Source organism: Rhodamnia argentea, chromosome 7 (assembly GCF_020921035.1).
Source record: "Rhodamnia argentea isolate NSW1041297 chromosome 7, ASM2092103v1, whole genome shotgun sequence".
Classification (NCBI taxonomy): domain Eukaryota; kingdom Viridiplantae; phylum Streptophyta; class Magnoliopsida; order Myrtales; family Myrtaceae; genus Rhodamnia; species Rhodamnia argentea.
This window is the reverse complement of record NC_063156.1, coordinates 7,710,402-7,849,039: the sequence shown is the minus strand read 5'-3', so window position 1 is coordinate 7,849,039 and position 138,638 is coordinate 7,710,402. Positions and strand designations below refer to the sequence as shown.

The window sequence follows — 138,638 nt, the reverse complement described above, 5'->3', positions numbered from 1 at the left end:
TATATTAGGAAGTAAGAGGGCTGTTTACAGCGTGTTAGGTAAAAAAGTTGGCCCGGTTTTACGGAAGATAATCTCCATTTGGTCGTTACAGAAATGCTAATGACCACTAAGTGATGGCCTAGAGCGGTAATATAGTTCCTATTCATTTGCTACGAGGAAGTGCTTACGAGTGCTTTGGGAAAAATGCAAAGGCCTTTGGGTAGTGTGTTTTTTCCAAAATGGATAAAGTTTTTGGTAAATTATTTTTTGAAAACACATTGGAAGCAACTTTGGTTTAAATTTTGAAAGGATTTTTGGTATTTCTTTTGTTAAGAAGAAAACTCTTGAAAAACTATTTACCGGCGGGCCCAGCCTCGCCTAAGGTCGCGCGACCTAGGCAATGGATGGTGGTCGCCTGAGGTGGCGCAATCCCAGGTGAGGCTGACCTGTTGCTTGTGGATTTTCAAGGATATTTATGTAATTATGAAAGTTGAGAGAGAGCGAAGTTGGAGAGAAAAAAAATACAGCATTTTGAGGGATCTCTGGATCTGTCTTGGAAATTCAATTGCATTTGCTCAAGGACTTAAAGCCCCTTGAAATGTTGTGTGGGAAAGTTCATGAAAATTCTTTAGGTTAAGGTGCTTTGCATTTCTCCAAAGTTTCTTGAGAAAGTTTAACCCAACACAGCCTAATTTGTTTCTGGTAAGGGTTTTGGAGGGGTCCATTCTAGGGCACTTCCAAGTGCTTGAATTCTTGGCACGTATTTCTTTTCATTTCTATCAAAGAAGATTTCCAACCAGCCCAATATTATTTGGTATTGGAAGATTTCATCGAGAAATTCGATTAATCTCTTTGATGCATGACTGTAGAATTACTTAGAATGTACGATGAATCACTAGCGCGTCCTTAGCGAATGCACAATCCTACGATGATCTGAATATAATCAAAAAGAAAAATATTCTAGTTCCACAAAGAAAATGCTGATCAATTCTTAAAGTAACAATGTATTGCCCCTTTTATCTGTTTTGAGAGAAAGAGAGAGGCGAGGAAAAACGTACGTTTTTTGGACGGTTCTTTTCTGTTCTCTCGTGCCCCTTGGATCTTAGCTTTCTTTCATAGATAATAAGATAGATTGTCAAAATGGCGTCTCATAAATGCATCAATTCATGTGAAAGACACTATTATGGACGTAATTTAACATTTGGTTAGCATATATAATAAAGGAGTAGTATTGGAATTTTATAAAATAGCCCTGAAATCAAAATAAGAAGTATATTGACTGTCATTTTAGTAGTCAACCAAGGAATTTTAATACTCCACATTTATCATTAGATTTTTTTTATATAATTTATGACATCCAATGTAAATGCTTAATTTTTTTATCGAATCACTTTTTCAAAAAGATGAGATTATTTGCTTATAATCATAATCAAAAGTTAATCATATAGTGTGTAATTGTATTAAATTGATTTTATATGATTTAAGTCATCCATCTAATAAGTAATCACGAGTTTAAACCGAGACGTACAATGAAGATGTTATAATTATGTATGATATTTTACTAAACTACGTAATAACGTAAATTGATTCACATAGTATGCGATTACTTTGCAAGAAATATTATATTGGGGTTAATATCACGAAAATCCCAAATTAGTACATATATGACAAATTTACCTCAACTTAATTTTTTTACCACTAAAAATCTCAAACTAGTATACTTGTGACAAACAAAGGGTAAAAATCCCAAAACTAGTATACCTGTCAATTGCCACATGTCATCAAACTCAACGACTTGACAGTAAAATTTAACAAAAACTAACAAAAGGTAAATATGTCACAAATATACCAATTTGAGATTTTTGGTAGTCCAAAAATTAGTTTAGGTTGAATTTTTCGCATGTGTATGAATTTGGAGTTTTTTGTGATATTAAGCCTAATATAATATTGCAAAGTAATCGCATACTATGCGAATCAAATTATGTTATTAATATAAATGAACAATTAGGGATTTTTGGTGATCAAAAAATTAATTTGGGGTAACTTTTATCATATGTGTACCGGTTTGAAATTTTTTGTGGAATTAACCCTATTATTACAATCATTACATTTCTAAGGGTGTAAGTGAAATAATTTAAGTATGTGAATATTTGTATGTTAATTGAAAAAATTATAAATAATATTATCTTTATATGATGAATACTAGTTGTTAAATTATCAATAACTTTTGATAGAATAAATAATTATGTATTAGCAAGATAATATAATTTATTAAAAAACTACTTATTATTCAATAATAATAATAATAATAATAATAATATGTGATTATATGCTAATAACAATATAAGCAAATTTTATTGTTATTAATATAAATTTCAGCCGTGTTTATAGGTAAAGTAAGTGAAATAAAAGAGGCAGACATTTTAGGAATAGCTATAATAGTATTTTTCATAGAAAGGGTACATGTAATAACTCCCAGATATGCAAACGCTTCATATGTAGTCAATTCATGTTAGGCGTATTAAGGTAATGGTTAGTACTGCAATCAAAACGCTGTGAGCGTTGATCGACTTCCGTAGGACGTGAAGAAAATTTCCCCACGAGTAATAGTAAATGTCCAATAAGGAGAACAAAAAAATCCGTTTGTTTATAGGAAAACTATTCTCGTAAAATTATTTTTGCGATTTTTCGGTATTTGAACAACGGAAAAGCTAATTGATCTATTGAACACACGTTTTTCATAGACTGAAAGCAAGAAGCTTACACTAAAAAGAGAAAAAACGATTTCCCCTTATTGTTCTTGAATCACCTCCATTCGTTGATATAAATGCAACAAACATCTCCATCTGTTTTTGACCTTCAGTGGTACAATCTGGATGCCTTTCAAGAACCCAAAACACAAGACATCATCTTACAATCTGAACCGAAAAAAACCACCACAGATCGGTGATCGCTTTGACAGCAACAGCCCCCATCTTGGAAGTCGCTGCATTGCATAATATAACTTACTTCTTCAATAGCCAAGAAAATTCTCGACTCACCACGCTAGGAAATTAGCAATCGATCACGGAGCCTCTAATCCGCGAAAAAAGGGTCCGATCAGCACACATTCAGAATCAGAGGAACAAAGATTTCAAAACATGAGTCCTGCTTAAAATAATATCTTTGATAACGGGATTAGCGACTGGCGTAGTTACTCATCAGCCAAAAACGCACTAGAAAGGGAACCACCATCTCCTGTTTGCGCGACCACTTCTGTTAGATGCAGAAGCGCCAAAAGCAGGAACCTGGCCTAAATGCCCATCAGAGAAGTTGCGATAGTTAGTTGCTCTTCTCCCCTGAGCAAGAGGATTCCCCAACCACAACACGAGAGCCACACCCACAAGGCTAATAATTGGAGCAGCAGCGAGGGCTAACCATCTGCCTCTTCCAGCCTCCCCACGAGAACCGTCAACACGAGGATACCCATCTGATGTGTCTCCCTGCTCTATAATACTTTGGTCCAGTTCAAGCTCTTCATCTGCTTCAGCCCCATCTGAGGAATTGTTGTCAATTACTCCCCTCCAGCTACTACTATCATCAATCTGCCTGCTCCTACTGATGTTCTGTTTAGCCTCCTCATAGTCTCTATCGTCGGTTGGAAGTTCATAGCGACAAAGGGGACATGAGTTGCGTGTATTCAACCATGGCAGGATACAGGAGGGGTGATACAGGTGACGACATGGAAGCTGGTTCGCTTCTGTCCCAACTGTTAAGACATCCTTGCAGATTGCACAGGCTGAGTCGTCATTCTTCGGAGTATCCTCATCAATGACAATGAGAGGTAAACTATTTACAAAAGAAACTGCTGCAGGAGGAGCTCCTCGACGCGAGTTCTCATTATCTGCAAGATACTCGAGCAATTCTTCGAAACTTCTTGTGTCCAGATAATCTCCCGAATGCCCAACATCTGATGGCAACTGTGATTCGTCTACATCAGTAATGACGTCACGGAGAACTATTTGCCTACTTTGCCGGATTCTCCAACGTATCATTCCCTCTTGGGGAAAAACAATCAAGTGACTCCAGTCAGGAGGGTCACTGCCTTCGGCTGGACTTGAAATAACAGCATTTTGAATCTGACCATGGCCCTCTGCTGATTCAGTTATGTCTTCCTCTGCATCAGTTTCTTCCCATTCATCTTCTTCTGCATAGTCTTCTTCCCCGTCTCCTCCATCTTCTTCTTCGTCATCCAAGTTCCAGTGGTTGAGACCAGCATTCATTGGATCAATATCAGTATCACTATTGCTGTCTGGATTACTGGTCTCATCTGGTTGAAAGAATACTTCCGCATCTATCATACTGTTACGCCCATCAATTGATGCGTCTGAGTCCCATCCATACGCACTAAAGGAAACTCCATCGCTCTCACCATGAAATACCATTAACCGACCAAGACCCACAGTTGTGTCGCTTTCCCCATAAGTAGAATCCATGTTGTCAAAACCATCACTCTCTGCATCAGAAGCCACGTGCCTCCATCTTCTAGAGCCACTTGGAGTAGTGTAGGTACTTGTCTGCTGCAATAACCTTGCAGAACTTTCACCATCTGAGAAGTTATCTTCATGCATATAGGCAGTGGACTGGTTTTGCCTAATCAAATTAATCATTTGTGAGAAATGTCGCGAGAATCGACTCTCTGTAGACTCAGAACTGCTGTACCTAGATCTTCCTCTGCTAATTCTACTTCCTCTGCGAAATCTGTCACGGGATTCTCTGATTGGGTTCTCAAAATATTCAATTTTACAATCCCCACATATATTAGATGGTTCCTGATCACCATTCGCAACACTATTTGTGTGACATAAAGCACATACTGCTGGCGGGATCAAATTCTCTCTAGATAGAACATCAGCCAAATTGCCATTCTCTGTGGACGGGGGCAACTCCTCTGCCAATACATGTAGGTCCGCATCCATTGAAAAGAACCTAAAGAAAACCAAAAGACTTAAACAACATATGAATGAAACAGGAAAAAAAAGAAAAGAAATCAGAATCAGGGAACACATCATGGTCACGCAACGAATGTATTCATTATGTTCTCACAGCTTTAGCTTAAAGTTCAAGGCAGCGATTCGTCAAGATGTATGGAGGTACCCACAAGATACAAGTTAAACGTTCAAGAAATTGGTGATAGCCAGTTCAGACCAATTCAAGCAGTGTAGAACCACTATAGGAATTGGGCCACAAGCATTAGTATGCTGACATCTCAAGAAGAGAAGCACCACTATGGTCGGAAGTGAAAGTAGCAAATAGAGAGGAAAAAGTAAAAAACCATTTGCAGAATTGACAGGTCAACCTTTGATCTTATACATATATCGGAAAGACAAGAACAATACACATGATGATAATAACTGCTGCAAGAGGCCTCCAGCTTAAAGGCATTCAAGGTAGAAGTGCAAAACCCATCATATAGAAAACGATAAATATGCTTCCCATTCAGGTTTTCCAAGATACCATGACACAACATTTCACAAGAGATATGCCACTTGAACCGCTTGTCCTGTGTCATGAAAAACCAGTAACTGGAATACTAAAGACGAATTATCTCAGTGTTTCAACACCCACAACTAAGCATGTAATTTGGTCTTTTTTCCTATGGATCATGCACTTTAGTATGGATATCATCCAAAATCTAAGTAGAGACCAGGCTGTCATATATTCAACTACCTCGTGTGGAGGACCTTACCCCTATAGTAACACATCTCAGTCAAAGTCAGTTTCCGCATACTGGAAGAATCCAGACTCCAATTAACATCTCAAAAGAGACTTAGGCAAGTAATAACATAGGGTACATAAACAAAAATAGGAATGCAACCCCCGAAGGCTTATAAATTACTCTTAAAGGAAATGCCGAACCAAACCGGATCCCTTTATGCCCTATCCTGTGGATGGGCTGTGTTACTCATAGCCTTTCTTATAAGACCTTGTATTGCCACACAAATTAGATCACTCGTTTCCTCTAACCAAAAGTAATGTCCAACAGCAACTTGCAGTCAGGATTCAGCAATCGAAGAGCCATGAAGCACGCACATAATTCAATTGCAGAGTAACAAGATAACAATCCAGTTGCCGTCATTTCCCTCACACATTCATCGGACGCTTAACAAAGAAATTCAAACTAACGACTACTTCCTGAAGCAAACCCATGACTTTCCCACACCAATAGCAAAGCATCAATCAAACGATCGACCGAGACAAGTCCTCTCGAACCTCACCCAAACCGAATCAAGAACCGCACAGTTCTATTCTCGCCCCTCATCCACACAAAAATCTACTGGAACCAAACAGCAAAAAGGGCACAACCGGCTCTGTACCGCATGGCGCACTCAGATGCCAGAAAAGAGCAAAATTATAACCATCCCAACAAAGTAGAGACGGAAACGCTCGAATCGGAACTCGTAAACATTACCAGGAAAAGAAACACAGCGCTCAATACCCCCCAGCACAATCAACGCGATGGCGACAGTGTCCGGATCAACCCGTCTCTCCCCGAAAGGCAGCGCCGATCGACGATTGCCCAAGTGGGGGATCGGTCAAGACCAGGGGAGTCAATGCGAATACCAAGAAAACCCAACCAAAGTAACGAACGGGCAAAGAATTTAGGGTTGACTGGGGCAAATGGGACTTCGCCGATGACTTCAAATGAGCAGTCGCGCGCAGGATGGCGATCTCGAGTCGCATGGGAGTCAAGGCAAAAATGAGATCTTTCACCGAGGAAGGGAGCAAGAGGAATCACATCAAGCGAAAAAAACAACGATTTTTTTCTTCTCCAAAAGAAGAAAAAGAGACACCCGACCAAAAAAAAAAAAAAAAAAAAAACAAGTAATCGAATCAAGAACAATAATTTAAGACAGATAGGTGGGAAAAGAATGGTGTGTGGGGCTACACACCGTAATGCAAATGCTTCCACAGACGGAACACTTCCCACATGAAAATGAGCAGGACAAATCGCCCTCTTTGTCATCACCTAACCTCCTCCATTTTTGTGACCACCAAAAAAAAAAAAAAAAAACCTCCTCCACTTTTAACCACTAGCCAGGTTTAATGAATTGCCCAAGCTTGATCACAACATACAAAAAGAGAAAATTTCAATTAAGGATTTGAAGTGCACTCATTTTTTTCTTAATAAGCACATGAAATAGATATTATTTTAAATAAGGGATCGAAGAAGTGCCCTCTTTATATCAAAGAAGGACTTAACCAGGGATATATTTGTCTTTTATATTTTTCGATTTTTTTTTCCTTTTTCCCTTTTTTTTCCCCTTCATTTTTCAGGTGGCCAAGAGCAAGGTGGCCTCGCTAGTGGTCACGAGACCGGGCCTCGCCCGGCGGGGGCTAGGTGAGCCCTTGCGGCCGAAGGTGAGACTAGGCCTCACCCGGGCAGGGCGAGGTGAGCCCTTGCCCGATGTGGCGAGGGTTGCCCTCACCTAGGTAGGGCAAGGTGAGCCCTCGCCCGGCCCACGACAACCGGCGAGGAGGAAGAGAAAAAAAAAAAAAGGAAAAAATAGAAAATGTAAAAAGACGAAAATACCCTTGATTGTGCTTTTTTTTTTTTTAAATAATGAAGACACTTCATGCCATTATTTGAAATTTTTTCTAACATAAATTTGTACTCACAAATGTCCTCGTATGGCCCTAGTCAAAGTTGAGCGGGCAGGGCTTTCTCGAGCGATAACATTATATCCAAGGCTAGCCTCCCCGACTGCGACCGAGACAGCCTTGGCCAAATCCAAGCATGGCCATTTCCTTTTCAAGCACGTCCGGGAGTGAGCAGGCCGGGTGCACCGTCCACTCATCGATCACCTCCATAAACCGAAAGTCCTGAACACATGTACTGAGTGGTGCAGATGAGCCGTAAAACATCCGGACCATGCATGCAACAAGGGTGTCGGCCGGGTTCGAAACTTTGGCGTGGGCAAACAAAAGAAATGGATGCATGTGTCACGAGTGATGAAGAAGTTGGATGACTTTTTTCTCAATAGTAATTTTCCTCTTTATTGTGTGTTTCCATAATATTCGGCATTGATGTGGCGCACAACACTCGCTCAATACGATGATCCTTGTGATGTAAGGGATGGGAGAATAATGGAGGAAGACGCTTAAGTGCTTCCTTTGCCTCTATTGTTAGACTCCACATAAATAATACGAGGGATTTCATGTGAGGTTCGTCAAAATTCAACGATAAATATGAATACTAATCTCTCACTATTCGAGTTCTAATCGGGTCGGATCAGCTGTTGAGATCCGAAAGAGTCCCACCCCACAATCCCCGCGAGCATAATGCCATCCATTGGCTGAGATCACCACTCTTGAGAACGGTCCCACCTTTTTTTTTTTTTAATTTATCTTTTTAATCCTTCTACTTTTAATTCAACTCTCTATATTTTTTCATTTTGCGAAAAATCAACGTTATTGCCGCGACACCTACTCCCAATGTTGCATCAGCACCAAGTATCCTCGAAAAGACGATCAAACAGTTCAACGGACGGCAACGTTTGACTTTCTATCACCTAAGACTAGCGGACTTAAGAATGGTACAGAAATGTTAAGACTTTAGGATATTTCGAGCCCAAGGTTTTACGACATTGCTGCATATATTCCATCATTATATTACTTCTTAACCTTTTCATAGGGTTTCATTTCCCTTCTATCAATTTCAATTTGCGAGCGAGATCACCCCCGCAAGCGACCATCTCAAAATGCCCTCAAAATGCATCGCTTGCAAGCCAGGTGATCGAATGTCAAACAGGTTCGGAACTTGAAACCGTGAAGCCGGTCTTTGATATGAAAACTTCAAGGGGTTATCTCTGATGCAGATCAAATTTGGGAGCGCACAATGCGCCAAGTTGAAAGACATAGTGAATGAGACTGAGAGACATTAAGACCAAAGTGACAAAACATGAGAGTGATGGAATTCAAGAGCGAGTGAGAAGAGGAGGTGAACGGGTATTGTGAATTAGCTGGTGCAGCTCTTTTTCTCCAGATTACCTGAAAAATTCTCCATCCATAGCCAAATATGCGAGGAAGATCCGAGAATCAGTTCGTACCGACACAGGACTCATGTGGTTATTGAGCAATTCACATAGGAACCATCCTAGCCAGAGGCATTTTGCAATTCAAGGAAATATTATGGATTGAATATCGAGATGAACAATAGCAAATCATGACACTGCATCACATAAACGTTCTCTCCTCACCTAGAACTCAGACATGTGCGTTCTTTACTTCAAATTTTAAATCCCCTATCGTCACAAATTCAATACCTCAAGTTAAGCAACCTATAAGACGAAAGCATATATACCTTAGCAGTCGGCACTAAGCATATATGTCAGTTCAAATGGAAGAAGGCTTTCATTGATGAAAATTGGGTACAATTACATATGTTGATTGTTTTCTATGAAACATTCTTCTATACCAGAGGTTAAGTACACTCCGTGCAACATATGAACACATAGCCAGTTTACAATTCAGGGCTACTTTGATCAATCTGATTTTCTCAGAGGAACACAAATATGAGACACAGCAAGATATTGGAGGATCTGCCTCTGTGGTTGAAAATGCCAATAAGATGGTACCTGGGATTCGCCTTCTCCATAAAACTCCAAGGCTTTTAACAGTATAAGCTCCTAAAATATCTGGAAGAACAGACTCGTCGATCCATCGCCAAATGATCTAAGATCTGCGGGTTTCACCAAAGCCCTGCACAGTGGGCATGTCCTTTCCCTTTCAAACCTGTTTGTACAGGAAATTGGTCATGAGACCTTGATCCAAACCAGCGCTTCAACCCACATAAAGTACAAAAAGAATATGATAGCAAAATACAACACAAACAACAATCATGATTGGAAGTGAACATGCATGCATCCACTCGAAGATGAGTAGAGCCATGTTTGGCATCATTTTCCTAGAGAACACAGTGTATCAAAAGTGTTAAGCAGGCAGTCCTACCAAAATATGTTTATTAGTTTTCGTGGAGTTGCCACAAAACTTTTGCGTAGTAGTCACTCTTTAAAAAGAACTTCATTGCTCAACTTTTATTTTGTTTGACACGCAACTTTTTCTCTCTTCCCCTATTGTATTGGGTATTGTCTGAGAGATTATCGGAGTAATAAATATTATTTACAGCCAAAATGATGTAAATCTACGTCAGGCCTCATTTCTGAGTAGTCCAGGCTCTAAGAGATTCTTTTTAACAGACAAAAAGTTGCACGATCAATTAAAACGAAAGATGTGAAAACGATAAGCATCTGTAAGCTGAAATGTGCAGTTAGAAGTGGCAAAAGCTCCATTTTTGGAGGTCAATATAGAACTTCATCAACAGAGAGAGTGTTGTTCTGACCACTCAGAGACGCAGTCTTCACAAAAGATGTGCTTGCAGCGAAGTAAGATGGGAGCATGCATCTTTTCCTGACAAATTGCACACAAATCTCCAGCCGCATTGACCTGCATAACATAAAGTAACTCTTTCAATGCATGGGAAACTCTCATATATGCCCCACAACAAAGCAAAAACCAACTGGAAGAAAGGAAGGAACAGAACTGTATGACCAGTAGAAGCTGAAAAGACAAGTACAAACATTTCATGCAACCAGGCACATATGATAGGCATCAATGCATGCTATTGTTCTAGCTGATGACGTTTCATCATGTATAAGTGCCAGTAAAGCCGTGGATAAAAATCCTATTGGTCCTCTCATAATGAACAGTAGCATGGAGATAAGAAATGCAACATTCAGTTCAAAATATTAAGCAGAGAGGAATAGCAAATGTAAGTCCAATAACCTGCTCAGCAGTTGCATAAGCCCCGTATTGGATGTCCTTACGAGATAATGCCTTTAATGCAGTAAAAAAGAACTGTACCTGAGAACAATATCATAACAAGAATATAAGACCTAAATATATCAGGAGGACATAAGCTTGAAATGTGCATCCATGAGAAGGAGATGTAAGTTTAAATGATTCTACCTTCTCAACAACAGACGTGAGCTTGAAAGTCAGATACAACCCAGTCATCAGGGAAGAGAAAAGGCTTCCGTACTCTTTATTCAAGAAAAACCTATACCAGACAGGTGTCGGCAGTAACGCACGGTACAGCAAAAGCAGATACTCTACCAGAGTTAGCATTTGACCCTGCAAAACAAATGATACTGAGTTAGAAATCAGTATTGAAACCAAATAAATGTGTTTTGGTGCATCCAGTACAAACCATAAACCTTTCCAGGAAAAATTACACTATGAGACAGCACCAGTAGATTGATAAAGTGACAGGGCAACACACAGAACTCCATATACACCTAGAGCTTTTATTCTCGTAAAGATGTGAAAGAGTGCAGGTAAGGAGAACAAAGCGAGAGAGCTGAGGGGTGAAAGAAGCTAGGATGAGGAACATACATATTCTACTCTTCTAACAAAGAATTTCAAGAATCACAAGTTCCCTAAATGCACAAGTGTAATAATTATCTGATTTGACCTCACCTGCTTGCGATAATTCCTCCCTCGACTGTTTTTGAAATATATTAGTAGAAGACACTTGATCACCATAGCTGCTTGCCGGGCCAAAGTATCTAAAAGAACCACAATTCAGAAATTCAGAAAACACTGAAGGAATAATGTCCAGAATCTCATCAAGCAAATACGTGAGAGTTAATCCGCATACGCAATAAAGAAGGCATCTAAAAGAAACGAGATTCAGAAACTTAGAAGGGGACTGAAACAAAACTTTGTCCACAAACTATGAAGGGTATAATAATACAGCAGGAAAAAAGGCCAGTCATATGACTTGGATCACAACAATTACTTAACAAACATGCACTGATCTTGTGCTTCTGTACACCACATGCCTATGTTAAACTGACCAGCATTGGAAAAGATATATTTACCTTTCCATCTGCTCACAATAAGCCTTCAAAAGAGAATGTAACATAGCACCTATCAGGAAAGGCCACTCTACTCTTGCTTTGGCTCCAGAATCCCCTGGCTAACACATTCTTCTATCACACGTACTTCAGTTGTGATTATGCCTAAAAGTAAAAATGCTCCACTCCTGCCGTTTAATTTTAAGATCTACCAGTTGAGGATCATATAACTGACATGCTACATCAGATATTTGAGGATAATAAGGTCATAGCTATAGTTTCCTACAAGGGTAATGAAGGATCCTCAATAATCCATCCACTTCTACAGATTTAAACCCATCCTTTCAAAAGTCTGTCCTGTTCCACATCAGAATTTTCCTTGTTAATCTCCTCCTTGCTTTCTATAGAACAGCATCCATCTCCTCTCAAAACCCGCAGGTACCCACTATAATCAATTGAGCATAGGAGGCATGCCCAAGGGGAAGCGGCAGCAGTCCAATAAGCTTTGTTCAATAGAAAGCTGCACAAAGCACACAAAGGCAGACTGAAGAGCAAGCCTGATCCCAAAAGTGAACCTTTCTCAATTTACCTTCTTTTATTGTCTCTTGCTATCGTTATCGACTCAAGTTGTTTCCGTGATAAAAATTTCAGTCCGATGAATGCATAATGTCAAGCAATCTCTGCATATTATTGCACTGGAGTGGAAGAAGAGAAACAATCCCTCCAGTTTAGCAGCTACCAAAATCAGCTCAAGACTGACCAGATCCTACACCTTAATCTTGGCACAAAACACTAAGCAAGGAGACATTGCTTCACTCAACATGGGCTCCTTGGTTAGCTACGAGAAAGCTCAAGACTCTGTCTACATTATTTCAAAATTTATTTCTGGCAACAAATGACACAATACACCTATAAGAGTAAGTACTGATATGCAGTATATGCTGAGTTAGTCGTGTCTCTGCTCAACAACGGTACTATACTTGAAAGACTTCATACAGATGTAGCCTGCAGTTATGTCTGCTGACCGGTCATAGCTTTTAATCTTACTTGGTGAGATTTAATCAGTGCCCCCCACCAACGCAGTCGGATGACTATTTATTTGTCACGGTGATACAGACAAAACCTTTTTTTTTTTTTAAGGTTTTCTCGAAATATTGTTTTTTTTTGGTGGTTTAATCATATAATATAACAGCTTTTAGAGGGTTTTTGGGGTCTTCATAAAAAAAAATTTTTTTTTTTTTTTTTTTTTTTTTTTTTTTTTTATGGTATTAAAAAAAAAACCCTTCTTTGCACTGATTTGCGGCAGCTAAAGATAGGTTCCCACGAAATACTGGCATTCCATGGTGGCTTAATCATATAATATAACAAAGTTATGATTCAGAGGCATAAGATCTTTTATGTCAGGGGTTGCAAGGGGAGATCTAGTCATAAAAGGAAAGTTTTCCATGGTTCTTTTTGGCTTTTCATGAATGATTGTCGATAAGCCTACAAAAAGATATCATAGTGTAATTCAGCATCGACAATCCTTGAATGCTACATTCTAATCAGTCCGTTGCTTAAATAGGAATTTCCCCATTCTCTTGCTCTTTTTAAATGCCATGTAAGTTAGGAGTAGAAAGGTTTTTGTCCGGATGGTAACACAGGCTAGCACACAAGCGCAACACCACAAACTGGAAAAGATTGTTGGAGTGAGGGAATGAAGAAAGTTACATTACCAACAATATATCTAGTATCATGGAGAAAAAGACATACCATTGACTACAATGACGAACATCGCGTGCCAAAAAGGGGGTATTCCCTTGGGAGGAAACATGATCAATGGGTACAAGAGATCATCATTTCGGTACCACCAGTATACCCCAACGATGTGAAGTGTGAATGCAAGTGAAATACCAATAAGAAAAGAAATTTTCCTCTCCCCCTGCAACCACAACCAAATTGCCCCTCTTAACCAAACAATCAAACAACTCTGGCAAATACAGACTACCTGCAAAATAAGGAAAAGCCATATTTGTGAAAAATAAGAACCTTTAGAGCTGTTTGCTTCCGTAGGATGTCATTTGACTTGAACAAGACAGCGGCAATCCAAATGGTAACAAAGAAACCTGTAATTCCTTGCCAAAAAGAATTGCGAATCACTCAACATGAAACTCCACTCTCATACATACATTCCTCTAGTTAAAAGGAAGATAATATGGCATTTACTTCTACAGACCTACAAAGGGAAAGCTATACTACTTTCAAATAACTATACTGTACTACAAATTAGTATTTCCGCAAGAAAATTCAAAATTCAATCACCGCTTGCAATCCAAGGAGCCAAATCACATTGTTGCCCCGTGTGACCAAGTATGACAACTACTTTTGCCTTCACAATGACTCGTTGTTACCATATCCGAAAAATGTTTTCTTCCATTTTGGCCAAATCAGAAAAGATCAGGACTTTAATTCCTCCACAAAATTTCCCAAATACTAAAAGTTGTCTATCCACTCTAGTCCAGGAGAAAGAGCCTAAAACATAACACTTGTTAACTTCTTAAAGAAAGATCAAAAAGATTCATCCTTCACCATAAGTCTATAACATTCTTGCAAGTTTTCACTTCAATTGATTTTAACATTCACCGGAAAAAAAATGATTTTAAGAAGAGTGAGCTTGAGAGAGGGCTACTCAACAAAAAAAAAGTTCTAGTGAAGCAGCCACACATACATAAACACTGACAGAGAGCAGCTTCAGCTATAACAACCAAGCCTTGAATTATTAGTCGCCAAACTCAAACCTTCACATTTTTTCCTATAATGAGGCGTATCAACTTCCAAATGATCTCCGGATTGCTCATTCATAGTGATCATCAATGTCAAATAGCAGCAGTCATCCATCGGTAGAGTGAATTCAAAAAACTTGATATTGCTATTTGATGTTCATAACCTATACTAGCATTTCCATCCAACACAGCTTCAACGTGCACTTTCAGCTTCTATCTCTTGCATTTTTGCCATAACAAAATCAAAACAGGCACCCCAAGTTTTTGGAATCATGTGATCAAATATAACATGCAGCATCACAATGAGGCATACAAACATCAGAAGAAAGTTAAAATCGACTATCATCACTATGAATTTGGCCATTTGAAAAGATTACTATCGCTCTCTCATGAGCATATATCTCTAGCCAAACTATCAATCTCCTAATAGTGCAAACTACCAAATGCCAGGAAGATACCTTGCAAATGCTGCCGGATAAAGACCACCAGCAAGAGCAATGAGAATGGCAGAATCTGCTCAATCCACCTTGCGGCCTGCTGAATATCATATCTCTGGTACGAAGACTCCCTGCCATTAGCTTCCCCGCCTTCTGAATCACCGCCTCCATTCCCAGGCTGTGAAGCACCCTCGCCTGCTCCACTCCTAGCATCTCCCTGACCATCGGCTGCCTCTATTGCAGCCGACGATCGTGTAGACACCTCATTTGTTGCACCAGCTTCTCTCGTCTGCTGACCCACCACCAATCCAGCCCTCTCCCTATGATGCTCCTGTTCTCCTGCTCCAATTATCCGAATCGAAACCTCCCCATCATTGCTCGACACTGTAGAATCCTCGGCCCGACTGTGAAGACCTCCAGAGACCCCTCCATGGAACAAAGGCTCAGTTTCTAGATGGTTTGGCCTCGTTCTTAACAGACCCGAATACTCCAGTAAAGTGGATATCGGCGACTGTATGAGGTTCGAAGCCGATAATAAACTGTATCTTCTCGAATTACTACTGCTACTGCTACCACTACTCCCAGTCACGGATGATCCTCTGTACGGGTCCGAATTGCCGCCAGACGCCTCCATTTGCCTAGACGCCGAAAACCTAAAGCACCCACAAAACAAGCACACACCCGCGATTAAACTATTCTTGAAATTCAGAACCTCGATCCATCTCTATCGGAAAACCCAATCAAGAAGACACAAAGAAGAGCCACATCGCTTCCAGTGGGACCAACAAGAACAAAAAAGGGCAAATCAAGCGAGGAGGGCCAAACGCACCTTCGAGAGCGAAACTCCGTGGATAATCGGCGGGATCAGAGCACAAGCTCGAGGCGAGAAACCATAACCCTAGAACTACCCGATTCAAATCGCCAAGAATGGAGAGGGATAAAGAGAGGAGGGATAGGGTGCGCAAAAGTCAGCGACCCAGCAACGATAAGCAGCTCGAATTTGACCGGACCCAGGCAAAATGCACCAAAGATCAGCGATCTTCTGCGAAGTGCCAATACTTTTCTCTTGAAAAAGAAGAACTCGATAGCGTGCGCAACAGGGCAGGCCTGAGGATCAAGAAGAGACCCACCCCACAAAAGAAGAATTGGAAATCCGAAGAAGAGGAACAGGTGGGTCTTTCCCTTTCCCTCTCCTCTGACCCGTTTACTTTTTCACCTCTCTGTTCTCGCCTAAGAGAGAGAAGAAGGAACTAGGAAGAAGAAGAAAAGGACAAAGGGAAACAGTTAAAACGAGCATGGGGGCCGTCCATCGTCGTTGCTGGGTTCACCAATGCTCCTTTGTTTTCTGTTTGTTCCAAGTTTCATTTTCCTCCTCTTAGAAGACCAAACCGCGTCCCACATAAATTTACAGTTGCCCCTTTCTTCTTTCTTTTTTTTTTTTTTTTTTTGGCTTCTCTGTACGTAACCTACGATCTAACGCCCGTGAACTTTCCGTGTTGTTTTGAGTGTTCGTTCGATATTGATTTTCCCAAATGAAATGATAGATTGCCTCGCGAAATGATCAACGGAATGGAAATAATCGAGCGACTTTCTAAGCACAAGATAATACTAGCTCTGTCGTGTTTGGATTGGATTTAGAGAAATCGGGCGACGGATCAGGGAGCCCCATCTAATCCAAAGAAAGAATTTTCTTAAATATTATAAATAAGGGCATAAAGTAGATCTTATTTTAAATAAGTACATAAAGTGGCTATGGCAATTTCAAATAAAAATCTAATGTCAGCCGGTTAAATATTCCGACGAGCAAGGGCATTTTTGTCCAAAGACAAGTTTAATTCTAAATTATGTCTCAAATAAGAGTATAAAGTGGTCATGACAGTTTCAAATAAGGACCCGACGTTAGCCATCTAAATATTTCGACCGATCAAAGACATTTTCATCCAAATTTCATTTTCCTCTTACCAAACCGCGTCCCGCATAACATATTCAGTTTGCCTGTTCTTCTTTCTTTTTTGCTTCTCTGTACGTAAGCCATGCTCTAATGCCCATGAGCTTTTTCATGTTGTTTTTAACTGCTGGTTCGATGTCAATTTTCCATAACGAAGTGGAAGATTGCCTCGCAAAATGATCCGACGGAAGTGAAATGATCGACCAGCTTTCTAAGCACAAAGGCCATACAAGCCCCCGTCTCGTTGGGATTGGATTTCGAGAAGTAAAATGGGAAACGGTCAACGGATCGAAGAGCTGATATCAACCCTGTCTAGTCCCAAGATCATCTACGTCACACTCCGGCGTTGGCTGACCGGCTCACTAGCTTGAATTCAATGGGGCTTGGCGCCTGAGAGACTTCATTAGACAATTTGTGAAGCTGAAATGGTTTGGTTAGGAAAACAAAAAGCCCGGGGACTTGATTACGAAATATTTAATATCACGACAAATCCCAAATTAATTCACATGGGATAAATTCACCTCAAACTTATTTTTTGATCTAAAAAAACCTCAAATTGAGACACCTATAACAAATTTTCCCTTCATAAGTTCCCGTGTAATTAGGTTAATACCTTGAACTGAAATGGCCCACATAAAGTAAATTTTCTAAAGATGTACTTCTAGGCCATATTCGGGAAAAGAAAGAAAAGGGAATTGGTGAAGATTTGAGTGCAAAATGGGAAGAAATCTGTCGTGAGAGAATAGTGGAGGGAAAATTTAAATTTTATGATGCTTTTAAACCCTCCGAATTATTCGCCTGCCTTAGCGGCACAAAATAAATAAATAAATAAAATTGGGGGCTCATTTACCTAGGGGTGTGCAAATTGGACCGGACCGGACCGGCCAGGTTGGTCCGGTCTTTGAGGGGGGCGGTCCGGTCCCCGGGTCCATGGTGGATGGGACCGGTCCGGACCGAACCGTTCAAAATATATATAGATAGTCATAAAATTATAAAAATAATTAGAAATGTTTGACTTCAAACAAAATAATCCAATAATAAAAAAGAAAAAAAGAACTAGTTAACATAATTATTTAACATAATTTTCCTAAGTCCTCTCTGCTTGCGTCTCCTTGTTGCCTCTCCGCTCACGTCTCGCCTTCGCTTCCCTACTCACGTCTCACCTTCGCCTTTCGGTTAGTTGGAGGAATCATGCCATAATCTTGATTTTTTTTCCGGTTTCCATTATGTAAATCTGGTGAACTTCGTGCCACCTAATGTTTCTCTCTTCTATACTTTTTATCTGTTTGTGATTGATTGAGGTTTTTGTTTTCCATGTTCATAATGACTTGTGAAAAATGGCTTTCTTTTTGCATTTCTTATATGAGGCTAACTATGTTGTACTACCTATATTTACTTCAATCTTTTCATCTTCTTTTATTGTGCCAAAACTACATGTAGAACGCAGTTACATTGTTTTCAAGATCATTCATATTTTTTTACTTAGAAGCCTTACTTCTAGAGCATTAATGTGATGTCATTTTCCATAGTAAGATGATGATATTCCAACTTGTTTTTTTTTATTCAACCGGGGGTATAGATTCTAAATTAACATGTAATTGAAGCATATTGTATTCAAAGAGTTAGATTTTTATAAGTAACTAATATTAGCGATCCTACCGGGCCGAGACCGGGATGGGGATCGGACCGCTAGTCCCGGTCCGGTCCGTGGTCCTGAAAATTTGGGGCCGGGACTACCGGTCCGATCCCTAGTTCCATATCGGGACCGGACCGGCCCGGACCATGCACCCTGTTCCGTCAATCAATGTGGAAGCATCTCGTAGCGTAACTCAAAGAAAGGAACTCTAGTTAACAAACATTAACGACGAGGAGCAAATACAAGAAAACGACATCCTCCAAACGATTGAGCAAGAGGCGACAACTTTCCAACGATCCCAAGCGAAAGCAACCCTTGCCGGCCAGAGGTGAGACCGCCCAGCCATCTTCAATGCCGTTTCCTTTCTTGAAGGGAAAAGAAGAAGAAGGAAAAAACAAAGAAAAAAGAAAAAAAAAACTTTCATAAAAAATAAATAACAAAAATACCTATGATCAGACTTTTATTTGAAACAATAAAGGCATTCCATATATCATTATATGAAATTTCCTTGGGGATTTTATCTCTTTTAAGAAATTTCATTATTCATTGCACATCAAAATTGATTCGAGCCGGTGATTCGTCAGTGACTCATACAATTCATTCGATTCTTGGATGTGCCCATGGAACGAGTGAATGGTTCACGATTCTTATTTTGCAGAATCGGCCCTTATGGGGCAGTTCTAGATTATAGGGTGGGAATCACCCATCTTGGAGCCGATTACCCCTAGTTATTAATTGTTTAATTAAAGCCCCGTTTGTTTAGCGAAAAATCAAGTATTTGAAAATTTTCTTGAAAACAATTGCTTGAAATAATTGATCAACTAAAAATATTTTCATTAGCGATACTAATTGATGTATGAGTATCATCATGGAAAATAATTTTTATTTATTTATTTACTTGTTATTGCAAGAGATAAAAAGCGAACATTTAAAAAAATATTTATTTATTTTCTACAAAACAGATGAAGCTAAAGAGTTACGCCGTTTATGGATGGAGGTGGGATGACCGAGAAAAGAGAAATGGTTTCTAAAAATCCTAAAACTTGTCGCGAAAATGCAATTAAGTCCTAAAACTTTCAAAGAGTGCAATCAAGTTCTTCTGTTAAGCTATCAATTTACCTAACGGAAAATGTTGACATGGCACTTTAAATTATTTTCTCTCTTATAGATGGCTTTTTAAAAAAATTTATTTTTTAAGTGGCATATTATATTATTTCCTTCTTTAAATTTATTTATATTGGATGAAGAAATATAAAAGGCTAAAATTTTATTTGAAAAAAAAATGGAGAGAGAGAGAGAGAGAGAGAGAGAGAGAGAGAGAGAGAGAGAGAGAGAGAGAGAGAGAGAGCGGCAATGGGCTCGTGGGTGCCGCCGTTATCGCTGCATGTCGCTCGGCGACCCGCCGGACCTAAGCCGGGGGTGCCCGCTCGCGACCCGCCCACCCCAACTATGCTCACAAATTAGGACCTCGACAACCTTAAGGTTTGGCCTTTCATATTTCAATTTTGCAGTTTGCGTTTTCATTGCACAGAGATATAAAAGTTAATTCGAAGGCACATTTTGAAAAGACAGTAAATCCCAAATAAGTTTCCAAATAGAAAACATGGATGGAAGATGGTGAAGAAAGGAACTGAAGAAGTCGGCCACGCCATCGTGGACGACCATCCCGCGGGGTGGACGCCACCCTCGGCACTGATGGTGACCATCGAAGTGTAGTGGTCGACGTTGCTCGAACAATTCGTGGTGGTCGCTCTGTCTCTGCGTGTGCGTGGGCGCACCCGTACCATCCATGTTTGCGTGTGGGGGTGTGCACAAGTGTTGGTGCTACCCGGGCTGGCGACAAGTGAGACAACCGTCACGGTGGTTGGTTGTTCACATGCGACCGTCCCAACAACGGTCACAAATTAAGATGACTCTCTCGATGTTCATAAGCGATCACTGCGACTAGGCGATCATAGACAGCGGTGGTCTCACAGTTCCAACCACATTAAGGTCCTCATTTGAATTTGGGGACTATATCTCGTATCTGTACATATGAAAAAAAAAAATCTTGACTAACTGGAAAAAAAAATGAGGGGAATTTGAAATTCATGATAAAAGTTGGGCAAGTCCTAGTTTTTCTTTATGGATTTTACACTGGTTAAATACCCATTTTAGGATTTGACCCAAAAAAAAAAATACCCATTTTAGGAAAGATACTAATATTCAGTGCCTCCCCTGTATCATGTGTAACTAATATATTAAAAAATTAGATATTTTCGATGCCGATTAATTTTTTTATGTTTAACTCTTTTAGGTTTTTAGGTTTATTTTGTTGAAGAGCTTGGCCAATAGCCTATGATAAAGCTCCTCAGGTGAGGTAAGGTCATGAGTTTACCTCATCCTCAGGTAAAGTTAAGGTAAGATTAACTTTTTGTCTGAAATGTTTTCCTTTTTCATGAAGGTTTTCTAATTTTAGATTTTGGCTTAATGTTTTTTTATATAATACTCATTAGAATGAGCAAAGCTTCAGCAGGTTAGAAGTGTTCAATTTGTTATCGATGCTGCCTAAATTGAGATTATTTTTAGATAATACTAGATTTTATCATAAACTTGACAGAATAGTTTTTAAATTCAGCCTTTTTACATAATAGTATATTTTATCATCAACTTGACAGCATAGTTTTTTAAATTCAGCCATTTTAGATAATAATATATTTTATCATCAACTTCACAAAATAATTTGTTCAATTTAGCCAGTGAAAAAGTTTTTTTTTGGTCTCTAATCGGATTTCTAATTTAGATTTTTCTTGGCATAATTTTTTTTTTGTAATATTCATTGGAACGACCAGAGCCTAAGCCCTTGCCACCTAAGATTGGTTAAGAGTTAAATCAAGTCTTCTAATTTCTCCGAACAAAATTTCCAAAATTTATTTTGTTTAAGGAAATATTTTTGGCTGGAATTTTTTGTTGTTATTTTGGGTAGTAATATTGATTTGATTAAAGAGAGAATTGTTCTTAATCCAATTTGTTATGATAATGCGGGTTTTCTTCTTTGATCCGGATTGCATGCACGCATGATAATTTCAATTTTTAGATTATATTAGATTTTATCAATTGTTCCTGAATGGGCCTTTTTTTCAATTCTTTAATTCTTTTAGCCTGTTTTCAATTCTTTTATGTTTTATTCTTTCAGATTATTTTTATTGAAGAAACTTAGCCTATGATAAAGCCCCTCAGGTAAGGTTAAGGTAACGTTAACGCCTCATCCTAGCTGATGTTTAACTTTTTGTTTTCCTTTTTCATAAATTTTTTCTAATTTTAGATTTGTTTTGGCATAATTTTTTTTTTGTAATATTCATTAGAATAAGCAGGCCCTTGCCATCTTAGTTAGAACTTCTAAATTCTCCAAACAATTTTTCAAAAAATTTCTTTTGTTAAGAGAAATATTTTTGGCTTGAGCAACATGAGCATGAGCATGATTACTAAGGAATCTAAAATTTTCTAAACTAAGGCTATGGTTGTTTTGTGAAAAATAACTTCCCGAAAAATATTTTTTGGATATTTTGGAATTTGGGATCGGAAAATAAGCTAGTTCTGGAAAATATTTTTTGAGTTTTTTCATAATTTAACCAAATACCAAAAAATATGGTAAGTTTCCTGGAAATTAACTTCCTGGAAAACATTTTAAAAAAATGGGCTCATTTTTCGCGAAACAAATGAAGCCTTAATATTGCTATTTTGGGGTATTGGTATTGATTTGATTAAAGAGAGAAATGCTCCTAATCCAATTTGTCAATATTTCTTCTTCATTTGATCCTTTTTTTTGTTTTTAGATTTTTTAATCACATTTGTTAATATTGATTTGATTAAAGAGCCTTAGTTAGACCAAAACTAAGGTGATTAAGAGCTAAATCAGGAATTCTAGTTTTTTTTTTTGGTAAGGATCGGGAATTCTAGTTTCTCCAAACAAACTTGGCAAAATTTATTTTGTTAGAAGAAATATTTTTGGCTAGAATTTTTGTTAAATTGGAGTCAGATTAGTCCAATTTTTTTTTCAAAAATTCAATATTTTCCACTATATGTTTATGCATGTGATAAGTTCTTTTCTTTTTATTTTTTTCTTGGCAAAACTAAATTACCAAAATGTATTTTTTTTCTTGTCTTTTTATGTTTTTCTGGTTTAGGTTTCGGTAGAAAAAGAAATGATTTAGTAATATTTTTTTATAATTCTTCCAAAATTTACAAAAAGAAACATCTGGTCGGGTGGTACTCACCCTACTAACACCTAGCACACCAATTAACGCCTATTAACACCTTTTCCTGGCACTGGTTTTTGATTTGGCCGCCCACCCTGTGTGCATACTCCCTCGTCCCCTCGTCCGTTTTACTCTGCATAAATACCATGCATGAGGTGGACTGGCTTAGAATGTTGATGGGTCGTTTTATGCTATGCATGTTACAAGCGACGAAGAGAAGGGCTCTTCTGCTCAAAGCTAAATTACCAAAAAGCTGTAATTTAAGTCCTAAATTACCATTATAATTGTTCTTCCTCACCCTTCGATTTTTTTTTTTCCTCGAAACTTTTTCACCTCATCATTGTTTTGCCACCGATACCAAGAACAAATAGTTGTCTACAAAGACTTGTGTTAAACCTAATGGATAATATAAAAGATAACTTATATGTACATCCGCATTTCTTCTTTGACACTTTCCGGGCATCGTGGCGCCATAACCACGCCCCAACAGTGGTACCATAAACCCCTCTCTCACCCTCTTCCCACAAAATCCATATGGCATTAAACCATTGTTTCTCTCGAACATACCCTCTAGTTTTCGAGCTGCTCCCTAGTCCCTCTTCCTCCTTCGTCTCAAATTCCTTTTGCCTCATCACCGGCAACCGGAGAGAGAGATAACTTCACTAGACTAGACCACAGCGAAGCAAACCCTGGACCAGCTGGAGCAATAAACCCTAGACCACCTGACACTATTCACAAAATCGGAACTGTTTGTGGTTCAGAAACGTTTTATAATTTGCACATTGAACAATAATATAATAGTTATTATAATTTTTTCGTCTATTTGTTCATCCATACAAAATTTGAACTTATTAAATTCGTTTTCTAAAAGAGAGGTCCTAATTGAATTTTAGGGAGCAAACTAAAAAATGTGATATATGATGGGTCATGTAATCGTGGTTACATAGATGCTTTTTATCTAATATCCTTAATTTGCACATTGAACAATAACATAATAGTTATTATCTGTTTGGAAAAAAGATTTTAAGTATTTTGCTGTTTGGGTTTGCTCTAGTGACTTACAAACCTAATGTGATGGATAACGTGGACATGGACGTAGGAGTATGAGCAACAAGAGAAGCTTAATAAGAGTAGATTAGAAATAATCTTCCATTGCATAACTATTTGTCCCAAAAGTCCCCTCTTTTTTTTTTGCACAAATCCCAAAAGTCCGTTGAAAACTAAAGAGTTGGGTGGAGAGCACTTCCAAAGAAGCAATTCACAGAACAAAGTGGTTGAGCTTCGGATGCAATCTCGCTGGGCATTCCGATATGACACGTTTAGTTTTAGATGTATTTAAGGCATAACCGAGGAGTTTCTTAGCCTTGGTCGAGAAGGTTTTGCAGAATCACTTTTCGATGTGTTTCATTCACAGTAATTGTTGGTGGAGTAAAGTTCAATATTGCGGATTGTATAGATACAATGAAATAAGAGCCTGTGTAGTTAGTGACTAATCTCAATGGTCGTCTTGTGAGTATTCAAGATAGATGAATTTGAATTCGAGAGATAAATGGTTTATTATGCGCAAGTAGATTAGCAATAAAGATGAAGATAGGTAGCGTTACATGTGCACTGTGGCCATCCAACAATTTCAGACGATCGAGGTTAATAACAGGTATCATTGGGCACGAAACTGGTCCTTATCCTTCCTCTTCACAGGCTAAAACTACAGCATTAAAACCAAGTGCTAAAAGTTTTAAAAAGACCATTTAAGTGTCAAAATTGGTGGAAAACGATCACTAAAGTAGCCAAATTAATTATGTGGCTTTTATAATTAAAATATTTCATTTGATGCGGCATAGTTTTTTAAAAAACTCTGGCCACGTAAATTTCTAAGCTATACAATTAAAAAAAAAAACAAATGTGAAACAAAAATGAGCTGAAAATTACAACAAAAAAATGGGGGGCTTGATCTCGAACTTCTACTTCTTCTTTATTTATTTATTTATTTCCATTTTTTTCCATTTTATCCTGGAGTAGGATGGTTCCAACCCAATCTCTGCCCTTGTAACCCCAGGCAAATCCCCATGCCAGCGGATGACAGTAGGGTTTTTTTCCAATTTATTTTTTTTTTTAAAAATATTTACAAAAATATTTTTTAAAAATAAATATTTACGGATTTGGGCCTCGCTCGGCAGCCCAACCGCCGAGCAAGTGGTTTGCTCGGCGGTTGGGCTGCCGAGCAAGCCCATCTCCTTTTTTTTTTTTTATAAATTTCATTTTTTAAGTGTTTTAATTATTTATATTTATAATATTTTCGTATTTTTTAACATGTTTATATTTATTTTATTTATAATTTTTTTTGCGAAGCTTATCTTTATAACATAATTATTAATAATTAATACAAAAAATTATTAAGATCTATAATTCATAAATAATGTTGTAATTATGTAATTAATTGAAAATATTCACATAAGGAAAATCCTCAATACCAAACGAAAAGAAACCCTAGCCATAGTATAAAAAATAGAGCCTAAAAAAAAAAATTTCGGGGGCGTTGCCCCCGAATCCCCATGCAAATTTGTTCGCACCGCAAAGGAGATTTGTTCGCTTGCTTCGAGTTGGGCCTATCGGCCCAACTCTACGCGTCACGAACCAAATCTCAATTTTTTCTTCATTTTTTGGGCCGCACAAAAATATGTTGGGTCGGGTCATAAACCGAACCGGGTACATAAAATTCAAAACATATTTAACAATATATAAATTTAATTGAAAATATTCATAATATAAAATTGGTAAAATATTCATATAAATAATGTTGTAAAACGGCTATTTTCCCACACAAAAAGAAAAGCCCGGCTTTTTCCCCAAAAAAATCGTTTTCCTTGTCAATTTTGCATTTTTTTCCTTCAGTGTTACTTCTCGATATTAAATGAACCTACCTTCCCCTCTTTCCTCCTCTTTCAATCTTTTTAGCCGACTGAATTGCATAATTACAACATTATTTATATGAATATTTTACCAATTTTATATTATGAATATTTTCAATTAATTTTATATATTGTTAAATATGTCTTGAATTTTATGTACCCGGTCTGGTTTATGACCCGACCCGACATATTTTTGTGCGGCCCAAAAAATGGAGGAAAAATTTGGTTCGTGACACGTAGAGTTGGGCTGATAGGCCCAACTCGAAGCAAGCGAACAAATCTCCTTTGCGGTGCGAACAAATTTGCATGGGGGTTCGGGGGCAACGCCCGGGAAAAAAAAAATTTTGGGCTCTATTTTTTATACTGCGGCTAGGGTTTCTTTTCGTTTGGTATTGAGGATTTTCCTTATGTGAATATTTTCAATTAATTACATAATTTGTTGACACCTAAATTTTGGATTCTTATTTATGGCATAAAAATTAGGGACTAACATTAGTCCTTAGCAAAAATATCAAAATCATTTTCATATAGTTATTACTTAGACTAATTTATTTTAGCATGCACTTACATTTGCATTTGAGTCGGACCGACATCGGATGAAATTAATTTAGTTTGTATTAAGCTCGCAAGAATGTGAAAATCAATCAAGTTGATATCCTCCATGTGGTGAAATATCGCGAAGGATTGCACAACGGAATGGGATCTTTGGGGCGTGGAATTTTTGAAAAAACGATGATAATGAAAGGGGGCGTGAATCAAGAGGGAAGTGGGCAGAGGCAGCTAGAAAAAGAAAATATAAAGGGATGTTTTCAGATTTGTTGAACCAGAATTGATCTTCAAAAGATCTTGAACAGAAAAGTTTTTTAAACATTCAAAAGGAAGCGAAACCCGCTGGTCTTGGCTTATAAAAGGGCTCTTTGATTCACGTTCAGGGGGGCTTGAGAGTATCATAGGGGGAAGAAAGGGGAGAGCTTCGTCGATTGAAGTGTAGAAAAATCAGAGGAGAGAGAGAGAGAGAGAGGGAGAGCTTCGTTAAAAAAGAAGGGGAGTCGTCCAGTGAGGTCCACAAAGAAAAGTGAGAGCTTGATGTGAAAAAAAATGAGAGCTTGACAACCTCACACCACACAGAGAGAAAGAGATCGAGGGAGTTGTTTCACATAAAAAAAGAGAGAAGAAAAGTCAGTGAGAGTTCATGAAATGGTGGTCTTCGTTCATGCTCTAGAAGGAATATCACAAAAGAGAACCTACGAGAAGACCACCGTTTGCTAGCGAGAATGAAATCCACGATCTCGTTCCTCGACGAACCACTACCGTGACGGCTCGTTGAACCACCGTCCAGCATCACGAGCCACGCCATTCGCTGTCTTGAGTCCCTCCAATCCGAAACCCGACGCTCCCGGCTACCACCTTTTCGGACCTCGCAACGCTGATTTTCTTGAACGTCCTCGTGAAGCCATCAATCCATCGGCGTTCATTTTCCTCATGGACCTCAGTCGACCGAGGATTAACCTTTAGTCAAGCTGGCTTTCCTCCTCAGTGCAGCTTTTTCTTAAAAGCTCTTGCCATAGAAGTCTCTCAGTGCATTCACAGGAGAGGCAAGATTTTGTTGCCATCAATTTTTGGCACAACTCGACGTGGTCAACCACTTGAGAAGTTGAGGTCCCCGAAGGCCAGTGACGACCGTGAGAAGTCCCGAGGAATCCTGAGTCGAGCGTACCCTTAGCTGCCGACTCAAAGTTAAAATTCGGTCGTCCAGCTTTGTCTCCAAATTTGGTGCGAATTCGATTTCTTGGAAAAGCAATTTGTTTAAGGTAAATTTCCTACCTTGGACTTTTGAATATTTTATTGCTTATCTTGGAATATATTTGCATATTTTAAACATATCTTGCATATCTTGCCCATATTGCATAAAGGTGGATTTCTTTTAAAAATACAGGTTGATTAGGAAAATTTTCTTTTCCTAATCCGCAACTTGCCACGAGCAAGGATTTGAATTCAACCGTTAACCATAAGATTACGGATTAAAGATTGGATTCAGATATTCGCGAAATGTTTTCAAAAATCGGTTGAGATATCCACTTTCTTGATTGATTTGATTAGCATAATATCTTTAGAATGAATATTCTCTGGCATGATACTTAAAATTCTAAAAGATATTGCATTGCATTTGTAGATAAATTTGCATCCTTAAATTAAAACTTGCATGTTAATTTGCTTTTTAGAACAAGTTAATTTAGATTTGCATTCTAGGATAGAATATGCATATTAGCATTGATTTTCATGTCTAAAATAATTTATCTTTAATAAGTTAGGGATTAGTCAAACTTGAACCCTAAAATATGAAAGATAATTATCTTTAGGCATATTTTTATTTAGGGTCATTCATTAATCCGAAAATACAAAAAAAAAATAAGCTTGCCATGTCATTTGCATGCTAGGTTTGGAATACGTAGAATTTGCATGTTGCATGTTTCGATCTTTACGTCATGTAGTCAATTTAATTAAACCGTAACATCATTTGTACATTAGTTTCATTTAATTGCATGTCATCTAGGTTAGTCATGTAGTTGATTAAATTAATTTCATATGCATGCTTAGGATTTCCTTGCATTTAATTTAATTCATTTGCATCTTAGATCAAATTCATGCATTGCATATAGGTTAGTCTTTATCCCATTAAAAAGCAAAAAAATTCAAAAGTGAGAACAATTTGTCTTGGCGTATGCTTCCCGCAATTACCTTGACTTCTGGATGTTCAATTAATTGATTGTGCAATCGCATGATAACCTTTGTTAGTGACTTAGGTTAAAATCAATTAACGTTGCACGACAAAAATTTTTCATGAAATAAAATGGTACCGAAAGGGCGTTAGAGTAATCTAGCGTAATCAAGTCCTCGGATTTAGAATCTCCGGTTCGTAGAAGTAATTTAGTTCTCCCGCTAATTTACTTAGGTTTCTAATCGACCTATCAAAAACGATTAGTGGCGACTCCAATTCAAATAACTTTGCATGATAAGTTGCGATTTGGTATGGACTTGGGAGAGTCCGAGTTAGGTTAGTTAAATAATTAACCTGATAATCCATTAGCCTAGAAACCCGATTTTTAGGTCGCGACATAATTACAACATTATTTATGAATTATATATCTTAATAATTTTTTGTATTAATTATTACTAATTATGTTATAAAGATAAGCTTCGCAAAAAAATTTATAAATAAAATAAATATAAACATGTTAAAAAATACGAAAATATTATAAATATAAATAATTAAAACACTTAAAAAATGAAATTTATAAAAAAAAAAAAAAAAGGAGATGGCTTGCTCGGCGGTTGATTTGTCGAGCGGCCATGCTTGCCCACCGAGCCGGCCGCTCGGCGGTTGGGCTGCCGAGCGAGGCCCAAATCCGTAAATATTTATTTTTAAAAAATATTTTTGTAAATATTTTAAAAAAAAATTAAATTGGAAAAAAACCCATGACAAGATTTAGCTGCTATAATATTTTTGCCAAATCAAAAAAGCTTGACAGACGACGGTCATTTTCGCTTTTCCTCTCTCACGCTAGCTTGCTCCCGGCACTCTCTCCCTCTATTTCCCTTCCGTTCTCCCGCTAACCCTACAAACGTCTCTTTTGCTTTTGCTGTTTCTCGCCCATTTCCGTCAATGATGCTGCGCGTTCTCCGACGCAGCTGTTCGCCTTGCGCTCCACTCCACTCCCCAGCTCGCCTCCTCCCCCCACTCTTTGAGAGCGCTTTTCCGGCGAGGGGCCTCCTCCGGCCGCTCTTCAAGAGCGCTTTCCGCTCTTCAAGTGGGCGGGATGCAGACGAACACATCCACAACGCGCTTGCTAGAATGAAGATGATGATGACAATGGTTAGGAAGATTACTTGTAAGCGTACCGAGGGGGCGGGGGGATCCGCAAGGTGTATTTGGTGGGCGTCGAGCACGGAACCGAGGTTAGTTTACTGGATTTCTTTGTTTTTTTTTTTCCGTTGTGGTGTGGGACTGATTTTTTTTTTCCATCTTAGCTGTCCCGCCTCCTAGCGAGGACGGCCGTGAGCCCCTTCAGGCCTCTAGTCATCTTCTTGGAGCTATGTCGAAGGAGGGAGCCGCTCCTCATAGAAGCTAATGAGATGTGCGCGGCCAACGAAGAGGCCAAAGTCTATGGCGCCCGTGTAATCTCGGGCGACCAACCGATTGATGTCACCAATAAGAGGGTTGTTGAAGAACTTCTGTTAGATGAAAAAAAGAGGGAGGAATACGGGTTTTTTTTCAAATTACATAAAAAAATATATATATTTACCAAATTAGGGGGAAAAAAATATATTTACCGGTTTTGGGTCCGCTCGGCGGTCATACCGCCGAGCGGGTACTTGCTCGGCATTATAAATGCCGAGCAACCAGGTCTCTGCGCCCTGCCGTGTGGCGTAGAGAGTTGGCCGTACGCTGGCCCTACCCGCCAGCCTTTAATCGGTAGGCAGGGGCGACGTGAAAGGTGCTCGCAACACCTTTCACGAGCACTACAGAGCCTTCGGCCCCGCTTAAAGCAAAGCCGAAGGCTCTCCCCGCTCGAAAAGGGTAAAATTTTTGGCCATTTGATTTCTCCTCTCTACAGAAGCTCAAGCCTTTCGCCCCTCCTCCACAAAAGCTCAAGCCTTTCTCCCCTCCTCCACGTAAGCTCTTCTTATGTTCGTATTGCGGTTCCCTCCTCTGCAGAAGCTCTTCTCTTTTCTCCTCTCTACGAAAAGTGCCGTGCCTCTTACTAGTGGCCTTTAATTCTGATTTTAAGTGATCTGGATATTAAGTGAACATGGTGTGGAGTCCGTTGGGAGCCTTCCTCTCGCTTTGATTAACTTTGGCGAGATTTGTTCTTAATATCCCGACCAAGTTTTAATCAGACTCTCCTCTTGTACTCTCCCTCACATAGCTCACGAAAATTTTCTCATATCCCCCTCTCCTCGGGTGCCTTTATTGATGTTAGTGTTTTTATTTTATTGCAAATATTTTCGTCATGTTTAAATTAAATTGGGACTTTTTAATTTTTGCAGAAGTTGAGACAAAAGCAAAGCCGACCTTCTTACTCAGTGCTTCCTCTTGATAGTTTGAGCTCTACATTCGGTGCGTGATTACCCTCAATAGTTTGAGTTAAACCTCGTTATAGCTATTTTTTGCAGTTTCGTAAGTATTGTTTTATTTATTTGATTATTATTTGTACACTGAATAGTTATAATGTGTACGAGTTGCGGTAAATAAAAAAAATTACCATAATCTCGTAAAAACAAATTTGGGCCCCCTAAATTAACATAAAAACTATTTCCTATTTGGTTTTTGGAAGACTGATTATTTTAAAAGGCAAAAACCGGTCCACTCTTAGAAGAAAAAGAAAGAAAGCAGAAACAAAATATGCCTCTCCTTCTCTCAACAAATATGTTATAATGAAATTCAACTGCATTCCATACTATAAAGCAGATGCATGGGTAGAAGGGACTAGCTTAGTGATTACTACACACATGCTACACATTCCAACAGTTGTCCTCCAATCTCAGTGACAAGATCAACGGGAAATGAGCGATAAATGTTTTTCCGTAGAAAATCGTATAAGCTTGGTCCAAGCTTCTCAAACACCTGTTCAGCACCATTTAAATTCATCCAAAACTTCAACCCCCAAACTATTGGGGGTTGAAGTTTTGGATGTCATGTTACATTTAAAACCATTCTCTGTCATGTTTTAAATAATTTCAAAATTCGAATAATAGAAAATTAGAAAATAGAAAATTGATTAAAAATAAAGAAAAATCATAGAGACTTTCAAAAAAATGAAGGAGCTTCAAAAGAAACAATTTATAAATAAAATAATAATTATTAAAAATGTAACAAAAATAACGATTTTATTTTTTTAAAAACGCTGAGCAGAACAAAAGGCCCTGAATCGTCCATGGCCAGTTGATTTTGGCCATTTTTGATATTTTTTATAATTTTTTTGAAAGACAATTTGCCATAAGGGCAAAATCATCATTTTTAAAAGTGGTCGGCCAAAATACCATAAATCGTCCATGGCTAGTTGATTGTGGTCATTTACTAATTTTTGAGATTTTTTTCAATTTTTTTAGGTGACAATTTGCCACAAGAGAAAAACCGTCATTTTCTAAAATTCGTTGGACAAAATACCCCCAATCGTCTATGCCCAGTTGATTGTGGCCATTTACTAATTTTTGAGATTTTTTACAATTTTTTGGCGGACAATTTGCCGGAAGGGTAAAACCGTCATTTTTTAAAAGTCGTCGGTCAAAATACCCTGAATCGTACCTGGTATGTTGATTATGGCCATTTACTAATTTTTGAGATTTTTTACAATTTTTTTGGAAGACAATTTGCTAGAAGGGCAAAATCGTCATTTCCAAAAGTCGTCAGCGAAAATACCCTGAATCGTCCATGGCCAGTTGATTGTGACCATTTACTAATTTTTTTTAGAGTTTTTACAATTTTTTTAGGAGATAATTTTGCTAGAAGGACAAAATGGCCGGGCCGGACGAAATCGCCGGGGCGGGGCAAGGTTAGGGCCGGCGGTGGAGAGGGTTTGGGGTGGCGGGGGGCTCAGCAGCTTTATTGCCGAATGGACCCCAAAATGGTAAATATTTTTTTTCTCCCCTAATTTGGTAAATATTTTTTTTTTCGCGCAATTTGAAAAAAAGCCCGAGGAATAGAACACTTGGTTGCATGGACCACTTTCCGCTTTTGAAAATCCGGATGAGCTATCCGTGCGTTGGGAAAAAGAATTTCCCAACGTTACAAAAGTATATTTTGAAGAGAGAGACCGCTTCATGGCTTCCAAGTTGATATACGAGATCGTTCCTTTCCACAACTTCGTCGTGGCGGTGGTGGGTGCTACCCACCTCCGCGGACTTCGATCGCACCTCCGGAAGGTGACCTGCTGAAGGGCTAGGAAACTTCGAGCATGCTTTTTCTCTTCAGTCTTTATGGTTTCCTTCTATCGGGTTTTTCTGTTAGGTTTTGGTTGAACAGATCTTGTGGAATTTCTAGCTTTTTTTTTCTTTCTAAATTTCGGTTTAGTTTATGTTTGAAAGTCGTTTCTGCAACACCCAACACACACACCGTCGTGTCTCTCTCTTGGTTTCTTCTCTGTTCTTCAGTCACCAGAGAGAGAGATATCTTGGTTTAATGATGATAGATATCTTGGTTTCATTTTGTGAATAAAGAGCCTCACATTCTTTAGGAAAAGTAACATAGAATTAAAAGCGCGTTTTCTTTATACGAAAAAACGAAATGGGCATAACAAAAGGAACAGATAAAAAAATTTCCAAAAAAACCCAACATTTGATGTTTCATTTGATGTCTTTGTTTAACTTTTTCATTTTATGAATAAAGAGCCTCACATTCTTTACTAAAAGTAACATAAAATTAGAAACGTGTTTCTTTTAAACGAAAAAACGAAACAGGCATAACAAAAGGAACGGCAAAAAAAAAATTTCAAAAAAACCTAAGCTTTGATGTTTTTGTTTAAATTTTTCATTTTATGAATAAAGAGCCTCACATTCTTTAGGAAAAGTAACATAGAATTAAAAGCGCGTTTTCTTTATACGAAAAAACGAAATGGGCATAACAAAAGGAACGGATAAAAAAATTTCCAAAAAAACCTAACATTTGATGTTTCATTTGATGTCTTTGTTTAACTTTTTCATTTTATGAATAAAGAGCCTCACATTCTTGACTAAAAGTAACGTAAAATTAGAAACGCATTTTTTTAAACGAAAAAACGAAACGGGCATAACAAAAGGAACGGCAAAAAAAAAAATTCAAAAAAACCTAAGCTTTGATGTTTCTGTTTAACTTTTTCATTTTATGAATAAAGAGCCTCGCATTCTTTAGGAAAAGTAAAAAAATTTCTTTTGTTAAAACCAAAAATATAGGGGGCCAACCCAATCTCCACCCTCCGTCTTTGTAAGCCTTGGCAAATTATGTGCCCTCATATCATACTTTACAATACTTACCAAATTCAAAAGCATGTAAGACGTCGCTTTTTGTCTCTCCCGCTTCTCGGCACCCTCTATCCATTTCCCTTCCCGTTCTTTTGTTCACCCTACATACCTTTCTTTTGCTTTTTCTGCTTTTCGCCATTTCCGTCTCTCTCGCGGCTAGGTCAATGATGTTGTGCATCCTCCACCAGCCTGCTCCTCGCCTCCTCTCGCCGCTCACCACGGTACTAACAATGGAGAGCAAAGGGATATAGACTAGCACCGTACTTAGTGCTCGAATTTGAATAGTAATGTGTCATGTCTTGCATGAAATGGAAGTTTACCGCCGCTCGTTACTCTTGTAAAGTTAGTAAAAAATTATTATACTTGCTGAGTTGAAGTGATCTTGTGTGAAATATGTATGGGATAAGTGTAATGTGATCCAAAGATGATGAATGAAATATGTATGGGATGAGTGTAATGTGATCCAAAGATGATGAATGATGAATAGATTACTTAAGTAAAGGATCCATGATGAAGGATTCCACTATCTAAAGTAATACGGATATTATGGTGAACTACCTCCACTAGATCGAATAATGGAAGATATAGTGCGGAAAGTACAAAATCCAGATTTAAGAGTTATGATTTTGTAAAAGGTCCTCCTCAAAATATGATCGATACTAAGTTTCTCAAAAGTTTAATTTTGATGATTTGGTTTAAGTTTTCCAGAGGTCTAGGGTCATGACTAGGTTGATTTGATCTTGAATTGGAGATCATGACAGACACTCTCCTAACAAAGATGAATCGTCATTATTCTTCTGCCGCGGTGATGCAAGTTGTTCTCACATCATGAACTACCGATCTTCGTGTTTGCATAATTTTTCATGCTCCTTTAGTAATTTTTCTCAGTGCTTGAATTTGAGTAGTAATATTTCATGTTTTGCATGAAGATTGAAAATGGGAAACTACCATCGTTTGTTACTCATGTGAAGTAAGTAAAAAATCTGTGTACTTGTTGAGTTGAAGTGGTATTGTGTGAATACGTATAGAATAAGTATATGTCACGTGACAATGTATCCTTGTTGGTGCTATTTAAGGATAAAACATTTCTTTTTAGACATAACCAATCTCTTCATTTGAAAAAAAAAAGTAATTTTCCCAATAAAAGGGGAGAAACTCAACGCTCTCTTAACATTGAATGAGTGTGTGTGATCGGCTAAAGAAGTTATCCATGACAAAGGAGTTATTATCCGTTCGAAAATTTTTAAGTATTTTGCTCGATATCAGGTTAGGTGTGAGTATGCGATACTAAAGTGTTGAGGGCAAGAATATTAGATCACCTCTTCTCGTAAAAATAAGTAATTAGCTTGCTGAACAAGCCCTTTTCGATTTAGTTCTTTCTTTCTCTCTATTTAGAAAAAATCTCTACCCGCAGAGATAAACCGTCTCTTTCTCCCATTTCTTTTTTTACACATTGAACAATAACATAATAGTTATTATCCATTATGCATTTTCCATGATTATATTAGTGCTATTTACTCTATTTATTGGAGTCGTAGGAATTTCCCTTCCTTTTAATGAAGAAAAAATTCATTTGGATATATTGTCCACATTGTTAAACCATTCTATACACATTTTACATCAGAATTCAAATAAAATCTGTGGATTGGTATGAATTTGAGTCAAATGCAAGTTTTTCTGTCATTATAACTTTTTTCATCTATTTGTTCACCTATATATATTTGAACTTACTAAATTCGTTTTCTAAAATAGAGGTCCTAATAGAATTTTAGGGGACAAACTAAAAAAATATGATATATGATTGGTCATGTAATCGTGGTTACACAGATACTTTTTATTTAATATCCTTAATTTGCATATTTAACAATAACATAATAGTATGATGGATAACTTGGACTTGGACGTAAGAGTATCAGCAAAAAGATAAGCTTAAAAATAGTAGATTAGAAATAATTTACCATTAAGTCTGCATAATTATTTTTTTCAAAAGTCTCTTTTTTTTTTAACAAATCCAAAAGTCCGTTGAAAACTAAAGAGTTGGTGTGAAAAAAACATATCAAATAGTCATTTTCAATTTTTCCTCCCTTCCGCTAGCCTAGCTCCCGCTGAGTATTCTCTCTTCATTTCCCTTCTCCTTCTCCCGTTAGCCCTAGCAACTTTTCTTTATCTTTTTTTTTATTTCTTACCATTTCCGTCTCTCTCACCCTGGTCACTAATGCTGCACATACTCTGAAAATACAGCAGTTTGCCTCTTCCTATTTGCACTCCACTCCATCCCCAAACATCTTGCCTCCGTCTACCACATAGCCTCCACCAGCCACCTCGCCTCCTCCCGTAGCTTAAAACATTTCCGGCAAAAGGGACCGTCGCTCACCACCGCATCGACAGTGGGAGCAAGCAGGATGCAAATGACTGCATCCATGCGACATTGTCCGTAGTGAAGATGCTGATGACTCTTACCTGCTTAATTCAATTTTGAATATTCAAATATCAAACATGAGTCATTAAGGATTAGGTAACTCTTACCCGCTTAATGCTCTCTTGATCTTGTTTATAACAAATTAAATTTTCACGAATTTTTAAATTGATTTACTTAGTAGTAGTCACGATTTTGATCGTTGCTCAAAATTATTTTCGTAATAGTCAGTTTAGGAAATAGGATAAAACGTCCCTTTCTGTATGTCTAATGAAAATGCTTCCTTCAGGAAAGTTGTTTCCCACATCATGAACTACCGATCTTCATGTTTGTACAATTTTTCATGCTCGTTTAGTAATTTTTCTTAGTGCTCGAATTTGAATAGTAATATTTCGTGTTTTGCATGAAAATTGAAAACAGAAGATTATAATCGTTCATTGCTCATGCGAAGTTAGTAAGAAATCATTGTACTTATTGAATTGAAGTGATTTTATGTGAATACTTATAGAATAAGTATATGTCACGTGACATTGTATCCTTGTTGATGTTATTTAAGGAGAAAATATTTCTTTTTTAGACATAAACAATCTTTTTTTTTTAAAAAGTATTTTTCCCAATAAAAGGGGAGAAACTCAACGCTCTCTTAACATTGAATGAGTGTGTGCGACTGGTTAAAGAAGTTATCTATGATGAAGGGGTTATTATCCCTTCGAAAATTTTTAAGTATTTTGCTCGACATCGGTTAGGTGTGAGTATGCAGTACTAAAGTATTGATGGCAAGAATATTAGATCACATCTTCTTGCAAAAATAAATAATTAACTTGTTGAACAAGCTTTTTTCGATTTACCTCTTTCTTTCTCTCTATTTAGAAAAAATCTTTACCCATAAATGTAAACTCTTTTTCTCCTATTTCTTTTTTACCATTGCAATGTTAAGGATTTTTTCGGAAATACCGCTCCCTCCCTCCTCTACTACGCACCCTCCAGCGTCCGCCCCTTCACCCGCCTCTACCACCACCTCTCGCTGCCTCCTTATCTTGTTGTCATCTTTAACTCCAATCGAATGTACGGTCAACATCCGCCATTATTGCTCAACAAATTGTTGGAGCGGCAAGTAATGACGTCCAAATTGATTTTGAACCCTACTTCCACTTCTGTAATTCAACAAAGTTTAGAGTCAATATCACAATCGCACGGTCATGTAACAATCCTCCAAATTACGCTCCCAATCATCTTCCTGCAGTAGTTGAGTCATTTCCTATCTCTACTAGAAACTATTTGATCCATCTTATCCATAATGAAAATAAGTACATCACATTTGAAGAAACATCTCAACTTTTATGTTTCAATTTTCGAAAACAAACCATGAGTCATTGAGGATTAGGTAACTCTTACCTGCTTAACACTCTCTTGATCTTGTTGATAACATATTAAAATTTCATGAATTTTAAAATTGATTTGCTTGAATAACGGTCATGATTTCAATCGATACTCAAAAGTGTATCAGAAAGAGTCGGTTTAGGAAACCTGTTAAAACTTTCCTTTGTGTATGTCGAATGAAAATACTTTCTTCAGGAAAATTATTCCCCACATCATGAACTATTGATCTTTGTGTTTATACAATTTTTCATGTTCGTTTAGTAATTTTTCTTAGTGCTCAAATTTGAGTAACAATATGTCATGTTTTGCATGAAAATTGAAAACGGGACATTACCACCATTTGTTACTCGTGTGAAGTTAGTAAAAAATCATTGTACTTGCTAAGTTAAAGTGGTCTTGTGTGAAACTTGTATGGAATAAGAGCAATATGATCCAAAAATGATTAATGATGAACAAATTATTGAGCAAATGATCTATGATGAAGGAATCCACTGTCTAGAGGAATATGAATATTATGGTGAACTACCTCCACTACATCGAGTAACGATTGAAATAGTGTAGAAAATACAAGATCCAAATTTAAGAGTTATGATTTTGCAAAAGGTCCTCCCAAAATATGGAGAGTGATGCATCAAGAAAGAGATCGATATTAAGTTTCTCATAACTCTAATTTTGATGATCCGGTTTGAGTTTCTCAGAGCTTTAGGATCATGACTAAGTTGATTTGTTTTTGAGTTAGGGTCATGACAGATTTCCTTCTAAGAAAGGTGATTCCTCATTATTCTTCCGCCGTGGTGATCATAGGTGCGGATCACCGAAGATGAATCAAGAAGTCTTTTCAAGATTTTGATGTTTGTGTGGATAAAGAGAATGACCGGAAGGAGGAGCTAGAAAGGAAAGCTCACGAAGCCGAGCAACTCATTGAAGTAATTTGTTAGTGATGCTCTGTAACACGTGTGTTGTGATGGCGAATGCAAGGGAAGTTGTTAGTGATACTTTGTATGTAGTATTGTGATGGATCAAACAATTTATTAGTGATACTCGTAGCACCTGGTATTGTGATGGTGAATGCAAGGAAGTTGTTAGCGATATTTTGTATGTGATATTGTGGTGCATCAAGCAATTTGTTAGTGATACTCAATACGTGGTGTTTAAATAGGAAGATAACATACATCATTCCTTGGGGAAGTGACCGATAGGTGACGATTTCGATCGATACTCAAAACTGTTTTCGTAAGAATCGCTTTAGGAAATCGGTTAAAACTTCTCTTTCTATATGTCTAATGAAAATGCTTCATGCAGGAAAGTTGCTCCCCACATCATGAACTACTGATCTTCGTGCTTACATAATTTTTCATGTTCATTTAGTAATTTTGCTTAATGCTCGAATTTGAATAGTAAAATGTCATGTTTTGCATGAAGATTGAAAACGAAAGATTATCACCGTTCGTTACTCATGTGAAGTTAATAAGAAATCATTATACTTGCTGAGTTGAAGTGGTCTTGTGTGAAACTTATATGAAATGAGAGCAATATAATCCAAAAATGATGAATGATGAATGATGAACGGATTATTGAGCAAATGATCTATGATGAAGGAATCCATTGTCTAAAGGAATACGAATATTATGGTGAATTACCTCCACTACATCGAATAACGATTGAAATAGTGCAGGAAATACAAGATCCAAATTTAAGAGTTATGATTTTGCGAAAGGTCCTTCAAAAATATGGAGAGTGATGCCTCAAGAAAGAGATCGGTATTAAGATTCTCATAACTCTAATTTTGATGATTTGGTTTGAGTTTCTCAGAGCTCTAAGATCATGACTGAGTTAATTTAGTTTTGAGTTAGCGTCATGACAAACTTCCTCCTAAGAAAGGTGATTCCTCATTATTCTTCCACCATGGTGATCATGGGTGCGGATCACCCGAGAGGAATCAAGAAGCTTTTTAAGATTTTGATGTTCGTGTGGATAAAGAGAAGGACCGAGAGGAGGACCCGAAAAGGAAGGTTCACGAAGTTGAGCGACTCATTGAAGTGATTTGTTAGTGATACTCTGTAGCACGTGTGTTGTGATGGTGAATGCAAGGGAAGTTGTTAGTGATACTTTGTATGTGGTGTTGTGATGGATCAAACAATTTATTAATGACACTATGTGGCACTGGTGTTGTGATGGTGAATGCAAGGAAGTTGTTAGTGATATTTTGTATGTGGTATTATGATGTATCAAACAATTTGTTAGTGACACCGAATACGTTGTGTTTAAATAGGGAGATAATAGGCATCGTTCCTTGGGGAAGTGACCGATAGGTAACCATCTTAGAGGAGGCAAAGGTGGCGATTCATCTAGACATCGTGGTTTGGATAGAATCGATGCTTCTCACTTCAAATTAGCCACAATCGCACATGCAAGGCCGACGCCCGGAGCGAAGCTAAATTCTGCCAAACTATACTCTTTTTGTTGATGCTTGCGCTAGTGTTGTGATGGTAAATGCAAGAGAAGTTGTTAGTGATATTCTGTATGTGGTGTTGTGATGAATTAAGCAATTTGTTAGTGATACTTTGTACAAGGTATTGTGATGGATCAAGCAATTTCTTAGTGATACCCAATACGTGGTGCTGTGATAGATTAAGCATCTAGTAAAAGGTTTAACATCTAACGAATATAACTCAGTAATTTATTAATTGAGGGCTTTAAACACTTTCAAGTGAGAGAACTCGACAAAAAACTGCAGTAGTTCATACGAAAAGCGCAACAACCTGTCTCGCAAAACCTATCTTTGTATGGACCTTTCATCAAGTTAACCCATGTTAGTTGGATTAATCGGTAATAACACCTTAAATGGTAAAGTCATCAAACATAAAGGTACAAAAATCAATAAACAAGAACTCTTTCTCTAGACAGAAATTGTGCAAGAGTTCAGTTGTGACTATTGAAACTTTTCTTAGATTTCTATTTTTCTTTTAGGGCAACATGCTTATGCTTTTACGCTTGATTTTACAGAAGAGATGGCTTTGTATCAAGAACATAAATTCCAAGATATCCGAAGAGGGACTAAAAACACTCTTCAGGATGCTAGTGGAGGAGAGAAAGATTCTACGTATCTCATTAATCTTCTCGATCTTCACAAGAGTTAATGTCGTGATTTGTGTTCCACAACCGATATTGTTTTATCTGCACAACTAGATAAGCCCATTTTGCGTGGGAGACCGTTTTCAACGGATAGTGGAATCATAGAATTTGATTTAAAATGGACAATCATTAAAAGCTCACCAGCATCATAATGTTAGTCTTTCTTCTTGATTAATTAGTGTTTTGTAATATGGTCGTAATGTATTTGTCGTCTCCCCATAATTTACCCTTAGATGGTCATACACTTGTACAATTTTACCAACAAGTTGAACGTCCAAAAAGTTCGAGCACATTATTTGTCGGCAATATTGCTCATCGGGCTATAGAGGAACATCTACGATGGATGTTCAGCCTATATAGGCTGGTAATTTTGTTATTTTCTTGATTGATTGAAGACGTAATTGTTTGATGAAATTCAATCCGATTTGTCACGGATTAGGATCTTGAAGCTGCGCGTGGCGCTGGGAAGTAAAAAGTGTTTTGCTTTTGTGAAGTGTAGGACATTGTAGAAGGCACTGAATAGTCTAGATGCTCCGGCAAGAAAGGTTTTCCATGGACAGGCTCCGGTAAGTATCTTCAATTACTTTACTATCTGCGTGACTACAAAACTGATTTATAATTGTGTATTCATGTGATAAAAATAACCCGCGAGAAGATATAAAGAGTTTGGAAGAGGAAGACAAATCGGGCTAGAAATATGCATTTAATAAACTACTTTCTCCATTTCTTTGCACAGTAATTGTTATGTTGCTACCATAGTCGTAGAATGTCTGGTTTTTTCCTATCAACTAATTGTCTTTGAGTTTTTGCAGATATGCAAATTTGGTTCACTACTTGGAAATGGACCGAACGAAAGTGAGAGCAAGAAAAAGTGCAACGAATTGCTTGTCACTATAGCTATGCATGTATGATGCTAACATGAAACCCTTGTGGTCACATATGGCTTCTCCGAGTTAGAAATTTGACGGTTGGAAATCAACTATAAATTGATCTGGCAAGTTTACTTTAAAGCTTTTGATTTGATTTGGAAGTTCCATCACCACATGACCCTGGAGCTTTATCAAATCAACAACTTTAAAGTAAACTTGCCAATCCAATTTATAGTTGATTTCGAGCCGTCAATGTTCCAACTTAGAGAAGCCATATGTGACCACAAGGGTTTCATGGTAACATCATTCATGCATAGCTACGATGACAAGCAATTCGCTATACTTTTTCTTGCTCCCCTTTCGTTCAATCCATTTCCAAGTAGTGAACCAAATTTGGAAGCATATCCACAAAAACTCAAAGACAATTAGTTGATAGGAAAAAACCAGAGTAAGGTAACACCATAACAAACACCGTGAAAAGAAATGAAGAAAGTATTCTACTAAACGCATATTTCTAGCCTGATTTGTTCTCCTTTTCTAGACTCTCTATATCTTCTCGCGGGATATTTTTATCACCTAAATATACAATTATAAGTTAGTTTTGTTGTCATACGAATAGTAAAGTAATTGAAGATACTTACCAAAGCCTGTCCATGAAAAACCTTTCCTGCGCGAGCATGCAAACCATTATGTGCCTCCTATAATGTTCCATACTTCACAAAATCAAAACACCTTTTACTTCCCAGCGTCACATGCAGCCTCAAGCTCTTAATTTGTGACAAATCGGATTGAATTTCATTAAAAGCTTACATCTTCAATCAATTAATTAAGAAAAATAACAAAATTACTAGCCCATATAGGTTGAACATCCATCGTAGTTGTTCCTCCTAGAGCTGATGAGCAACATTACCGACAAGTAATGTGCTCAAACTTGCTGGACGTTCAACTTGTTGGTAAAATTGTACAACAAGTGTACGACCATGTAAAGGCATATTACGGGGAGAAGACAAATACATTACGACCATATTACAAAACACTAATTAATCAAGAAGAAAGAAGAAAGACTAACATTATAACACCGTTGAGCCTTGGTGGTCGTATGTTTTGAATCAAATTCTATGATTCCAAGATCCGCTAAAGATGGCCTCCCACGCAAAATGAGTTTGTGTAGCTATGCAGATAAAATAATAGTAGTTGTGGAACACAAATCATGACATTGACTCTTGTGAAGATCGAGAATATTATCGAGATACATATAATCTTTCTCTCCTCCACTAGCATGCTAAAAAGTGTTCTCAGTCCCTCTTCAAATGTCTTGTAATTTATGTTTTTTATACGAAAACATCTCTTCCGTAAAATCAAGCACAAAAGCATAAGCATGCTGCCCTAAAAGAAAAACAGAAATCTAAGAAAAGTTCCAATAGTCACAATAGAGCTCTAGGATTCGCGTAGTTACTTGACGATTCACCCGGATCACGTAGAGAATGTCCTTTGTACTTCTTTTTGTGGAAAATCAAATGAAGGCGGACACCTCTTTATATAGTACAAGGCTTTGGATTACAATCGTTGCTCTATATTTGATCAGATGGCTAAGATCGCATCTCTCATCTACCTAACCACCGACGATAAATAGGAAGTTTCTAGAAAGAGGGATAATTACGGTATTGTCCGCCCTTGAGAATATTCTAGAAAGTCCTAGACAACTTTAGGAAACCCTAGTTTGCCAAGACACATCAAGTCTTAGAGTTCTTCTCAGCCAAGGGATCAATAGGTCATGCCTCGAAAATCTCGGTACGTGTCATTCTCCCCCACCCATTTGAGCACTGTTCTCGGTGCACCCAGCTTGGGTTGATCTTTGAAGTGGTTGTTTTCTTTTTCTTGGACGTCTAGCTTTAAACTTCAACCAATGCTTCGAGGGCTTCATCCTTCATTTGTAGTGGGGCCACAGCTCCATTGAGGACGATTCGCGAGTGGTCTAGTTTCCGATTCTAGGGGTATAGGATCGGACCGGACCGAAAGGTTTTACTTTTTTTCCTTGCTGTTGTTCTAGTCAAGCAGAATTTCTTGAGACTCAGGGGGCTGTTGCAGGTCTCACTAAGCACAAGGTTTTATAGAGCTCTAGAAAATTATTTTGGAAAGGGGTGCTCGAGAGGATGATCCTCTTCTGAGTCCAAAGTTTCAGCAGAAGGTTCAAATGCTTCTCGTTTGGTTTCGCGGCGTATGCCCTTTGTCAAGAACCACTACACCCGGCAAATTGAGAAGAATCTTTCTCATGAATCCTTTATGCCTTTCCTTTTCCGGACAGCAAGCTTCTCAAACAGATTGTGAATTATGCCTAGGATGCCGCTGCTCTTAGTCCAGGAATGGACCTTGATCATCCGCATTATATCACTACATTGCTTGAGGTGCCTATTTCCTTCCACCATACTCACAACTTTCGGATTTTCTGCTCCGAAGAACACTGGATCATTCAAGTTGTGGAATGAAATGCCGTTGTCCCATTTCTTGTTCCACTTCTTGGACCGGTTCCATTGGATGGCCCGAGAACCGGACCGGACCGGTGAGCCCGGTTCTCGAGACTATCGGTCCGATCCCCGGTTCTCGAGACTATCGATCCGATCCCCGGTTCTTGAGGGGAATCGGAGGAGATCGGGAACCGATCACCCCTAGAAGCTGCTAGTAGGTTCTTGATTGTAATGAGGAACCACCTTGATTAACTATGCTTAGATTGAGGTCTTACACGATTACTAGTGTACGATCAAATAATGACAGGATTAGACCAAGTTTATAATATTCTTTTCCTTGCCGATTAAATGCTAACTAACTACTCTAGTTTGGGGAACCTATAATCTTATTGAGCAAGTTTCTTTACTGCTTAAAGAGAATTTTCTTGATTCCTTTCTTAGTAGAAACCGACCATTTATTAAGGCAAGATCTGCTTTCCTTGAAATCACTATGCATGATGTCAAGGTTTCCTCGAGGAAAGGATTTAACTGTTGTTTATAGGATTAGATGGAGTGCTCCGACACCGGGCATTAAAACGTCGACCCACATTCATCTAAGACTGGAAAGTAAAAATTGTTTTAAGTTAGAGGATAAGAGGTGGAATTATGCTCTCTACCGAGGAAGAGAAATACATGATTTGAATTGAATCCAAGTTCTTAAAACCAAATGCCGACCGATCTTAGCAAATTTTGAGTTATGTTCGCAGATGTTAAACCTTTGTGCTAGATGCTTCTGATGGTTCCACAAGAAAGTGTATGTTATCTCCGGAGAAACTCCACTCCCGTGCATACATTTCCTTGGATTTGGAGAAACGGGGCAGCGGATCGTACTCTGGCATTGACGGATGGGCTCGTCGGCTCGATACGGTCGGATTTGGTGCACGAGAGACTTGATTGGGTGATTTGTAAAAATAGAATGACTTGATTAGAAAAATTAAAAGTATCGGGACTTGATACAATAAAAAAAAAAAAAAAAAGGGGTACCTTCCATCTTGGCCCGGCCCAAGTTTATACGTATTGTCTATCTTGGGCCGACGAAGATGGGATGTCGTAAAGCCCATGACCGATGTGGCCCGTTTATGGGCATTCTCTTCACCAAGGCTCACCTAGAGAGACAACATCGGTGACTTAAGAAGCCCAACCGGCCCCCCCCAAGTTAATGAACCCAATTCCGACTCTCACCCGGCCTCTTCTCTGGCACCTACACGTTCTTATTCAAGTACGGTCTTACGGTAAAATATCGGGTATACGAACCACGTAACCCATTCTTTACCCATCCGGCACCTAACCCCGTTGGAAAAATGACGCAAATGGTTTTCTGAATTTTGACTCATTATGAAATGTGTCTTTGAACTCTGAATTTGCTCGATATAATCTCGGAACCGTAATTCGATATCTAATGCGGTTCTTGAAATTTTAATTTGTTCATTGTGGTCCCTCGACTTTTGATGCATTTTCAATTTAGTCTCCCAACTTTGCGAAAATATTCAATCTTGTCCCCGAACTCGAATAAATGGAATGATAGCATAGAAAATTTCCATATAGCTCAAGGTCCACATTACACATTGCGTTGTAAGTTCAGGACCACATTTTAAAAAAAAAAAAAACAAAGAAAAAACTCCGATCAATCTCATCCAAATGGAAAAAAAGTTTCTTGATTTCTCAAAGCTTCCATGCGGGTCTCGTCGAGATTTATGTTGCGTCGTAGTATCAATCACCGGGCTGATCTTGCATCAAACGAATGCTATTGTTGATACGATTAGAACGCGGCGAAATTGTACGAGCCCCTCGCCCAGATCGAGAACGAAAAATCCGCCCGTTGCGGCCACGGTTCCCGATTCAATCGGCAATTTTTTGGGTATCGCGTCGGGGATTAGGGGAAACGCGGCCGTGAAACATGATTGATTCGCTTGAAGCCACCTAGAATGCATCATCATCATCATAAGACCAAGGCACGAAGAAATCGAAAGGCAAGACAAATGGTCGGTTAAAAAGGCTTGAAAGCAAGTGGGAACGACCATCGTTCCATGGGGAAGCGATCGTGCGATTCATCTAGGCATCGTGGTTTGGACAGAGCTGGTGCTTCTTACTTCGAACCAGCTATGATCGTCCATGCAACACCGACGCCTGGAGCCAAGGCAAATTCTACCAAACTACACTCTCTCTATTGTTAATGCTTTGTGCTGGTATTATAATGGTGAATGCATGGGAAGTTGTTAGTGATACTTTGTATGTGGTGTTGTGATGGATCAAGTAATTTGTTAGTGATGCTCTGTAGCACGTATGTTGTGATGGTGAATGCAAGGGAAGTTGTTAGTTATACTTTGTATGTAGTGTTGTAATGGATCAAGCAATGTGTTAGCGATACTCCGTAGCATTGGTGTTGTGATAGTGAATGCAAGGAAGTTGCTAGTGATACTATGTATGTGGTATTGTGATGTATCAAGCAATCTATTAGTGATACTCAATTTATGGTGTTTAAATAGGAAGATAACAGGCATTATTTCTTGGGAAAGCGATCGATAGGTGACAATCCTAGAGGAGGCGAAGGTAGCGATTCATCTAGGCATCGTGGTTTGGACAGAGTCAATGCTTCTCACTTCAAACTAGCCACAATCGCCCATGCATTGTCGACACCTGGAGCAAAGGTAAATTCTGCCGAACTATACTCTTTTTGTTGATGCTTGCGCTGGTGTTGTAATGGTGAATGCAAGGGAAGTTGTTAGTGATACTTTGTATGTGGTATTATGATGGATTATGCAATTTGTTAGTGATACTTTGTACATGGTATTGTGATGGATTAAGCATATATTAAAAGGTTTGACATCCGACGAACATAACTCAAGAATTTGTTAATTGAGGGCTTTAAATACTTTCAAGTGAGAGAACTCGACAAAAAGTTGCAGGTAGTCCATACAAAAAGTGCAACAATTGTCTCTGCAAAACTTATCTTTGTATGAACCCTTCATCAAGTTAAGCCATGTTAGTTAGACTAATCAGTAATAACACCTTAAATGGTAAAGTCATCAAACATAAAAGTACAAAAATCAATAAACAAGAACTCTTTCTCTAGATAGAAATTGGGCAAGAGTTCAGTTGTGATTATTGGAACTTTTCTTAGATTTCTACTTTTCTTTTAGGGTAGCATGTATGCTTTTACGCTTGATTTTACGTAAGAGATGGCTTTGTATCAAGAACATAAATTCCAAGATATCCGAAGAGGGACTAAAAACACTCTTCGGATGCTAGTGGAGGAGAGAAAGATTCTACGTATCTCATTAATCTTCTCGATCTTCACAAGAGTCAATATTGTGATTTGTGTTCCACAACCGATATTGTTTTATCTGCACAACTAGATAAGCGCATTTTGCATGAGAGGCCGTCTTTAGCGAATACTGAAATCATAAAATTTGATTCGAAACAGACAATCATCAAGGCTGAGCAACGTTATAATTTTAGCCTTTCTTCTTTCTTCTTGATTAATTAATGTTTTGTAATATGGTCGTAATGTATTTGTCTTCTCCCCATAATTTTCCCTTAGATGGCCGTACACTTATTGTACAATTTTCCCAACAAGTTGAATGTCTAGAAAGTTCGAGCACATTATTTGTCGGCAATATTGCTCATCGAGGAACAGAGGAACAACGACAACCGATGTTCAGCTTGTATGGGTTGGTAATTTTGTTATTTTCTTAATTGATTTTTTGAAGACGTAACTATTTAATGAAATTCAATCCGATTTGTCACAGATTAGGAGCTTGAAGCTGCATGTGGCGCTGGGAAGTAAAAAGTGCTTTGCTTTTGTGAACTATGGAACATTATAGGAGGCACGAAATCGTCTGGATGCTACGGCATGAAAGGTTTTCCATGGATAGGCTCTGGTAAGTATCTTCATTTAGTTTACTATCCACGTGACTACAAAACTGACCTATAATTATGTATTTAGGTGATAAAAATAGCCCGCAAGAAGATATAGAGAGTCCGGAAGAGGACAAATCAGGCTAGAAATATTCGTTTAGTAGTACTGCTTTCTCCATTTCTTTGCACAACAGTTGTTATGTTGCTACCATACTCGTAGAATGTCTGGTTTTTTCCTATCAATTGATTGTCTTTGAGTTTTTGCAAATATGCAAATTTGGTTCACTACATGAAAATGGACTGAACAAAAGGGAGAGCAAGAAAAAGTGCAACGAATTGCTTGTCACTATAGCTATGCATGTATTATGTTAATATGAAACTTTGTGGTCATAAATGGCTTCTCCGAGTTGGAACTTTGATGGTTGGAAATCAACTATAAGTTGGACTGGCAAGTTTACTTTAAAGTTGTTGATTTGATTTGAAAGTTCCATCATCACATGACCCTGGAGCTTTATCAAATCAACAACTTTAAAGTAAACTTGCCGGTCCAATTTATAGTCGATTTCGAGATGTCAAAGTTCCAACTCGGAGAAGCCATATGTGACCACAAGGGTTTCATGGTAACATCATACATGCATATCTATAGTGACAAGCAATTCGTTGCACTTTTTCCTGCTCTCCTTTCGTTCAGTCCATTTTCAAGTAGTGAACCAAATTTCCATATCCACAAAAACTCAAAGACAATCGATTGATAGGAAAAAAACCAAAGTAAGGTAACACTATAACAGTTGCAGTGAAAAGAAATGGAGAAAGTATTTCTACTAAATGCATATACCTAGCCTGATTTGTTCTCCCTTTTCAGACTCTATAGCTTCTCGCGGGCTATTTTTATCAACCGATACACAATTATAGGTCGGTTTTGTTGTCATGCGGATAGTAAAGTAATTGAAAATACTTACCAGAGCCTGTCCATGGAAAACCTTTCCCGCCAGAGCATGCAAACCATTATGTGCCTCATGCAATGTTCCATACTTCACAAATGCAAAACACCTTTTACTTCCCAATGCCACATGCAGCCTCAAGCTCCTAATCTGTGACAAATTGAATTGAATTTCATTAAACAATTACGTCTTCAATCAATCTATTAAGAAAATAATAAAATTACCGGCCTATATAGGCTGAACATCCGTCATAGCTATTCCTCTATAGCCCGATGAGCAACATTGCTAACAAGTAATGTGCTCGAACTTGTTGGACGATCAACTTGTTGGTAAAATTGTACATACAACAAGTGTATGACCATCTAAAGGCATATTCTAGGGAGAAAACAAATACATTACCAACAACTTACTAGCACTAGTTAATCAAGAAGAAAGACTAACATTATAACATTGCTGAGCCTTGGTGGCTGTCTGTTTTGAATCAAATTCTATGATTCCAATATCCGCTGAAGATGGTCTCCCACGCAAAATGCATTTATCTAGCTATGCAGATAAGACAATATCGGTTGTGGAACACAAATCATGACATTGACTCTTGCGAAGATCGAGAAGATTATCGAGAAACGTAGAAATTTTCTCTCCTCCACTAGCATGCTAGAGTGTTCTCGGTCCCTCTTCGGATGTCCCGTAATTTATGTTCTTGATACAAAGACATCTTTCTTGTAAAATCAAGCGCAGAAGCATAAGCATGCTATTCTAAAAGAAAAGTAGAAATCTAAGAAAAGTTCCAATAGTCACAAGAGAACTCTGGGATTCACGTAGTTGCTTGTCGATTCACCCGGATCACATAGAGAATGTCCTTTGTATTCTTTTTGTGGATGATCAAATGAAGGAGGACACCTCTTTATATAGTAGAGGGTCTCGAATTACAACCGTTGCTCTATATTTGATCCGATGGCTAAGATCGCATCTCCCATCTACCTAACCATTAACAATAAATGGGAAGTTTCTAGAAAGAAAGATAATTACGATATTGCCCACCTTTGAGAATATTCTAGAGAGTCCTAGACAACTTTAGGAAACCTTAGTTTGCCAAGACGCAACAAGTCTTAAGGTTCTTCTTAGCCATGGGATCCACTAGTCGTGCCTCGAAAACCTCGGCACATGTCATTTTCCCCTATCAATTTGAGCACCGTCCCCGGGGCTCTCGGCGCTCCCGGCTCAGGGTTGATATTTGAAGTGGTTGTTTATTTTTTCTTGGACGTCCAGCTTCAAACTTCAACCGATGCTTCGAGAGCTTCGTCCTTTGTTTGTAGTGGGGCTAAAGCTCCATTGAGGACGATTCGCGAGCAGTCCGATTTCCGATTTCGAGGGTACAAGACCGGACCGGACCGGACCAAAAGATTTTACTTTTTTTCGTCTGTGTTGTTCTAGTCATGCGGAATTTCTTAAGACTCAGGGGGAGTTCGTTGGCTATTGCGGGTCTCACTAAGCACAAGGTTTTATAGAGCTCTAGAAAATTATTTTGGAAAGGGGTGCCCGAGAGGATGATCCTCTTCTGAGTCCAAAGTGTTTCCTCGGCGTATGCCCTTCATCAAGAACCACTACACCCGGCAAATCGAGAAGAATCTTTCTCATGAATCCTTTATGCCTTTCCTTTTCGGGACGGCAAGCTTCTCAAACAGATGGTGAATTTTGCCTAGGATGCCGCTGCTCTTATTCCAGGAATAGACCTTGATCATCCGCATTACATCGCTACACCGCTTGAGATGCCTATTTCCTTCCACCATGCTCACAACTTTCGGATTTTCTGCTCTGGAGAACTCTGGATCATTCAAGTTGTGGAATGAAATGCCATTGTCCTATTTCTTGTTCCACTTCTTGGACCGGTTCCATTGGACCGCCCAGGAACCGGACCGGACCGGTGAGTCCGATTCCCGAGACTATCGGTCCGATCTCCTGTTCTTGAGAGGAACCGATCACCCCTAGAAGCTGCTAATAGGTTCTTCACCGTAATGAGGAACTACCTTGATTAACTTTGCTTAGATTTGAGGTCTTACACGATTACTAGTGTACAATCAAATAATGACAGGGTTAGACCAAGTTTATAATATTCTTTCCTTGCTAATTAAATGATAAGTAACTACTCTGGTTTGTGGAACCTATAATCTTATTGAGCAAGTTTCTTTATTGCTTATAGAGAATTTTCTTGATTCCTTTCATAGTAGAAACCGACCATTTATTAAGGCAAGATCTGCTTTCCTTGAAATCACTATGCATGATGTCAAGGTTTCCTCGAGGAAAGGATTTAATCGTTGTTTATAGGATTAGATGAAGTGCTCCGACACCAGGCATTAAAATGCCGAACCACACTCATCTAAGACTGGAAAGTAAAAATTGTTTTAAGTAGAGGATAAGAGGTGGAATTATGCTCTCTACCGAGGAAGAGAAATACATTATTTGAATTGAATCCAAGTTCTTAAAACCAAATGCTGACCGATCTTAGCAAATCTTGAGTTATGTTCGCAGACGTTAAACCTTTGTGCTAGATGCTTCTGATGGTTCCACAAGAAAGTATATGTTATCTCCGGAGAAACTCCACTCTCGTACATACATTTCCTTGGATTTGGAGAATCGGGGCAGCGGATCGTACTCCGGCATTGGCAGGTGGGCTCGTCAACTCGATACGGTCGGATTTGGTGCACGAGAGATTTGATTGGGTGATTTGTAAAAATAGAATGACTTGATTAGAAAAATTAAAAGTATCGGGGCTTGATACAAAAAAAAAAAAAAAAAAAGTTACGGTCCATCGTGGCCCGGCCCAAGTTTATACGTATTGTCTATCTTGGGCCGACGAAGATGGGATGTCGTAAAGCCCATGACCGATGTGGCCCGTTCATGGGCATTCTCTTCACCAAGGCTCACCTAGAGAGACAACATCAGTGACTTAAGAAGCCCAACCCGCCCGCCCCAAGTTAATGAACCCAATTCCGACTCCCACCCGGCCTCTTCTCTGGCACCTACACGTTCTTGTTCAAGTACGGTCTTCTGGTAAAATATCGAGTATACAGACCACGTAACCCATTCTTTACCCATCCGGCACCTAACCCCGTTGGAAAAATGACGCAAACGGTTTTCTGAATTTTGACTCATTGTGAAATGTGTCTTTGAACTTTGAATTTGTTCGATGTAATCTCTGAACTGTAGTTCGATAGCCAATGTGATTCTTAAAATTTTAATTTGTTCATTGTGGTCCCTCGACTTTTGATGCATTTTCAATTTAGTCTCCCAACTTTACGAAAATATTCAATCTTGTCCCCGAACTTGAATAAATGGAATGATAGCATAGAAAATTTCCATATAGCTCGGGGTCTACATTACACATTGCGTTGTAAGTTCAGGACCACATTTATAACAAAAAAAAACAAAGAAAAAACTCCGATCAATCTCATCCAAATGGAAAAAAGTTTCTTGATTTCTCAAAGCTTCCTTGCAAATCCCGTCGAGATTTATGTTGCGTCGTGGTATCAATCATCGGGCTGATCTTGCATCGAATGAATGCTGTTGTTGATACGATTAGAACGCAGCGAAATTGTACGAGCCGCTCGCCCGGATCGGGAATGAAAAATCCGCACGTCGCGGCCACGGTTCCCGATTCGGTCGGCAATTTTTTGGGTATCGCATCAGGGATTAGGGGAAACGCGGCCGTGAAACATGATTGATTCGCTTGAAGCCACCTAGAATGCATCATCATCATGATAAGACCAAGGCACGAAGAAATCGAAAGGCAAGACAAATGGTCAGTTAAAAAGGCTTGAAAGCAAGTGGGGCTTGGAACGTGTGAAAAGCCTCACTCTTCTCACCCCCGGCCTTGTCCTGTCTTCGTCGTCAAGCGGAGAGCACACATTGTTGGCCCCCCTCGATCATCGACCACGAGAGAATAATTGTCAGAAATAATACGCTGCGACATAGCGTCCAAGATATTAATGGAGCAACGCGTAGTGTTCTAATTGCACCAAGCTCTTCCGTTCAGAGTAGATAATAGCTGAATATACAATATGATATCTGAATTTTTAATTTATTTAATGTGATCTTCGAACTTTAACGTAATGTATAATGTGATTTCTTAAACTTTTAATTTATTTAATATGATCCCTAAATTTTTTATACATATTTAATTTAGCCCATTTTCAATATTATCAAAACGAATTTAAAGATAATTGGCATTTTCCATATAAGTTAGGGACTAAACTGAATATGTACCAAAAGTATATAAATCATCATATCGAATAAATTGAAAGTTTTAGGGATCACCTCTCATATTGGGTTCGAACTACATTGAGCAAATTAAAAGTTTAAGAATCACATTATACGTTTAGCCAAAGTTCAAAGACTATTCCCGTCATTATCCCTACCTTGTATGTGGAGTCCATAGCCGAATACACACGTGGGCGGCCTGGCTTTGCGTGCTTTTGTTTTGTGGTCCACTCAATCGGCATTTGTTCATCGAAAGCCTTCATTTTCTTGCAAGATGATGCCGCATCTTAACGTAATGATAGACTTCGGATGGATTGACCCTCCCTTGGACCATTTACGATTCAGAACGCTCAACATTCAAAAGAACTAGAATTAAACATCAATTCATGCTACACTAACCTAAATAATCCACTTAGATTATTCACTTAATTATTTTTTTTAGCCAAAAGAAAAGGAACACGAGGGTCTAGTTGATATATTCTCAAGAGCGGTGTGACGATTTCTTGGGTCGTGATTAACTTAAAAAAAAAGGGGGGGGTGGGGGTGGTGAGAACACTCGAAAGGCTTAGATTACGATGGGGTATGAGTCCGACGGGCGGGGCGGGGCGGGGCGGGGCCCGAATTTGGAAATCAAGAAAGAAGAAAGTCGACCTCCCTTCTTCTCCATTTTCCCACCGGCGATTCGCCAATTTGAAACTTCATAGGTAAGCAAGACGAGGGCGGTGCATCACGAGCGCCCCCCCACTGACAACGCATCCACACACTATTCACTTGGGTGGGCTCCGTCTTTCCTTTCCCAACAACCGCAATCTTCATTCTTCGCAAAGTGAGCAAAGGTGGCCCCACTTTCCCACTTCATTCGCGCTCTTTATTTTTTACCCCCTCCTTTAGAAGAAAAAAAAATTGTAGCATTCGAACTCGCTCGCCCAATCGATTCGAATGGCCGTGCGCGGACGTGACATTGCCCGCATCGAAACAAGACTCCAGCATAGCGTCAATAGCTCGAGATGCTTGTCAAGCATTTGGATAATGAATCTTCATTATTTCTTTTTTAAATCATTAATTTTCTCCCGTGGGATATGTAATTATTAAATTGGTAAAGGGTGTTTATTTTTAATTTTTTATTATTATTTTTTTGTTAGGTATAGCCAATCAGTGTTTTTAAAGACACTCTCCTAATAAGACTTGTCAAATTTGCTAGTCCCATATTAAATTTACCGCGCGGCGGATGAAAAGAGAGAACTGTGAAGAAATAAAGACAGAGGGGAAAAAAAAAAAAAGAACTGACATTACAGCTGTCGCGGTTGGGTTTTGGGGAAGTTAACTGTTTCCTTATTGGTATTTACAAAGCTGGCCTCGCTGTCACGTGCACAGGGCAGGGGGCACGTGTGGACCACTGACGAAAACCAAAGCAAGAAGGAAGTCGCTCCCCAATCACAAAGCGAGTCAAATGCCCTGTGAGCTGGCCCGGCAAAAGCTGCAAACACAACCACCTCGTCGGTACTCCCCGAGGAAACCCAATCCTTTCGTGCTCTCCTCCCTGCCACGTGTAACGGGTCAGCCACGTGTCTCTAAATTGCCACCGTCTTTCCAAAAATTACTAGAAGTCTTAAAATTTATGAAAGGTGCAACCAAACCATAAAAATTTGCATTTTAATTTCTCTCTTACGCGATGCTGACGTGGCTAAAATATGAAGAAATAAAGCTAAAACGATGTGATTGTAATCCAAGTATAATTTTTTATTTTAACTATTATTTTTGAATTGGATTAGAATATAAAAAGGTTTTTTTTAAAAGAAATGAACAGGCAAGATGGAGAGGACCTGGGCGGCCTTGGCAGGCCGTCCCCCCTCACCCACCCTTTCCAACAATAGTGGGGGGGCAGCAGTGGCGCGGTGGCAGTAAGGAGCCCTCGCTGTTTTGCTTTCTTATTTTTTTACCTAGTTTTTAAAGATAATTTAGATAATATTTATTTTAAAGCCTTCAGATTAAAATGATGTCGTTTTTGTCTTATCTTTCATGTTTAGCCACGCTAATGCCATGATATAAGAGAGAAAAAATAATTAAAAAAGAGTCATGTTAGTTTGTTCCATTAAACGACATGAATGGAATGACTTGATTGCGACTTTATTAGGACTTAATTGCATTTTTGTAACTAGTTTAGAGACTTTCAATATCTTGAGCAATTGCATAGACTTTAAAATTGAATTAGTTTTACTTAGCTATAAAATCAAAATAATAATAAAATTCTCATCAGCTCCCATTGAGGAACCTGATTTTTCACGCAAACTCGACGTTTTAGTTACGAGTTTGCAACTTCTACTTCGCCTTTAGCCAAACCGGTCTTAAATTTCTTCACCCGGGTGTCGATCCAAACATAATTCTATAATAATTCCAAACACGCGATATAGTTTTATTAAATAAGGTTATTACTACGAAAAATTTCAAATTAATATACATGTGATAAATTTACCAAACTATTTTTTTTATCAACAAAAATCCTTAAATTTGTACACATGTGTTAAATTTACCTCAAATTATTTTTTACCATAAAAAATCCTAAACTGGTGTATGTTTGACAAATTTACTCAAAATTATTTTTTTTACTACTAAAAACCCCAAACTAATATATTTGTAATGAATTTATCCTAAATTAAATTTTTTTACCACAAAAATCTCAAACTAATACACATGCAACAAATTTGCCCTTCATTAGTTTTTCGTTAAATCGGGTTAATACAACGAAAAACCCCAAATCGATACATCCGTGACAAACAAAGGTAAAATATCCAAATCGATAGGCTCACTAACTAACACGTGTCATACAACTCAATAATCCGATTGTAAAATTTAACGAAAAACTAACGTATGGTAAATTTATCACAAGTATATCGGTTCGAGATAAATTTTTCACAGGTTCACTTATTTGAAATTTTTTATTATCAAAAAATTAGTTCGGGTAAATTTATCACGTATATACTAGTTTTGATTTTTTTTTATCAAAAAAAAAATAGTCCAAGATAAATTTGTCATTGGTGTTCCAATTTAGACTTTTCCGTGGTATTATCCCGATTAAATATGTACATATAATGCCCGTTATTCTAGACTTACTAACCATGATTATTCAAATTGTGATTGTTGGCCTCTAGGTCTACGTTCTAGTTTGGCTTGGCGCATCGCTCGTGATCTTCTTCTTCTTCTTCTTTTAATTTTTATAATCGAAAAATCAGTATTGTTTAAAACGCGTTGCTTATGATTGGAATCACTGACTTAATTCCTAAGCCGAATGTATTAAATCGGCGCCTGCGAATTAGCTATATAGCCTTTTCCTATTTTTCGAAGCTCGTGTTTGATTAAAATATAAATACTCTCTGATTACTCGACAATGAAAGATATTCTCAACTGCCCTCGTTGAGTATATGTTGTCTTAATTTTTTTTTATTTTTGGTCGGAATATGTTGTATTAATTATTTACTTAAAAAGAGCATATGCTGTCAAATCACTCTGAAACTCTATTAATAACGTGCCGATTCTTTCATTTGATCGCCTTTAATGTTCCAGATGGTGTATAATTATGTACCCAATTTTTTTTAAGGATGAAGATTAATCGGATTTGGTTCGGGTTCCGGTGGCAAGTAAGGAGTGCTGTGGCCAAAGGTTAGTCAAGCGACCCAACCCAACACAACCACACACCCCGTCATTCCAAAATAAAAACACACATATTAAATATTTTTTAAATATAAAAAAAATAACCAAATAGTATATACACTAATTAATCGTAATGGCGGAGTCACTTAGGTGAGACAATTCGACAAACTCAAGAATTGTAAAAAATAGAAAGATATCATATTCTAAAATTAAAAGCATGGCACCATAAAAGTGCTTTATTAGTGAATTCGAAATAATATGACGATGAATAATACATATAAATATAATGTTTATTGTAAGCTTAAATTTTGAAAGAGAATATATCCGTTTTTATTAGTGGATTCGAAGATAATAATACATATAAATATATGGTTTTGCTTAAATTTCGAATGGTGCAAAGCAATGACGCTATAAAATGCAGGCTATCGGCTCCGCTAATTACCAGATAAGCATGGGGTAAGAGAATCACGCTCTATTGCTTATAAAAGAAAAGTTTCAAACTCCTCGTTGATGGAAAAACTGAATTATGTTTTTTTTTTTTGTTACTTTAGGATGATTGCAATTCCGACATTCGTCACCACCCTTCTTCTTGAAGCAATTAGATATCCGTGGGCTCCATGAAAAATTGTGATCAATTAATATGAGATCTCGAAATTTTATCTCATATAAAGTGGCGAAAAATATCCATAAAAATTTCGTCCGTCCTTTGTTTTTTTTTTTTGTCTTTTTCTCCCGAACTGTTAATGCCTATCGTCGATATCAAAAAGTTGTCCTGTGTCATTTCCATCGAACTATTACTACGCCATTTTCAATCGAATAACCGGCCAGACCGACGCTTCCTTAAGAACGACTTCGAAAGAAGTCATGTCAAATTCGAAACCGGGGTCGCACGCTCTAAAAGCGCGACCCCTGCGATGAGGGATGGACTCGCTTAATGACGTCTTAATGGCTTTGATTAATTTTAAAATCTCTGTAATTAAGAGCTAGGGGTACAAAATCAAATCAAGAATTATGCCATTTGAATAACAATTTGGAAACAAATGGGGACAAGAGAAAATGAGCCAACTAGCTTCCACGCCATGGTGTGCTCCTAATAAAATATTTTTATTTGCTTTCCGCGCTCCTCTCTCTCTCTCTCTCTCTCTCTCCTTCGCTGCGCACCAGTCTCGCTCCACTGGCACTTGAAAGAAAAGCTTCTCTCTCTCTCTCTATCTCGCCCTTTCTCTTTCTAGAAGATACAGTCCATCAATGCACTCCTTCTCTCTCTCTTTCTCTCTATCTCTGTCCCGAAGTTAGCTGGGAACATCCGGTTGTCTCGTAGCTCTGAACTACGTGGAGATCAGAAGCTCTTCATTGCCTGCTGCCAGCGGCGTTAAATGCGTCGAACCGCCCATCCGTCGCGAGTACGGCCCTACCTCCTCCCTCCGGCTGTCCCCTCCCCAGAGTCCGTCGCAATGCGGTCGCTCCGGACCACCTCCTCGGCCTCGCCTGCTTGAGAGCCCTCCCTCCCGCCGATCTCCGCCTCCGGCCGAGCGTTGATGATTTACCTCAAGATTCTCCGGTCCTTTGCGGCTTCTGGGGCTTCAGGGGATCCGCATTTCGGCTCTTTCGCGATGGTTTGGTCGTCCCCGAGTGGCCGGCGTTGAAGCGTGCCCCTCGGCCGGAGATTTAGGGTTTGGAGCGGGGGGTTTATAATCAGGTACTTCGCTCCAATCGCCACATCTCTTGCGTTTTTTTTTTTTTGGGGGAGGGGGAGTTGATTTGGTTGGATGCGCGTTAGTTGCATCGGGAGGTCCTGAGTGCGTATGGCTTTAGTGACTAATAAATGTCTTATTTATCCGCGATAGCGACTTCGGGTTGACCATTCAAGGACGGGAGGTGATTAGACGGCAGTTTCTTTTTCTCGTCGCTCTCGCTTTGATCCATTTGGATGCTGGAATCTCTGATTAGGAGGAAATGCTGGGGAAGTGATGGACTTGTTTTCTCGAGAAAAAGGCGAAGCTTTTGAGATTCTCCAGCAGCTGTTGCTGGTCCATGAGGCCGGGTGTAGCTTCTTTCACAAGGATCGGAAAAAGGGAAAAGTAAATCTGGGCATTGCCATCAGAAGTTGCAACGGCTGAATAAGCTTTTGCTCTCCCCTCCTCTCTGAAATACACGTCCCTTTTTTTCTCTCCAGTGCCCGTTGGTGCTGTTTGTCATTTGGTTGAAGTCCTTTTGGAATCTGGAATTGCAGAAACCAAGCAATGCTGGTGAAGTTGCTGTAAGACAGCTTACTGCACTGCTCTTGGAGTGCCCGTTTGTGGCTGTTGAACTGTGATATTGATTCGAACAGAGCGGCATTCTGCCGATTTCCGCTACAACGGAGCATCGATGGGGCGTCTCTGGGGTCTCATGATGCATGTCCTTCTGTTATGTTTATTCGAGGTTGAGAGTTCGAATGCCCAGTCTACTGTTGGGTCTGCACGAGCTTTAGATGGGCTTCTCCAGGATTATGCCTATAGGGCATTTGACGACCGCCCTAGGACGGGCATTTCTTTTGACGGAGTTGTTCCGTCAAACTTGACGGGGATTAAGGTGTCTGCAATGAGGCTTCGGAGTGGCAGCTTGCGAAACAGAGGTGTTGAGTCATACAAGGAGTTTGAAATTCCAACTGGAGTTACTGAGACTCCATATGTCGAGAGGCTGGTTCTTGTGTATCAAAACCTGGGAAATTGGTCTGTGGTGTATTATCCATTACCTGGTTACACATATTTATCGCCCGTTCTGGGTCTTCTTGCTTATGACGCATTTAACTTGTCGGCTACAAATTTGCCAGAGTTGGATATCAGGACATCTGCCAACCCCATCTTGATTCATTTCACAGATGTGAAGTCTCTTCCATTGGGGTCTATTGCCAAGTGTGTTTCAATTGATTTAAATGGTTCGATCAATTTCAGCAATCTGATATCGAGCAATGTATGCTCTACAATGGAACAGGGACATTTTTCCATAGTGGTTGAATCTATTGCTCCTTCCCCTGCTCCAATCTCTCTGCCTCCCACATCCGGTGGTGGAGGACCAAGTCCAGGAAAGGCAAGTCATGGAAAGTCCAACACCAAAGTCTGGATAATTGTTGGATCTGTTCTGGGGGGATTAGCATTGATTGTGCTGCTGGGTTTGTTAGTGTTATGGGCACAAAAGTTCAAGCAAAGAAATACTATGCAACAGATGGAGAAGGCTGCGGAAGCTGGGGAAACACTGCATATGACTTCGGTTGGTGATACGAAAGCACCAGCAGCTATGGTCACCAGAACACAGCCCATTCTTGAGAGTGAATATGTGCCCTAACTTCAAATATTCTCACGAGCTTCCACATTCACAGAGCTGCCGCTTTTATTCGAGTTCACTTCCTCCGCCCAGAAAAAGCTTTTTTCCCCCGACTGCACCTTCTTTTTGGTGGTGTCTCCCATCTGATCTCTTCATTCATGGTGGTAAGTCCCTTGCTGCTAGTGTGGGCCAACTAGGATTTTTGTGTAAATCTGCCTTTTTTTCACTTGTGAGCGTCCATAATTTCGTGATTCGTTGTCGTGTGCATTTAGTGAAAACGGTTAAATTCTAATTGTGTTGAATTTCTTGCCCATTGAGAAGGAATAAAAGAAAATTTTCATGTCCTTCATCTCCTGTTTGGGCCGTACTGCTCACTTTTGATTAACAACATGGTTCATCAGATTAGTATGTTGCTGTTTTCTGAGGGCCTAGACTGGCTTAGAGTCTCTTCAACTAGGGCTAGTCTTAATGTGCTCTCGCGGAATATTGCAATCAAGCATTATTGTGTCAAGTCGTCTCTTTTAAGTTCTACCCCAGATCCACGAATTGCAAACTGTTACTCCTTAGCAGCTTGGGTTTTTCGGGTCCGTGTAAAGAGATGCGTAGATAGGTTCTACAAAAGTTTCTCCACAAGAACTAAGCTTGCAGGTTGCCACGTCTGGCGAACCTAACCTCCATGAAAGGGACTGGAGTACTTCCAAGAACCTCAAGAACCCTATTAGTCCCCTCGTTTATGTGGGTATTTGAAAATGAGAAGCATTTGATGTGAAGTCTAGAAAAAAGATTTCTTTTTCCTTCCTTTTGTTTCGGCTAGGTAGCTTTCACTTTCAGCTTTGTTAAACATTATATAAAGCAAAATGGGTGTGATGGAGAATCCTCTTAATTAGCTATATGACTTTGCCACTTGTGTCCAAAACATGTTGCTCATTACTCTTTTCTGAGTTGGACTGGCCTGCTTGTCTCCTGTCTACTTCCTTACCTACTTGGAATCAGGATGTCGGGTCGAGGCTTTTTGTGCTATGATTGACCTATAGGTAATGGTGAATAATAGCCTGAAAGATAATCGCTCAAATTGAACGACTTCTTAGCCAAGAACTTGGGTCAAACTGGTAGATCTCGAGATCAAATGTAGTATTCCAGTTGGAAAATGAGCTCACTGATTTTTTTATATAAATATGATATCATATGCATGAGAAATTGATAGTCTAACAGAGGTCATGATGGGGAATATTTCACGAGTGAAGATCTCACATGGAGAAAGCAAACTTGATCCGATAATTACCTTAAGCTTTCCAGCCGGACTAAAGCAACTCAAGTAAGTTTTACCCCTCTCGACTCAACAGTGGCGTTTGTCTCGAAGTCTTTTAAAGTAGCTTGTAGCTTCAGCAATCACAAGATGGAGCGGCAAAAAGAAAAAGATCGGTAAACAACCAGTCAAATGAACGATCCAAGTTGTTTGGGATTAGCCAAAATCGAGCGAATCGCGATCATGATTGTCTAACCAGTTCTCCATTAGCCCAGACAAAGTCATATAATGATAGTATATACGCCACAAAAATCTCGGAATAATGTTTTAAGCAATCGAATCAAAGGGTGGGCTTGCGTAGTATAAAAAAATGGTGCAAGATAGAATTTGGATATCAGCAGGTATCCTGGAACATCTTCAAGCGATCCTCATCTGAATTGGTACCAATAAAAAAAAATGATGTTAGATAAAAGAATTGTACTGAATAGAATTGGTACCGATACTTATTATAATCATTTGGCCGGATAGACTGCACGGCAAAGCATGACGAGGAGATCAAATTCAAAGTGAATTTGGCCATCACCGGAACATCTCTTCCGTCATGGGTTAACCTCCATTTCGTATTACCTGCAATTGCTTGTTCTTTTTTTATGGTTCATCACATCATGAGAACGATAGAAACAAACTTCCTCTGCGAAACAAGTTTCACTGTGACTTCACGGTTTTTTTTTTTTTAAACGACTTCAGGTTCTCTCGTTTGGTATTTGGTTCTATTATCGTCCTTATACAGAGGAAAGAGCCCCACAAATTGTCCATGTTCAACAGGGACTACAATTTCGACCTAAAACAAAAGAGGGACGACAACGAAAATGAAAATTTTCAAATAAGGGCATATGGCTATGGCTATTTCAAAAAAGGACTTGACCTCGCTGGTCGATTGAGCGGCGAAATATTCCGGTTGATCAAGGGCATTTTTGTCAAAATACAATTTAATTTAATTTTTAGTTAAATTAAACTAAGAAATAAAAATCTAAAAGTTGAAATACCAAAAAAAAAAAAAGGAAACCCTCGCACCTGTGGTTTCTACCCCACCGACCAGATGTGAGGCTTGTCCCGGCCCTTGCCGAGGCACCGGCGACCTCGATAGCCATCGCCGCCGGCCCACTGCCGGTTAGAGGGCTGCCTCCAACATGTCTTTTTTTTTTTGAATTTTTAGAAAACAGAAAAAGGAAAAAATAAAAAAAATAATGACGAAAATGTCCCTAACCAATGGTGAGAGACCCTTTTTTTAGACTAATACAGCCATTTAAGGTCCTTATTTGAAATAATATCTATTTTATACCCTTATTTGAAACAATGAAAATATTTCATACCCTTATTTGAAACAAAATTTACTAAAATTTTCTCAATGAAAAACCGAAGGTGTAGTCACCCAAATTTGACCCCAATCTCGCGGCTACTCTGGATCAAACCAAATAGAAAATCGCCATCTGTTACTCCAAAACTCATGATCGACCACCGAAGTACCTTTCGAATTGTTCTACTGAACCTATGTTTCAAAGCCTGTTTTCGAGTGACTTTGGATCTTTGGTGCGAGTTTTAGGCCGAAAATGAAAGTTATGACTTTAATTTAGTTGACTTCGAATACTAATCTTTATATGTTTTGAGACTTTCAACTTTCACCTAAAGTTAATAAACAAGCTAAAATTTTAAAAGCAAAGTTCAACCCGCACATCCCGCCTTTTACAACGACCTTTAAGCCCACGAATGAAAACGTTTACACGATTATAAGGCAAATACGAATTTAACATTCATAGGTTTCATAGCATAATTAACGAAAAGTACAGTGATTTCCAGTGACACCATTGAAAAACCCGATTATTGTACGCGAACAACTATTGACAACCATTCCATCCGATGATTTGCCACATTGTTTCCACCCAGAAAGAAAATGGGTTGTACCTAAAGGGCTGGGGAGGAAAAAGGGCAAAAAAAAAGCGCTTTTTATGGTTGGGCGTTTCAGTCTTCTAATGATGATGAAAAGCCAAGAGTCGGAACAAGTGGGAGCTAAAAGCCCCAAAAAATGAGATTCAGATTAGGGCACAGAGAACTTCCCATCCTTTTGATCAGGAAAAAAATAACCTGTTTAGACGATGGAGGAAGCTAATGGCTTTCACATTTAATTAAGGACATCAAAATGGGAAAAAACTTGTCCTAAGGACCATGTGCCATCACAGCCATTGGTTTTTGTACCATAAGACCTCCCTGGAGGATCCCACTGTGATTGATCCCGTCTATGTGGTTTCCATGGTTCCATTAGATTTCCTCGACTATGTTGGAGAAAACCCTGTTTAAAAGAAAGAGCTCAAAAGAAAGGACATTCTCAAGAGAGGATGTCTCAGAATATTATAAACCAGGCCAATTCATATCTGTAGCAAGGTGATGCATACTTCTTAGACCTGATTCTACATATTATTAGCTAGCTAAATATACCTGTACTCAACCCAATGATGGAGTCTCTTCCTCAGCCATGGGCAGTAACACGAAACAGCGTGTGATTGATTTCTTGAAAACTTAAACTTAGTCTCCTTCCAAATTCCAGGTCTGTATGCACCTCAAATTACTAGTTCATCCAACAGCATTACATATTCTGGCCCAAGAAACAAAATAGAATTGCTATAAAGACCAGATCATGGGCAAGCAACCGTCTCAAGACTTTATGCATCTCTCCAAGTTAAAGCACATCAACACCATGAAAACTACCCCAAGGACAATGGCACAGCAAAAGGATTGAAAAGCTATAGACAAGAAACTGGTGAAGCGTCTTCTCTGAACGTGCCAAGAATCACCATTCAGACCAACTTCTTGATAGGTTTTGCAATAGATGACTCAAAAGAAACTTTACATGACCAGCTGACACCATAAGATTAACAAGATCCTCACATCCCTTACATATTTTCCCCACCAACTCCTCAACTTCCCTCCCCAGGTCTAAATCAAACTGATTTCTTCCGTCTATAAATTAACACCTCAGTTTGTACACTATACTCTGAGAACCCAAGTTCAGATGTGCAATTTCTTATAGTAATGACAGCACTAAAACAAAAACCAGATGAGGATCATCAAACCTCCACAAATAAATTCATTAACAGTCACAAAAAGTACATTTAAGGTCAAATATCTTCAAATGTCCCCCACATGGTCTGTAAGGTCATCAAGATGCACATGCAAAAATGAAAAACAAATGACCTCACTAGATATTGCTTCCACACTCCTTGCCATGGATGGAACATGCATCAGCATTTTATTACTTCACTGACTTGATCGACGTTCCTGCATAATGCATTTTAATTCAGGAATTTGGATGTCAAGCTACATTCAGATGGAATGAGGGAACTGCAGAAGAAAAAATGCCAAAAGTAGTTGCCACGTCTCTATGGATGTAGTATGATACCACACCTTGAGCCTCATTCATCGCAACCCTTGCTCACATAAGTAAACAATGGGGGCTAGCTCAAAGACCATCATTCTAAAGCTCTTTCAACAGTAAATCAAGGCAGATGGTACAGAAAGGAAACGATAATGCAAACTATATTTGTCTTGTTCAGTAATAGTGAAATAATAACACGGGCAATCACAATTTTATCCATTGATATTATGGGAAACAAAAAGCAGAAGGATGATGCCACATCCTCAGGTTATTCTCCTTTTCCCAGCTTCTTTCATCAACAATACACAAAAACAAGAAAATATCAAATAATATGCATACAATTGAAAGGGAATATTATACTAAGGCTCCATTTGTTTTGCGGAAAATGAACGATTTGGAGAACATTTTTTTAAAATTATTGCTTGAATAATTAGTTAAAAAAAAATGTTTCATTTATCAACAATAATTTGTACTGCATTGCGCAGTACTACAAATTCAATAAAAAATCAGATCTAAAAACTACTTCAAGTTCTATACCCACGATAGTGGCTGTAACAATTCCAGGGCATGTTTTCCTATCTATTTGGGAAAACAAAAGTACTATGACAAGCAAGTTCCTGAGAGTTTGCATGGTTAGCCACTCCATGCAGAACTCGATCACTCTTACAAGCATATGAAGTTGCACTGCTCCAGTTGCAGCTAAATGGTGTAAAAAGAAATAGAAACTGATTGACCAAATTGACCATCGTAAAAGTTAAGAACTTCCACCATCTTACCATAGATAGATCTTTCAACTAACTACTCTCATTACCACCTTCTTAACTATGACTTCTACTTGATTGAATACGATGGCATGCTATGACCAACAAAATTAAACAAAACCAGGGACATGGGAAACTATGAATTCAGCTCAACAAGACCTTAACCCTGGCTAGATTAGATTGGTGAAGCAAAACCGCATGTGCAGATGTAGTAGTTCAAGGTGAAGTCTGCTTTGTTTAGGAGACAATGTGGCGCTGCCATCCAAGAAAATTCTGGAATGAGAAGGGATCAGGGGATTATGATGGCATCTAGATGATCATGGTGGTGGAATTCAGGAAGGAACAAGGAGATTCAGTAAGGAACAAGGAGATGCTGCCCAACAAAGTTCCATAATATCAGCACCACACCATGGAGGTAACGGCTTGAATTCTAACTAGTGGTGCTCAAAGGTTTCTGCCCCAAGTTTGCAAAAGATATTTCAGCATCTTTTGTCCCAAGAGACTCAGTTATTTATGAGAGCCGTGGAATTGGAATAGGCAACCTAAAACCCAAATGGTGAAGCAAAACCTTTCTGGCACTGAGTTTTAATGGCTCTTAAATTCCCTTGCACAGAAATAATAAGATGAACGTCCCAGTTCATTTTTCAAGAAATAAACACCTTCTGTTCAATATAGCTGGTTGCAGCGTTTGTCCTACTGACATCCAACAGTACAAGGAAAGAAAACATCCTATACACCGCTACAACCCTTCACTGATTCTGCTAAGACTAGTTTTACCAATGGAGCTCTACTAAATGCTTAATTCATGGTTTTCTGCACACTAACCCTTCAATTTAAACAATCCAAGCGATGAACATCCACCTATGAAGCACGAAAAAATTCGAGTTCAACTTGCAGAAATGCGGAATGTTGCCATCTCAACTCTGTCCGAGTCACTCACAGCTTTCAGGTTAAAAATTCATTGCACGATGCCATTCTACTGAGTCGCGAATGCCACAATAGTAACTCACACTGCAACGGCAACACATCGGTAGACAAATTCAATAAGAGGAAAAAAGAAGCAAATTGAGCCAGACACTCCAATAACCCTAAAGACTAAATCCTTGCGAGACAGCGCAGGCAATGCGATTGAGCACACTCCCGCACTTCACGAGCAGCTCAAGATCAAATAGATTCCGTAGAGAAATCAAATCGGGCATACCGAGAGACATGAGATCGGGGCGGAACCTACGGAATCAACTGGAAGGAGCGGAGGACAGGTTCTCCACGAGCTTCTTGTCCCGCCTCTCCATGGCCACGTCCCACTCGTCGTTGCCGATGTGCTTCGGCTGTCAATCACAAGCCACCAAAAACCACCCAAAAAGGTTCAAAACCAAGCGGAGGCGATCTGAGAGGGGAAGGGGACGACTTACGCGGCCATGAGCGGCTTTGTGGATGTAGTACTGAGCGTTGCCCATGACGCAGAGCATCCCGGCGATGATCCCGAGCGGAAGAGCAGCCTCCAGCAATAACCACGCCATGTCTCCACCACCGCAAGCTCCTCCTCTCTCCCTCTCCTTCAATTTGTTCGTCGAGTTGGACTGATGAAGGACGATTTTCGCACTGCCAAAGTCAATTTGTTGAATTCTAGCCCCAATTTATATGGTCACCTCAGTCTTTTTTTTTTCTTTTGCTTTTTTTTTTGTTCATCGTTTTTATTTTCCTCCACATATGGTTGGTTAGGAAAAAAATATGTGCTTTGACAAACAGTTTTGTGAGCTCCTACCTATTTTTCATATCTTACACCAAACAGTTTGATTTTGCACAAGCACAAGCTTTATCATTGTCATTTCCGCAATTCATGTCATCGTGTATGTTCGAATTATTATGAAAAAATTCCAAGTAAAGGCACGAAAGTGCTCCCATTTTTTCAATTAAGGACCTCAAATGGATATTATTTTAAATAAGAATTTAAAGTTCTCTCTTTATTTCAAAAAGAATGACTTGAAGTGAACATTGTTTTAAAGAAGAGCCTAAAATGGCCATATTAGTCTTAAACAAGGGCCTCCAACATGGACATTTTTCGTCATTTAACTTTTTTTAAAAATTTTTCATTTATTTTTTGTTTAGTTTGTTTTTCTAAAGTTTAAAAAATAAAATAAAACATGTCGTTGTCCCACTACTAATGGAGCATCAACAATGACCAGCCGGATCGCCAACAAACCCCATCGACCAAAGGCAAGAGCCGAGGGCCACCTCGCCTAGCTTCGAGGGAAGCACCCTTGCCCTTGTCTAGGGGAGAGCCGCAACCTCCCCCTAAGCTAGGCGAGGGCTAGCGGGCCCTTGCCGAGGTGCCGGCAACCCCGTCGGCCAACGTCCCCATCGACAATGGGGTGGTGAGCACAAGTGGGAGGGTGGCCTTGTCGCCGTTGTTTCTTTTTTACTTTTTTAAATTTTAACTTAATTTCACTAAAAATTAGATTAAAATGGTATTTTGACAAAAATGCGCTTGATTAGCTATAATATTTGGCCGGACAGTCGGTTGACGAGGTCATGCCCTTTTTTGAAACAATCATAGACACTTCATACCCTTATTTGAAACAAATAGGACATTTAAAGTCTTTATTTAAAAAAAAGGTCCACTTTAGGCCTTTAATTGATAAAATGAGGGCATTCCGGCCCTTATTTGGAATTTTCTCAATTATTATTGAATCAAGATAAATATCATAACATGCTTTCCTAAATTAAGTATTGTCTCACAAAAGAATTTCAAACCAGAATCCCATAACACATTTATCCCCGATTGAAAAATTTACTCTCCATGTTGGATCATAAAGAACAAAATTTGGGTCAGGAATATTAGTTTGTTATTTTTTGCTAGAGAAAATTAGTTTAGGATAAATATATTATGAGTTAACGGCATCATATTTTTATAAGAGGAAAATTAGCCTAGGATTAATGTCTCGTAGGTCTTAATTTGGAATTTTAATGTATCAACTCTTTTCTCCAAAATTTTGTCTTTATTAAAAGAAGTTTTCTTGTTAGTCTAGCAAATACTAGAAAAACATCATTTTTTTTATGGTGAAAAATTTCAAATAAAGGTATGAAAGACTCTCATTTTCTCAAAAGATGGCTCAGAGTAGAACTTATTTTAAATAAGAGCTTAAAGTGGCCGTATCGGTTTCAAATGAGGGGCTTGACCTCACTAGTTGGTCAAATGTTCTCCTCAATTAAATGGATTTTCGTTAAAAGACAATTTTAAGATTAAATTGTTTATTTTTTTCCTTCTATTTTTTTCTCATTTTTTTCCTTTTTTTTCTTGTCGGCCATTGGGTGAGAGGTATCCGAGCATTACGGGTGGCCGGCCGTTGCTTAAGATCGGCCATTGGCGAAAAGGAAATGAAAAAAAGATGGAAACAATAGAAAAAAGGGAAAAACATTCATAAAAATAAAAAGACAAAAATACCCTTAACTAGTAAGAAAATTTGGCCGGTGGGTGAGATTAGACAAGTCTTTGAGATTAATATGACCATTTTAGGTATTTATTTAAAACAAAATCTGCTATAGACTCACTTTTGAGAAAATAAAGGGATTTTGAGGCCTTACTAGAAAATTTTTTGCTTTGTTTGTACTTTGTACAAATACCTTTTAGGGTTTTTCTTCTCGTGTGCGGTCACGTGCGAGGTCTCTTGAGGGTATTAATTTATGCGGGCTCGTGTCATCCTCGTCCCTGCAAGACTATTTTCTCTCTCTCTCTCTCTCTCTCACACACTCCCTCCGTGGTCGCTTCTCTAAACACTCCCATTTCCCACAAGCGGCCAACGTTAAGATCCTTGATCCACCACCGCTAAGACCGGACTGACCCCCCCATTCAATCCATAGACCCGTATCTGTCGACACTGCAGTCCTCGCGGGCCGCGTTGATCCGTTTCTTCGCAGCAGCCTCTCTGCTTCTTCTTGCATACCCACTTCAGGTACTCATCTTTTCGACCGAATGTATCGATCTGAGGCTATTTCCGGCATGGAAAGTTCCTTTCTTTTTCGACCCGAGACCGTTTGATACTTAGCTTTGGTTTATCTGGGTGGATTGGCAATCGCCCGTGACGATTCATTTTGGATCTTTGGCGGGATCTGGATTTGTCGAAATTTGCTGTTTTTCTTTGTTGATTGCCTTGCTGTGTGTGTATGTGTGTGTGTCCGTTTCTTTTTCTTGTTAGATTCATCTTTGGATTGAATATGCAGAAGTGGGTGGTAGGTGAGGTTGGTGAGGAAGCTATTTTGTTCTAGAGGTTAAAGACCGAAACATGGCTGCTCTGTCTCAACTGCGTTACAACCCACTTGGCGGCCGGCACTACAGTTTCTTCGCCAATAACCGCCATCGGATAAACAACAACCCGTCTGCGGTTGCCTTCTCACCTTCCTCATCCTCCCTCAATAGTCAAAACCAGTCCTTTCTCCTTCCAGAGATAAAGCCTGTCCCAGCCAGATTGCATGCGAAGTTTGATTTTTCATGTGGTGGAGGAGGTGGCAATGGTGGGGTTGGCAATGGAAGCAGCGGCAGCGGCGGCAGTGGTGGGTGGAGTGGGAGTGGGGATGGCAGTTCTGATGAGTCGAAGGGTGTGGGAATTTTGGGCCTTTTCCTCAATGGGTGGAGATCCAGAGTTGCTGCAGATCCCCAATTTCCATTCAAGGTCTTGATGGAGGAAATAGTAGGGGTCAGTGCATGTGTTCTGGGAGATATGGCTTCTCGCCCCAATTTCGGGCTAAATGAGCTCGATTTCGTGTTCTCCACTCTCGTTGTTGGATGCATACTGAATTTCACTCTTATGTACCTCTTAGCGCCCACTGCATCTGTAGCATCGTCCAGTCTCCCTGCCATTTTTGCTAGTTGCCCGAAGAGTCACATGTTTGAAGCCGGCGCTTATGGCATGGTTGAAAGATTTGGGACTTTTGTGTACAAAGGAATGGTTTTTGCCGCGGTCGGGTTTGCTGCTGGCCTCGTAGGGACAGCTCTCTCGAATGGCTTGATCAAGATGAGGAAGAAGATGGACCCCAATTTCGAGACACCGAATAAGCCTCCCCCGACCATCCTGAATGCAGCCACATGGGCAATTCACATGGGTTTGAGCAGCAATTTCAGATACCAAACTCTGAATGGCATCGAGTTCTTGCTGGAGAAGTGGCTTCCCGCGCTGGCCTTCAAGACATCTGTAGTGGCTCTGAGGTGCGCAAACAACGTGCTTGGTGGGATGACGTTTGTGATATTGGCAAGGTTGACAGGATCACAGAGTGTCGAGGAAGGGAAGCCTGGCAAAGTCGAAGACGGGTTGGTTTCAGAGAAGGCGAAGTTAGTTGATGGGGAAGGTAAGGATGTCCAGGGCAATGAGAACAGTTGCAAGTGATGTAGGTTTAATTATGTCCAGGTTGCTCTTTCGAAGTTCTCTATAACCGTAGGCCTTTTCTGCTCATAGCTTTGATCAAAGGCTGCAATAAAGTTTGAAGAGGTGGGTGTTACTTGGTGGTCTTGATGATGACTTGGACCTGATGTCTCCTGTATTTGTTCCTACAAATTCATCTTTCTGGCTTTGATGGAGAAATATAACCCAAAAAGAAAAAAATTTGGGCTGTGAACTGACTGTTTACTAGCATGAGTCTGACCAACCAAGAAAGGCCAGCCCTGGACAAACATGTTTTCCATTCTGTTGATGTAATGTCGGTATGATATTTTTGTCCCATTTTCTTTGTTCTTTTCCACGGGCAGTCGTAATGGTACCAATACCGGCATCTTTGTCTGCTCTTGAAGACTCGAGCTTTGAGTCCTCTTCTATGGTGGAGCCTTTGTTGTATGTCCTCTTCTGAAACTAATCATGCGAAAATTCCTCCCACGCGGAATGCCCTCGCTTGTGAAAGAGAGAGAGAGGCCGAAAATTCTCTGAAAGAACTAGTTGTCTCCTAGTAATGATAGGGCTTGAATGAGAACTGGAGATTAACCTCTAAAAATCATTCGTATCTTTCAATCTCAGCATAGGTCTCATGTGTATTGATGGACGATGGCTGCTTCAAGTGGCCAAGAACTTAGAATCAATATTTTACTTTTTCTCAAAAGTAGAAATTGACTTTTTCCAATATTCTCCGCAAAACGCCACATATAGAAAAATTATTATTGTGTTCAAATTTTTTTTAGCAGCCAATTCTCTGCAAGAGTATTTGCAAAACGTAGAAACAGCAATTCGGTAAAACCAACCCGCGGGCATTAGTTCTTACATTTCACCGGGCAAAACGATCACTTGACTGAAAATCCTGATTGTTCAAGTTAAAAATATCCATAACCCATCATCCTGCTCGTTCAAAATCCAATAACCAATAAATGGTAGTCATTCCGTTTCTGACAACAATTTCTAAAACGAAATAGATTTTTTATGTCACTTCTCCGATGAGTTTCTAAATAGAAAAACGTGTTTAAACGATGACAGAAAATTTCTATTTCAAGAATAGAAATTTATTTAATAACAACATAATATTTATATGGTTGCCGACCGTCCGTCAACTGAGAAGAGAACACGAGAAGAAAGGAGACCACATGCAAGAGAGAAAGAGTGAGTAACGAGAAAAATTCTTATTTCTATTCCTATTTCAAAAATAGAGAAACTGCTCCAAATCCATTTCAGGGCTAAAAATTTATTCCATAAATAAAAAAATACGTTACCAAATAGATTTATATTCCAAATGAAAGAGAAACAGATAAACAAATTGATTACCATGCACGCCCTCAATAATCCGGTCATTCATGGACGCACCGGATGAATTAATATCGCTTTCTCGAATACAAGGAGTAACAGCCCCCTCCTTAGATCGGTACATCCTTTGAAAAATCTACATCAGGTGAAAAATCTGAGTTCAATAAATGTTATGCATGAAATCCTTACATGTGTTAGGTCCTTCAAGCACTTCTGGACGGCGTTAGCTTGTTCTATGAGTCCAATCCAGTGGAGTCCCCAAACAGATGAGCCAAAAGCAATGCTTTCTGTTCGCTCCTAACAAGTTCCCAGCAAGATATGGAGCATTGCAAAATCATCTGACAGCCTCCGGGGCCGAATTGCAGTAAGGTGTGTGCAAGCACACCAACTTGGTGCATGTTAAGCAAATGGTGGCAAAACCAACTCCCACTAACAAACCACAACTGCTTTTCCTTGCGTCCAATCTCGTTGCTCTTTTTACTATCCTAGCAAAGCTCGGGAGTAATCCCCCGCAAGCAAATACCATCACGTGGTCAAGACCACTGTAGTCAATTCCTGCAAGAATGGCCCCGATAGCAGAAGTCGGGCCCATAAACCCGATAAGCGCAGCGGCTGCGAGGGAGCCATGCCAGCTGTCAGTAGCTCCAAAGATACAGCTAGCGACAGCGGCACCCCTGGGAAGCCCGTGCAGAGAAACTGGAAGGACCATATGCCGGCCCAACCCGTATGCTTTAGGTGCTGCAACTCCTAGGGCAAGTCCCTCAGCTAAAGCATGCAAAGCAACCGCTCCACATGATAAAAATGACTGGAGGGTGAATATGCTCAATGGAAAGCCAGTAACTGATGGCAAGCTGTTTCCTGAACTTTTCTTGCGTCCTACAATATTTAAGATGCTAGATGACACTGCATGGACAAATGCTGATCCAGCAGCAATAAGCGAAATCAGAGGAATGAATCCCATCTTCGAGGAGAGTAGTAGTTGCAATGGTCGCCAAGCGCCAAGGACAAACGCAATTCCAGACGCAGCACCCATGAGAAGAGCATGCTGCAGACGGAAGGCAAGGGCAAATGCTACAAGAACAATGCCACCCAGCAGTGGCCCAAGACCAAATAGTAAAGAGACAAAGAAGCCAGAAGCATCCTCCGAGCTGGATGATATCCCGCAGTTAGTTTAATAAAGCATACAAGATGAGACATTGGAAAGAGAGGACAAGAAAAGCCAAAAGAGGCAAATCGAGTCCAACAAGAAAATCGTAACTAATTGGTACATCTGGTGCAGCTCAAGAAGATTAACGTAGTTAACAAATAAAAATTATCATCCCAACCCATATTCTGTCAGTTTATAAACCCCAAGTGATGGTCCAAACCATACTGACGTAGAAAGAATAATTATTAAACCGAGAAGACGACCAAATTCAAATACTTTGGCTATGATAATGAAAACAAATTTAGGGACTGGGTGTAAAAAGGATGAGAAAAATGAGAGTGACTGATAAAAATATGTCAGAAAGGACAATTGACAGCTATCTTGATCCAAACTCAGCATAAGCAATGGAAACAAACTAAACAATAACAAGACGCAAACTCGCAGCTTGATGGCTGCTAAATTGATGATGCAAACGTATGAAGGATTGTGAAAGTCATACATTCGCAATCAATGAAAAGAAAATTCCAAGCCGTTCTATAATCAAAGAAAAAATTCCAAGTAATTATTGTATGGATGGGTTCTTTACCCTTAACCTATTTGGGCCTTCCTTTGGGTGCTAGCATATGCGCATTTGGGAGCCTATTGTTGAGAAATTTGAGAAGACCTTGCCAGGTTAGATCTTTCCTTTCAAAAGGGGGAATATTGACCCCCCTCAAAAAACACTCTGCCATCTTCCTATCTATTTCATGTCTCTCTCTCCTATCCCTTATTCAGTTGCCAAATGGCTGGAGGCTTTTCAGAAAAGATTTTCGTGAGGGGGTCAAAATGAGATGTAAATTTCATCGGGTTAATTAGACAGCAGCTTGTCAACCTTTTCCTGACAAGGGTCTGGGCATCAAAGTCTCTTATATTGCTTGACAATGCTCTTTGAGGAAAATGGTAACGGACATTCAATGTTAGATATGATTGTCTTTGAAGGAAAGTGGTTGCTAAATTTGGCCTTAAAAGAACAGGTTGGATTTCCAAAAAGGAAAATAGCTCATGATTGGAGTGAATTTGTTACTCATTTTAAATCATTGTGGGAAATGGTAAGCAGATACAATGTTGGCTTGGCACTTGGTGTGAAAATATTTCTATCAAAGATCATGTCCCTTGCCTCTTTGACATCGCTAGGAACAAAGAGGCTCTTGTGTCGAATTGTATAGTTTCTCCAAAGGGAGAATTACTCGGGAGATTGACTTTACGAGACAAGCCCCAGATTGGGAACTTTAATCTTTTGGAAGCTTTCTTGATTGCTGTATGACTCTAGGATTTCCCGCACCAGTTTGGATACTTTGTCTTGGAGTAGTGGTAGAGATGGAGCCTTTTCTGTAAAGTCTTATTATAATTTACTCAAAAAGAAGATTTTCGGTGGCAAGGAAGTTTTTCCTTGCTATTTGGAAAAAGAGACTACCAATAACAGTTTCATAACGCGAAGGATCTTGGGAACGTAATCTCACTTCGACAATTTGAAGAAGAGGGATTGTGCTTATTAACAAGAGGGTTTTTTTTTTTTTTTTTATGCAAGAGAGAGGCAGAGATGACAAGACATCTCCTCCTTCACTGTCCGTGGACAAGAATGATTTGAGCGGCCACATAGGGGTGCACTGGGCTATCTTGGGTTATAAAAGGATCTATTGAACAAGAATTACGGGCATGGCAAGGTTGTCTCTTGCATTGAGGACAATTTCTTTAATCCCTCTTGCTGTTTTATGGTTGATTTAAGAAGAGGGAAAAAAAAGCTTTCATTTGAGAAGAAACGCCCTTTTTTTGAAATTAATGAAAGCTGATTAAAAATCTTACACTTAAGGTATAGTGGACAGTAATGTGTGGATGTTAATCCTTTAGTCCATATCCCAGATGATTTGTTTTGTACTGGAGCTCTTTGTGTATATGGGTTTGCACCCCCTTTGGTGCCCTTCAGTATTATTTTTATTTTCTATAAAACCCATAAGAAAGAGATTTCTCTGTGTTCATGTTCAGGATCAAGTTTTTGAGCAGACAGACCCACCTGTAGTCATGGCTGAAGTTCTGGAAAAGAGTGCTGAGAGCTTCCATGAATGCCACAGAAAGCGTAGCTGCTGATGCAACTTCAGATGGAGAAGCTTCCTACAAGTGAAAAGCCCAATGAACCGTAAATCTCTATAAAGTAAAACAAATCTCTGTGCCTGATAGTTAGCCAGCCCTTTGTCAGGTCGAATACTGGGTTAAAGGTTCACATGCCAATGTAAAATGTTTAAATAACTAAGGGTGGGTAATCAGTACCTTGAACGCATCAGGAAGGACTTCTGCAACAACCATCCAAATCATACATCCTGCAGCAAAGCCCGTACAGAAGGGCAGAAACTTGCTAAATACATCAGCACAGATGAAAGAAGGGACTGCTACAATTGGCTGCAAAAACAAATAACGAAGCCAGTTATTGACAGCCAATTAAGGACATGAGCAGGTTGAAGGTATTTATTGATATCAAACAGTCACTATTCAAGCAAACTGAGCAGTGAACACCCGATATTAATCTGACTGAGAGTTTGGTCTGGCCAATCCAACATTTTAATAACTTTCACAAGAGACACTAAATGGTGGGGCTTCTCCAAATTTTCAGTTTGAAAGTCTTCTTCAACATGAGTAAAACAAAAACAATAAGATAACATAATGTACTTGATTTAGTCCAAGGAATTGAGATGCTAAGTCTGCATCATATATTCCATTTACTAGAGAATGTGATAAATAGTTTGCATGTTCTTGTCATCCTTCATTATGAAACTTCCATACTTTTATATTTTCTCTGGACGAAAACAACTGAACAAGCAGTGCAAGCAACCATTAGGAGCAAAAAAGCCAACTCGATGGCATTTGATAGCCCAATAATAAAGTTGTAGCAGCAATTAAACTAAATAAATTACACAGAAACGCCACCAGAAAAAGAAATGGACAATCTGGTATACAATTGTAATAGATAATATTCATGATTCACTATGAAGAAGCATATGTCTGCTAGTTTGAGCAGCCTGGCATGGACAATCCTAAACAACTATAAGTACCATGAACAACCGAAATAAGAAAACATCATATTCTATGTAGTTTTGAATCAGTCAGGCAAATCTGGCTTGGGAAAAGGCTTCCATTTTCCCATGAGAAACTCCTACAACATTTCAGTCCATACCTGAGGTAGGGATGTAATTACACTCCATAACATAGCATTCTGTGGAGAAACGCCCCTTGATGCCAGCACCATGCTGACAGCTAATCCCTCCGGTATGTTATGAACTGCTATGGCCAAAGTCACTAGTAGACCTTGGGAGAATCCTTTAGAACCAGCAAAAGAAACTCCAACTCCAGAGCCTTCCCCAAATGAATGCAGAGTCATAATCCCAATAACAAGAACTACCTTAGTAGCATCTGCACCTTTTATGTCTAACATACTGACTTCTCCATATTGTTCCAAAAACTGAAACCATCAAAGTAGAATGCAAATTGTGACTGAGACTGACATGTGTTTTGCTTATGTCGAAAAAAATAGATAGGTGAGATCAAGATACAGCCATACACCATATCAAGCAAAGAAAAGAAATCCTCTAACCAGGTACAAACAAACACCTTTTATAAGGATGACAATAACAAAGCCATCCAAATGAATTCATAAACACCATCCTAGCTACAAGTCTGATACTATTCATCCTGGAGTAAAGTCTTAAGTCATGCTATTTACAGAATATGAGTCTAGGGAGCAGCATTGGTAATGCAGATATCAAAAAATGTCTTGGCAGAAAATCTCAGAGACAAAAAAGTAGAAGCATCAGCAAACTTCACAAACGTTACAAAAAGGTGAAATGGCAATTAAAAGACAATCTATATTACCTTCTTACAGAGCCAGATAAAAATGCCCCCTGATAAAATCCCAAAAACAACCCAATTTCCAGCACCATGCTCCTGCCCTTCCTGTACAAGGTCAAAACTTGCAGCCAGCATTACACCAGCTGCCATTCCATTGCATAATCCAGCCCATTGTGGATCAAGCTCCACAAAGAAGAATGGAACAGCACCAAGACCAGTCGCAGCAGCCATTGCCAGGGTAAATAAAGCAACAGTAGAGATTGAGACCTTGCTGTCGGCATTCTTCCTCGCGCCCAGTATATTACTTGCATCATCAAAACTTAGGACCTTCTCCTCACCAGTACCATCTATGACATTACTTGCCACATTCTTGTGTGGGGCAGCTCTCAGACGTGTCATATCATTTTCAGATTGTGCCGCGATGCAATGTAATACCGCCGAGGAAAAGAGGAAGAATAAGAGGATTTGTTTGGCTACCATCTTCTTCTATATACACACGAAGAAGATATGTGGGGCCTTCAATATATCAAGAGATGCCCCAAGTGATCCTCTTGCAGACAATTTGGTCTTTCTACCACCGATGGCAACAACTAATTTGTTTTGCAGAGAGTTCACAAGAGAGAAACTCTCATATGCTCAGTGCTACAAGTACCAAAAAAAAAAAAAACCTCCTGCACACATGTAAGAACTACACCAACAGAATGAAATGTCAGTGAAGGGACCAAGGATTGAGAACTCACTACCACAAAATACTCCAATATCAACCCAGCTGCAGTGGAAAAATTTGCAAAACATGAGCAAAGCTCTCCATATCAATCGATTGGTGAAAGAGATGGCCAAATCATTCCATGCAGGGGAAAATTCTTCCTAAGGAGACCACGGTACAAAGTTGAAAGAACAGATGAAACAAAAAGTGACCAAAAACTAGACCTTCAAAACCCACCACTAATCAATCCCTCCAACCAAATTTAGCAGGTCATTAGTCCCAACTTTAATCAATTTTCAATCTCCGCCATGCAAAAAAAAAGTTTTGCTTGAGAAATAATTGATCATCGGACAACTCAAGGGCAACCATCCACAGAGAAAGGAAATCCGCCGAAAGAACACGCACCCATGAGGCATAATTTACTCCCGGTTGACAAAAGAAAGAAACCCAGGAAATTCGTAACATCAATTAACGAATGAATGAGGCATATCAAGATCAGAAGAGTGATTCAGGACGAACCAGCCGCCGAAAAACAAAACCCGAAATCCGAAATGCTTGATCTCGCCATCAAAATTTGGGGGGGAACCCTATAGCCCGATCAACGAGGCTAACAAGAGAATCTACAGCCGAAAAGCATCACGAAAAATTCACAAAAAAGATGAGGAATTTACCGAGAGAACAGAAGCAAGAGTGATGATCCAAGAAGCCAGAGACGCGGAGAGAAGAGAGAGAGTCTCTGACGAAGGAAGAAGAAGAAGACGACTTTTAGAAAGGCGGGCCAAGGCACAGTCGGTTCCACGGAATAAACCCCTCCTCCGCCCCACCTTCGATACGGATTGCTGTTAGCCTTAATATCAATCGTTAATCTTACCGAATTCGAATTTGGGAAATCAATTAGAAGGAACAAAGTCGAGGTACGATGATGATGACGTGCTTACGACGCGAGCACGCTGTTTTCAGCTCCCACCATCAAAACCAGGCCAACCCTGTGAAAATCTGTGTTCCGCCCTCAACCAAAAAGTCAAAAATTGGCCAAAACGGCGTTCACACACACGTTCCCGGTGGAGGGGACCCCACCCCCCAAATCTTTTATTTATTTATTTATTTATTGATTTATGCTTTTTGGGTTTTACTTAATTTTTTTGGTCAAAATTGGATGACAAAGTTTGTCTTTTTTTTTTAGAGGAAGTGATAAAAATAATCTTTAGGCGTGTTTGAGTGGGTAGAAAATTGTATTTTGGACTGTCAGATCCGATTATCTGTGCGGAACCCACATTCATCCTGTGACGGATGTTTAATCGATTGACTATGTCCTCCATCAATGCTCGTGTTTGACTTTTGATGTGACTAATTACCGTAATTGATCTCGAGTGGATACTATGTTGCCCGCATGCAACCATTTACGGAGATACCATACCACTATCATACCTCTTGTCCTAACTATAGCGAAACATGACCAGAATATGGAAAACTCCATAAGTGGATATTTAGGAATCAAAACCTTATCGGATCACTCGTGTTACGATCTTCTACATTCAGATCTTTCCATTCGTCATCCGACTTGTGTTTTTTATGTAGCATTCAAATCGAATGACTCTATGAAACTATGAAGATACTTTCACATATTACGAGTAGTGGAGCAGTGGGGATCCCCGATCAATAAACCAAATTCAAGCAAGTCAAGTCCCATTGTGCTCTCAAGCACATCAAAAGCAATGCCTCGTTCGGGTGAAAAGTGCAAGTGATTTCAGAAGAGATCCCGGTTAATTACCAAATTGGTAGGATTCGGGGTAGATGAATTTGATCTTGGTTCTTGGCAACGTGTAACAGATGCATAAATCTGCAAAATAGATAAATAGATTCATGAATCACTATTGAAATGTGCAATCTTTTTCTTTTCAAAGCATTGCCAGACGAAAAATTGAGTATCAATCCGAGTGTGATACAACTCAGGAAAAAATTATCCGGAAAGTCCCAAACTTATGGCACTTTTGTCAATTCGATCATAAACTTTTCAATTTTGCCTTTTGAGTCTTAAACTTTATTTACATTTTGTTAATTGAGTTCATTCGATCAGTTTTGATATGAAAATATTGACGTAAACACTAGTCATCTCACGTGGTACACTAGACGCTAACGTGGACATATTCCGATGATGTTTTTTTCTCTTTTCATTTGTTTTCCCTTTCTTCTTCCTGTTGCTGATGGTCGGCCACAGGCAAAAGCTAGATGGGCTGGCCTCGCCGGTGAACGCTTGCCTCGCCAGATCTGGCCTTGGGCAGCTCAGCTTTTCCGAAGGCTTGACGAGAAGTTGCTTGGAAGAAGAGTTGCGAAGATCTCAACAGCCACAAGCTTGACAAGCACGGAGGAGCGTTGAGCTGGGCGAGAGGGGTGAGACAGTGTTGAGCGTTCCCGAGATCTCAACAGCCACAAATTCAAAAAATTAAATTACGAAAGTACCGTTTGTCAAACTCTTTTTAAAATAATGAAAGCACTTTACGTATTTATTTGAAACAATGCATATTTCAAACTCTAATTTGAGAAAATGATGACACTTCAAATCTTTATTTGAAATTTTCACATAAAGAAAAATTTCTACCACAACACCGACAGTGCCATATAGGACGTTCGACGTCCATGTCATCGATTTCCAGCCAAAATTAACCTAACATAATCAATTAAGAAAATGTAAAAGATCTAAGGCTTAATTCGCAAAACTAAAAAATTTTGAACTAAATCGACAAGAACGAATAAATTTATGACTTTTTAGATAATTTTCGACGCAACCCAACCGTCAAGTATAGAGAGCTTTGCGACGAGGAAGTGAAGTGCAAAGTACAGTTGTTTGACCAATGGTTCCGAGTCCGCTCATGCGTTGGAACGAAGGCTCGTGAGAGTGAAATCAGCGGCCGAGCATCTGACCTTTTGCCCGCAAGAATCTCGAAACCACCCCCTCCCGACTAAACAAAATTGCTACTCTGAAGAAAGAATAAAACCGCTATCACCCAGATGAATCTTTGGAAAAATCTGGATCGAGCTTACCGGCTACAAGTTTAGGGACAAGAAGACCCAGTGAAGAATCATTTTTCGTACTCAGCCTTACATCGATCGACCTTTACAATGTACATTTCTCGGGTTAAAAAAATACACCACGGCTTCATCTTCACGTACGGCCTTCCATCATCAATGTCGACGGCTCCTCCCATGGCGCTGCATAAATCTTGCTTGCGGTAAAGAAGCGGCGGCTGGCTAATACTTCGGGTACCAAAACATACCTTTGATTCCCTCTGGGTCAGCTTCGAAACCTAAATTCCGGTAAAACTCTACAACTGCAACGAAAGCGGTGAAGCAAAGTGAAAATAGCATATCTACTTCAAATCAAAATCAAAGCCAATTGAGGGAACTCTAAAATTAGTCAAAGCTTCCAATTATCGCCAGGAACAGCACTCATAACAGCTGGAACCTGATATATGCAGTTCATTAAATATACTCATCCTCAGAACTTGGAAGATGCCATCATGCACTTTTCATACTGCAAAAAGCACATGCTGGTACATAGGAGGGACGAGTTCGGTGCTCACAGAGGAGGAGGAAAATTGAGAAGCAAATCAATTTGCTGACGATAGTAGATGCATGTTATCAGTAATTTCTGCAGTATTAGAAGTCAAAAGTAGGTTTGTTCTGCAAAGTATATTTACAGCAACAAAAAGATGTGTGAAAGTAGCATGGTCAAGACATTTGCCTCAACAGCTATGACATTACAGCCTATGAAAATTTCCAAAAACGGAGGGGGGAAAAAACAGAACTCCAGTATGCAACCATGACATGATAACAGCAGGGATAGGAAACAGATGGGAAAATTTTGGACATGATTTCTCTTATTCCTTCTAGTTTGCATGGCCTACAAATTCTATTGCTTCAAGTCCATCATCATTTTTTCCTCCCATATATTAGAAGGTAAAGCATTTCACCTTAGAACGGTCAATTTTCTGACTTCAAATTTTCCCATCTCCCACAAAGAGGCTCAGATTAAATGACTATAGATAAACAGATGCATCAAGTTTCATAACTTTGGTATACATAGAAGCCATTCAAACTCCAACAAGATTGACTTTACTCAAAGGTAGTAATAGGCTTTAAACTGAGACGTGCTTTTCAGGCCCTTTGTCATTGGCGAAGAGAAGCCACTGTAAAACTTTTTCTTTTTTCCTTTTTCAAGAAGAGAACTGAGGTATGACCTTGATCAGTTGCCATAGACAATATATCCTATGGAAAGATCAAGCAACATCACTGCTCGCATACCTTTACTATCTGCAAAGAGAGATATATTGCCTATGTCCCGTTGCAGGAGAGTCCTGATAAGATTTTCCACAAGAGTCTTCCCAAGGCCTTGACCCTGGATGAAAAGAACATAATTAAAACAACTGCCGCAAGACGTAAATCAGAACACAAAAGAGCATCCGGCTATAATCAAGCAGTGAACACCGATGGTACCCTAAGTCATTATTGGGTAATAAGTTAATAACTATCCCACAAAATCTCCCAGAATGTTAGCCTTAATGCTTTGTTCGGATGGTGGGTGTAGAAAATGGGGTAAAATTTTCCGTCTTTGCAAACAAAGCACAAGGGTCCCTGGATCTGTATTATACAATAATTAAAAGGTCCAATTAATAATGGGAGAATAAGCTATAGTAGCATGTTAGCAATTAGGTGAAACAGCATTGCATAATAGATATCTACTACATATTAGGAATGTCTTACTAAAGGATTATTCTAAGGTATACCTTTGAATTGGCTATCTCAATTATGTAAAGATTATGGTGCGGAAGTGACACAAATGAATGCCAAGGACCAAAATAGCACAGAATTCGATATTTAAAGACCCAAACCTCATGATTTAAACATCGTGGACTAAACCATTAAAATGGTGAAACTTTAGGAACAGTAGATGCTGTTTCTGCACTTTTTCAAGTTATCAGTTATCTCCGACCCAAAAAAAAAAAAGTTATCAGTTATCAGTCAAGCCAATAAACCTGAGGTTTTATGGCTCAACAAAATCTTATCCCGATCTCTTAAGGTTTTCTTACACAGAAATATTTCTCTGAAACATGAGCTTAATCTGTGACAGAAGATTACCTGATAGGAAGGATCAACAAGGACATCCCAAATGGTGGCATTAAAGGCGTGATCAGATGTAGCGCGTGCCATCCCAATAAGCTTGGTTTGGGCACTCTCATCTGTAGGTAGCTTTTGCAAGTACAATAAGACTATCATCAAATAGTCTTTGACTGAAAGGAAAGTGCGTATACAGCAGGGATAAATGGATCTACTGCAACACACTAATTTCTTGTTTAAAGTACCTGATCCAGGGGAATTCCTAACAGAATGCAATGTGGCCACAATGTAGCTATTTTTCAAAGCCGCAGCCAGTTTGGACAACGGCCTCCGAGGCCATCCCACCTACAAAACAGGTGAAACTGATTCATTTCTAATTACCACTAGAAGCACAAAACTTCTTGTTAAACAAATAACTGGAAAAACAGGGATGAAATAAAGCAGAGATGACGTAAATGATCTTGATCGAGGGAATCAACTCCACTTCCACACTATACAGCTCAAAGAAACCAACACTGCATTGTAAATACAAATTTAAACGCCGAAAGAGAATTAAGTATTAGCCAGCTCTTGCAGGTGAAGAGACATAATAATGACCTTATAATCACCTTATCACATAGTGCTTGAAGATCATACACATCAACATCACCACCAGATGAGAATATTATTTGTTCAAGTGAGCCATCTGTTAGAGTCTTCTCAAATAGTAAAAACTCCTGAGGTAAGATCTCTTCATCCTCTTCAGGAACGGTTGGTGGATCAACAATTTGTGTCGCACTGTCCTTCAAAAAACTGCCAAAAAATGAAATTGGTGAACTTTCACAAAACAGGCAGCTAAATTCCACCAGAGATTATTCGCAAAAGGATCTGCTAGTGAATACACAACAAAGAAAAAGACATGCCAATGTGTGTCGCACAAAAGCTTCAACTGATGAATAAGAAATGGGTGAAAATCTAGCAAAGAAGAAACAAAATCGTATCCCAAAAAAACCTGTCAAATATGAGAATCATCGAGAGCAATAAATGAACTTATATTTTATAGTACAAGGGCTTTTCATATTTCTAGAACTCGCATTTTATGAGAAAAAACTTAGCTTCATCCCATCTAGAACTGGTTGGGACTTGATAGTTGTGGTAAAATTAAAAGCTTCTTGCAGCATGCCATATAGGTTTCAGAATCAGCTCCGTATAGTAAACTTTGTGGCTCAAGTTTGACTGTGCTCATAAGTCACAATGAATAGTAAACTGAGAAGCTTCAGAAATAGAGTTCTTACCATGTCCAATATAGCTGTGACATACACAGGCCTTTTATCAACGTTAATCTAACCTCTTTACATCTCTATACGATAATTTTTACTATGTCAAAATGGACCATTTTCTTGATTAAAATAAGCTACTGTGGCCATGAACTAAACTACTGGTGAATATAGATGATGCCCAACTTCAAATTTATGCTTTCACTGGAAAAGCATTCCAAGCTATGAAATTTCGACAGACCTATAGATAACAAATATACTGATAGTGATACCAGTTTTCTTTGCCTGATAAGGCTCACAAGCAGTAAAGCAAATAGAGCTTAAAAATACAAATAAACAGTGCCCTTGTTCGAAATGACTCATGTTACTAAAAGCTTTAAAGAAACACATTAACTCAAAAAGTTTCTTCCAGTGGAACAGCCATGCTGATGTAATTACTGCAAGTAAGAATAGCTATTTAACTCTTCAAGTAAAGATGAATGATCCGAAACCGGAAAGCATCTGATATTTGCAATTGGGGTGCACGTGCATCATATGCTTGCCAGCATAATCAAGGCTTTATGATTTGTAGATTACCCTGATCTTATGGTTTCCCAAAAACTAGTCTTGAGCGGAAAAACTTTAAACCTTCGGCTTGCTGCAAAAAGTACGTCAGATATCAATCAATTGACAACTAAGAGACTAAATGAATGAAAGTGGTCATGCATTAAAGGTAGAAGCGGAGAGAACAAAGGAAAGATCTGCACAAGAGAATTGGACATCTACCTATTAGAAAATGCAACTAAAGTTTTCCAGTTTCTCCTTTCCTACCCATGCGGTTCAGATGTTCAAACAAAGAGTATTACGGTGATGATCCAACACACAAAGCGTATCCTAAAGACTCAGTGAAATGCAAGCACTTCAGCATTGGAACTAAAAATGCAAGCCATTGCCAAACTATTTCTACCGGACGAAAAAACTTCATTCTCTAAGCTGAAGATATGGCATTGGCTTATTTGCTCTGCATCCTTGTGTACCCCCTTCCTATTCAAACATTTGGTTGTTATTTCACAACTTTCAGTTTCACATAATGCTGAGACTTGGGATGTACAAGTATAAGCACCTTTAAAATCGATTTATGATGAGAAAAAATGGACTTCATTAGGTACCATTATTTACATTGATCGAACTGGTTTGCTTGACTTTTATCTTTGCAAGCAAAAAGTATGAGAATGCGGAAATCCAATAGACGAGTACTTTTTCATGATGAACATTCTACACATCTCAAAGAATCAAATCTCCAAGAAACATGGAAAGGAGCTTGGACTGTCATATAAGAGCAAGAACGCTAAGATCTAGAGCTTTATTCTCGTGCAACGGCTCCATGAATTCCGATGTCTCCAAATTTCAAAAGTCCTCCATCCTAATCTCTTCCACTTTGAAATGGACAGTGAAAGCAAATGTGCCATCATCTCTTTAGAGCAACAAAACCAAACCAAATCCTTAAGCGAGAAAAGGCTTCACTAGGAACTGCACGGTAATACAAGAAATACTTCTGGTTCTGGAGGAGGGAAGGAAAAGCAAAATCAGGGCATGGGGGAGTTCATTCTGATAAGCCAAATCTCTCACTTTTTTCGGTAGAAACTCTCTCACTTAACTTCTACCTAACTTCTCACCTCGTCTCTAGAAGTTTGACTTCAGAAATGATTCCTTCTTTCACTTGGTTGGGATAGCCCGACCAAGCGACGCTCTCATACAGCGTAAGCTCCAGCAGCAAAATCCATCCACTTAGCCTGAAACTACGCTACACGAATCGAAGCCAACCAATTCGCGTTTCACTCGAGGAAGCCGAGAAGAAGGCGGATCAACGCCATTCTATTGAAGCAATTTCCAGAGTTGCAATTGCAGAATCAACACAAACTTCCCCACTCAACAAATGGGTCGACGGATTCTTCCCAAAAAAAAAAAAAAATGGCGTCTAATATCACCGGTCGACTTCAAGGCAGTAGGACGAAGGCTTACCTCTGGCGAGTCCAGAAGGGGAGGCGTCGGGAAAGAGAGGGTGATTCGGAGGGTGACGACGGTGGCGATCGAACGTGAATGTGCAAGGAGAGGACGAGGACGACGACGGGACGACCAAGTTGTGGGCGAGCATTTTGCGACTCTCTCTCTCTCTCTCTCGCGCGCTCGCTCGCCGTCTCTGTGGCTAGAAACTGGGATGAGCCCGCCAACGTCACCGCCATAACTTTATTCACCCCGATTCCTTACCTACAGAAATGGCTTTCGAATCTCGGAGTAGCCGAAAATAACGTTGTTGCTTCACTAGGGTGTCTCGATAAATTTCAAAAATTAATTTCTAAAAATGATACCAACAATCAATACTAGTGAATAGTATAAAATAGAAGGAAGAAATGTGTAATTAACAAGAAATATATATATATATGATCGATTCTTTTATTGTACATGAAATTCATGATTTTCGTTTGTGCAAATCCAATGAATTCAATTTTTATTTCAAGACTTGAAAAAAAAAAAATTATCCCCGACAACAAACGATTATTCATTTAATGGAGAAATCATGTTTTCAAAGCTAAAATCTTATGATCGTAACAAGAGAGAGTATCATCGAGTCGGAGAAGGTGCGCATTTTGGGGCAAGATGTACCTAGTGAAGTGCTTGTTCTTCTTTTATAAAACATGTTAAAGGAAAATTCGAGGGAAAAAAAAAATGACATTAACCATTTTTCTACTCAAAAGAATGTAAACGTCCCCTTTGTAAGGAAAATTTAGACTCCATTTTGATTCTCGAAAAAAAATGAACAATCTGAAAAGTATTTTTCGAAAAATGACCGTTTGTGTTGTGTTGTGTCGAATAATTTGCCAATTTAGAATCAGTTGCAACATGCCATTTGTTAACAATATCTAGAGAGATGGCATGAATAGCATTGCTCTTCATGTCAAGGACATTATGCATCCACATGACGACGAGACTAGCGGTCTTCCAGGGGATTGGGCCTAGTTACAAAATTAGGCCCACTGATAAGGTCGTGGGCCGGAAAATTTTTTATCCTTTTTTAGATGGTATGAATTAGTCCGGAAGAAACAATATTCCATGTGAACAAGTCAATCAAAACCAGGTAATTCCAAAATATAAGTGCATAAAACATAATATGATAGGATGGAACGAGAGCAAAAAATATATATATATAAGCGCCATAGAGGGTCCGATGTGTATTACGCAAACGATGTGATTGGTTCGTTACACGAAGTCTCCGGAGAAAGGGAGAGGAGATACTATTTTTTATTTTTATTTTTTGTACAGGAGGAGGGGATACTTAATTCTCAAGCAAGGATGCGTTCATTCCGCGAAAAATAAAGGATTTGTATTGCTCGTGAAAAATGAATGAACAAAATATATTCTCATCGTTCACAAAAATATTTCAACATTAATTGTTATCGATAATGAAAATATTTTTCGTTAATTAATTAATTTAAGCGGTATAAGTGATTACTTTTTGAAAAAAAAATATTTTATAAATTATTTATTTTTCGTAAAATAAAAGGAGCTAAAATTTTAGTATGATAGGGAATAGGTTTGGGGACTGAACCCTGCAAGCGTGTCTCGATCTCGACTCAATTTCGAGTCAGGTTCTTAAGTAAAGCCCCAAATCATAATCATATGCTCGATGAAACAATCGAAGCTCCTGGCCCATCACGTTACTTTGCCTAAAGTGAAATATGAGCGATTGGGCCTAGTTACAAAATTGAGCCCAATGCAGAGGTGGTGGGCCGGAAATAGTTGGGAAGAAAATGGATTTCATGTGACACGGTCACGCGTCACGCCACGTTGATAGCGATGCATGGTTCGACAAACCAATGAAAACTCGATATTCCAAAACCTTTACGTGTCATCTAGGGTTTTGATGTTTATTACGCAGGCGATGTGATTGGCTCGTTACACCAAGTCTCCGGAGGAAGGCAGGGGAACATGAACATCCAACCTTCAAATAAGCGTGCGTTTGTAGCGCAGGAAATGAATAATCTATAAAATACTTTTTTCTAAAAATGATCGCTTATACCCCGTAAGTATTGTTGAACGGAAAATATTGCAATCATCTACGAAGGTGTTTAGACGTAAATTTTTCGTCGATTGTGGTATTTATTTTCACGAAGGGACTTCAGGTTACATCTTCTCAAATGTGAAGCCGACTGACCCTACACGTGTGTCTCGATCTCGACTCAATTTCAAGTCGGGTTCTTAAAATAAAGCCCCAAATCATGTGGTCGAGCTTATTGAAACAATTGAAACTTGTGGCCCATCCTCTTACTATGCCACTCTGAAATGAATATTCTGCTATGCTTCATTTATTTTGCGAAAAATAATTTTCAGAAAAAACCAAAATTTTTGGATTTTTTTAACGTTCGATTCATAGAAAATAAAATAAATCAAGGAAAATATTTTCCTCTTGTGAAAAAAAAATAAAAGCAACGAAAATGATTTTTTCTTTTTGAGAAAAGGAAAACATTTTCCCTTATCTTTTCTCTCTCTACTCCTTCAAATTTATTTTTTTTATTATTTTTATTTTTCTTCTCTTTTCTTTCTTTCAATTTTTTGAATATTTTTTGTCTTTTTTTTTCTTTTCTTTTTTCCTTCATCTGCAGGTCACCGGCCAAAGAAGAAGGGAAAATAAAAAAAATTTAAAATTTAAAAAAAGGAAAAGAGAATAATTAGAATTTCAATTTTTTTAAATAAATGAACAAAAAATAAAACTATTAGAAGGAGTGCACAGGGAAATTGATTTCCTTAATGAACAGAGAAAAATATTCTCCAATTCATTTTCAAGTTTCAGCCGAACACTGGAAAATATTGTCATTTTCCTTAAAAATGAGTTTCTGAAAAACACTTAATTTTTCGCGAAACGAATGGAGTCTAAATATCTTCTGATTTGTTTTTTTCTCAAATAGACAAAAGAAAATACTATAGTGAGTATAATCTAATTGCCTAAAGCGATATGCAAGTGCTAAATAAACTCATCCGAGTTGAAATCATCTATCAGGTGCCCATAAAATCAATTCGAGTAGCATCCGAAACATATAGGGCTCCAAGTTCGGATCTTGAATTCCACCCGTTTCTCGACATGGAACGTGTGTTAATCCCTTTGCAATTTGATCAAGCCGAGAAATCCAATTCCTTCAAATCCAAACTTCGTTTTCGCAAGGGGGGTCCAAGCAAATATTTTCGGACGAGGAACAGGAACAATTCCCGACCTCGAGCATTCCCTCAGAAGCGTCCTCGGCTTCGAGCTATCGGGGAAATTGTGTATCCCAGGAGATTAATCGGGAGTTCAAAGAGTCTCGAACACGCTACTATTTACGGGGAAAAAAGCCAAAAAAAAAAAAAAAAAAAAGGGTTAGAAGAGTCAAGAATTATCGGCTCGTAGGTCCCTGTTTTTGGTTGCGGCTCTCTCGCTGTCGGATTCCTCGTGTGTTGTTGAATGTTTTTCTTTTCTGAGCTGAGGACTGGGAATCACATGGTGGGGCCACGGCGGAGGGCGATTCATCCATCCCTTTCCACGATCCCACAGCCGGGTGGCACATGGCTATTATTATATCCCGCTCATTGCTCTCAGATCTTCACGAGGTTCGCCAGTCCCGCCGAGACGAATCTTTTTTTTCTCATTTGGCCCCCCGGCAACTTCTTCTGATTATAGCTGCCCTGATCTTCCCTAGAAACGAGGCTTTAATTGGCCCGGATTTTTTTTTAGAGTTAATGTCACGAAAAATTCTACATTGATATGTAGAATAAATTTACTTAAGATTAACTTTTGGATCGTCAGAAAATCTTAAATCAATAGGTCGATAACGCAATTGCTTTCCGTCAACTTCTGTCAAATTATACGATGAAATTGTCGAGCCGGACGACGACATGGCAGTAACTCGGTTAATCTTACAAATAAAAGGGGTAAGTCAGGCTCAAATGCATTTGGAAATCTATCTATTCATCTCTCGGATTTTCACGTGTAATTGTCAGGTCAACTTGGTCATTGACACTTATCATCCAGCTCGAGCAATTTCGCGGTAAATTCGACGAAAGCTTATGGAGGGTGAATGTGTCATGTAAGTATAAGTTTGAGTTTTTTTTTTTTTTTAATTTCGTCATGCGTGTATTATTTTGGGATTTTTGTTGTACTAATCGTCTTTTTACGGCGTGGGACCAACTCGGATTGGCAAGTGTCTCTTTCTCTCTTCTTGAATGTATGATTTTCTTGGTCCACCTACATCTTGTTTCGTGTCAATTCCATATTTCCCAATTCCAACCACACGAGCCTGCCTCCTTTTTCCCATTATCCATCTTTAAGCACACTCTCGATCATTACTTGATCTAGTAGTTGGTTATGAAAACGTAAAGTTCTCATCATATGTTGCGAGGATTTTTCCCCCTATGGTGCTACGAAAGACCGTGTCGTGGACACATTGATAATATTCGCAATCCGTATGAAGTGACGTTCCCGGATTCAATTGCGTGCCATGGTTACTGGCTCTCGGAGCTATCCCAATAGTTAAGCATTCAGCCGGTTCCGCAGTTGTTCGACTCGAGACGTTCGGTGGCTAATCGGCGCCGGACTACCCGATGATACCAAAAGGAGGAGGGAGCGTATGAGGCAAAGTGGGCCCCACGACGAGAATCATGCCGTGCAAGGGGGTCGATCAAATCTCGACGGAGTCATTGCTCGAATCAAACCTAAACGGATGGTCTCGGGTCTAGTACATGGATAAGAGAGCCGGATGTAAGCACGGGAGCGGCATCGACTAATGGACAAAGCCTACGTGGAAAAAAAAATGAAAAAATTAGAGTTGGGGGAGTAGCCGAGGTCGCTTAAATGACGCACATGCTTCTTTGCTTCTGATTGAGGGAGCTGAAATCTCCATCTCTCATCTATTTTATTTAGCTATTCACTACAGCAATTATGACCTAAAAGTCAATTCAGGACAAATATTCATAGTTATTATGACATAGTCATGAGGTGCGCAACGAATCATTTTCATCTTCTACGACCTTTTTCGGGCTTGAATCGAGATATTAATATATACATTCGATCGCAAAGAAAATAGTTTAATTGAGGCACCCCCGCCCCGCTTCCCTCGCGTCGCTGTTGTCTTTCCTTCTTTTTAAAAAAGCCGACTTTTTTTTTTTTTGCTTTCTCATTCTCAAAACACTTTCTTGCTTTGCCGAAGGGACGTGACACCGGTTGGAGTTTTAGATGGAGTCGGACGAGTCAACGGTTGTTTTTAATGCGACCTTAAATTTCGAGGGATGGTACGGACTGGGATCGCGCAATGTTCGATGGTGGTCCCATCCGATCCCCATGCCATGACCGACCGACCTATTCCAAAGTTCATGAACCATTCCAATTCATGTCGCAATTGCACACGAGAAAAGAGAGGCAAGGCCGCATTATGGGTATGTATAGTAACACTTCTGAAAGTGAATTTTGCTCTAGAAGTGCTTCTAGAATAGAAATCTATTGAATAATGTAACTTTCTAAAGTAGAAATCTGTTTGGTAAAAACTTTTACTTCTAAAAGAAATTTCTACTTTTCACTTCCGAAGTTATTTTTCCACCAATTTGAAAAGTTAAAAAAAAATAGCTTCTCAACTTAAGAAGCACTTCCTGGACATAAAAAAAAAAGGGGCCTCACAAAGTACTTCTCGCACTACCTTCTTTTCATTATGCTCTCACCATCTTTTCGATTAGGCCCGCCTCTGTCGACTTTCATCGCCGCCCATCACCGACCATTAACACCCACCGTTGCCGCCGACTACCGCCATCGCTATCGCCAACCACTATTGGCCACCGCCTATTGCTGCATGCGACCATCGCTAACCGCCGACCTTCGATCGCTGCTTCCCACCACTCGTCGTAGACCGTGACCGAGCCCGCCGCCTGCCGTGACCGCCGCCCACCGCAGGCCATGATCGCCGACCATCACCCGCCGCACCCCGCCACCCACCGCCTACCGTGATCACCGACCACCATCGCCCTCCGCCGGCCACCGCCACCGAGTAGCCATCTCCAACCACCGGAGTAAAAAATAAAAATATATATTTTTTAAAAAAAAGTAAATAATTTTTTTAATAATAAAATTTATTTTTTAAAGAAATTTTAAAATTTTAAAAATGAAGTAGAAATTTTTCGACGATCGACAATGATTCTTCATAGAAGATTTTCTGTCAATAATATTTTAGAAGTATAAAATTTTAATTGTTATCAAACGAATTTTTATCATCAGAAATCAACTTCTAAAGCAAAAATAGAAAAATCAACTAATGCTTCTAAGTAGAAGTAGAAAAATCAACTTCTAACCAAAAATTGATTTCTGAAGCAAAAATATTATCATGCAGGCCCTATACATCCCATGATCTGATGATCTTCATGCGATTTTTGAGCAATCGGCCAAAATTCTCAATGTCGAGGTAAAAAGGAAATCTGGTTGAGACTCCGTGGCTTTGGCTAGCATGCAAGTTCGCGAAGCCTCCGACGGCCACGTGGGCCGAATGACGACACTATATGTGGGTTAAGTGCACGGCACGGGTCGATATCGATGCCGCCGCCAAATGCGAACGACCTCGTACTTGGGATTGTAGCTTTCTCCTCGATTTCATTTTACTAATGCAAACAGAAAATCAGAGTGCATTCTCATCTGCTACCTTAGATCATGGACTTTTCACAAGTTTGCGAAATATATAGTCCATGTCAATACCAACCATGCCATGTATGATGATTGGTGCTCACGTCAACGATACTTGATATATGATATGTAATGTTTGGATGGTATCAGAATTGTCGCATGTATTTTTAATCAGCGACCACTTTGTTGCAGGAGGTAATCCAAAGTTATTTCTCCTTATTAGCTTTAGTAGAAAATGGAACTACATGGAGAAAATATCCTTTCACGGTTTTATGAATTGTACGAGGATGGATTTTTCATATTTATAACATAATCATTAGCCAAATAACGCAACGCCCGGAACTAAATCCTCATAAATTGTTAACAAAAAGCAGCTAAAGATAGATACGTAAAGCAAGAATGCCAAGAGTATCAATTTTCACACTAAGGAAAGAGAAATCTTGAATCGAAGAACATGCTTCCTAGATCTGATCGATTGGCCTTTTGTTGTCGCAAAAGGTAAAAGGAAAAATTAAATTAAATTTCACTAAAAATCCCGAATTTGTACACCCATATCACATTTAGCTCAAACTAATTCACGCATTACAAAAAGTCCCAATTGGTATAGCCATGACAGATCTGTCAAATTCTTGGGACAAAATTGGGGTAAAATTAGAGATTCAAGTGGATTTTCGAGATGTGAGGGAGCTTGTAAGGAAAAATTTGCATTTTTTTCCGATCTCGGTTTATTTTGTTCATACGTGGCTTCTCCGGGAGACCTATTCATGCTGTATTTCCATGCTGGCCATTCCTCTACTAGCTGTTCCTCTGATTTATTCATCACTTGTGCTTCAGCGTCAGCAGTTTAAGGGGATAGTGAACAGAAGCTAATTGATGGTAGATTCGTTACATGTATGAGATTTTTTGCATTATGATAATTAGTTTCGGATGAACGTGGCACGGATATACCGGCCTGAATTTACTTTGTGGCATTAAAGGTGCGTTTGTTTTGCAAAAAATAGATAAATTTAAAAAATACTTTTCTATTAATGATCGCTCGTATTGCTTATAAAAATGATTGGCTAAAAAATTTATTTATCGCGCCACGAAAATATTTAGATATAAATTACCATTGATAACGAAAATATCTTTTATTAAAACATTATATCTAGTGACGCAAGAGATCAATTTTAAGAATGTAGTTTTCAAATCAGAGTGAAATAAACGGAGCTTAAAAAACGAAAAAACGTTGACACGCGTGATTGTTCAATGTGGGTGTTGGAAGTTCTCATTGATTGGAGATTAAATGCCAACGGTAGTTGCTATGTCATTTGGACGAACATAATGATGTTTTATCTTAAATGCAATAAAGAAAAACAACAACAAAAGGGGCTTTTACGCTGCAATCAGAGCTGTAATTTGTCAACGGCACAGAAAATTTCGCTTGGGTTTTCCCACCATGACATTTTCTCGCTCAACCACTCGAATTTTTTTTCTTTTTTGTTTATTTTTTTAGTGGTTTATTTAATCCATGAAAATTACGTCACTAATGAGCTGATTTTTTTATTTTTTATTTGGGGGGGGGGTTTGTGTGTTCGGACACTAAGGGTAATATGGTAATACTCTCTGGAAAGTGTTTCCGTTTCGAAATTGTTATTGGAACACTTTGGGAACAGAAACGCGTATGATTGAAAAATGTTCAAAAAGTGTTTCGGGGAACACTTTTGAAAAAAGAAACACTTTTAAAGTCAAAAAAAGAAAAAAAAAATCTTGTTTTTGAGTTTTGAAATACTTTTTAGAAACAACTTGAAGACGAGCTCGTGCAAGCCACCACCGCCCACCATTGTCGACGAGGAGTTGAAGCGGCCGCCACCGGCGGCCGCCGCGGGTCGCTGGCCGCAATCCGCCGGTTGTCGCCGGCCGCCGCCGTTGCTCGTCGTGGCCCGCCATCGCCGCCCTTCTGCTGGCCGCCCGTTGCAAATCCTTCCTTTTGGTGAATTTTTTTTTTTAATATTTGTCAAATGCGTTTTTATTCTCGAAAATCGTAGTCGGGGATAGAAACACAAAAAGATATTTATGTTCCAAATATGTTCCCGAAAACAGAAATGTTACTATACATAGTCTAATGAGTTGAGTCAACCAGCCTTTTTAGGTGAGGGCCAAATTGGCTTGAAATGGCATGATTCAGACATTTAGGCATGTATCCTATAAATATAAGTTGCGGCTTGTTATTAAATTTTAGCCGATAGATTGATTTTGAAGGGTCCCGTTGACAAATGCCCTCGAATGCTTATTAAAGTATCGAGGGATATGCACCTTAAAATTTATCACGAAAGTGCTAATTGAGTTTTAAAACTTGTAAAAAATACAATCGAGTCCTAAAACTTTTCAAATTGATGTAGTCGAGCATTTTCGTTAATTCCGTCTAATTTGGCTTAACGAAAAATGCTGGCGTGGCTTTTTTAAATCTCTCTCTCTCTCTCTCTCTCTCTCTCTCTCTCTCACGTGGCAATGACGTGATCAAAATGACGTCGTTTTGATTTGAATTTGATTTTTAATTAAATTAATTAAAAAAAAAGAACTAGTGGCGAGGGCTTTGTAGCCGCCTCATCATCGCCACATAGGAGAGAAAAAATATTAAGAAAAGCCACTTCAGCATTTTTCATTAGCCAAATTGGACGTTAGCGGAAAGACTTGATTGCACCGATTTGACAAGTTTTATAACTCGATTATATATAGCGCGAGATAGACACTGCATTGAAAAAAACAAATTTTTCTCTTTTGAGATACATAAGAATTATCTTGACCACTTGTTGACAAAGTCCTATTTCAAAAGTGTCATCGCCACTTACTCTGCCTTTTTGCAAAGTTGGAGAATCGAATCCCACACCTATGATATTAGTACGTCGTCCCTCCTCCCCCCCCAATTCCTACCAATAGGGCCGCATACCTATTGACGTAATACGACCTTTGAAATGGTCGAATAATGGGGTGAACGGGATGGTCGTGTGTAATTATCTCGATGAGAAAAATAAAAACATGGAAAATACGTTTAAAATGAAATAAAAATGCAATATGAAAAATGTGCAATCTTGGAGGTCCGGTAAATTACCAAAAGGTCCCGCCAAGAGATGATAGGGGTCTTCCGGTCGCGTTCCTCTCGAAATTAATTAACCTTACACGAGTAAAACCGTAGTTAACATTTAGTTAATTTGCAATTGTTGTCTTTTTCAGTTCAGATCCAAGCCTCCACTCTAAACGAAATCGCATGAATCTCTTTCGGGTTCGTAACTTCCAAGATGTATAGGCATTTAGTTATTACTGTAGTTTTTCCTTTATATCGTTCGGAATAATTAATCAGTAAAATTTATTCATATAGACATTTCGTAATCAACACAAACGATCAGTTTAAATTTCTTTTTTTTTTTTCAAATCATTCGCATTTCGCAAAATAAATGCACTCTTAATTTACTTTTGTAGGTGACTGTTATGATAGTGTGTTAATTACTCGAATTCATTACCGTGATAGTTTTGTAAGTACTAGCCAATGGGCATACATTGTGCTAGTGCAATTAAATTATTAGAAAATATCGAAATAGGTCAATTATGGATATTAAAGAGTACATTATTTTTTTCGAAATCTCTTAAATGTAGGAAGGTCGACACCTTCTTAGTGTTGGAAGGTCAAAGAAGTTGGTGACTTAGGAAAGCTGGCAAAGAAAGCATTGGTGAACATTGTATGTGTCTATAACAACGAGTTTCTAGAATTGGTGAAAAAATTGGGAAAATGGTACAAATAGGTTTTGAACTTTGTATCAGTAAATAATGTGGTTCTTGAACTTTTAATTTGTTCAATATAGTCATCTGAATTTTAGCTCAACATGCAATGTGATTTCTAAGTTTTTAATTTGTTCAATGTAGTCCCCGAACTTTTGAACACGTTCAATTTACTCCTTGGATTATTGAAACTGTTCAATGTCATCCATGATTTTAAATTAATAGAATATTATGTAGAACATTTACACATAATTCAAGGACTATACCGAACATGTACCAAAATTTCAAAGACTAAGCCGAACAAATTAAAAGTTCATGGATCATATTGAACATCGTGTTAAGTTCGGGGACTAAATTAAATAAATTAAAATTCAGAGCCCATATTATATATTAGACCCAAATTCAAAGACCCTTTGTGTAATTATCCCAAAGTACACGAGATCATGTTGTCACGGCAAAATTCCTTGTTGGGTGACTTTCGACCTGCACAAAAACCATAACGATATTAGCATTGTCTTGGAGAGAGACTCGGTGAAATAGACACGTATGTAAAGATGCGTACTCCCTACAGTTGGACAGGTAAACTCATGAAGCTTTATAATTCCTGAGACTGACTTTGAGCCTTCCTTGCATATGGAAACTAATAACTCTATTTGCTACATAAGAAATCTCAAATCATCAAATAAGTGACGTCACTGTTCCATCTCATCTTTCTTGCGAAGATGAAAGCGAATCACGCGACAGCTTGACGTCTGATTTCGTCGCCCGATTGATACAATGTAATAGCAAATGCACGAGGATTAATCTATAAAATGCAGCGATAGATATTTATGGCACGCTGAACATGGCTAATTTATTTACGCGAATACTCGAAAACTTTTTTATTATTATTATTATTATTTTCCATAAAACTGTAGAGCCTAGATTTTTGATGTCATAATTACGATAGCAGTCAAGATCACGAGCAGGAGGAAGAAGAAGCCACCTTCCTTTCAGATGGGAATAAGAAGTGATTGCTTCTTCTTCCTCATCACCATTTACTGTGCACAGATCTTGAAGCTGCAGTCACCACCTCACCGCCACAGATCTCATCAAACCTTCCCTCCCTCTCTCTCTCTCTCAATCATATGACGTAAAGCTTAAACAATCGAGAAAGACAATCCGTGGCCACTTTACTGTCTCCCTTCGCATCTACTGCACTCTCTCTCTCTCTCTAGATCTCTCCTTGTTTCTCTCTCCTCCCTCTCCCCTCGCCCGTCCTATGGATCGCATTGGCCGTTTGCACGTCTGGGCCGCGACGGACGCGCTCTGAGAGTTGGGCGGAGCCCAGGGTGGGACGCCGGAAGCGAGGCACGATGAGCAGGAGCGGCAGGGAGTACCTGCTCGGAGGGAGGAGCGGTCCCGCGGGGCCGTTGAGCCACCGGCGGGGGCATAGCTTGACCGGCATCTCCTCCTCCCGTGACGCCGACGAGAACCTGGATCTATTCTCGAAGAACCGCCGGACCGTCTCCGTCGCGTCGTCCGACGAATCGTCCGACGGTAAATGTCCGGCCCCCTCAGATCGTCGACGGGATTGGCCCGATCGTGGTTGTCTCTCCAGTGTTTGCGTTTGGCAATGCGTTGTTTTTTTTCATCTGATTAAGGAGGGCAGCTTAGTCATTTTGGCAGATCGCCATTAATTTTTCTCCAGGAGCATTTCGATTTGTCTGTTTTCAGCTGGTTGTTTGCATCTTCCTGGAGGAGAAGATTTGGGGATCGAAAACGATGTTTTTCTAGGACTACACATTAAATGGAAGCGAGTCTTTCGGACAGGATACAAAACGATCACGTTTTTTAAAAATTTAAATCGGTTCTATTTGTTATCCTTTCCTGCAACAAGGGAAGAAGGAATCGCTGTTGCTTGTAATGATGATTCATGCCCACTCGGCAATGATCATCTTCTCGCTTCGTCGACCCAGAAAAGTTATTCCACTTCCATCTCTCTGTTTCTCAATGCTACAGTCTGAAGATTTGCAGTTTAATGTACATCTAACGCATTGCATCTTCATGGTTTTTTTTTTCTCGAATGGATTTGTTGGTGGGATAGGATTCTGAGTTTTCTGATTCAGTATTTGATCCCCAACAGCTTCTTCAATAAAACCAGGAAGGCTTTCTGTCGGATCAGCGAAAGTGGCACGGAGTGGGCTTGATGACTTACTTTCTTCTACTGATGGAGGGAAGCACGACTACGACTGGTAAATTTTGCAATGATCCCACATCAATGCAGCACTCCCCTGCGACTGTACTCTGTTTTGATTCTTTCTTTCTTTCTCCCCCTCATGTTTAGATTTCCTTTTTGTTGTTAAAACTTTGGCTGTGCTGATATTATGCTAAAGTAGATTTGCGAATGTCGCAGTTATGTGCAGAAGTTTGGTCCTCTGTTAGAGATGTTTTGGCATGGTTATTCAACTACTAGATTCGTTCACGTCTATTCAAATCTGTGATAATAGAGTTGGGATAAGTTTCTGCAGGGAAAGGATTTTGTGGTGTTTTCTTATGTTGACTATATGAGTGACATGATATGGGTGGAGCGCGATAAGGAATCTTATGTTTCAAATTCTTGAACAGGAATGTTCATGTGCTCATCAAGCATGCATTTTGTAACCGAGAAAATTGGATTTGTGTGATCCGTGATTTATAAATATAAGTTTCTAACTGCTATGAATTGAGACCTCAGCATCTATCTGAAAGCTTCTTGGGGTACTGTCTGAATGTTGGCCTAGGACTATGACTCCACCTATTTACAAGATAAGGTGTCCTTTCTCCTTTTGATAGAGACTGCACAAGTAGTGTTCTGGAATTATAGCCCAGACAAGGGAAAAAAGGAAAAAAGAGCACTAATCATCTTTGATCAATAATAGAATGGTGTATATGAGATTCATGACACTATGGCTACGCTAACTAAACTGAGGTTCAGCAACTCTTCAATGGTTTCCTGCCAGATCTAGATTCCTGAGTGCCTATTTTATTTTACAGTAGCTTCTAGTGTGAGATTTTAGATTGTCTTCATTCTTCTATTTGCTGAAATTTCTGATATGAAAAAATGTTATCAGGCTTCTCACTCCTCCTGGGACTCCTCTATTTCCTTCATCGGATGGAAGCGAGTCTCAATCAAACATAGCGGTCTCGAGAAGCAGTTCCATGGTCCGATCAACCTCCACCACTAAGGTCTCCAGGGTATGTGTATCTTCTCTAATTATTAGTAGATATTATTCTCTTCATCTGGTTCATGCAGTAATTTGAAGAAATTAGGCACATGCTTCCTTACGTCTATTTAGTTCTGCTCCTAAGTCTTGAAAGAGTTAATTATCGCCTGCTTTGGGTGTTTTGGTTTTCTGTGGAGTCTAAGCTTGAATAATATTGCTTGCAGTAATCAGTCTGCATCGTGTCTATCTCTTGCAGTTGTCTGTTTCTCAGTCAGAGAGCGCTCATTCCTCCAGACCTACCAGAAGCAGTTCGGTGACTCGGCCTTCTATCTCTAGTTCTCAATATAGCACCTATTCTTCCAATAGATCATCATCAATTCTGAACACCAGCTCAGCCTCAGTCTCATCCTACATTAGGCCATCTTCCCCAGCTACCCGCTCTTCTTCTGCGGCCAGACCTTCCACCCCATCTGCCCGTGCAACTGCATCACGACCCTCAACTCCTTCTAGAATTCGTCCAGTCTCCACAAGCTCCTCTATTGAAAAACCTCGACCGTCACAAAACTCGAGGCCTTCCACTCCGAGTTCAAGGCCACAGATTGCGGCAAATATAAGTTCAGCCACTGCTCGATCTAATTCTCGTCCATCTACGCCCACTCGCAGGAACTCTGCACCTTCCCTATCCCCGTCAGCAGGCACTCCAGTATCTAGTGGGCGAGTGCTTTCAAATGGTCGCAGTGGAGCCCTTGCATCAAGACCAAGCTCTCCAAGTCCACGACTTCGACCTCCCCAACAACCTATTGTTCCCCCTGATTTTCCTCTGGAAACACCACCTAACCTTAGAACTACCTTACCAGACCGGCCGCTTTCTGCTGGTAGGTCTCGTCCTGGTGCTGCTGTCACTGTTAAAGGGAACTCAGACACCTCAGGACCAGTAGGCGCAGCTAGACGACAACCATCACCCATTACTACCAGGGGAAGAGTTGTAACTTCAGAGTCCACTGGAAGAGGTCGTGTCCATGCTAACGTGACTGATATACTCGAGCCCCGGAGATCGCCTAATTCTCCTGAATTGGGAATGAGAAAGCCTGTGAAAAGTATGACGTCTCTTAGTGAGAGCACTGGATTTGGAAGGACTATCTCTAAGAAATCACTGGATATGGCTATCAGGCATATGGTATGTCTACCCTCATCATATCAAGATATGGTATTTTAGGGAATTTGATGCACAGTCACATTACTTTTTAGATGTCAGTTTGCAAGCTTCACAAATAAATTTAATTTCTACAGTGAAGTTTAATTTAGGTATATCAAGTTTCTTTTCTTCGATGGTTCATTCGAATGTTACTAATAGCTAGAGCAGTTCTCCAGTCGTGATTTGATTTATCTTGAATTAGACAATGAGGGCCTTCACAATCAGTTATAGATACAGGGTTCCCAGGTAATTAAGATGCAGCTGTAGATCTACTGCTATAGTCTCCTTCATCCTCTTCATTGAAGTCTCATATTATTTTTGATGTGCCCTGTCCCATATCGATAAATTTTTTTTCAACTACTACAGTTTCAACCATGTACTCCTACATTAATGGTATGAGTGCATTCAAAGTTGAAAGTTCAAGTCCCACGTATAGGACTAGCCTTCCTTAAAAGATTGCTTGTCTGTTTCTTCTGTAACTTCCACTCGAAGCAATTTGCAAATCATAAGAAATCTTTCTGTTGCCTTAGCAAGGACAGAGGGCTGGCCTGTCAATAATTTCCGGAAAGCAAACTTTCTTACTTTCTGACTTCATATATGAAAACAGGATATAAGAAATGGAGCAGGAGGCAACCGTTCTCTTTCAGGCACCACCCTTTTCCCTCAGAGCATTCGATCTTCTGCTGCAAAAAACCAATCAGCTCGCACTTTAAGTGCACCGCCATCTGTCAACGGGAATGGCAACCAGCACAGCATGAACGACGTAGTCTTTCTGGAGAATGGCAGCAGAATGAGAACTCCAGCGGTTGGTAGCGAGGTGGGCGGTGGAAGGTATTCCGCCAAATTGACAGAAGTTGATATCTACGAGAGCTCACGCTACGATGCGATGCTGCTCAAAGAGGATTTGAAGAACACAAACTGGCTCCACAGCTTGGATGACAAATCCGATCAGGGATCGGTATTTGATAACGGGTTGGAATCTCTGCCCGAACCGTTTGGCCCCTTATAACGACCAAGAGACGCGGACCTTCCTTACTACTCCCGTTATTTATTGGGTTGGAGTATTATTTACATCTCGGTCCTAAAGCAAGCAGCTTATTGACAGAGAAACATGAAAGGTGCTCAAAGTGTCCTCAAGAAGAAGTCAGCTTGATGTGGTCTTTGTTCTGTGGCCATTTCTCATGGAGAAATCGATTTTTTTTCCCTCTTTTCTTTCTATAGCATCCTACAGTTTTCTTGGCTTGGGCAATGTTAAGAGCAGCAACGCCTTGTTGATGGATGATACAAGTGAAGAACTTGGTTTGATGGCTGTGTTAATGAAAATCATAGTTTAATTATTTGAGCATTTCGGGCATCTTATTGAATAAAATGGAGGCGTGTCCACTAGCCAAAACCAAATTAAAGCAGAGCTAGGCTGGACTATGGCATTTTTAGACCAGAGCAAGTAAATGCAATCGACAAAATTGATAACTTAATTGAGGAAAAAGTCTCATTCCAAATTCCAAATGCAAACTTCTAAAACACGGCCCATATCAAATCGGTAACTTCAATTTACTTTCGGCGTAGTTTGATTTCAGACTATTAACATCAAACTGAAACCCATTTAAGAAAAAAGTACAACCACAAACGTAGCAAATTACTTGTTTACGACATGAAAGAAATCATATAATTGAGCTAAACTTAAGAATTCGAAGGAGCATGAAAAACCCTTTCATGGGTATTAGCCAAGATTCAGAGTTTATCAAGAATGGCCTTTTGGGAAATGGAACCTCCATTCTGATAGCAGAGGACTGAAAAGAGAGATGCTACTTAGCTAGGCTAAGTTACAAATTCTATTTAGTCAAGAAGAGCAAATATATCTGTCGAACTCGTAAATTTGGTTCGATTTGACTTTGATGAATTGAAATCGATGCTCCGTTTGTATCGCGAAAAATAAATAATATAAAAAATATTTGTCCAAAAATAATTACTTTTAGAGGAAGATGAATAATTTTCATCTAGACATTCTTGTAATATAATTGATTATTTTTAAAAAAATATTATTTAAATAATTTATTTTTTGCGAAACAAACGAATCACAAATCAAAAAATTATAAATCCGACAAAGCTAAACTCGCGAATCAAACTTATTAACGTGATTTAGTTCGATCTATAAATCCTCTATGAACACTCCTACCAAAATTAATTTGATTTTCTCTACTATTAACTGTAAACGACATTCAGCGTAGATTCACGTATTCATATTTTGGATCATACCATATTTAATTCATGAATTAAATGAAATATATTGTGTTTTTTTTCTCCTTTTTCGGTCAAGAAAATATTTTCACCGTCGAAAGTCGAGGCCGGTCTTGTAAGAGCTTGTAAAAATCCATGTCGCGACAAACCGCGGACATCGGTGGGGCCGTTCCATGGTTTTCATATTCGAAAGTGCCAAGCTCAAGGGCAAAACCCGGAATCTACCCTGTTATGGGTTCGCATCCGCATTCTTCAAACCTCTGTTGCGTTTCACCTGCGGAAGAAATCCCACTTCTTGTCCGAGTTTCGTCACAATCCCACCAAGAGAATCGAACCCATCTGTTCGCTTCCTTCGACGTCCATACCCCTCTGCTTGATCGAGCTCGCTCTCTTGAATTGGTCCGATTGTCTGGCAAGATTTGCAAATTCAAGCGTTGCGCGAGCTTGTGACCGCCACGCCTCTCGAGATCCAACACTCCGGCGATTCCGATGTTGCTCTGCGTGTAGACCAGTTCATCACAGAACAACGTCCCCGCAGTTCTTGGTTGCTTTTTCTGCTGAGCAAGCAAAAGGTTATTTCAGTTACAGTTAGGTGGGTCAGTTATTCGTGCTTGCTAACGCTGAATCCCTGCGTGACTTCAAATTGAATTCGTCGTTTCTGTGGTGTCGGGTCACTCGTGGAAATTTCCAGTCTCGAAGTGGGAATTTTCATCAGTTGTTGTGTGGTGCTTAGTGTTTTGACTGGTTGAATGAGCCGAAGCAGGACGTGATTGTTTTTTGTATTCATGTTCTTGATGGAAGTGAATATGTTTGATATTGTCATCGAGCTTCTTTATTACATTGTTAATCTGCATTTTCCTTTTCACAAAGGTTTTTTTGTCCTACTTTCTTAGCTGAAATCACAGAAAGAAGTTTGTAAGATTTTGAAAAAGATATCAGTGACTTGTGTGGAAAGGATTTAAGAATGGACTTACCATCCAGAAAAGACGAAATTTTTAATGCTCGACAACATTTATGTTCCCCAACATCTTCTGTTTGCTAAAATAAGGAGTGCAGGCCGGTTTTTTGAATAATACATGATAGAACTTTGAAAAATCAGTAAATTGAGTGTCCCTCCAATTCGCTGGTTCTACAAATGTCAGAATGGTCTCGTCTGAAGCATAATTGCCTCGTGAAGTTTGATAATATATGTTTCCAGGACTATGATAATGTGAGCTCAGATTTGAAACTATGAAATTTTCAATGATTCAGTCTTAGAGTTTCTCAAGGCAATGATCATGGTAACTCTTTTGTCAAATTGTTTTCGTAAGACCTGGTTTCCCTGTTCATTCCACGAGAATCACCCGAGTAGCTTAATGGATGCTTGAGAATCTTTACTCTGGCAAGTGTATACTTTTTGAGTGCCACGAGGAATTCGTTTCCTCTCACCTCCTCTCAGCTTAATCGTACTTCTTGGCACGTGCTTAAATGGTCTAGAATGCTCTAGTTGGTCTACCAATTTACTGAGGTGTCTAATTCAGTTTCTTTGTATCATAGACAATCTTTTGGTTTAATATTGAGCCTTGGATTCAATGAGTATCTTTTCTTGTTTACATGTACTGACAGGTTTGCCGCAGCTTTGTTTCTCCGGGTCCTTGTGTGTCTAAAGTATTGCAACTCCATTCCATAAACCTCGTCATGGGACAGTGTTACCCTAAGGTAAATTTTAATGGGAATGTGAGGTATACAACTGATTGATTAGAATCTAATTCAACCACAAGTTTTGCTCTTGAAGCTGGAAAAGTTTTAGCATATATTTAAACCTCTCATCACTTTTTTCATGTGATACAGTATAGCATTTAAGTGAGAAGAAACCTTTTCCTTGTCATCTTGCTCTATCACATCATACATGTGATCCTATTAAATAACAGTCAAATTTATGTATAGTTGTTAAGTAGAAACAATTGCATATCTGCTAAGGTATGCACTTACTTTAAAAGTCCATGGTCATTAGGTGCTTTATGGGTGCACCTGTGGAAGGCTGCCTGTTAAGCATCTGCTGATCAAGGGCGCATAGCAAATTTTATGAAAAAAAAAAAGTGTACGAAGAAAATGCATGTCCCAGCTTTCGCTAGACGTGTGCTTGCAATTGAGGAATATCTAGAAAGGCATTTAGAGTAGTTCTGGGATCGATCCCATCTAGCAAAGAAAGTGTTTGCCTTTTTTTTTCCCCTCGATGAACCTTGTATGGGCACACTGGGTGAGATGGGGGAAGGCATGGTTGCAAGGAGTCGAACTCCTGGCCTATATGAAATTCTGTGAATTTACTGACCCCATGAAACTAATATCTGAGAAACCTCCCCACTGAAACATTAGTTACAGTTTCAATACGCAATTCAATCCATCAATGTCAACTATTTTATCTATCACCTTGCTTTTGAATGCATGTATTTGAGTCTTCCAATGGAAATAATAGATACATAGTCCTTCTGACGGACTTGAATTGCCTGCAAAAGACAGCTGATAACTGTCGCTTTCTAACCTTAGCATATGTCAAAAGCCTGAGGTGAAAAAAATGTACTGTAGACAGTTCAGCAGATACCAGATGTTATGACACATGATCATGGGAAGTATTCTTTGTTAATTGAAAGACTTTTTTGAATGATCATTATGGCCTTTCAATTCATGGAAAAACTGTGCCCTAAGCCAATAGCAGAGTAGGCAATTCATAAAATTGCACTACGATCAAGATACTAGGTATGAAATGCGGACTTTAGCTCTAAGAATCACTTTAAGAGGGAAGAGTGATCCATGGGTTATGCTGAGTGGTTGACAATAGGATATTTTATTGATCATGAATAACCTTTTGTAATACTAGTTTTTCCATAGCCACACAGTAAGGGTGCATTTATGATGTCACAACCTAATCCGGACTTGTGTCTTGCTTAGTTCTGAAGCTCTTATCACGTGCACAGTTCTTGCAGAATCAAAATGACGGAGGAGATTCTGATCACCATGTTGAATTTGCGGGTGGGAACGTACACCTCATTACTACCAAAGAAAGCTGGGATCAGAAGCTGTCAGAAGCAAATAAAGATGGCAAGATTGTAAGTGCTCTGCAGCTGCTTTTAGAAGTATTTCATGAGCAAAATTAGCACAACGCTAATTAGTTTGACTTTTCTGAGGTAAGTCAGGAAAAGATTATGTATGGGCAATTGTCAAGCATCACATCAGCAGATCGTTTTTTTAGGCCGTGAATTCAACTTCAATTGTTTGTATTGGGTCTGGCATGCCCTAGTAATTTCAGTATTTTCTCTTTCAGGTGAATAGCTCAATAGTTAGGCCAAAGTTTTATGAACAGTCTCAGAGCTGTGCTTCTTGCATAACAATACCATGGGAGACTCGATTGGATTTGTTCGAATATTCTTGAATTTGCATTGGTTTATAATTTGATTTGATTTCGGTGCAGGTTCTTGCGAATTTCAGTGCTACTTGGTGTGGTCCTTGTAAGATAATGGCACCATTCTATTCGGAATTGTCCGAGAAACATCCTTCTATCATGTTTCTGTTGGTTGATGTGGATGAGCTAACTGTAAGCAATAGAACTTACTTATTTACCTTAATCCTTAATTTCAACTGCTTAGCCTAAACAACGACCTCATGCTCGTGCAGTCATTTTCTAAATTTAGCCCTCAAACTGCATGCAGCGAGTGCAAAAGTGTTTGCAATACACGAAATGTAAAACATAATAGGTACAAGGAAAACAAAGTAGATTCCATTGTGGGTTATTGAAATTCAGTGGAATACGCAAACAGGTCACTGACCTTTGATTTCGGTTAGCCAATGTACTAAACTTTTCACTTTCTTGCAATTGATATGCTTTGGCTGGAATCTAATCAATTTTCTGGCAAACGCTGTCATCAATGCTTATGTGGCAATCACGTGGCATCTAGAAAATTGCCACATATCCGCGATGTCAGTAGTTTGCTAAAGGAATGTTGTATTTGGATCAGAGTACGTTAATTGCAAAAACTCGAAAGGCTAGTGCATTTGGTGATCGAAGTTAAAGTTCAATGACCCGATTGCCAATTGCGCCAAGTGACCCGTGCTGTAATTTACGCAGAAAAGCGGGAGTCACATGGCATCGTGATCGACATATAGAACAATCGACAATGTTTTGTTGTCCTTTCTTTCCTGTTTGAAATGCATTGATTATGGTGAACTTATGCAGGAGATGAGCACATCATGGGATATTAAAGCCACCCCAACTTTCTTCTTCCTCAGAGATGGCCAGCAAATCGAAAAGCTAGTGGGTGCCAATAAGCCTGAGCTTCAGAAGAAGATCACTGCAATCCTTGATTCAGCCAACCCTCGTTAGACATGGATTTGTAATCAGTGTGTGCATGTGTGTGTGTTTGGGATCCTGTTCTTCAGCAGATGCAAGTTGACCCTTTTCTTTTGCTTTCTCTTGTTGTGATTATTCTGACTCCCACTTCGCTTGGGATGTGTATACATGACTGCATGAGTTTGTGGAAAAATGTTTGTATTATCTTCGACTCGTTCTGGTATAAAAGGTGTCTAGTTCTCCGGTTGCGTCTATTCTTCTCCCATTTTCACTGTCCCAGACATCGTCCATGATTGTTCTCTCCGTAGTTTTGCAACAGGTTGTTATTGCCTCGCTCTAAGTTTTCATTTATGCTCTGTCTGGGGCACTAAGACAAGGAAAGGAATAGAAAACAGAGAAGAAAATTTATCTTTTGTCTGTAGCAATCGACAAAAATTTCGAGCATTTCTCCAATTTCCACCCAGACTTTCTTTTCCTTCAGTTCCTCTCCTTTCCACTATGGAGCATTAATGATCGACGGAAAGAATAACATTTCTCAAAACAATTTATTGTTTCTTTTACAGGGTGAAGAATTCTGTAACAGATTTCGTTGAGCCGGTCCTTGGTAACCAAGCATTCCTTACTCTCACTGGATAAACCGAAACATAGCTGACGCGGCAGAAATGCAACCTCTGCCGATTCTCCTCTCCTCTCCTCAGTTTTCCCAAAACAAAACAATCGAATAAACTAAAAAAAAGGTCCCTCCTTTTCTTACTTCGAAGCAACAATTCCCATGGCTTCCTTGCTCTTCCCACCACCGCCAACTTCAACCCAACAGAACCCCAAATGCGCTCATCTCTCACTCTCTCCTTCCTCTCTGAGACCCACCTCAGCTTTCCATCTGTGCTTCTTCTCAAACCGAGTCAAAGCCACGAACACCCTCAAATGCGACGCCTTTCCGAGCGACATTGCCCAGCTCGTCGACCAGTCGCTGTCCCAAGTCCCTACTTTCCAATCTGGGTACGAGCGAATCCTGGGCGCTGCCGAGGAACTAACGGAGATGCAGAGATGGGGGGTCGTGATATTCGGTGGGCTCACTTGGGTTTACCTGACGGCGAGGCCTGGGGTGTTGATCGGCGCGATCGATGCCTACATTTTGGCTCCACTGCAGGTGGGTCTGGACAACTTGAGCGGGAGGAGGAGGTTGAAGAGGAGCGACTTTTTGATTGGGGACAGATTGGGTGAGGGGTCTTTTGGGGTTGTGTACTTTGGGGTTGTCGTCCCCAAGAATGTGAATGTTGAGGAGAGAGTGCAAAAGAGAGGGCGTGGCAAGGGAGCTCTGGATTTGGATGGGAGGTTCAAGGAGAAGGTCATCTTGAAACAGGTAAGCCACAGACACCCTGAAAAGAAAATTCATCAAACCATGCCATTTGTGCCTCTAGTTTTCGCTTTATTGCGTCGAATAAAAGATAGAGATGCTGTGGCTCAAATGAGGACTAAGTTTGGTGTCTTGCTTATGTTTTTCTGCAATTTGAAGCGGAGGACGAATTTTGAAGGGGTTGTGTTGGTTTCTGTGAAGGTGTTTTGCTAATGTCTGAGAAAGATAACCTTTTTGTTGGTCTCATTGGTGAGAATCTTCAGGTTAAGGTTGGAGTCCAAGGCGCAGAAGAATGTGGGGATTTTGAGGAGTGGTTCAATTACAGGCTGTCCAGGGCAGCGCCTGAGACCTGTGCTGAGTTTTTAGGGAGTTTTGTTGATGATAAGACGAATTCACAGTCCACCAAGGGCGGGAAATGGCTGGTTTGGAAATTCGAGGTACTTATTTCTCAGGAGAAACACTGAATTTAGTTAAATTTTATGTCAAGATCCTCTGCTATATCTCGTTGGATTACTCATGGTTTGGCTGGAAGAGTTGTCTTTCTTTCAATTCTGCCGGCCTTTCAAATATACGGAGAGATTGTGCTTTACCATATCTGTGACTCACTGATGAAGGTCAGATGGCTGCCATTGATTTTGTGTCCTTGTGTTGATCAGCTAATGTGTTCCTTGTAATAGGGAGATCGAGATCTTGCCGATTACATGAAAGATGGTAGCTTCCCTTTCAATCTAGAGTCAATCATGTTTGGCAAAGTCTTGCAAGGGGTAGACTCCGTTAAGCGGAAGGCATTGATCATTAAGCAAGTGATGCGGCAGATTATAACTTCACTGAAAAAGATTCATGACACCGGCATTGTCCATCGGGATGTAAAACCGGCCAACTTGGTTGTGACAAAGAAAGGTCAGATTAAGCTCATCGATTTTGGGGCAGCCGCAGACCTTCGTATTGGCAAGAACTATGTGCCTGATCGCGGCCTACTCGATCCTGATTATTGTCCCCCTGAACTTTATGTACTTCCGGAGGAAACGCCGAGTCCACCTCCAGAGCCAGTTGCTGCATTTCTTTCCCCAATCCTGTGGCAGGTAACTGCTGTTCTGCCGAGTAGGTTATGACTTGTTGCATATCAAATGAAAGAGGAAGGTGCTTGTTATCATCTTTCTAGTTCATCAATGGTGCCCCCAACTTTCTGGACAAGGCTTCCTTCAGTTAATTTGAAATATTTGACATAGATTATATTTCATTTATTCAGATGAATATTGTTTCAGTCTATATGATAAAGGACATAATAATGTATCAGGGAAACATTGGTAGCATCCATCTTATTTTCGCGTCAATTTCTTTCGTCACCATTTGAAATGCTAAATTATGGTTTGTACTGGATTTGCAGCTGAACAGTCCCGATTTGTTCGACATGTACTCGGCCGGAATCGTACTCCTGCAGATGGCGATCCCGACCTTGAGGACCTCTGCAGGCCTGAAGAATTTCAATTCTGAGATCAAGGCAGTCAAATACGACTTGAATAAATGGAGGGACTACAAGATACGGAGGCCCGACTTAACGATTCTTGAGCTTGACTCGGGAAGAGGGTGGGATTTGGCCACGAAGCTCATCTCGGAGAGAGGTTTCCTAAGGAGGGGAAGATTATCGGCCGCCGCCGCCCTCAGGCATCCTTATTTTTTATTAGGAGGCGACCAAGCAGCTGCAGTTCTTTCTAAATTGAGCTTGAGAAGATAGGAAGTTGGCAAATGATGTAAGTGCGAGCATCACCGCTCATTCATTGGCCATTAGTTTACGTTCTACTCTACATTAATTTCTCTTTCCTGCTTATCATGTACAGATTTTGTAAAGCCAAGAGCTTTCTTCTCATTTACGGGCAGGTCCTAAGATGTAATTCATAGTGCATAAAAGGAATGCTGGTCCAGTTTTCTTCTCCTCACTACCTGTACCTGTTGGCTCTCTACATGTCTCTGCTATCGGATCTCCGGTCCAACGTTCAGGGCGGGAATCATCCCGATGACACGGGCCAAAATCATCGTCCTTTGTATGATAAGGTCCTAGGTCAGATGGTTTTTCCTCTGGTGCATGGCGGTTCGGCTGCTCGACAGTTTCTTCCGATGCTTGAAAGGGAGTTTGGATAGTGTTGCGACGAATCGGAGGGGAGCCCTCCTTCCAGAACACCGCGCCATTAGCATGTTCCTCTCGGACTGAGACTGCTGTGGATCTCCGTTAGTCAGCGAATCTCGTCGCATGCGCCGTGCCTGAAAATGGGTCCCCGACAAATTGGTTCCGGGATCGAATCCGATGGAGTATATAAGAGAGAATGCATATCCGGTGCAGTTTGTTTCTGGCACAGGATCAATGTTGCGAAGGTTGTCTTTTGCTCTGTGTATGTCAGTGCAAATTTGGAGGCTTTTCAGACCATCTTGTTCTGAAATTTCGACGCCGTCTGTGACGATCCCAAGCATATATCATCATCGACTTTAATTACGCTCTCGTATTATTTATTATGTCTTGAAGAAAATAACTTTCTGTCGTTCCTTTTATTTTGTTCTTCTCGTCGGCAATTTTTTCCCAAAAACTAAAATTGCAAAATTGTCAAAATGAGAAAATGACTCGTCATTCTTCAAAAGTGCAAAAAAAAAAAAAAAGAAAGAAGAAGATAATGACACAAATTGTCTCTAAATCCCTAAAATTTTAATTTGATCAATATGATCCCTGAACTTTAGCCTAATATATAATGTGGTTCCTGAACTTTTAATTTGATCAAATTAGTGCATGAAATTTTAAAACATATTTAACTTAATCCTTAAATAATAGGAAGATATTTAGCGTATTCCTTTCATTAATTTAAGTTCAGGGATGTTTCGATAAAAAAAAAAAAAACAGTTCAAGGATATCTTCTTAGTCCTTATAGCTCATGAATTAAGTTGAATATGTTTCAAAAGTACAAGATAACATTATACATATAAAAAGTTTAGAGATCACAATGTATATGAACTAAAGTTTAGGAATTATATTAATTAAATTAAAAGTTAAGGGATCACATTGCATACTATATCAAAGTTCAGGATCATTTGTTCCATTTTTCAAAAAATAAATTGTTCATTACCTAAAGAAAATAATTTGCAGAAGGCTTTAAAGGGTTGATCACAGGAGAAACGAGTTCTCGAGAGCAGTGAAGTGCCAACACAGTGACACGTGGATATTATCTTCTCGGCTTCTCTCTCTCTCCCCCGACCGGTAGTGAAGACATTGACCATGATGTTTCGCCATATTCGCGGAGCCTAAGTGTGCTCTCGGTGTTCTACTATGTGCGACTGCGTCTCGTCGGCTACTCTGCCATCGTTCCTCTCCAGGAACCGCGAGCTAGCCTCGGCCGCCTCCCATCCGACGCGGAGAGCAGGACAATTCGTGGCCCGCCGTTCTCTTAGCTTAAGGTACCCACCGTATTCTGGGCATTCGACGGCGAAGTTAGCCGACGGTGCCTCCGGGAGGGGCGCCAACTTCGATTCCCGGGGTCGCGAGTCCTGCAGCCAACTAGGGTTCAAGGATGACGGGGATTCCCGGCACTTCGAACTGGAGACGGATCGAAGCAGCGACGCGGAATCGAAAGAGGGAAGTGGAATCGGCAGGAGCAATGCGGCGGAAGGCGGAAACTTGGGTGCCGAAACGCCGGCGGTGTCCGATGGGGAAGAGGGGGAGGTGCGTCGAAGTGAAGGCGGCGATGCCAGTCTCGAACTGAGGAGGGAAGAGGAACCGGAGAGTAAATTGAGGGTGAGGTGTGGGCGACAGGTGATGAGGCGATCGAGTATGGTGGCGAAGCAAGTGATCAGCATCGAATCGGCTCTTAGCTTGGGGTTCGTCTCTCAGCTCTGGGTGGATACCGCCGCGGTAAGTGGTTGGAGTTCTTCATATTGGTTCTTGTGGTTTTCTCTTATCCGTTTAGGAAAGCAAAATCTCTCGTGCCTGCTGAAGATTATCCATTGACAAATCTAAGTGGGTTGTGCTATGGCAGGTGACTATAATTGTTAAGGAAGGTTTGAAATTGTCTTTAAATACCAACTCCTGGAGTTTATAGTATTCAAATGTTGAGTCAGTCAGACATACCACTTCAACGAAAGCTAAATCGACAGATAATTCATGCTGGTCTGCACATTTGTTTACTTTTTGCTTTTGGCATCTCATTTGTAGTTAGCTAAATTTATTTGATAGTTGGAGGAAGATAGGGATGTACATAAGAGAACCCGCATTTGCTTTGGTACTTGATTGGACTACTTAATCAGTCCTCAAGTTGAGTTTGCCTTGGCAATCACTTGATAATGGAGTATCCATTGAAAAACCACTGATTTAGGGAAGAATCAGGTTTATGTGCAGTCTTGATTATTCTCGTATTCATTGCCTATGGTAATTGGAGATTTTCATCTTTAATACGAAATTTTTCATGTGTCCATTGCTTATGGTAATTGGAGATTGTCATCTTTCATACAAGATTTTTCTTTCGACTCATTACAAGGGCACATTACATTGCTTGTCAGAATTGGAGATTGTCATCTTTAATACGAGATTTTTCTTTGGACTAGTGGAATGTCGTGATTGTGGAAGTGAGACCAAATTTGCTTTCTGGTGATTCAGAGAGATTTCTTCTCGAAGACGTCTGCCAGGTGCTTATTTATTTTTTGCTTTTTCTTCACTCAGTAACCTTACATTTCCCTTTTGTCTGCATAATAATCATGATGGGTGCATTTACTCTGTGGCATAGTGAGATGTTCGCTGTTGTGATGTATATTAGTCGTGAATTTAAGGTTCCACCACTTTTCTTAGCTGATATTCAGAGTCATTGCTTAGTAGTTATTTGGAGTAAATTTGACTATGAACATAGTAGATATATTTGTCAATGAGTCCGAGGCGTTTGATATATTAAGGCCTTCAAGTTCTTGCTTGAGTTGTTTCTTTGATGGTTAATACAGCGCCCAAAGCTTTGTTGCACAGGTCGGTGATGTCGTGCTTGTTGAGAATGAGAGGGTAATGGAGAATGAGTTGAAAATGGTGGGGCTGGAGACATTGGTATGTTTCTGTACACTAGAGTTCCTTCTCTCTTGATTTTCATCTTATTTATCGGCATAAGTAGGATCGTGTGCTCAACTTGTCATGGAACTTGTCTAAGGAAGGCCTGAATGAGGATTGACGATGATTTGGGTTAAATTCTCTTTGTAAAATCGACCTGTTCCAGAGAGAGGTGCACAAAACATTGTCAATCAATCAACTCATATTAGCATATCAAAAGGATGGTGGAGTTGTGGCTTGGCTATATTCTGTACCTTACCTTTCCAACTCCTTTTAAGAAAGGGAATGTGAATACTTTGTAACTGCTGGCTATTTGACAAGCGTGCTATATTAAGGGAATCATAAATTCTGTACCTGAAACTGTTAAGTTTTCTGCATCAGTTGCTTGCTTGTTTCCGGATCTTGTGCATAAGTTTACTAGTGAGAACTTAACTTTCTATTTCTGTTAGGTGGGGTATGAAGTTGTAATTCCCGGCAGAAGAAGTATTGGCAAGGTATAATGATATTTTGCAGGAGTTATAATGTGTCAGCATTATTACAAGTGTTATCTTTCTTAACTAACTTCCTTTTGGTGTTTTCTAGGTCAGAGGTTATACGTTTAATGTTAATTCAGGGGCTCTCGAGTCCCTTCAGCTTGATTCATTTGGTATCTCACTCATTCCATCTAATTTGGTAGGTGAAGCATTCCTTCTGAATCTTGCAATGTGAATTTCTGTGTCTGCAGGCCCGTGCTTGTGTGGGGCCTTGATGGGTATTTTATGGAATATGGTCAACTGCAAAATTCGTGTTTAATATTCTTGCTGTTGTTTCAGGTGAGTACTTATGCTTTGTTTGTGGAGGATGTGCTAGAAGTTGCATCGGATAAAGTATTTGTGCATGAAGCTGCAGCAGGGCACTTACAGAGGCTAACAAAGGTACCTCAGAATCGACACTAACCAATCATCGTGTCCTCTAGAACATTTAGCATATCAACAGCTGTTTCTTTGCTACGTGCTCAACGATGGTCTCTAGAGCATCTCTGATATAAACTTGAAGTCATTTCTTAGTCGATATAAGCACCTCTTAACTTGGTTTTTAGTCCATGTGCCCTTTGTTTCAGTCTTACGTAAATTCCCCCTACTTAGCAACTTTCATCACATGTGCCAGGGTTGGTGGGGTGCCCAGAACGTTGGGAAATCCTCGAACGAAGTCGAAGAATATTACGGTTTTGAAGAGGCTGATAGATTAGCTAGCGGCAGCCGCACAAGAAGAGAATCCGGGCACAGGAGATCCCGGCCTAAAGCGAGGGAAAATCAGGATGACTTGGACCTTCCGATGGACTTTTTATGACCCTCGAGCCTGCACACCATCCCGGCTTTGAGCGTGCCACCATTACTCTGTAGAGGGCCCTTGCATGGGTCTTGAACGTTGCATCAACCTTCCAGCGTGAGGACATCTTTCTCATTAGTCATTCCCCCGTGCTCTTTCCCTTCTCTATAGGATGAGCCAGTTGATGTTCATAAAAGGCGTAGTTGTCCATAGAAGGGCTCTTTGCCGGAGCTCAATACCCGTCGATTGGCGTGAAGAGCCCACAAAAGCCTTTTCTGTCAAGTGCTGTAGTGATCTCATCGGAGCATCGGGGCAGATCTCAACAAACAGCAGCAAATTGGATGCAGATTTGGATGTGCAAAAGGAGGCCAAAAGAATAAGCGATTAGAGAATGATTTGGTAGCTTTTTCGTGTCTTTGCTTCAATACATTGAGGATTCTTTATGGTTGAGCAATGTATAAATCCTTTTAATGCTCAAGCCATGAATTTGAAGAGCCAGGTACCGTGGTATTCTTTCTAAGCATGCTTAAGAGCACATTCCATATTGTGGTCAAGTGCGCGTTGTTGTTGCAACGGCCTCGTCCGTTTGTTCAAAGGAAAATTATTTAAGGACAATCGTTTTTCGACTTTTTCGATATTTGGATGACGGAAAATTAATCAATGCACGGAAAATATTTTCCATGCACTGAATTGATAAATTCGTGATAAGAGAAATTATTTTTCGTGAAAATTATTTTAGAAAAAAATGGTTAGTTTTAATTTGTTTAGTGATCCAAGGAAAGTGACTTGTTTTTTTTGTCAAAAGAGAAAATCTTATTCTCTCACTCTAAAAGAAAGTCGTATTCTGTCGCTCTAAAGGCTTTAACTTCCATGTCATTCCATCGAGGAAAAAAAAAATTCCTAAAGCTTCGAGGTCAGTTCACCTTTCTTCCGGCTAGTAGAAATCAAAATCTCCCTCGTCAGAGCAAATCGGTGTCACTATGCTTAGCACATGGCCTTCTCAATCCTTTTTCACCATGGCCGGAAAAAAGGGTTGTTGTTTGAATATCTAGGTAGCAGATAGAAATAGACATGACCAAATGGAATCGTGGATCCGGAACCGGCCTCGTTGACCGGCCCGGAATCGGCCCGTTGATTGAGTCCACGATTCCATAATTGTCGAAACCGGCTTGGAACCGCCGGTTCCGACTTGTTTTTTATATATATATATATATATATATAAATATATATATATATAAAGGGGAGGCCCGGGGGAAAGAGCCGTTGAGCTTGAGAACCGGCAGTTCCAAACCGGAATCGGAATCGAACCGGTCCGAACCGCCGGTTCCACCTTTTCGTGGAACCGAAACCGGCAGGCGAAGATTTAAAAAAACTTGAGTGTACCTTATTCTTTTCTTGAACACACAGAAATTCCGTTCTTGTTTCGGTTTACGGAAAAGCTTCCCTAGATCCTAATTTCTTATCAAACGCCAAACATTAAAAATAATTCGTGAAAACAGTTTCCTTTAAAAAAAACCAAAAATAAATGATTTTAAAAAAAATATTTTTCTAAAAGTGATTACTAGTATTGACGAAAATAAACGGAACTAAAAATATTATTGTTCACATGTATATTTAGATATATTGTATTGCCGACAATGAGTATTCAGGGTTATAAGCTGAACTTTTCCAAATATTCATTTAATTTCTGTTGGTTTTCGATTTTGGGTCTATCCGAAGCGACTTCAATTTTCCATTTTGCTTGCTCCTTTTATTTTCAAATCTGGCAATTTTAATTTGATTTTTATTGGATGAAAATCACCCCGAAGCTTTCCATACCTTTATATATATACAGAAAAATTCTAAATAAGGGTATTCTAAATAAGGGTCTGAAGTGCCTTTATTTTTTCAAATAAGGGCATGGATTGCTCTCGTTGTTTCAAAGAAGGGTTTAGCCCAAGGGCGTTTGTGGTCATTTATCTTTTTTTAGATTTCCCTCATTTTTTCTTTTTCTGTTTTTCTCTTTTCCTTGTCTTTTATTTTTTCCCTTTTTCCTCTTCCCCTCCTCGCGGTCGTCGAATTTGGCGACGGCGATCCTTGCCCAACGCCGGTGTAGCGTCCAACGACTCTGACAAAGCATTGAGAGCGTGCCTGTGGCAACTCTGACCTTCGATCGTGAGCCAACGATGGCACACGAGGGAGCACCAGCTTCGATCATCGAAGCCTAGGAATTGGAAGACGCGGGCTAGACACCCGTCAGGGACATAAGAAACGGAGACGGAGAGATCGGGGGCGGCGGACTCTCTGGCTCCCTCCTTGAGCATTGGTCAGATCATGGCCTTTGACTTGAAAATCGAGTGGCCATCAAGGTCTGGGTCAAAGTCACGACGGCCAGGTACATAGGCCGTTGAGGATGACAATTGGCCCATAACCGACGCAAGCGGAGGCCAAGCTAGGCATCGCGCTAGGGTTGCCCCGGCCCGAGCCCGAGCCCAAGGCCGAGGCCGACGATGGCTAGGGGAGGAGAGAGGAAAAAGAAAAATGAAAGGAAAAAAACAGAAAAAAGGTAAAACAAAAAAGAAAGGCAAAGGAGCAAAAGACGAAAATGTTCGTTAGCCAGGTTCTTTTTTGAGATAATTTAAATATTTCAAGCCTTTATTTAAAATAATATCTACTTTAAGCTCTTATTTGAAAAAATAAGGCTCACAAAATAACATAAGTAAGCCATGGACTTCATTTCTTAACATTTTATTGATTATTTCTTTTTTAGAAATATAAGAGGCTCATATTTAAATTCTCTCTCTTCTGACACCCCCAAAATATATAATATATATATCCACCTTCCAAATTCTTGGGAAAATTCCAATTAAGGGCCTCAAGTGGCCTGATTTTTTCAAAAAAGGGCTTAAATTGGACTTTGTTTCGAATAAGGGCCTAAAGTGTTCTTTTTGTTTCAAAAAAGGGCCCGGCCGAAGGGTGTTTATGTCTTTTACTCTTTTTTACAATTTTATCTTCTTTTTTTTCTGCTTTCCTTTTCTTTTCATTTTTTCCTTTCCCTTTTTTCTTTTTCCCCTCCCCTCCACTCTCCCAGCCACGGTCCACCATTGATGAAGCACTCCTCTCTTCCTCCTCCATAGTGCACCGCTGCCACCGGTGCTCCGATTTCATGGAAACGCCCCCCGCAACGCCAGCAGAATTTCCCCTCCACCATGAAAAGCGAGCTCAAAGACCTGTCCCCCACCGCCCTGCCGACAAGGATGACCGTCCCCTCCTCAAGCCGTAGCCGGAGGCCGACGCCGGAGAACCCGGCCGAGCTCAAGAAGCGGTTTGTTGCGTACATCCACCGCAACGCCTACGACAAAGATGGGCCACAGCGAGCTCACGCTCTGGCGGAGAAGCCGCTTCTCAAGATTGTGATGGCCATGCTCGTGCTCGTGCTCGTGCGCGTGGTCATGTCCTTTGTCGATGCCGGTGGTGTACTACCCGATCTGCGGGGCCTCGCATGCTTTGCTCAAAGCGCTGAACCGGGAGGAGCAAGGGGAGTAGGAGGACGACGCACACATGGGAGGGTGGAGGAGGAAGGTGATCGTCGCGTGTGGAGGACTACGCGCCCACCCGAGATGGCCCCCGGTTTTCCTCTCCCCTGCAGCGCCTGTATATCTATCTTATTCCTCTTACTGTTTACTTCCCACCACCTCTCTCTCTCTCTCCCCAACTTCCATCTCATCTCAAAGCTTACCTCTATTTTTTTTTTTCGCTTACTCTTTCCTCCTCCATCCGATTCGTTGCCTACCCATTGATCGTCGTCACAAGACGAGGCTCCACGTACGTTCGCTTGAGCAACTGGGTCGTCTTCAACGTTGTGGGTCCACGTGTTTTAACGAAGTTATCACTTTGGTTTTTGGTTCGACTCAACACGGTTCTTTAGTCCCTTATATCGTTGAACAATTCGTAATAGTGTTCGCAGCTGATCGACGTGGCAAAAATCTCGGCTGGAGTTGAAGCATCGAGATGAAAATCGAGGTTTCTAGAACCTCTCGCGATTGCTCTTGACCAGCTCGCGACATTGCTTCCGAGAGAGGTAGGTAGTGATTGGAAACGAGTTTCGAATGAGGATAGGGGTGAGGTTGGTGGATCGGGGCATGAACGGGACGTTGGTCGGGCACGTGAATCATAGCAGGGTTGGGTATATCAATGGGGTTATCGGGAGGAAGAGGTGCACCAGGAGGATCAAGCGACATCGCGTTGTGCCGTTCCCGATGGCCCTCTAGGATCTGTTCCTCACTTGCCGGGATATCTTCAAAGGCCTCGGCACAGTCCCTTCCCCAGAGGAGGGTGTTGTCTCGAGCCATGCTCTTCTTTTTGGGAGGATTACAGGTGGACGTCAATGGTGGACCGTGGCTGGGTGAGGGGAGGGGAGGGGAAAAAGAAAAAAAGGAAAGGAAAAATGAAAAGAAAAGGAAAGCAGAAAAAAAAAAGATAAAATTGTAAAAAAGAGTAAAAGACAGAAATACCCTTTGACCAGGTCCTTTTTTGAAATAAAAGAAGCACTTCAGCGCCTTCTTCGAAACGAAGTTCACTTTAAGCACTTTTTTCAAAAAATCAGGCCACTTGATGCCCTTAATTGGAATTTTCCCCAAATTCTTTGACCCCCGAACCCGGAGACCGCGCAGGAGCAAACGATTGCCAAGCAGACCGGTTCTTCAACCTCCCGGCGGTTCGCACGAGCCCTGGTCCGCCGTCAGTCAGCGCGAGCCAACCGCGCGGATCTGGGGGTCTCTGTCTTCTCGTCGCCAGCGACTCTCTGTTTGGTAAGCAAAGTCTTGCTTTTTTCTGTGTGATCAGGTAGCAGTAGCTCGCGATCCTCGTCTCTCAAATTACGCGCATTTCCACTTGCGTAAAAGCCCTAGCTCGCGTTTGAGCCCGAGCCCACATCTCGATCTCCGAGTTCCAGGCGTTTGGGCGTGGAGTGGCTATGCTTTTTTTCACTTTGGCCGGTTCCGGTTTCGCGTGTCTTTCGTCTAGCGTGTTCTAGGACTTTTGAAGTACCCGAAGGACGAAGAGGTTGTGCTGCTGCTGCTGCTGCTTCTTCTTCTAATTCTTTTGCGACGTCTAAATACTTGTTCGTGGGAGTTGACTGGTGAACGGAAATGGAATTGAATCGATCTTTTTCCGGCGTTTAGTTGAGTTTAATCAACTGTTGAGGAGGAATTATGGAAGTTTTTGCTTCGCGTGGGCGTTGTAATTGGAGGAGGATATCGTTAGCTAGCGTTTGGGATTTGAATGAGGGAAAATGGTAACATGGCCCGCCTTGACGGGTGGTGCCATTTACAGGCCGCGTTCGCTTTGGTGCCACGTAAAGCAGAAAGTGGGAGTGGGAGTGGGAGTGGCATCTACCAATGGCGAGGTTTCGGGATTGTTTGTCCGAGAATGTGAAAGGGTTGATGGGTGTCTAGTCGTAATTTTACTGGATGAGACCTTTGCTGATTGAGTAAGGTGGATTTACATCTGCTTGATTGTGGGCACGGGCTTACCGCGAATTCATAATACTTCAGTTTGAGATTCGAATTGCATACCATGAACTTGGCACTAGTGGTGCGGTTCATATCGAGAATCTCGTATAGTTATCATGATCACTATGTAGAATATGTTTGATTTGTAGAATGGGGAACCAGAGACTCGGTGCTGCTTTGAGTTGTCATTATTTCTCTGCAAGCCCTTTTTCGAGAATTAGTTCTTGTTAGGAAAAGGTGCTGTTTTTCTTATGTCTCACGGTTGGAATTTGCTTGCTTAGATGTGTTGATCGATTAGCGTTGAGATCTTAATTTTAACTGACTTGTTGGGCAAACTTTACAGACTGTTTCTGATGATGTTCCTGCTTTTCCTTTTCGATCGGTAGGTGTGGATGGCATCGGCTGAAACTGCAGGTATTGAAAGAGGGCCAGTACCAACCAATGGTGCTCCAAGGAAACCGCGGATATTGCTGGCCGCTAGTGGAAGCGTGGCCGCAATCAAGTTTGGGAACCTCTGTCATTGTTTCTCCGAGTGGGCCGAAGTGAAAGCAGTTGCCACTAGGGCTTCTTTACATTTCATTGATAGAGCATCACTGCCCAGGGATGTGGTACTTTACACTGACGAGGATGAGTGGTCAAGTTGGAATAAATTAGGGGACAGCGTCCTTCATATTGAGCTGCGCCGATGGGCCGATATCATGATCATTGCTCCACTATCGGCGAATACGCTGGGCAAGGTAAAGCATACGAGCAATCTGGATATTCTTCTTGTTGTTTCGTACTAGATACTTGGTTCATGGAGTTATTTCTTGGTTAGTGTCTGAAGTTATGTACTTCAATGTACTGTTGGGTCATCTGGAGAGGGCATAAATTTTTTTATCCTATAACAAGATTTTGATTTTGTGGTCATCGCAGATTCATATTGAAGTCAATTCAATTTCTCTTTGTTCATTTAATTTTCCTTCCTTTGGTTATGGAGAAAGATTTTGATCTGTTAGTTCTTTGTGCCGTGTCATTGTAGATTGCAGGAGGCTTGTGCGACAATCTGCTAACATGCATAGTACGAGCATGGGACTACGCCAAGCCCCTCTTTGTCGCACCAGCTATGAACACTCTCATGTGGAATAACCCGTTCACCGAGCGGCATCTTATGACAGTTGATGAGCTCGGAATATCTCTGATTCCTCCTGTATCAAAGAGGCTGGCTTGTGGTGACTACGGAAATGGGGCAATGGCCGAACCTTCGCACATCTACTCAACCGTGAGACTTTTCTATGAGTCTCGAGTTCAAGCAGGCAGTAGTAACTTTTAGGAAGCATTTGTATGATTTTAGAAGTGATCTAATCCGGTGGCCATTCTCGCACTATGTTTTTCATATATTTTTAACTAGCAGGATGATGCCGATTCAAAGACAGAGGTTTACCTAATCACTGGGCCAAATTTTTGGTTTGGTTATCTAGTGCTACTAATCACCTATGTAATTCAAGCATCTATTGTACAAACTTTGAGTTGGTGTGGCATCATTGGGTGCTGCTCTTAGTAATCCGAATGAAGTTCATCTTCCCAAACATTTGCTGATCTCTCGATCCTTACATGCGGAGTGCGCACACAATAGGTAGAGCGCAATACTTTTCAGCTTTCCTTATCTGTTTTGCTATCTCCATCTTCGACTCGGATAAGAAAAGAATATTAAATGTCATTACTGCTTGATAGATTATGATGTCATCGAGAACGACTCTGGTTACAGCGAAATGAAACTTCGGGTCCCGGTGAATCAGCGCCCGCTACATCTGTTGGGGAAGATTCTCTTAAAGTTACCAGCTTGTATGTTTCTTACTTTCTACTTTACTTGCTATTCTGATGATCTCCTTTGTTTCTTTTTTCACTTCAGCATTCCTCCTCCATGTAAATTCACCTAAGGTTGACCACTTTCTCAACAAAAAAAAAAAACATGTCTGTAAATATTGGACTAGGTTGGTCATCCTAAACAGGAGAGGTCATTCAATCTTCTTATGTTATCTGCTTGTGCAACTATGTTTATGGGGTTGGCATCCTAAAAACGTGATCAATCTCTCTTTGTAAAGTTTTGCAACTATGTATTAGTTTTGTTTTTTGTTTTTGTCTCCTCGTAACTTTTCATATTCAGATATAAGTTTGGTCACCTTTGCCTCGGTAACTTTCCTTTTTACACCAGTAACTTCTGATAGAAAACAAGTTTCGCAAAGCAGATATGACGATTCCCGTTTCTGTGTGCGTGCCTTTTTATCCAACAATTCACATTGAAGGCGAGACTGGTCTCCTAAATATATTTACCGGCGGTCGAATTTCCCTAATTTTGCAATTTTTTGAAAGATATTAAGGCTTTATTTGTTTCGTGAAAATCGACTGATTTGAAAAATATTTTCTTAAAAATGACAGCTCTCATCACTTGAAATAATTGCCAATAAAGATGTTTTCATTATCGTTAACATTTTATGTCGAAGCATTTTCGTTAACAATGAAATTTTTTTTCTCTCGTTCATTTTTCAAAGCGTTCAATTTTTAGGAAAAATATTTTTCAAATAATTCGCTTGTCAAGAAACAAACGAAGTAGAACATCAATACTGTGAGGGATGAATAAGCCGGAAGTCCTAAATGTTTCTTATCAAGTAATACACTCGAGTTTTGGCATCGAAATGTTTTACGATCCTCCGCTCTGGTTTGACCTTCTATTTCTCTTCTTATCAAGGAACATAAAATATTCTACTTTCGTCATTCTTTGGGTCGTTATAGAATATGATTTTAATGCTCAAATAAATAGTTTGAAAAGTGTTTATTTGAAAATGATCATTTCTATCGTCCATGGAAAAATTCAAGTATAAATTGTTATCCATATAGGAAATATATCTTATTGACTAATCACTTCTATCGATGAGTTGAAAATGAAAACTTCAGCTTGGGCATTAAATTTTTGGGTGATTGGCAGGATTTCAATGTCAGGTCCTCAGATTTTCCAAACCAGCTTCTTACGGCGACAGTGACATTCCAAAGCCCCGACGGGTCTCTGTTCCTCACCTCGAGCGACGTTGCCACCACTATTATCTGTTCCTCACCTTGAGCGACGTTGCGATCACTATTCTTTTTATACATAAAAAATGCAATAAGGAAAAGATAAATAAAATAGAAAAAAAAAAAAGGTGTTTCATGCAGATATTGTTATAACGTTGAGCATTATCTGGTTAAACACCCTTTTTCTATGTTTTAAGATTGCTTTCATCGACTTGCAAACTCGTTCGCGACTGTTTACAGGATGCAACAGGAAAAAAAAAAAGATCTTAAACCGTCGTAAATTTTTTCACATTTTGTTAATTGAATCAACTCGATAAATTTTGATCGAAAATCACTAATTTGAACGTCGGTTATTTAATGGGGCACGCCCTAGGAAAGGCTCGCCCTCGCCGAGCCTCGCCAGTAGCCGGCGAGGGCGAGTTACAATAGAGGCCGGCGAGGCCTAGTTTTTGGCCGGTCGTCGAGGCTCGACGGTAGACGGGAGAAAGAAGGAAGGGAAGAAAAAAATTACAGAGAAAGAAAAAAAAAGAACAAAGGTTGTTGCAAAAAAAAAAAAAGAAACACTTTGTTCAAGTCGACCTTGGTGCTCAAATGCATTGCATTTGGAAATCTCATAATTTTGTGAATAAAAAAAAAAAGCTAACAATAAAATGAACGAGAGACGCACCCGTGAGCTTGTTTGCACTCGGCATTATGAAAGATGGAACCTTTTACAGGGGAAAACTACTGCAAATGGTCGTTGGTTCAATATGAAATATCGTCTATGAATTTTTTATTTATTCAATATAGTCCATGAACTTTATCTTGAGTATGCAATATCGTCTTTCAGATTTTAATTTGTTCAATGTGAATTTTCCTTTACGAGAGGTTTTTGGGTGAGCTCGTGACGGAGCATGACGCTCTTGCAAGACGACGCACCGGTACTTGCGATTCCTTTAAAAAAGATAGTGTTTACACAATGATCGACTTACGTGGATAGAGATGTCGTGCTCTTCCACCTTCTCAAAATTTTCTCCCTTGCGACCATTGGCAGCACCGTCGGTGAGGTTGTTGCGCAGCACCCTCGCCAGGATGCTACCTGTTCTCTTCCTTTTATTTTATTTTTCCTTTAGGGTGCTTTTATTTTACGAAAAAGAAAAATTCTTTTCGATAATTTTTTTTTTCAGAAAAATGATTAGTTTTTCTATGTTTAGTAATATGTGACCGAAAACAATTTTTAGTGTCTGGATCTCATCTGGAAAACGATTTCAACTTGTGATTTACTTGAGGAAAAAAATCAAAAATTTAAAATATTTTTATTTCGTTCTTTTATTTCTTTCTTCTTCCTCCTCAAGTTCACAAACCTCAAGCGAGCTTGGATCACCACAGGCGTGGGCCAGCGAGGCTCGAGTTGGCCGGCTCGCGCTTGTGGCCGGTCATTGACCATTGTCGAGACCCGACAACCAACCTAATGAAAGAAAAATAAAAAGAAAATATAATAAAGGCTCCATTCATTTAGATGAAAATGAACAATTTCTTGGAAAATGGCTTTCGTTTTTGGAAAATGTTTTTAAAAAATTCATTTTCCAAGAAAAATGATAATAGTTTCTAGTGTTTGTCTAAAACGTGAAAATAAATTGGAAAATATTTTTCATTGTTCGGTAAGAAAAATCAATTTCCTCCGTGGACTCTAATTGATAATTTTTAATAATAATTTTTTATTTTTTATTTTTTAAACAAAAATTTAATTATTTATATTTTTCATTTTTTTTTTTTTTTTTATCTCCCCTACTTCTTCGGCTGGTCGTTGACCATGTCAATGGCCAACGATTAGCAACCGGCCGTCGGCGAGGCTCGAGCATGTCGGTCTCGGGCGAGGTCGAGGCTTGCCTTGCCGGCCTCAAGTGAGGCCTTGCCTCGCCAGGTCCGGTGATGCTTGGCCTCGGGCAAGGCCGGCGGGCGATAGAGGAAAAAAAAAGAAAGGAATTTTTTTTAGAAAATAAAATAAAAATTATTAAAAAATAAAATAAAAATCTAAAAATAAGAAGAAAGAAAAGAGAAGAAAATAAAATAAAAAATAATTAAAGATAAAATAAACATGAAGGAGTGGAGGGAGAAAAGGTAAGGGAAATGTTTTCTTCTTTTCAAAAAGATGAAATCATTTTCGCCACTTTTGAATGTGTTTTTCCATTAGAGAAAAATGTTTTCTTTGACTCATTTACCTTCCATGAAACCAACGTTGAAAAATCCGAAAAACATCTTTTGGAAATTATTTTTTGTAAAACTAACGAAGCTAAAATATCAAAATAAAATATTAAAAAATTCAAAAGGAACGATTCCATAAAGTGTTTTTATCTCTTTAGATTAGGGAATTCACTTTACTGATTTTATGCATAAATATTTTTGTTGAGTGAAAAGTATTTTCGATTTCATTTCGGCGAACAAAACGGCCGAAAGTACGGAAAATGAATTCTCTAAAATACTTTCATTCAAACAAACACACCCTTTAATCATTGTTGCGGCGCCACTTCCACAATATGTTCTTAGATCCTGCAATTTGATGGTGTTAGATGAACGGTCAATGGCGGAAAAATGGAATGCACAAGCAAAGTATTGTGTAAAGGACAGCAGCGAACACAAAAGTTAAGGTCGTGTATAATAATACTTCTAGAGTAGAATTTCTTTTTTAGAAATGATTTTCGAGTAGAAATCCGTTTGGTAACGCAACTTATGTAGTAGAAATCTAATTGACTTTGAAGCCTTTTTTTGCTCCGGAAGTAATTTTGGAGCCACTTGAAAAAATTAAAAAAATCTACTTCTTTCCAAAAATAGAAAAATCGACTTTTACTCAGAAACAAAAGTAAAAAAAATTAACTTCTAACTAGAAGTTGACTTCTATAGCAGTAGTGTTGTCACGCGTGCCCTAAAGGACCAAATCGCACAAGTAGTAATCTTTAGAATTCTAAACCGTACTTAACCCTTATTTGATGTGCTTAATATTCTCACCTTTTTTCTAAAACCCAACACAAATTCTAGTCGAAAATCATATGCAATTTAATTAATAACTTAGGCTAATACTACGAAAAATGTTGAATTTGTATACCCGTGAAAAATTTACATTTCGTTGGTTCCGATAATTTATTCATTTAAATTGTCGAGTTGAATGATATGTGGCAATTGATGATGGATGTATACATGTGAGGTTTTTATCTCTTGTCCAATATCGAATGAAATGACAGTTCAGAAAAGGGTTGACAAAACAATCGCAGGCCTTCATTACTAGTGAATTATTAGGTTGTGTTTAGTCCTCAAAAGATAACATGATTCAATATACACGCGAATAACACACATCACAGCCTTTTGCCAATCAAGTAATACGCAAATCAATAATTATCTACACGCGACTTCATAGAGGATCGTATACGTATGATGAATTTTATCTGCACACCAAAATTTCATTCCTTAATTGTTATGTGTCGTCGATTTCTATCGGAAAAAAAGTAATTACGTTATTGTTGTTGTTGTTGTTATTATTAGTATATATTATTATTATGGTCTATTAGAACTATATTTAATATATTCATGGACAACGTTATTTTTGGAATTACGAGGATTTTCCAGCAACAAGCTTAATTTAATTAGCTAAAGCTAATTTATTTAGCTCGACAAATCAAATTATCAAGTTCGACGCAAAACACAAAAGGATAAAGAAATAATTATAAATGATTTAAAAAAAAAAGATAAATGATAATAATAAATCGTTTTTGCGGGCAAAAGCCAAAATTGATGGTACACCACTCGTCCTTGTCTGTCTTCCTCCGACGGTCACGCCTTTCGTGACACCCAAAACACACAGACGCAATCTCTCTCCCTCCCTCTCCTTCGGAGCTTTCTCTCTCTACCCCTCGCTCTCTCTCTCTCTCTCTCTCTGTGCGGAGCCCTAAGCCCTAGCCCCATTCCCTTTCACCTCTCCGTGCTTCGTTAACTCGCACGAGTTTTTGTCCGTTTCTCTCTCTCTCTGCGTTCTCTTGTTTTTTGGCCGTAGCGCGCAGAGGGGAAAAGCCAGAGGGAAGGCTGATCTGATCCTAATGATTCAGGCGCAGTAAACGCTCTCTGCTTCGTCCAAAAAGAACAAAAAAAAGGAGAGAACTTGCACGGGAGAACCTCCAGATCTGCGATCTGTTCTCTCTCTGTCTCCTCTCTCCGTCTCTCCGTGCCCTGACATTTGGCCATGATTTCGTCGTATTCAGTGCATTGATTTGAATTGGGTCGCATTGCCAGACGAGGCTCCGTCAGCTGCTGGCCCCCTCGCTTCCCGTTTCGCTTCCCCCGAGGCGATAGAGCTTGCTCTCCCCGCCTCGCTTTCTCCATCCCGCTGAGGTTCGTGTTTCATAAATTGCGTTTCTTTGACGAATCATTTAGCTGCAGGATTCGGACGCATAGCTTTATTGGATCGCGGACTAGGGTTTTTACTTTTGGGGGGAGGTGCATTTTGGTTTTTTTATTTTTTCCCTTTTTCTGTCGGTCTTTGTTTGCGGTTTTTGGCAGTTTGCCCCCTCGTTCGCGTCCGTGTGAATTTTGTCGACATTCAAGCGAATGGGGTGGTTTTCTTTTTGGAATTATTGGGCATCTGTGGGCTTCTGCGGGCTTCTGCATTTTCAGGCTTCTGCTTGTAAATGAACTCGGGAAGAGGCTCTTTTTGTCCGCAATTGAGCTTGTAATTTATCTTGTTTAGAAAGAAAAGTTGAGAAGGGCTTAATCTGCTAGAAGCGTGCGGGGGCCTTCTGGGTATGAAATTTGGGCGGTAATTGCTTTTATACTCAGCGTCTGCATGTCATTGGTTTTTGCAATTGCCATATTTTTAGTTTGAATGGTGTTGGTGTAATGAAATATCAGATGTTGGGATGATCCTGATTGATTTGAAGAGAATAAGAGAGAGTTTAAATGATGGATCTTCACGTTTTAAGCTGTGAATCCCTGCTGTGTTGGTCTAACATTGGTTTCTCTGCGGATGGAAATGCTCTGCAATGTGGTGCTTTACCTTCTTTTTCCTGAATTTTGTAGGAGTCCAGCCGTTCATGCATCCGGTTCTCCAATGTGGTCGTTGGAGGATTGTTATTTATGACTTCTGGCCTGCCACTGCTGTCATCCTCAGATCCTCCATCGGTGGCACAATCTTCTAAGCTTAATAAGAGTATAGGCTCCTTTGGATGTCTCTGCCGGGATGCTTCGTTCTCATCGTCTACTCTAGATGACAAACAGAGCAACTTGACAAGCGAAGAAGGAGACTCATCTCCTTCAGACATCTTTCCTGATCAACCACTCGCACAAACATATAGGCCTGCAGCGAAGAAGCAGTTTTATTCAGCTGACTTGCACTATCACCAGCGGTTTCCATTGGAATGCCCCACGCAGGGAAGGAAACGGCAGGTAGCGTGGGGTTCAATGGAGCTGCCCAGATCTAACAACAACAGCTTCGCCGCTTTTGAAATTTCAGGGGCCTCCTCAGTGGCTCAGAACAAGAGGAATAAGGCTGAAAGAGTACGTCACATAAGTTCGCAGTTTGAAGAGGACCTGTTTCATGAAGAAAATCCCAGATTGATTTATATCAATGATCCAAGGAGGACAAATGACAACTATGAGTTCTCTGACAATGAAATCCGAACTAGCAGATATACTGTTATCACTTTTTTGCCTAAGAATCTCTTCATTCAATTCCATCGCATTGCATACCTATATTTCCTTGCCATTGCTGCTCTCAATCAACTCCCTCCACTTGCAGTCTTCGGGAGAACGGTGTCTCTTTTCCCCCTTCTCTTTGTGCTTTCCGTCACGGCTGTTAAGGATGGCTATGAGGACTGGCGAAGGCACAGGTCAGACCGGAAAGAGAATAATAGGGAAGCACTGGTGCTTCAAGGAGGTCAGTTTCGATTGAAAAGATGGAAAGATATACAAGCTGGCGAGGTGGTGAAAATTCATTCAGATGAATCGATTCCATGTGACATGGTTTTGCTGGGAACAAGTGACCCTAGCGGCCTTGCGTACATTCAGACAATGAATCTGGATGGCGAGTCCAACCTGAAGACGAGATATGCAAGGCAGGAAACTGCTTCAGCTGTGTTTGAAGGTTGCACCACCTCTGGAGTGATTAATTGCGAGCAACCAAACAGAAACATCTATGAATTCACAGCTAACATGGAGTTTAATGGGCATAAATTTTCTCTCAGCCAGTCTAACATTGTTTTGCGAGGTTGTCAGTTGAAGAACACAGAGTGGGTGATCGGTGTTGTCGTGTACACTGGACAGGAAACAAAAGCAATGCTGAACAGTGCAGCATCCCCTTCCAAGAGGAGTAAACTAGAAAGTTATATGAACAGGGAAACCATGTGGCTGTCGATTTTTCTTTTCATCATGTGTGTGGTTGTGGCACTTGGAATGGGGCTATGGCTTGTACGCCGCAAGTATCAGCTTGATACTTTGCCGTTCTACAGAAAGAGATATTTCACAATGGGAAAAGATGACGGGAAGACATACAAGTATTATGGAATTCCCATGGAGACTTTCTTTTCATTCCTCAGTTCTATCATAGTATTTCAGATAATGATTCCAATATCTCTTTATATTACAATGGAATTAGTTCGATTAGGCCAATCCTATTTCATGATCGGAGACAGTCATATGTATGACAGCAGTTCTGGATCAAGGTTCCAGTGTAGATCATTGAACATAAATGAAGATTTGGGCCAGATACGCTATATCTTCTCAGACAAAACTGGCACATTGACTGAAAACAAGATGGAATTTCGAAAAGCAAGTGTCTATGGTAAGAGTTATGGGAGTTCTTTGCCATCACTGGAGGCCAGCATTACAGGTATAGATTCTGTTTCTTCTACTTTGCAGACGATGATTGTGGCGTTTCTTCTTCTATTGCATTTTGAACTTAGTTGTCCATGTATCTATGATTCTCTTTTATACTCTGTCAAGTGATTAAATCTGCTGCTTCTTGGGTCATGTATACATTTGGAACCAATCTGTATAGGATAAATGCTTTCATCCATCTAGGAGGAAAGAGACCTACTTGTTGACCGTGTAATGTGAATTTACTGCAGGACAAGGGTTGAAATTTGTACCATGAGCTTGTTTATAATATAAGGTCAAAGAGTCGTAATCTTGTATTCAACAATAAAGATAATAGCTGTTGTGGCACTATTTGATATCGTCTTGATGATTGTTATGTTGGAGCTCTTATTATCTGCAATTCCTTTTCTTTATATTGCTCCAAACACTACAGTAAGAGGCCAGATGATTAGTCTCGACCTTCCTTTTTTTGGCTCAAAGAATCAAAGACGTGTGTGTGTGTGTGTGTGTTTTAAAGTTAAAATGGTGTTTCTTTCTGATACATTTTAAGGTACTTCAATCTTTTGATCCATTGCTATCTGTTAGTCTGTTAACTGTACAACTTAGTGGTTACTTTTGTCTGAACACGTGCTTTGTATTTCACCATATTCTTGTTAGAATACAGTTTCCCACATACATTTATCTAAGATTATATTATGATCTTCTCCAATATATTATCAATTTGGCATGATTTTCTGTAGAGAGAGGTAAAGAGACACAAAGGTGGAAGCTCAAGTCGGAAATCGCTGTTGATCCTGAACTTATGAAGTTATTGCACAAAGAAGTAATTGAAGGAGAAAGGCTTGCTGCACATGAGTTTTTCCTTACACTAGCTGCATGCAACACCGTGATCCCTATTCTGCATGATGACATGGAATCAATTGATTATCAGGGTGAATCTCCAGATGAGCAGGCATTAGTTGCTGCTGCATCTGCCTATGGATACACTCTATTTGAGCGGACATCTGGGCATATTGTTATTGATGTGAATGGTGAGACACTAAGGTAGAGAACCTCTCTCTCTCTCTCTCTCTCCTCTCTAGCACACATGCACTTGCTCACTGAGTGCTTAACCAGTCAATAGTCTATTTTTTGTGATTAGTAGTAGAATGGAAGTTTTTGGGTTTTGTTTGCTAGTATTTCTTTGCCACGAATTGAGATCTAGCATACAATTGTTCTTACTTTGGCAGTTTCTTGCACACCTGTGAAATAGGTTGGATGTTTTGGGACTGCATGAGTTTGATAGCGTGCGCAAAAGGATGTCTGTGGTTATAAGGTTTCCCAACAATGCAGTGAAAGTGCTTGTGAAAGGAGCTGACACCTCTATGTTCAGTGTTATTTCGCAAGATACTGAAAGAGGTGATCATATATGGCAAGAAACTCAGAAACATCTGATTGAGTATTCATCAGAAGGCCTACGTACACTTGTCCTTGCAGCTAGAGATCTTACTGTTTCAGAACTTGAGCTGTGGCAGTTAAGGTATGAAGATGCCAGCACTTCGTTGACAGATAGAGCTGCAAAACTTCGTCAAACAGCTGCTCTCATCGAGTGTAACCTGAATCTTCTCGGTGCAACTGCAATTGAAGACAAGTTACAAGATGGGGTTCCTGAAACCATCGAGTCTCTCCGGCAAGCGGGAATCAAGGTCTGGGTTCTGACTGGAGATAAGCAGGAAACAGCAATCTCTATTGGACTCTCTTGCAAGCTACTGACGATGGACATGCAACAAATCATAATTAATGGCAACTCAGAGGTTGAGTGCAGAAATCTTTTAGTTGGTGCCAAAAACAAGTATGGAGTGAAATCATTGAGTAGAAGAAATGAAGATTTTGGAAGGGGAAATAATTCTGAAAGTGACTATCATGAGGTCCCTCTTCATACAAAGTCTTCCCAGATGGCCCATTGGACTGTTTTCAAGGAAGAAGTCAAACCAAATGCACCACTAGCACTCATTATTGACGGCAACAGTTTGGTTTACATATTGGAGAAAGATTTGGAGACAGAGGCACGTGTTTGCTTTTTATTTAGTATATGCTGCAATTCATTTCTATGAAGGATCACTGTTAGTCCAACATATGTTTTTCTAACCTTTGAGGGTTTTGGATGTGTTCAAGAATCACTTACAGAAGTATCACTAATTTTTCGTTTTTTCTACAGCTTTTTGAGCTGGCAACTTCTTGTAGTGTTGTCCTGTGCTGTCGTGTTGCACCCTTGCAAAAAGCTGGGATAGTTGACTTGATTAAGAGCAGGACCGAGGATATGACACTGGCTATAGGAGATGGTATGCTGTCTTCTTCAAACTTCAGCTGGTAGCACGTGCATGCTGTTTGTGTCAATCGCTGTACTTCCTTAGTTCTCGATTCTCAGTCATGGTTAGGCCATTTGAGAAGCTGGTTGATGATTACAGTCGGGCACGTGAAGTACAGAAGTTGACATTAGCAAGCTCATGCATTTATCCTTGGTTTTGTCTAACTAAATTGAATTTTGATAGGGGCGAATGATGTATCCATGATCCAAATGGCCGACGTTGGTGTTGGAATATGCGGTCAGGAAGGGCGTCAGGCGGTCATGGCGTCAGATTTTGCTATGGGGCAATTTCGGTTTCTAAAAAGATTACTTCTGGTGCATGGTCATTGGAATTACCAACGTATTGGTTATCTCGTTCTGTACAACTTCTACCGAAATGCTGTTTTTGTCTTGATGCTTTTCTGGTACGCCTTTCTGTTAAGTTTTGGGTGTCCAACTGTATTTACTTGATGCTAGCTTTGACATATGTTTCAACTAGGACCTAAACAAATGCGCATGCAATGGGGGGGCCTAAGGTGGCACACTTGGTTTTCTACCTCCCATTTCCCCTCCTTTAACCATGAAACTTCTATTTGACCAAAAAAAAAAAAAACCATGAAACTTCTATATTTTGGGGTCAGACTTCCTGGCAAATGCTTGTTTTTCTCTTTTTGAAAAAGAGTTCGGCCGGGTCAACCGGTGCTTGGTTGTAAAACCGGAGAAAAGGTGGAAGTTTCATTTTATGCTACCCATTAATTTGTTTTAGCATATGAGCTGTAAAGAGGCCTGGGGGAGTTTGAAAGCTTTTTGCTATTAAATTATGAAAAATTAGTCAGCTCCTGTGTATTGCTGTGGTCTTATCTTTCTAGTTTGTTCATTTCTTGGTGTGTGTTTGCAGGTATATTTTGTGTACAGCCTTTTCAACTACTTCGGCCTTAACAGACTGGAGCAGTGTGTTCTATTCTGTCATATACACTTCAGTTCCAACGATCATAGTTGGCATTTGGGACAAGGACTTGAGCGATAAGACACTTCTGCAGTATCCGAAACTTTATGGTGCCGGGCATAGACACGAGGCTTACAATTTGCATCTTTTCTGGATCACCATGATTGATACACTATGGCAGAGTCTTGTTTTATTTTACGTACCGCTGTTCATATACAGTGAGAGCTCAATTGACATATGGAGCATGGGCAGTTTATGGACCATAGCAGTTGTTGTTCTCGTCAACATTCACTTAGCTATGGACATTCAAAGATGGGTATCAATCACGCATATTGCTGTGTGGGGATCAATCGTCATTACATATGCCTGTATGGTGGTTTTAGATTCCATTCCAGTCTTTCCGAATTACTGGTCAGTCTCATATATTCGTGACTTAATATGCTTTCTTTATTTCTATCTTTTAGCTGATTTTCTTATTGCTTATTGTCAGGACCATCTATCATCTGGCAAAATCACCTTCATATTGGCTTACCATTTTGCTAATAATCGTAATAGGGATACTTCCTCGTTTTCTTTTCAAAGTGGTGCGGCAAACTTTTTGGCCTTCTGATATCCAAATAGCTAGAGAGGCTGAGATCCTAAAAAGATGGCCTGATCATTTGGTTTCTAAAGGAAATCGAACTTCCACGTGACATGCACTGTGTGTGGAGACAAAGCCAATTCAAGAGCTTCCCTTGTGCTGGTCTGTTGTACTGCTCTCTTGAAATTCATTGAATAAAGCTACGGTAAGTATGTGCGACATTTCAAGCACTTATTTTATTTTTTTGGTTGAGATGCCTGAGGATATTTTAGAGCTTGCCTGAGACTTCAAATAAAATTGTGCTCATCTGTCTTTATGTCGAAAATTTCAATCATTTACCTTGCTTTGTTGACAGTTCTTTTGCCATTTGCACTTCTCAGCACCATTGAACCGGCTCATTGTATTCAGAAAATGAAGACCTGCTTTTTATAGCATAGAAGTGTGAAGTGCGACATTTTTCTTGGCCAAATAGGGAAGATACTCGACATTAGCACTGGGAGAGCTGTTCGGCAGCGTGGAAAATGATTCAGGTCGGGGTTCTGGGTGGGGGGGTTTGGGGGGAGGTTGAGAGAGAGTGGCTCAGGGATACTGATGAATGTTAACTTGAGATGTTGGGCCGTTTTGGTGGAAGGGGAAATTTAGGCCTGTGTAGTGTGTATCACGATGGTCCTTGTTTCGGGCATTGAATACAGAGGAAGGAATACGAGAAAAGAGAGTACATAATAGTTTGTAAAGAAACTGGTCCAGTAACCGAAAAAGGAAACAGGCTCGAATCTTTGAGACTTCAAGAAGTGTGGAAGTGCTCAGAGATGTTCTATTTATCTCCTCCTTCTCGCCAAACTGTATTGCCTGAGGCTGGATCTTATCCTTCCTTATGAACAGGTAGTGTTACTTCCCACATTGCCCAGATAGCCCTTTCATGTTTCAAAATTTGGCATATCTTTGGGAGTAAGTATGCAAAAAGTTAGTAGATATGCAAAAGTGGGTTCTCGTCTGATTTATGCACAGGGCTGTAGAGTTTCTGATCTTAGGTTGCTGATGAAGGCTGAGGCTTGAATTAAGTTCTCTGGGTACATCAGTTTCTTTTTTGTCCTATTGGTTTAAAGGATAGATTTCGCACGTGGTTTCTGTCGATTATCAAAATTGTGATGACATCTTGCAAGGATGAATGTCCGATGTATGCATGGACCATAATGCAACATATGTGCTGGAACTACATTTAGTCTAGCTAAACCCGCACACGTAAAGCTCAATTGTTAGTAAATATGTAAATTTTCACTCATTATCGGAGTTGATATTCTGTTACGCGTAAATGACGATAGAGGCGAGTAACTAATTGCAGCTTCGATGGCTGTCGTTCACCAAAATAGAGAGAGACGTGCAAATAACCTCTTAACCTTATGTTTTTAGTGTCGATGTGTCTCTTATTTATCAACATTTTGCTAAATTTGCTGATCACTCGGGTGCTCAATCCAGTGATAGGAAAACTGTCCCTCAAACAATAGGGAACGGTTCAGGAACTAAATTTGATTGTCTGACTTCCCTTCACACCATACAAATATGTATCAGGAAGAGTTCGAGCTCTTTTAATTTTTCGTGACCAACTTCATTTTAGTAAGTAATCCCCATACCGGGGAGTGCCTAAAAGCGTTTTGGACCGAATAAAAAATATATAGAGTGAAATGTGAGAAACTAATCTCTTAAAATTGTAAATGGTATAATACTTAATTGGTCTAAAAAAATTTAAGACCGAACCAATATAATTATAATAGGTTCATAACTTTTATGGTAATTTCCTCTTGTATAACGTACCAAAGTCATTTTGGATTTGCCTTGGGATGGACAATGGGCAAGTAACACTTTTGGAAACGTGACATGAGCCTAAAGCTTAGAGCTGACGTTGTCCTATAGTTTCTGGACTTCACCACTTTGTTGTCTCATCTCTTTTCTACATTTCACATGTATTTTCTCTCAAAACCATTACCCTTATCATCCAATCTTATTTTCGCGAGATGCACTCTTGTTATTCATTGAATAGTATTCAATACGTGATAAATGACGACTACCCAATTTGCATAGCCTCCTCACTTTTGACCAAACGCCTCCGACTCGAGAATATAGATCTTCTCAATTTCGGGCGGACAAATCAATTTAGTCAAATTTTCTAGATAAGCCCGGCAATCGACATGAAAGAGAATTTCAATCCATAAATTCAAGGAATCTCAAAGAGTCACACGTTACTGAACTTGTCATTGAAGTCGTCAACAAATCCTACTACAAGAATCGATTAATCATGTGTCTCTCGTGAGGCCACGGACGGACGAACCTAAACGTGATTTGTGGAACATCATCAACCGGGTCCATCAACCGAGTCGCGGGGTCCTTAGACTTTCACTCGCTCGACGTTGGCGGGTCAATGGTCAGCCCAAGGTCTTGGAACAGGTACGCGCTGCCCCGTACCCGCGTGGTCAAACGAAGGCACACGCGTCCGAGAAGAAGATGTGTCCCCCTCGAGACAACTTTTTCTCCGAGAAGTCTAGTCGCAGTGATTAACGTGGGATTGGTATAAACGCCAGTGTGGACGGTGGCGTTACTTAAGGTCAAATGAATTGGGGCTTTGCATTATAGTTTCTACATCGTAACGACAAGATGGGTGTATGAATTGGAGAATTTTGTTTTTCCAATTCTTTAAACGGCGTCTGTAGAGTCAAAAGCAAGACGTATTCAACCACCCTTTTGGATTTGACCAATATTACTTCAAAAAACACTCGACAGATATTATTTCCAAGTGAAGATGGTTCTAGGCATACTCGACCGTATGTCTTGTGTAGATGTACGTGTGGAACTCGTATTAATACCGAAACGGAAGTTTGGATTTTTTTTTTCTCTTTATGCGATTTGTATGGACGTTTGCGACCACGTTGATCAGAGATGGATTTAGAGGCAATGCCCGGACCCGGAGGGGCAATGGAGCTCGATTTTGAAGATAGCATAACAAAATCAATCCCCTGTTAAAGCCCTCTCCCCTCGTGTTGGTGTTACGCCTAGTCGGTCAAATTAACGGGAAAACAATGAAAAAAAAAGCTCATTTTTTGACTCAATGACTATGGCTTACATCGCTAAAAAAATTCTCAACTTTATGCTCAATTTCAATTTTGCTGTCAACTCTTTTTTCACTGAAAAAAATAAATTCACAAACGTTCACTTTAATTTTAAGTTTGGCCCCATTAGCCCTCCAAAAAATCATTTTCTTCAAACTTATCGTTATCGAGGCTATTTAGAGGCTCATGATCAAAACACGCGTCTTTATCAACACCATCACCTTCGTATGGAACAACGACAGCCTCCTACTATTGTTAATTTTGAGAAAACCGGATGTGATTATTCGATGGAAGGTTAATCGGCGCAGATACGAAGACTAAAGTAAAACCTTGTGATATTTTTTTAGACAGAGAAAAAAGTTATGCGTAGAATTGCAATTGGATATGATGTTGAACTTATTTTTTTTTCTTAAAGGAATTAGGCCCTATGACCACTCGCGTTCCTTTTTTTCCTACGGATGCAATTCACACACTTGTAATAAACAAACCCCCACATTGAAAAGACTAAATCGTCCCTTCCTTCAAACTTATTTCAGCATCTTGGTTAGGGTTCGACGGGGTTTTTGATCTTTTTAGCTAGTTTCGAGGGTTTCGTGTACGCATTGAGAAATTAGTATTTCGAGCTAGGCACTTTTTCAAACAAAACCACCTTTTTTTGGTGTAACATGATCTCCAAAAGTAAAATCTTGTTGATGTATTGTTTTTATTATTAAAAGAGTGAAAATATAAGAGTGGCTATTGGTGGAAGGTTAGATATGTTTCTCCTTAATCACGTTGCTTTAATTTTCGTGTTGTCGGTTTGTTTAGTGTTAATCCCTCGGACTTTGGAGTAATAATGCCG

The 138,638-nt window shown here is 39.7% G+C and overlaps 14 protein-coding genes and 1 long non-coding RNA gene across 37 annotated transcripts in view; 10 read left to right on the top strand and 5 right to left on the bottom strand.

The window, feature by feature from the left end:
* LOC115732783 (protein PIN-LIKES 6) overlaps positions 1-66 on the top strand; it is a 6,040-nt gene extending 5,974 nt beyond the window's left edge. For all 3 annotated transcript variants that reach the window (XM_048283155.1, XM_048283157.1, XM_048283156.1), the window contains exon 11: positions 1-66. This exon is cut by the window's left edge and continues 386 nt beyond it. The gene's annotated coding sequence lies outside the window, so the exon portion shown is untranslated.
* Positions 67-2,993: 2,927 nt separating this feature from the next.
* Positions 2,994-6,896, bottom strand: LOC115732564. 4 transcript variants are annotated; one of them, XM_048283140.1, is made up of 3 exons: positions 5,360-5,987; positions 3,196-4,947; positions 2,994-3,052 (listed from the first exon to the last, which is right to left on the bottom strand). In XM_048283140.1, coding segments are annotated over exons 1-3 (1,797 nt in total). In that variant the 5' UTR covers positions 5,404-5,987; the 3' UTR covers positions 2,994-3,051. The 4 variants fall into 4 exon arrangements, with proteins under 4 accessions (XP_048139097.1, XP_030519085.2, XP_030519086.2 ...); XM_030663225.2 differs by lacking the exon at positions 5,360-5,987 and adding an exon at positions 6,431-6,896 and having other exon boundaries at positions 2,994-4,947; XM_030663226.2 differs by lacking the exon at positions 5,360-5,987 and adding an exon at positions 6,008-6,423 and having other exon boundaries at positions 2,994-4,947.
* A 2,453-nt stretch (positions 6,897-9,349) lies between these two features.
* On the bottom strand, positions 9,350-16,433 carry LOC115732525 (RING finger and transmembrane domain-containing protein 2). 2 transcript variants are annotated; one of them, XM_048283150.1, is made up of 9 exons: positions 15,905-16,433; positions 15,097-15,728; positions 13,905-13,990; positions 13,629-13,797; positions 11,497-11,585; positions 10,987-11,151; positions 10,804-10,881; positions 10,361-10,464; positions 9,350-9,753 (listed from the first exon to the last, which is right to left on the bottom strand). In XM_048283150.1, the coding sequence occupies exons 2-9, from the start codon at positions 15,707-15,709 to the stop codon at positions 9,648-9,650; spliced, it is 1,410 nt and encodes a 469-aa protein (XP_048139107.1). In that variant the 5' UTR covers positions 15,710-15,728; positions 15,905-16,433; the 3' UTR covers positions 9,350-9,647. The 2 variants fall into 2 exon arrangements, with proteins under 2 accessions (XP_048139107.1, XP_048139108.1); XM_048283151.1 differs by having other exon boundaries at positions 13,905-13,981; positions 15,905-16,430.
* Positions 16,434-49,248: 32,815 nt separating this feature from the next.
* On the top strand, positions 49,249-66,204 carry LOC125316087. Its single transcript, XR_007199406.1, has 3 exons — positions 49,249-49,259; positions 51,318-51,327; positions 66,076-66,204. It is a non-coding gene; the product is annotated as an uncharacterized LOC125316087 (long non-coding RNA).
* On the top strand, positions 57,925-60,462 carry LOC115746897. The gene is made up of 2 exons (XM_030682858.2): positions 57,925-58,511; positions 58,660-60,462. Exon 2 carries the CDS (start codon positions 59,183-59,185, stop codon positions 60,137-60,139), a length of 957 nt encoding a protein of 318 aa, XP_030538718.1. The 5' UTR covers positions 57,925-58,511; positions 58,660-59,182; the 3' UTR covers positions 60,140-60,462.
* Positions 64,484-67,180, bottom strand: LOC115746792 (NADH dehydrogenase [ubiquinone] 1 alpha subcomplex subunit 1). Of its 3 annotated transcripts, none has more exons than XM_048283194.1 (3): positions 66,968-67,180; positions 66,783-66,883; positions 64,484-64,697 (listed from the first exon to the last, which is right to left on the bottom strand). In XM_048283194.1, the coding sequence occupies exons 1-2, from the start codon at positions 67,073-67,075 to the stop codon at positions 66,791-66,793; spliced, it is 201 nt and encodes a 66-aa protein (XP_048139151.1). In that variant the 5' UTR covers positions 67,076-67,180; the 3' UTR covers positions 64,484-64,697; positions 66,783-66,790. The 3 variants fall into 3 exon arrangements, with proteins under 3 accessions (XP_048139151.1, XP_030538569.1, XP_030538570.1); XM_030682709.2 differs by having other exon boundaries at positions 66,757-66,883; positions 66,968-67,179; XM_030682710.2 differs by having other exon boundaries at positions 66,787-66,883; positions 66,968-67,178.
* A 2,098-nt stretch (positions 67,181-69,278) lies between these two features.
* LOC115746790 (protein RETICULATA-RELATED 3, chloroplastic) lies at positions 69,279-71,054 on the top strand. 3 transcript variants are annotated; one of them, XM_030682708.2, is made up of 2 exons: positions 69,279-69,508; positions 69,790-71,054. In XM_030682708.2, the coding sequence occupies exon 2, from the start codon at positions 69,839-69,841 to the stop codon at positions 70,934-70,936; it is 1,098 nt and encodes a 365-aa protein (XP_030538568.2). In that variant the 5' UTR covers positions 69,279-69,508; positions 69,790-69,838; the 3' UTR covers positions 70,937-71,054. The 3 variants fall into 3 exon arrangements, with proteins under 3 accessions (XP_030538568.2, XP_030538567.2, XP_030538565.2); XM_030682707.2 differs by having other exon boundaries at positions 69,780-71,054; XM_030682705.2 differs by having other exon boundaries at positions 69,777-71,054.
* A 1,186-nt stretch (positions 71,055-72,240) lies between these two features.
* Positions 72,241-78,958, bottom strand: LOC115746789 (putative zinc transporter At3g08650). The gene is made up of 6 exons (XM_030682703.2): positions 78,672-78,958; positions 77,319-78,063; positions 76,624-76,908; positions 75,723-75,851; positions 75,469-75,566; positions 72,241-73,419 (listed from the first exon to the last, which is right to left on the bottom strand). Exons 2-6 carry the CDS (start codon positions 77,772-77,774, stop codon positions 72,606-72,608), a joined length of 1,782 nt encoding a protein of 593 aa, XP_030538563.2. The 5' UTR covers positions 77,775-78,063; positions 78,672-78,958; the 3' UTR covers positions 72,241-72,605.
* Positions 78,959-80,918: 1,960 nt separating this feature from the next.
* LOC115746911 (histone acetyltransferase TAP1) lies at positions 80,919-86,631 on the bottom strand. 2 transcript variants are annotated; one of them, XM_030682881.2, is made up of 7 exons: positions 86,373-86,615; positions 84,948-85,008; positions 83,724-83,907; positions 83,361-83,460; positions 83,137-83,237; positions 82,303-82,396; positions 80,980-81,329 (listed from the first exon to the last, which is right to left on the bottom strand). In XM_030682881.2, the coding sequence occupies exons 1-7, from the start codon at positions 86,503-86,505 to the stop codon at positions 81,250-81,252; spliced, it is 753 nt and encodes a 250-aa protein (XP_030538741.1). In that variant the 5' UTR covers positions 86,506-86,615; the 3' UTR covers positions 80,980-81,249. The 2 variants fall into 2 exon arrangements, with proteins under 2 accessions (XP_030538740.1, XP_030538741.1); XM_030682880.2 differs by lacking the exon at positions 84,948-85,008 and having other exon boundaries at positions 80,919-81,329; positions 86,373-86,631.
* Positions 86,632-97,784: 11,153 nt separating this feature from the next.
* On the top strand, positions 97,785-102,515 carry LOC115731757 (sialidase). 3 transcript variants are annotated; one of them, XM_030662433.2, is made up of 5 exons: positions 97,785-98,334; positions 98,939-99,029; positions 99,888-100,011; positions 100,237-101,157; positions 101,783-102,515. In XM_030662433.2, the coding sequence occupies exons 1-5, from the start codon at positions 98,151-98,153 to the stop codon at positions 102,182-102,184; spliced, it is 1,722 nt and encodes a 573-aa protein (XP_030518293.1). In that variant the 5' UTR covers positions 97,785-98,150; the 3' UTR covers positions 102,185-102,515. The 3 variants fall into 3 exon arrangements, with proteins under 3 accessions (XP_030518293.1, XP_030518292.1, XP_030518291.1); XM_030662432.2 differs by having other exon boundaries at positions 97,786-98,334; positions 98,921-99,029; XM_030662431.2 differs by having other exon boundaries at positions 97,786-98,334; positions 98,918-99,029.
* Positions 102,516-103,918: 1,403 nt separating this feature from the next.
* LOC115746839 (thioredoxin H9) lies at positions 103,919-108,002 on the top strand. Of its 2 annotated transcripts, none has more exons than XM_048283121.1 (5): positions 103,919-104,004; positions 105,042-105,111; positions 106,368-106,499; positions 106,862-106,984; positions 107,624-108,002. In XM_048283121.1, the coding sequence occupies exons 2-5, from the start codon at positions 105,091-105,093 to the stop codon at positions 107,768-107,770; spliced, it is 423 nt and encodes a 140-aa protein (XP_048139078.1). In that variant the 5' UTR covers positions 103,919-104,004; positions 105,042-105,090; the 3' UTR covers positions 107,771-108,002. The 2 variants fall into 2 exon arrangements, with proteins under 2 accessions (XP_048139078.1, XP_048139077.1); XM_048283120.1 differs by having other exon boundaries at positions 103,931-104,005; positions 105,019-105,111.
* A 398-nt stretch (positions 108,003-108,400) lies between these two features.
* On the top strand, positions 108,401-111,026 carry LOC115746836 (serine/threonine-protein kinase STN8, chloroplastic). Of its 3 annotated transcripts, none has more exons than XM_030682758.2 (5): positions 108,401-109,100; positions 109,358-109,531; positions 109,772-110,176; positions 110,482-110,845; positions 110,933-111,026. In XM_030682758.2, the coding sequence occupies exons 1-4, from the start codon at positions 108,510-108,512 to the stop codon at positions 110,827-110,829; spliced, it is 1,518 nt and encodes a 505-aa protein (XP_030538618.2). In that variant the 5' UTR covers positions 108,401-108,509; the 3' UTR covers positions 110,830-110,845; positions 110,933-111,026. The 3 variants fall into 3 exon arrangements, with proteins under 3 accessions (XP_030538618.2, XP_048139075.1, XP_030538617.2); XM_048283118.1 differs by having other exon boundaries at positions 110,928-111,026; XM_030682757.2 differs by having other exon boundaries at positions 110,482-111,026.
* A 1,240-nt stretch (positions 111,027-112,266) lies between these two features.
* LOC115746837 lies at positions 112,267-115,942 on the top strand. Of its 2 annotated transcripts, XR_007199394.1 has the most exons (8): positions 112,267-112,986; positions 113,676-113,756; positions 114,085-114,159; positions 114,609-114,653; positions 114,742-114,831; positions 114,972-115,073; positions 115,306-115,551; positions 115,638-115,942. XR_007199394.1 is itself a non-coding variant. In XM_030682759.2 (7 exons), exons 1-7 carry the CDS (start codon positions 112,405-112,407, stop codon positions 115,486-115,488), a joined length of 1,158 nt encoding a protein of 385 aa, XP_030538619.2. In that variant the 5' UTR covers positions 112,267-112,404; the 3' UTR covers positions 115,489-115,942. The 2 variants fall into 2 exon arrangements, 1 of the variants encoding a protein (XP_030538619.2); XM_030682759.2 differs by having other exon boundaries at positions 115,306-115,942.
* Positions 115,943-120,088: 4,146 nt separating this feature from the next.
* Positions 120,089-122,896, top strand: LOC115746910 (probable phosphopantothenoylcysteine decarboxylase). Of its 4 annotated transcripts, XR_007199395.1 has the most exons (4): positions 120,089-120,257; positions 121,346-121,696; positions 121,981-122,574; positions 122,707-122,896. XR_007199395.1 is itself a non-coding variant. In XM_030682878.2 (3 exons), the coding sequence occupies exons 2-3, from the start codon at positions 121,352-121,354 to the stop codon at positions 122,269-122,271; spliced, it is 636 nt and encodes a 211-aa protein (XP_030538738.1). In that variant the 5' UTR covers positions 120,089-120,257; positions 121,346-121,351; the 3' UTR covers positions 122,272-122,896. The 4 variants fall into 4 exon arrangements, 3 of the variants coding, with proteins under 3 accessions (XP_030538738.1, XP_030538739.1, XP_048139076.1); XM_030682878.2 differs by having other exon boundaries at positions 121,981-122,896; XM_030682879.2 differs by having other exon boundaries at positions 120,089-120,261; positions 121,340-121,696; positions 121,981-122,896.
* A 4,914-nt stretch (positions 122,897-127,810) lies between these two features.
* Positions 127,811-135,536, top strand: LOC115746912 (phospholipid-transporting ATPase 1-like). 3 transcript variants are annotated; one of them, XM_030682885.2, is made up of 9 exons: positions 127,811-128,366; positions 129,051-130,857; positions 131,585-131,888; positions 132,097-132,889; positions 133,042-133,165; positions 133,376-133,595; positions 134,069-134,527; positions 134,607-134,901; positions 135,105-135,536. In XM_030682885.2, exons 2-8 carry the CDS (start codon positions 129,108-129,110, stop codon positions 134,806-134,808), a joined length of 3,852 nt encoding a protein of 1,283 aa, XP_030538745.2. In that variant the 5' UTR covers positions 127,811-128,366; positions 129,051-129,107; the 3' UTR covers positions 134,809-134,901; positions 135,105-135,536. The 3 variants fall into 3 exon arrangements, with proteins under 3 accessions (XP_030538745.2, XP_030538743.2, XP_030538744.2); XM_030682883.2 differs by having other exon boundaries at positions 135,077-135,536; XM_030682884.2 differs by having other exon boundaries at positions 135,052-135,536.
* Positions 135,537-138,638: the final 3,102 nt, after the last annotated feature.

Coding starts and splice junctions, on each gene's coding strand:
- LOC115731757 (XM_030662431.2), top strand. CDS start 98,151: ATGAGCAGGAGCGGCAGGGAGTACCTGCTCGGAGGGAGGAGCGGTCCC. Junction 99,030..99,887: donor GGGAAGCACGACTACGACTG/GTAAATTTTGCA, acceptor AAATGTTATCAG/GCTTCTCACTCCTCCTGGGA. Junction 100,012..100,236: donor CCACCACTAAGGTCTCCAGG/GTATGTGTATCT, acceptor TATCTCTTGCAG/TTGTCTGTTTCTCAGTCAGA.
- LOC115746912 (XM_030682885.2), top strand. CDS start 129,108: ATGACTTCTGGCCTGCCACTGCTGTCATCCTCAGATCCTCCATCGGTG. Junction 132,890..133,041: donor AGAAAGATTTGGAGACAGAG/GCACGTGTTTGC, acceptor TTTTTTCTACAG/CTTTTTGAGCTGGCAACTTC. Junction 133,166..133,375: donor GACACTGGCTATAGGAGATG/GTATGCTGTCTT, acceptor GAATTTTGATAG/GGGCGAATGATGTATCCATG.
- LOC115732564 (XM_048283140.1), bottom strand. CDS start 5,403: ATGCCTTTAAGCTGGAGGCCTCTTGCAGCAGTTATTATCATCAT. Junction 4,948..5,359: donor GCAGCAGTTATTATCATCAT/GTGTATTGTTCT, acceptor GGTTTTCTTTAG/GTTCTTTTCAATGGATGCGG.
- LOC115746910 (XM_030682878.2), top strand. CDS start 121,352: ATGGCATCGGCTGAAACTGCAGGTATTGAAAGAGGGCCAGTACCAACC. Junction 121,697..121,980: donor CGGCGAATACGCTGGGCAAG/GTAAAGCATACG, acceptor GTGTCATTGTAG/ATTGCAGGAGGCTTGTGCGA.
- LOC115746792 (XM_048283194.1), bottom strand. CDS start 67,075: ATGGCGTGGTTATTGCTGGAGGCTGCTCTTCCGCTCGGGATCATCGCC. Junction 66,884..66,967: donor ACAAAGCCGCTCATGGCCGC/GTAAGTCGTCCC, acceptor TGTGATTGACAG/CCGAAGCACATCGGCAACGA.
- LOC115746836 (XM_030682758.2), top strand. CDS start 108,510: ATGGCTTCCTTGCTCTTCCCACCACCGCCAACTTCAACCCAACAGAAC. Junction 109,101..109,357: donor AGAAGGTCATCTTGAAACAG/GTAAGCCACAGA, acceptor GAGAATCTTCAG/GTTAAGGTTGGAGTCCAAGG. Junction 110,177..110,481: donor TTTCCCCAATCCTGTGGCAG/GTAACTGCTGTT, acceptor CTGGATTTGCAG/CTGAACAGTCCCGATTTGTT.
- LOC115746789 (XM_030682703.2), bottom strand. CDS start 77,774: ATGGTAGCCAAACAAATCCTCTTATTCTTCCTCTTTTCCTCGGCGGTA. Junction 76,909..77,318: donor TTATCTGGCTCTGTAAGAAG/GTAATATAGATT, acceptor TGATGGTTTCAG/TTTTTGGAACAATATGGAGA. Junction 75,567..75,722: donor TCCTTCCTGATGCGTTCAAG/GTACTGATTACC, acceptor TTTCACTTGTAG/GAAGCTTCTCCATCTGAAGT.
- LOC115746897 (XM_030682858.2), top strand. CDS start 59,183: ATGGGGCGTCTCTGGGGTCTCATGATGCATGTCCTTCTGTTATGTTTA.
- LOC115732525 (XM_048283150.1), bottom strand. CDS start 15,709: ATGGAGGCGTCTGGCGGCAATTCGGACCCGTACAGAGGATCATCCGTG. Junction 11,152..11,496: donor GGAGGAATTATCGCAAGCAG/GTGAGGTCAAAT, acceptor TTTGTTTTGCAG/GGTCAAATGCTAACTCTGGT. Junction 10,882..10,986: donor TCACGTCTGTTGTTGAGAAG/GTAGAATCATTT, acceptor TATTGTTCTCAG/GTACAGTTCTTTTTTACTGC.
- LOC115746839 (XM_048283121.1), top strand. CDS start 105,091: ATGGGACAGTGTTACCCTAAG. Junction 105,112..106,367: donor TGGGACAGTGTTACCCTAAG/GTAAATTTTAAT, acceptor TCACGTGCACAG/TTCTTGCAGAATCAAAATGA. Junction 106,500..106,861: donor CAAATAAAGATGGCAAGATT/GTAAGTGCTCTG, acceptor ATTTCGGTGCAG/GTTCTTGCGAATTTCAGTGC.
- LOC115746911 (XM_030682880.2), bottom strand. CDS start 86,593: ATGGCGGTGACGTTGGCGGGCTCATCCCAGTTTCTAGCCACAGAGACG. Junction 83,238..83,360: donor TAGGAATTCCCCTGGATCAG/GTACTTTAAACA, acceptor AGCTACCTACAG/ATGAGAGTGCCCAAACCAAG. Junction 81,330..82,302: donor TCTCTTTGCAGATAGTAAAG/GTATGCGAGCAG, acceptor CTTTCGTTGCAG/TTGTAGAGTTTTACCGGAAT.
- LOC115746837 (XM_030682759.2), top strand. CDS start 112,405: ATGTGCGACTGCGTCTCGTCGGCTACTCTGCCATCGTTCCTCTCCAGG. Junction 112,987..113,675: donor TCTGGGTGGATACCGCCGCG/GTAAGTGGTTGG, acceptor TCTTTGGACTAG/TGGAATGTCGTGATTGTGGA. Junction 114,160..114,608: donor TGGTGGGGCTGGAGACATTG/GTATGTTTCTGT, acceptor TATTTCTGTTAG/GTGGGGTATGAAGTTGTAAT.
- LOC115746790 (XM_030682708.2), top strand. CDS start 69,839: ATGGCTGCTCTGTCTCAACTGCGTTACAACCCACTTGGCGGCCGGCAC.